A 144179-nucleotide genomic window follows, 5' to 3' on the forward strand; every position below is an offset into this window, starting at 1 on the left:
CCAGCACCCTTCTCTCTGGCAAGCAGTGCTGACACTACCGGGAGCACTAGCACACTAACTACAGCATGGAGGAGGATGTTCACCACGTGGAAGCCCCATGGGTAGAGACCTCCAGCTAGATAATAATTCAACCTGCAAAAGAAAGAGCCAGATGATGTGGCATTTATTAGGCACATATCAAAGCACAAGATGGAGCAACAACAATGTTGAATCATATTTTTGATTGGAAGATCTAGAATCAATCTGAGGTTCCTTATGGCATGCACAAACAATGTGTAGGTTACCTAAAGAGCAATGTGATTTAGATTTCGTTTGAGAATTCATCTTAAACTTTAAAACTGTCCAAACTGTTAATTCAAACTCAAGAGCCCTGCCACGCCCCCCGAGAATGACTCTTCCTGCATCAATGTTGTAAAGAGTTCACTATTTGCTGACAGGAACTTCAACCTTCTTCTTTTTTTTTTACAGCATTATGCATCTTAGCTGTAATGAGAGTAAGGCTGGTAGCACCAACTTGATGAAGCCAATACTTACTCACAAGCAAACAGTTTGCTTGTTTGCTTTTTTTTTTTCAAATCATCAAATGCCCTCTTTCAGTCAATCACCTTTCCATGCTGTACTAACAAACTTCAGCCACATCTAGATTAATTTCTCATTCATAATAACCTCAAAGATTTGTTTCCCTTTAATTTTCTGTTCATCTGGGCAGCTCATAACTCAACTGTGTGATTAATTACTTTCACGCTACCATACAGCATCAAGCACTGGGCAAATACAGTGGACCAATAATTCTTAATTTCTGGAATTAAACTTTAACCCGTTGAGGACAAGTGCCGAGTATACTCAGGCGGGAGTCTATGAGAAATGCATGTTGTAGCGAAATCAGTCCGTCCTCAACAGGTTAACTTTATTGCCTCTAAGTGAGGTTTTGACAATGGTACACTACAGCATACATTTCCCTGCCATATTGCTCTGATCACTAAATAAAGGGATTAAAAAAGGGAAATCAAGTTAAAGTTACTTTTGCCTTTCACTCATTGTTTCGCATGCAAACTGTCACAGCCAAAAAATCCAGCAAAGATACAGTAGCTCTCTGAGAGATTATACCATACATGTAGTTGAACATCTTTTCTTTTCTTTTTTCTTATTTTTTTTTTTTTACGATATCAGAGGCAACAACTGGCAATGTATTTAATCAAAATTCTAACTCAAATCTTCTGTCATATGGCATGCAGTCTATAAGATATTTCAATTCTAGGCTAAATTTGTAATTGGTTAAGATCACTTTGATGTCTCACTGAAACTAAAAATAAAAAAAACACCTTAAATTCACTCATTACTCACAATAATTAAGTGTTCCCACACATAATACAAAACAGTCACTAGGAATGGGGAGAACCATATCTAACCATTCTAACTTGATAGAAAAAATAACATGAACTCACTGACAGGAAAACATACAGATTTCAACAAGTCTCTGAATGTTTTGTCAGGATAAACATTCTGCATGACCACCACAAACCCATGAGAAGCCTGTGGATGACATTACGCATTGCTAAAATCAACAGATATGCTCTGAATGTCATTAAATCAAAAAAACAAAATGATAGTAATGTAATGTATGTTTGTGATGGATATTGTTATTATGCCAAATAGATAAAAGTGACTTTTCTCCACAATAAATGTTGCAGCATGCCCTGCTTTAATTTATCTTCCTATCATCTTGTGAATTCACCAAACCACAAGACCAGACTCCGAGTATTGAAGACAATACTATAAAAAAAAGGGCATGACAAAAATAAACCACTCTAGATTTCAAAAAGGAAAATTGTGATCCCATCAAAAGAACAAAAACTCCACAATGATCAAATTAAATTAAATGACTTTGCTTGCTCTTATCTCTATCTCTGGAGTATTCTGCACTACTTTTATCCATTGCAAGAACTATTATTGTTACAGGTATGGGATAAAGTGACTGAAGCTCTTGGAAAAAGCACATTTTATGACAGTACATGTGGTAAACTTGTCTGTACCTGAATGACAGAACAGTGACTGGACGATACGATTTGTGGCTTTCCTCGGACGAAATTGGGTCACCCCAGAAGTCATGGTGGAACAAATCGGTCCAAGGACTTTGTGGTCTCAAGTCTTTGTTCTTCACAATGGCTTCCAGGTCATCAAACACAAAATCTCCATGGCAACCATTCCAGTATGATGCTATTGCCAGTCCGGCGACAAGCAGTGATGATACGACTGGCGACAGTCGTGGAACAGGAACGCCATCATCAAAATCAGCGATGCCAGCTGACCGCAGCTGGTTGGAATTGGCATCGCAAACCAGAGTTTTCTTGTCTTCAGATTTCTTCTCGCTATCAAACAGACACTTGCTGCGATTGTCCTTCACAACACTGCGATGTCCCGTGGTGCTTCTGTGTTTTGACCGTGGTCCAAAACTGTTGCTGCCCTCACAATTACTCATGATGACAATAGAGAACAGGATAGCACCGTAATCCAACACGAAGACCTCTTGGAAACAAAGTGTTCCATCGACATATCAACCTCTCCTGGATGTCATAAAGGATTTAAGATAGGAGATTTGATGAGGATAGGCTTGTACATTACCAAGACATTCCAAATTGCTACAAAATTATAGTATCAGCTCCCTCCTGTAGAGTATATCTCCAAATAGCCATGTTAATTTGCAATTTACGAATAATCACCCTCAAACAAAGACCTGCAACTGAAAAAAACAAAACAAAATATAACCAAAAAAAAAAACAAAAATAACAAAAAACTAGAAATATCACTTAAGGTGATTAATAACCCCGCCCCGTGACGACAGTCTTACCCAAGGAATGATCTTTCCTTGATCTTCTGCCATTTAAATGCCGTTACCATGGCAACGCAGCTTCCGACACGTCCGAAAAATATGTCTTGCACATCTTCCCACCAAGACTATTGTGTGTGCCACATTTCATAAGCTTTTGTCAAAAACTGAGCAAGTAGTTCAATCCACAAGATCTTTCCTTGATCTTCCACCATTAATATGCCGTTACCATGGCAACGCAGCTTCCGACATGTCCAAAAAATATGTCTTGCACATCTTCCCACCAAGACCAATGTGTGTGCCACATTTCATGAGCTTCAGTCGAATACAGAGGAAGTAGTTCAATCCGCAAGATCTTTCCCTGATCTTCTGCCATTAATATGCCGTTACCATGGCAACGTACTTTCGGGTACTGTCAAAAAATGCGTCTTGCACATCTACAACCAAAGGCACACATCTGTACCAAGTTTCATGGAAATTGGGCAAAAACTGAGGAAGTAGTTTGCAACACAAAATTTTCCATCATTTTGGCTCATAATATGTGAGCTGTTACCATGGCAACATACTTTTTGTCACTGTCAAGAAATGTGTCATGCTGACCTATATCCTAAGACAAACATTCAATATGAATTCCATGAGAATTGGAAGAACACTGATGAAGCAGTTTTGCCATGAAGCATTTTGCCCTATATTTTACCAATAACATGCCGTTACCATGGCAACGCACTTTTTGCCACTGCCGAAATATGTGTCTTGCACATTAACATATTCAGATGAACATCTGTATCTAATTTCATAAAAATTGATCAAAAACTGTGGGAGGAGTTCGCGACGCAAGATTTGTACCCATTTTTGCCCATAATATGCCGTTACCATGGCAACGTACTTTTGGGTACTGTCAAAAAATACGTCTTGCACATCTACAACCCAAGGCACACATCTGTGCCAAGTTTTATGGGAATCGGTTGAAAACTGAGGAAGTAGTTCGCGACGCAAGATTTGCAACGGACCGACCGCCCGACCGACCGCCCGACCGCCCGCCCGACCGCCCGACCGACCGCCCGACCGACCGCCCGACCGACCGTCCGCTGATTCCTATATACCCCCTTCAAACTTCGTTTGGCGGGGGTATAAAAAACCAAATCCACATTCTAAGACAATGGAACAATCTCTAAATTGCATGTAATTATACCGAGACAATGCTGCACACTGGCACAGGTCCGATGGTCCCTGACCAGTGAAAATCACTGTCGGACCAGCAACTTCTTCAGGAATGGACCAGTCAAAGATGAAAAAGCTGGATATCTACTTGTCCAAAGACAAGTCAGAACAGTAGAAAAAATGGGGTAGTGTGCAGCCCTGCTTTATAGGTGAAAATGTAGTGCCAGTTTCCAAACAAAGTTGAAAATCTACAAACATATACAGTGGTAACTAATGTATGGAACTGGAAACTTACCCCTTGGATCATGTTAAACCTTGATCAACTCTGGTTTTAAAACTTTGACAGACTGTCAAAGAAATCTACTATCCCTATCACTACCTACACTTCACGAAATGTGATATCAGAGCTGGTATGTATCAATCAACTTAATGCTGAAACCTCACCATTTGCAATGGAGCATAGATGCTGGAAAACTTGGATGAACATTTCCCAAAATGGCAGTTTGATGCAGCAAGTCAAACTCTCCACCTAGACTGTCCTGAAGACTTGAACAGGAAGATAGGAGGTAGTGCACCAATCATCAGGGCATCTAGCTTTCAACTTTGAAAAATCAAAGAAAAACAAGTCGGCTTATCAACAAATTACAGGAGACAATGTGTTCCGAGGTCTCATCACTCATTGTCTATCCCCCTATCGCTGGCAGTGTGCAAACATCAACCTGTCCACAGCCCAGCCACCACCATCAGCACCAAGTGGGTGAGCAAACATGTGGCTGGGATTTGTTGACACTGTTATCAGTCATGTTCACAGACTCTCCTTCCTGTCCGTCACTAACGACCCTACTCATAACCACTAGCTCCCCCCCCCCATTTCCTTACAGGATTAAATCACTCAAAATCATTAAAGAAATTAAAATGGTGGGCATTCATTCAATAGGCTAACTCACATTGATTTTTAAGTGTAATAATACATAACCCCTGAAGGAATCATCAAAGTATAAGTCAGAAACATGTTACACAAAAACCACAACATGTTCAAAATGGAGTAATTTCAAGGTCCTGTAGGATTACAAAAAATATTCTTTTGCATCTTTCCGAGTATAATGTAAACGATTTATCATGATTTTGATAGTCATTCATACCCAATCACCCATGGTTTCCTCTTATAAGAGTGTTATAAACATTGTTTTATCCAGAAGGCCATGCCATGATCACAACTATCCAAGTACTGCAAGACTTAATTGTTGGAAAGTACAACTCCTCCATCTTATCTGTGCTTTATTTCTAATCTAGTGTACCACCGTACCTATGGTTTTTGTTTTCTTTCAAGGTGGTTCAATGTTTGCGAAACATTCACAAATCAAATGCAGGGAGATTTCAGAGAGCAATCAGGCAGATATTTAATGTGATATGATGCATCTTAATAATAATATGCAACAATATTTAGCACAAACCCAGTAACTTTAATGAGTAGGTATACACATTCCTGTTGATGCAAAGCAACTTGCAGAAACTTTGTCAGGGCATGATGTTCTGGGGTGGTATTCTGAGGTCGTAATTAAGTCTGTAATTAACTTCGTGATTAAGTCGTGAAGTTAATAGGCCCTTAATCATGGGCAAAATCGGTATTCTGAGGACGTAATTAAGGTATGATTAAGTCCCCTGTAATTATCTTAGGTCCCTCCCATCTAATTGTTATTCCATCCAATCAGACGAGTTGTTAGAAGCCAAAATGATGATTACACGCGCAAATATGCCCTCAATGCGCGCTCCTCCACGCCCCTGTAATTACAGCCCAAGAGCTCCGTGCGCACACTCCGGTATTTGATTATAACCCCTCACCTACGCACGCGAAGGTCTCAACCTCTTTGCTCAAATAAAATGACAAAATTCTTCGAAGATCGGCTGTATTTCTTTTTTTCTCTGAATTCTACGGATACCATGATAACAAGATTCAACCGCTCCTCGGTTACCGAAGACGGTAAGCATCGCTGTGGCAGAGAAAACACGATGTAATGCGTGATATCGGAGTAGTTAATAACACTCTTTGGTATCATTAAGTTTTTCATTAACTTTCATACTTAATTACACCCTCAGAATACCGATTCGTAATTAAGTCTGTGATTAAGTCCTCTCAGAGGTGCACGCGCATTGATACGCGCAAACGCGTAGGTCCTTCCCGCCAAAACGCTTGTTGCTATGGTAGTTAATATGCCCCCTACTTAATCATGCTCTCAGAATACCAATTCGGTAATTAAGTGCTAATCAGACACTTAATAAGCTCTCAGAATACGGCCCCAGGTAATCCTTTCTACATGATTACTGATGTTTCTCTGGGAGCCTTGATTCTGCACAACCTGGGAAACTTGATAGGTTCATTTCTCACCCAGCTCCCTTTTGGCAAGGCACAGAGTGGACAACCAAAGACAGCTCCCGAGCGAGAGAATGGAGCAGCCATTAACTTCTTTGTGACGTCTTCACAGTCTTGACTTTATTGTTAATTTTTCACAAGAGTTAATGTTATTGTAAATTATCCCAATTATGCAATGCACCAGGTACCAAGTCTATGGGTTACAATGATTTTCTCTAATCCAAATTTCCCGGCTTAAAATGAAAACTACTTTACTACCTTCCTTGGACTTTGGTAGAAAATGTCTACATGATTCCAGATAAGACAGGTTTGTTTCTTGTGAACTGGTGATACTTGGACTGGAGAGAATAGGTCTACTGTAGACCTACTCATTAACTAGGTACAGTTAGTTTACATTACTGTATTCAATCATTTTTGTTTACTCTCATCCAGTGATACGATAGTGATATGAATTAATATGATATTGACAATTTTAGTGCCCCCAAAATCTAATGACCGAGGGGTAAACAAAGTGAAAGGAGTACCGTAGCACTAGCAGTAAATAATTCGTCATCCAGGGTACCGGTAACCCATTTTCTCCAAGTTGCTCCAGGGCAAACTCCTGCCCTATAAAGTAAGAATCAATGTCCTCGGCCTCGGTCAATTCAGGAGTGAGTGAGGACCATCGACTGGGAATTTGAGCATGCTATTCTGGCTAGCTGCACACACACAGTTAGATTCTACTTTAATACATAATGTACGTGACTTCAGGGTGCGGATTATCAGCGAACATGGCCCTACTCCTACCATAATCCCTTTTGATCGGATTACCTCAAAACAGAATGTCATTTTCACGGTTCAATTACTTTCACCCTTGAGGTGAGACTGGCTAAACACAGTGAACTTGCTTGTAGACAAGCTTTAATTGTTTTTTGTTATAATTTAGTGTACTCACTCTTTGAAGTTTCGTGCAGATCTTTCGTGGATTGTAAAATATGTTGAAACGAAATCGTCACTGACTCCTCTACCCTCCCACGATCGACAATGATCCCCGACAATATGCTTTGTGGTATCGCTCTACCCCTAGCGAGTGAAATGCTGCGCTGCTGCACCGACGACAGCTACCAGACGTATGGTACAATGTACTGTACGTGCGGCGCGAGGCTCATTCGAATCCGGATCAGCCGTGAAAGGGAGAGCGCTGCATGCTCCTCTAGCTAGTAGTGCAAGTGGTAGCCAGCCAGCTGCCTCGCATCCCGTCGTCGCGCCCATGAGCACGTACGGTAATTACCACAAACCACGAACCGAAAAACACTTCAAGGGGGTGTTTCACAAAGCGTTCTTAGAGTTAAGAAGGACTTAAGTGCGACTGGTGATCAGTTCTTGTGTGCTATCCTTATCAGAATCTCAATAATTCGGCAGCACAAGAACTGATCACCAGTCGCACTTAAGTCCTTCTTAACTCTAAGAACGCTTTGTGAAACACCCCCTTGGTAGTTGAAAGTTTAATAAAGCCACACAGGCTTCGACGGGACCCTGCTTTTAGCTAGCTAATAGTTGTGGGTAGGAGACTGTTTTGCGAAGAACACTCAAGCTGTCGTTCAGCAGGGAAATCTACACTGATGTTCCATGCAAGTGAGAGGAGCACATCAACGAATTCACTCCTCTAAACTCACGATCAACGACTTCGACATTCTGCTAGCTTGTGTGGTGCATGGTGGCAGTGCTAACTGGGCTAGTATAGTAGAGTGGTGGTGGTGGTGGTCTCTAGTTCTGTTGCACGATCTTCATCTAGATCTATCTACTGACATCGTTTATGCAGGTAACGAAGGAATTTTCTGAGCTTCCAATCCTACTAGTATAGTTTTTTCTTGATAAAACAAAGGTACTACAGACCATGCTCTGCGCACCCCGTTTCTGTTCCTTGGCTTTAAATTACTCAGTAGGTATTGCCATTGGGTGGGATCCCCGGCCCGGCCGCCGGGCCGGGAGACAAGAGCGAAGTGGATGCATGCATGGATTGCAGCACGTCGAACCGCGGGAGCCTCGGTATCTAGAGTCTAGCTGGCTGGGGGCTGTTTCACGAAGTCAAGATTGACTAAAAATGATGGTATGCCACTGGTTTCCCTGTTCAATTTCATTAGCCTAATCACCACCCACTTCAAATTATCATTTTATGTTTACAGAATAATTTCATTCTTTATTCATATCGACATTTTTTTTTTGTTATTGTATTATCAGTGGATATAGCTTTATGATAAAAGTCTCCAAAATCTTCGTTAGAAAGTTATTCAACATTGAAGAGACACACAGCATACCATAATTTTTAGTCAATCTTAAAGGGACTGTACAGTACTGGCACTACTGGTGTAGGTGGGGATTCATGTTTTGAACATTCCTAATAGTAAGTGAGACACTATGAGAAACCTCTTATGAAATATGAAAGAGCATGTAGTTTTAAGAAGGATTCAACTTTTATTTAATGAAAATCGGTTTTCAAATGGATGGCTGAGGTATCTAGAAAAGTGATGATAATAAAAGACTACAGGCCACGCCTTAAAGTTTTATTAGGATCTCTTTGGTTCACCTTGTTTTTGGATATCTCAGCCATTTCAAAAACGATTTTCATCAAATAAACTTTTGATACCCATTTGAGCATGCTCTTTGACATCTCATACTAGAGTGGTTTCTGAATATCTCGCAAAACGTTAAAAGCTAAATCCTCACCTCCACCAGGGGCCCGTTTCATAAAACTTGTCATCAGTGACAACTTCCACATTTCTATGACAAATTTGCTCTCAGCCAATCAGCTGCAAGGATTTCAGTAGCTTGTAACATCTATGACAACTTGTCACTGATGACAAGTTTAACTAAACAGGCCCCAGAACTGTACACACCCTTTAAATTCTTTGTGAAACACCCCCTGCAGGAACTACAAGGGTGTAGGACCACTTACCCATGCGTGTGAAAGCTCAATCAAGGAGCAAGAGGGAGGGAACCAATTGGAGATGTCAGTAGATCATGAGGAGCAGTATCTCTAATTTGCGCAGATCCAGATCCTATGCATAAAAATGGCATGACAATTGAATGCTTATCATTCGTCATTAGTAACGTATTTAAAAGGTTATCACTGAAACATCTTGCTTAAATTTGATTATTTGTTTCCAGGTTTAGTATCTGAATGTGAAATCTTTTGGATTACAGTTATATAGCTATAAAAAGAATGTGTGTTTACGAATACATACTGTAGTATCTTACAAACAAAGATCAAAGTAGAATTTTCAGCTGATTTTTTTTTTCTTCACATGTCCTGTTCTCTGCACACTATTATCAACTGCTGCCAAAAATATTGAAGGGGACAGCAAACTGCTGCTTGCTCGTTTTCATGCCTGTACTTGAATAGAAATGCTGTCTTTTGTCAAAGCAATTCCTTAAAACCCTAAAAAGGCTGGGGGGTTGAATCAACCCCCCCTCGACATTTTTCACAACTTTTCCGCTCCGCGAATTTTTTTGACTGCGCCGTTCGCCGACATTTTACTTTCAAGTCTTGCACATCTTTTGACACCATTTTCGCGAAAATCATGCATACCGTAATGGCACTACACGACCTTTTATACATATGCATGTCAGACCCAAAATGGCTCAAAAACAAATTAAATGCAAATGGAGTTTTCTCACCTTATTCATAAATCTATGATAATTTTCACGTTCATAGGCTGAAATCAATTAATTTTAGCATAATTATGCTTGAAATAGGTTCTGTCATAAATTTGATGAAAAAAATATAAAACAAAATGTCGAAAAACAAGGAAATACATAAGAAATTCATAAAACAATAAAATACATAAGAAATTAATTTTGATACCAGATTTTTTGTCAAGTACCGGTGCATTGTTAGGAATGCTACAAAGAATGTTTTAACCAAAAATTTGGATTCTAGGCGCTTTACTTTCTGATTGAGAGCAAAATGTATGATTTTATGCATATTGTATTACAGATTTAATGAAAATTTTCATTTCTTTTTGTATAGTTTGGTAGATTATGCCACAGATAATGCATGTGCCAATTTTCATCGCGATTTCGTGATCGAAGGCTGCGATCTCGGGGGGGGGGGTGCCTTAGTTAGATGTAGTCCCTTTTATTTCTGTGATGACATGAATGCCACAGCCATTCAGACAGATACTTTTACATTCTGTCCAGATTTTACAGTATTATAAAGTTTAAAAATTTTTTATCTTGTTTGCTGCTCAAGGGTTCTGTACTTTTCAATCTATCCTGTGGCATAAAGACCTCCAATTCTCTTGATTTTTACAATGAATGTTCAGCTGATAGTATCCCAAGTAAAAATGTTGATGTTCAGTGATAACTCAGTACTTGTAAGCAAAACATAACTTTCTTTACTACAAGTACATATACACACGTAGTTCCATTAACATCCATTTATTAATGATCTGGACCCAGTAATGCAGCTGTTGTGAGGATTTGTAGTTTGATCTATTTTGCAACAAACAGCAGTGTCAGCCTTTAATATCCAAAGGTCATTCCGTCGAAACATTACCATTGTTTGATTTCAGTGTGCTAAGGTATGATATCACAGTGCTGTCATCACAACAGTATGTTCATGGTTTTATGTCTAATGTCCAATGACCATCATTGGTTGGGTGTTTTAGTTGGACTGCTATAGTACACGTATTATGTCTCTGTTGTTATCAATCCAGAGCAAGGTCAGAGCTTTAACTATGCATTTTGCAGGCTCAGTCTCCTATCATACATACTTTTATTAGAGTTGACATTTTCACAGAAGATACTGCTGTAAACATGGATATTTATTTATTTATTTTTATTTTATTTTATTTGTGTGTGTTTGTGTGTGTGTGCATTTTGCAAGACATGAAAATAGTGTGAATCTGAAAGTATATGAATTTTTAGCTTGTTACATATTCTGTAATACTACATGAAAGACTGCCTTCTATATGTCCCTCCACATGTATGCCACTCTACACTACCACACTTCACTACCACTCAACTGTACACTGCTTGTATTTTGATTGCATGGAATTAGAGGCACGCACAAAATTCATCTTTCTCGGCAAAGAAATTACTTTTGCAGATATGTCTATTTTTGCAGTATGGAGGGCCTAGGAAAATCTGTTTGTGCGGTTGCACATAAAGTGGGGTTTTCTTTAACAGGATAGAGCAAATTGAAACTACAGTGTATAACAAAATGACCAAAAATTTATCTAACAAGATACAATTGAAAGTTATAGGATTTTTTTTGTGTTTTTCACTGAGATATTCATTGCAATCAAAATAAGTTGAGGTGATGATGTCATCAATGAACTCACAGCTCTCCCATTAGTGTTTCTATGTGTTTCTACGTAACATTTTTTTTAATAAAGAAATACAATGTAAAAATTATTTTAGCAACCATGATCCTGGATGGATGTATAAACATAGAGTCTCTAGATTTGAGCTCTGGTCATTTAACCCGTTGAGGACAGACTGATTTTGCTACAACATGCCATTTCCCATAGACACCTGCCCAAGTATACTGGGGACTCGTCCTCAACAGGTTAATATCACTGAACATTAAACTTTCCAGCGTTTCTTTTTGTATCTTTGCAGATATTTGCCCCCCTGGACTACCGGTGGTTCAACTTTGGTCCTAATTTGAATAGTGGTGGTATTACCCCAGCAGTGGGTTGTATGTCTCATGGTGGCCATACTAGGGGTGTAATTCCTCATGCTTGTCTCCAATGGTAAGACAGGGGAGGGGTAAGAAAAGAGAAGGGAAGGGAAGGGTGGGGACAGGATGGGGGAGGAAAGGGGAGGGGAGGAGAGGGGAGGGGAGGAGAGGGGAGGGGAAGAGAGGAGGGAGGGAAGGGAGGGAGGGGAAGGGAGGGGAATGGAGGGGAAGGGAGGGGAGAGGAGGGAAGGAAAGGGGACTGAGAGGGGATTGAAGAGAGAGAGGAAAGGGTTGGGATGGGGTCAGAACATGATGGAGAGGGTGGGGGCTGAGTGGATCAGTGGGAGTTTCAAACAGGTTAGTGGACAAAAGTTGCACAAATATTGTTTCACTGCTCTACCTCTGCCTCGACCCTTCTCCCTCTCCATATGAAAGCCATTTTCTATACAATTTCCAGGTAGGCCTACACTAATGGCTTCAGACACAGAGCTATGACATTACACTGTGTCAATTGCTTAACAGTTTTGAAAGCCTACAGCAATATAACTGATTGCATGTAGTCAAATGACTGAAACCATGACAACATATCAACAAAACTTTAACAAGTGTCCTTTAGAAAATTATTTTTAAAAATCATTAGCACTTGTCATCGCTGAATTGCAGGATACAATTTCATTTCCTTTGTTATCCCGTGTCCATGCATCAAGTGTGAAGATTGTCCTTGTTGTGGGTATATATAGGCCTCACTCATCATTTTGAACTGGTTAAAGAAAACACCAGTGATATCTCCCCTACTAACACTGAGATAGATATGTGTGTTGAGTTTTGGGTGAATGTTGGTGAGGCTATTGAGTATCACCCTATAGATCTGTGTGTGTCTCTGGAAGAGATTCTCTAGGCGACATTGTAAGGTAGGATCTAATCCTTTTTAGAATAATGATGAGGATAATCTCTGACCCTGCTCCAACCACAGTGTGGTCCATCTAGTGTCCAACACACAGGACCCTGGAATCCCTAAACCACATGAGACCCTTGGGATCCCGCACCCCTTCCCCCCATGCCTTGCAAAAACCAGGCCAGAAACAAACCCATTCTAACATCACATAGATTTCAAGGGGTGGGTCTAAGGGAAATGGCGAGAGCTACACATCTAATCCTGTGAGTCAATGGAGAATACTTTTACTCAGAAAAATCCGGGCAGCCAGAAAGGTCACTGTGTTTTGGCGGATCAAATTACAGCCTACAGAGCTGGAGATTTAATTCCCCTGTCCTACTTTTCATATCTCATCTGTAAAATGAGAGTTCACCTTGACAATTTCAAAGGCCATTTTGTATTTCATTTGGAGCAAAGTCTGTGTGGAGGCCAGTCAAAGGAGTGAAAAAGAAATAGGCCTACTCTCAATTTTGGGAAGTTGAATAAGGTCTGAAAATTAAAACTGTTGAGGATGATGATTTCAGATCATCCCTGTCCGCAAGCCCACTTATCATAGCAAAAGTAAATTTCAAGAAGCCTGGATTTTTGTTCCACTGTTCACACTCGTATAAAAAAAGACACCCAAGTGAACAAAAAGGTAAAACTAGTGGAAGTTTGCTTGCACTCCAACTTTATTTCTCTGTTTTTATGTTAGTAGTTTTCATTTTCTTTTCCCTGTCAATGGGGTGTAAGTAATTCCCAACAAGGATGCAGGGTGCAAATGAAAGAAACCAGTTATGAAACCTTCATGCTTACATCCTGTGTATTTGTATATATCCAGAACGACAGTCACATGACTTAACAGTGGAATGTCACCAGTGAGAGGTGAGCCAGTGTGTACGATTACATTGGCAAACAACCAGCACAAAGGAGTTTCGAGAAACTGCAAGTTGGAGGTAAGATATTTGTTTCAGGGTGTTTTTTTTCCCCAAAAAAGCTTCAGATAGTTGCCTAGCAACTTCTGACGAAACCCTGGAATGTGGGAAAACCCTGGCTTTGTGCTGCCAACATTAACACAACTCATTTCAATGAACACTGTATACAAATCTTCTGCTGTTCGAGATTTTCCCCTTGAAAATTGTCCGAATCACATCAATTATAACATCTAACTTGTTTATACTAGCCTCCGCATATCTGGTCACTATCGAGTACACGGCTTGCATGTCTCGTATGCTACAAGATGGCGCTGCATGCGTGCATACTCGCAGAGATTTTGTTCTGGATGACATTTCACGGTAGCCGATCACAATTCCGTTTGTACTTCCATGATCTCAGGCATTCCCAATCAGAAGTGACATGGCCACAATAGCCTTAATACAATGCTCGGACCCTGTTCCCATGCGAGCAAGCGTTCCATTGGATTTCTGGATGGGGGGGATAACGATGCAGCACAACGTAGGAGTATATCCATCATGCTTTGTTCTCTTTGGATTTTATTACCAGCGGGAAAGCAAAATATAGCGCAACAAGGAAAGTCATTGGGCTATGGAGCCATTTTTTCTTCTAAACGGTACTTTGTCTTATTTAATAAATGCCTCAGCATTGGTGGAGACTATCCCTCATACAATATGCCTAGTCCCAAGGTACATCCCTCCCCAATATAATTTACTCAGGGGATATAGTCTTCATTCCAGACACGATAGAAGCATCTAGACTGTACATGCATTTCTAGTCCGTGTAGCAGTGTGAGATGCTGGATACCAGGCTAGCATCCAAGGAAAGGTAAATTTGACTTGAGCAGGTCCTCTTTGTACAGTCATGATCACAGTAGCCCCACCTAACAATTCTGCCTTTGTTGCCAATGTTGACATGTTTCTCCCATCTGGGGTGGGGTGTGGGATGATGGAGGGGTGGGGAGAGGGTGGGGGAGGGGGTGGGAGAAGAAGCTGGCAGAGAAGGGGAATGAGATGAGGAGAGTGAGAGGGAAGTGAGGAGGGGAAAGGGGGTGGGGCGGCTGCACTCATGTTGTTGCAAACGCCTCTTGCCGACAGAAGTGCTCAATCTGTGGCAGTGTAGGTGCACCATTAAGTATTCCATGTAACATGTGTCACAAAACCCCTTTTCATGCTTGAGAGGTGTCACCGGTGGGGGAGAGAAAGAAAAACTGAGGACAGCTCGATGTACGTTATGAGAAACTGGGCAGGAATTGGAATCTTGAGCGCGAGTGAGTGTGCGCGTGAGAGTGCACAGTCTTTGATGTGAGCATGATTAGAGGTAATGCTTGGATTCACACCTACAGTGCAATCACGAGGGCTATGGAAATCCTCAAGGCCAATTAAATGGTTGAGAACCCATGCAAATGTTTTGGAGGGTTTCCCTTCTCCTTTGGCGTCATGCTGAGAAACACATACCACTTACTGTAATGTCTCAGGATTTACAGCTCAGACTAGTATCTAAATTGCATTTTTTTTTTATCATCAAAATTACACTAAGCTCTGGCATCATCCTGTCATTGAACTCAGGCATTCCTTATCTTTAGTCCCACGCATTGGCATTCCCTCCCCCCTCCCAATCATTTGGTATGTCACAGAAAAGAATGAAGATGTCTCCAGACTATATATTAACCCATTTTACCTAAATAGGCTAGCTTTTTTTTTTTTGGGGGGGGGGGGTCTGACAACATACACATTTTAATCCCACTTTGCTTGAATCCCAATAGCAAGAAACTAGTACAATCAATACACGTGGCTGGAAGGCCTCTGAATCAAAAAAAGTAAAAGGAAAAATTAGGACAAAAGTGGGGAGATTTCTAGATACATCATCTAATGGTGGTTGTAGTAGACATGAACCAAGGTACTAATCTTCTTAAAACCATCAACTCATACAATCATTTATGGCATTTAAAGGCATAATTTACTATTTGCAGATGAAGCAAAAACCCAGCATTAGTGCTTTAAAATAGTTCTAAAATGTGAGTTAGGAATAGAAACAACCACTGTAAAAATTTGAATCCGTATAATTGATGTTAAGTATTGTTAAATATTCAAAATGTGAACAATAGTTATAATAAAAATGCTTCCAGACTAAACCGTCTACAGTTATGGTTTATTGAGAAAAATACTGATATCTCCTTCTATTTTAGGTTTTATTGCAAAAATTTTATATATGGTAGGATGTTTTGTGATACAACAGACCTACACATATGCATTAATTGTGATATCTTAAGCATTTTAAAAATCACTGTTCCCAAAGGTAAAAAGACCTTTAAAGCAGTATGGGTGTGATTGGGTCACATGGCTAGCGGTTGAAGGTAACATCAGCCTCCCTAGAGCCATACAGAATATCCCAACACTTTTTGAGGAGATCCAAAGAAGGCCTATGTGTGAATCTGTAAGTAAAGGGCAAGTATTTCTTTCTGCTTTTTGACATAGGCTTTGAATATACACACTGTCCTTGTCGTAAAGCTCTTCACTGTGGTCTGCCTGTAGTTCATGAGCTAAACATAGGCCTACATCCATCCTCATATTGAGGGATGTGAAGCTAGAACCGGGGTGGTACTCATCTCGCTGCTCTCCTTAGTTACGCCATGATGACACAGCCTGCTTGTAGCGACCTTACACTGCGTCCTCCGGGGGAGCAGCACGTACTGACTGCAGCGGCAACACACCTTGTGACGTTCTTTCATTCGTCAGTATATCAAACTCCCAATGCAAAGTACCGGTACACATCCTCTAGCGTGGAGTCAGTGACTGTATATATACCAACCAGACTCCCTTACGAATCTCTCTCAGAAACTCGTCCATAAAGGAACCGCAATATGCTGGAGCAGAAATATCATCAAGTGTATTAACTACCAGCAAGAGACATTCACAGACTTAAACCATGTCACTACCATGGGCAACTCATTTGTACTGAATCTCAATAGCAGTTTCAGGAAATGGGCTTGTGGGGGTTATAGTGTTCACATTCATGCAAAGCAGCTAAAGGGGTAGAAGATATTCATGATAAATAAACAAACCCTGAAATTACATGGAAGGGTTATCCCCCCCCCCCCTTCCAATTCTATAGCAATACCCTGTGAGAACAAGGTCACATATTGTAAGCTGTGCTCTACATTCACATCTGGTCATACAGAGTGTTACTCAATATTCCATGGCCCAGCCAGGAATTGCACAAAGCCAACGAGTGTGGGACTGAGTGAGTGGCCACGGGAAGCATAATGGAACACACGCTTGCTTGGATTCCGTGCTCCACTGCTGTCTAACCCAAATCTCCATGCACAGGCTGATATTTGCCCAAATTACTCTCCATAAAGTCCAACCTTGGGAGTGAATACATAGCCGCAGCAGCGTGTTTACACATTGTATACACCCTCACATGCAACATACTGTACAGTATGAGCACTGGCCATAGAAGCATGCACCTAATGCTACAGTGCAGGCTATACGTGCAGGCTATACTCCACACTACATATCCCTCCAATAGCTGTTGACAGTCACCTGAAAATATTCAAGAAATCTGCGCTCTTTACAGAATCACCGATGAAACCACCATCACGAAATATCCATGTAAGTAGTCCCAGGTTGAACAAAAAACAAACAAACATACAAATATCACTTTTATCATGCATAATCCTCTTGCAGTTGCAATTTTAAAATTTACTTCTTGCTTGCATTGCAGCCTGCATGAATAATCTTGATTTGTTCAAAAAGTAGCTCAACTTGGTACAGTCTTCTCATGTAGGACTGTACATGTTACAGTCCTTACAGATGACTGAAAGATTTCCTCAGCTTTCAAGCAGCTCTGGTCTCACAGATTCCTCAAAAATACCAACAACATCAACATCTTCCCATTGTAGTTCCTATGGCAACAGATGGGCAACAGTCGATAATCAGAGAGTACAATTTTAGTTTAACATGAAAGGTGCAATCACTTGTACCGAACCACTGCTCTATACACGTGTCTCAATAAAATGAGATTAACAGGCTCAAATGAGAATGCTTATTACCCTTTCAGATATCTGCACATATACAATATAGCTGCTGATTTTTCATGCGAAATGTTTTACTGTGCACCATTTCCATGACACAAACACACATGTCATATTTAATACATTCTACATGTACCACAAGGCAAGATTCAACTTATAAAAAGTATACAAGAGCATATTTTCAGAAAGTTTATGAACAAAAAAACAAGTCAATCTCCATGAATACATTTTCTCTTCCTTCTCTTATAGAGTTTATTCTGGCGTCCACATGCATGTACGACTAAGCTGCTGGTAACCTTGCAAAATAATTATAAAGTACCTCACGTCTCCACAGGGGGGTGGATTTACTCCCCCCCCCCCTTTTTTTTGGGGGGGGAGGGGTACATAGCTGTCCATAGAAAGTATCAATGGTATCTTGGGAGAGAATATCTTTACAGCTCAAACTTCCTTCAAAATGCATACTTTTAGAATACAGGAAGTGGTTATCTGACCAGTGTCCAGTGACCAAGGTTGAGCCAGGCTTGGCTAAAGTTCCACAACTGGTTACTCAGGCATATCTCCTTTTCTATTCTTTGTTTAATACTGCATAGACTTTTAAAACCACACAACAAATGTTTTGGGCAACTTGTATAAGTACCCTGGGGCAAAAATATGCCAATGCAAAATTGATAACTTTCAAAATCTAAATAGCTTTTTTTTTCTGATGGAATTTCAGTAAAACTATCATTGTACTGTTTGACAATGCTCTCATTAAATTATTGAAGACTAGCCCAAAGTATACTCAAGAAGGTGTCCATGGGAAATATGTGTCAAAGCAAAATCAAGCAAATTGTGTAATAACAATCAGAAAAATTATCCATCGTCAGCTGACTTAGCTAGTACTATAATGTTAAGATTCTGCATGGTACAAAAAAAGAGGGGGGAAAATATAGCTGTTTTGCGAGTAAGGGCACAGACATGTGACAAAGAGATATTTGTCAATTTTAATCAAAGTTACATATTTTTGTTGATTTTTTTTCCCTCACTACCTTCACTGGGACATACACCTCTTCCTAAAGAGATTATTTTGTTTAGTTTGCTTACATTAGAGTTGATATAATAACTTCTTATCAGCTGAGCAAACAAAAAAGCCAGTGCTAATCTCTGTCCTCACACATTTTAGTGTCTGAAAATATCTCTAACTGCGCTGCCGTTACCTGCAGTCAAAGCCGACACCATGGCCACCTGCATCAGTGATCACCTGTATACAAAAACCTCTCTTACAAGTGAATTGCGCACTGATAGACATTTTAGTAAAGACCACTTGCGAATAAACACCATCTTTTGGTCTCTTTTTCTACTGGCCTTTATGAGCAAGGCTGGAAGGGTGACACATCATACTTGACATAAACACAGTCTTCAGACGTTTATGGAATCAAATGTTTCCTCTGACTCATCTTATCAATCGTAATAATATCACATAAAAGTACAGACGGTAATAACACATAAGAGATAGGCTTACATTAATTTCTTTCTGCTCTGGTTATGTATGTGGTATACAACATTGTAAAGGGGGGAGGGGTTTGTTTGTTTGTTTTTTCTCTCAGTACAAAACACCATAACTTATTTCACTTATCGAAAATTTTGGGCAGCATTTGATGTCTTATAAGGAAAACCTTGAAAGTTGTGTCAGGTGCTATCCCTCTTTGTGACCACCATGAATCAAAGGGTGTGACTAGAAAAAAAAATGTTTATGAGTGATGTTAAAATACTATATCCACACTTTAGAAGTTGCCAGGAACATCTTGGCTCCATGCTGTACCCTGATTAAATATTTGAGCGAGCAAAGTCTGACTTTTCGGTTGCCCGATTCTTCACGGATGCTTGTGTCACAAATATTTTCCTCTGTTGTAATGACTGTGACGTCAGGACATGCCCTTCATTCTGACAAAATACCATAGCTGTACAATGCCCTGAAATTTGCTTAGCAGCCGGGAGTTAAACAGATTGAAAAACCAATATTTCATTTCTACTAATCAAATAACAGATGATGTGGCACGTAGGCAAAGGCTGGCAAATTATTTCCCCTCCCCAGATCGCAGTTTAACCCCTTAGCTTCCGCATGTAGGGATGATCAGACACTGGAAAAAGTTTAGCTTCACAATAAGTATGCATTCAAAAAAGATGTATGTCAGCAAAAGATTATGTTATTATTACTGGATAGAATCATATTTCCTCTACCCCTACAGAAAAGCACGTGAAAAAAAAAAAGATTATGAAGATATACACATAAGGAATCCATACAAAATCTTGACGAGAGATAATATTTAAGAACATTGTAACGGCAACAAACATCCCCATTATCTTTGAAGTGGCCTACACGTAACAACACTCAATTCAAGACACGAAGGGATTTGTTCCTTTAAGTGGCTAGGATTATTGGAGGGGGTGGGGTGGGGAGAGATGATTGAAAATGGCTGAAACCAAACCTATTTGACCCCGGTCTGCGAGGTCGGGTTACCCACAAGGCCCTGGTGTCTCTCGCATACTAATCTTCCCTTTCCCCCAATGCCTTCACATCCGTACCCAGTGATCCCCACACAGCCATGTTTAACTTGCTTTAAGCCACAGTTCAATTGATCAGAGCACTGACAAATTCTACGTGGAACACAGGTGGTTTAAATTCTCGGTGGGGGCGCAGAACGATAAAACTATTCATCTACCAGGAAGTACTTTTCATTAATGCAAGTGTCTTTTCACACCAGCATCTTTTCACAAGGGTTTGTTAGAAATACAACTATTGGTTTGCCAATATCTATACACAAAATTTGTTGGTAGCAATGCCTAGACTACCTCTCTGGCACCCCGAATAATCACATCCTTAAAACGCTTTCCATAGCAGCCTAAACCGTACGCGTGCAAATATTTGGGTGAATCTGCCGTGGAAAAATGAATCCGAACCCACTCCCCGACCTACATCTGTGAACTGCCCGATTCCACATCGTCCTACACGTAACGAGATGCCTTCTCTTCCCTTTACCACCCTTCACTTTCGCCTTCCTCTTTGGAACGTGGTTTAGCAGAGGAGGGACGTAATTTATGGTACCATTTACGGTCCCGCTGGAGACGATGTGTTGGGGAGCGTTTCTAGTCAGGCGTGGGGTAATTGGTGAGCGGCTGGCATGCTCACGGCAGGAATTTATTGTGACTTCTCAAAACGGTGACTTTCAGTGCACTGATAAATTAAACTGAGCATGACCCCACCCCCCCCCCCCCCAAAAAAAAAGGAATCTCACTCAACTCATCATTTAAGGTATATTTCTACTCAGTCAGCCATTTGTACCGTGTGGTTAACCACGAACTGCGAAGCCTGTACTGAAGTGTTATCATCAATGCATTGGAATGGCGCACTTCTGCATTTTTTTTTTTTGCTCACGCTTTTGTTTATAAATCTGAACAATCCACCATTCTACAATTGACTCAAATTTCTGAAGATGCCGACATCTTACTATCAGTGGGTATTATCTGTTCCCCTTCATATCTACGAGGAATTACATGCCTCAACTTAATTCCGTATCGACGTACACCAACAAATTGCAGACGCCGTAATACCTGGTAACTCATTTATTACCAAGCAAGAGCTCTGATAAATACATCACTGTACCGATGGGTATATGACTTACATTACATGAAACCAAAAGAGAGACATTATAAATTCTCCACAGTTTAACGACCATGTCACTCACCGCAATTGCTAATGACTACAGGAGTGATATTACAAATATAAAATGAAATACATCCAGAAGCCTCCGAACATGAAGCTACAAGTTATTGCTGTATCATAATTTCCTGCATAAATCGAGTTAAAATGCACCCTGCCAAAGCAATAACACTTCAATCAAAGGCTCAAATATTACGGTATGGTGGCTCCAAAAGAGCTACCCTACTGTTTCATATGCAGGAAGCATTTTTGGGCGTGGTTGAAGACCTACATTCATTAACACACACACACACACACACACACACATACACACACACACACACTGATATAATATTCCACAGACCACCAATTTCTCCTTTCATTTAGCTCAGTGAGATGATATTTGGAGAACCGACCCCATAGACAAACATTTGCTCTCCGTAATGGCTAAAATGGTAGAGTAAACAAGGTCATGCGTGTTCTCATACAATTCCCTTCCATTTCATTTTTGTTTTGAGAGTGTGTGTGCGCGTATGCATGCGTAAGTGTGTGTCTTCATATGTGTTTGTGTGTGTGTGTGTGTGTGTGTGTACACAGAGGCTATTTATTCTAGAACCCCACCCCCTCTCTTGCCCCACCCCATCAAACTTAAAGGGACTGTACATTACTGGTTGAGGTAGGAATTCACGTTTTGAACATTCCTAAGTGAGATAATGAAAAGCTTCTTATGAAATATGCAAGAGCATGTAATTTTAAGAAGGATTCAACGTTTATTTGATGAAAATTGGTTTTCAAATGGCTGAGATATCCAAACAAGTGTGAATAATAAAAGGCGACATGCCCCAACTTTATTAGTATCTCTTTGTTTCACCTTGTTTTTGGATATCTCAGCCATTTCAAAACCGATTTTCATCGAATAAACTTTTGATACCCCTTAGAACTGCATGCTCTTTGACATCTCATAGAGTGGTTTCTGAATATCTCACAAAACGTTAAAAGCTAAATCTTCACCTCGACCAGAACTGTACACACCCTTTAACTTAGCTCTCACTTGCACACATAAGTGCACAGATAAGAAATTAAAGAGTTGAGGAGGATGTGTGCTACTTTTTTACTGAGCTTCTCCCTCTCTATCAAATTATAATGCTCAGCAAGGGAAAAGAAAACATTTCAGTTTCTTCCATGAGACCAATTAGCCACGGTAACGGTAGTGAAGTATCACCCATAATTCTACTTCACACATCTGCTTTTCTTTCAGTTGCAGTACTGATAGTACGTCATTTCATTTTGCTAGTCATCTTTGATAACTTCCAGGTTTTGGGTAAAACATTTCCTCTTTTGTTTCTTTGCTAAATTCTGACTTTCAATATCTAATCGACATTGGCTCTTTCGCCGATGGCATCTTTACTGACGACAATGTTATTACCTCTATCATGATGAGGACTAGCCACAATGTCAGCTGTTTTAGAGGGATGGTATAGTTTTGGATGAGATGGGGGTTAAAATTTTAATTTTTTGCAAGATAATTACAAACCACTTATATGAAATATAAAGAGCATATATTTCTATGAGGAATTAAAGGTTTATTTGATGAAAATCAGCTTTGAAATGGCTGAGATATCCAAAAACAAAGTGAAACAAAGTGGTACTAATAATAGGTGGGTCCCACCTTTTATTAGGACCTCTTTGTTTTTGGAAATCTCAGCCATTTCAAAACCGACTCATCAAATAAACTTTGAACTCCTCTTAGAATTTGTCTGCTCTTTAATACTTCACATAAAGTGGTTTCTCATTATCTCGCAAAAAGTTAAAACCTGAATCCCTATATCAACCAAAACTATACCATCCCTTCAACATCACATTCATTTCGTACAAGAAAACAGAATCAAGCACCAACAGAACACATGTTCTCTTTCATTTTTCCCCAAAAAGGAGCAAGAACCAAGATCGTATCTTACCTTAGGATGGGATCTCTTAGGGAACGCCACCTTGGGGTCGACCTGCAGATTGCAAAAGAAAAAAACAGAAATAACAATGAAAATGATGATAAGCTGTTGTCTCATTCACCAATACATATCAAGGAAAGCCTGAACATTCTTCTTCTGCGTATCAAGCATGAACAACACTACCTCAAACTAAGCTTTGGCTCTGTTCTTTGAAACAACCAACATCTCCTTGCTGAAAAAAAAATTCCAAGATAAAGGGACTGTTTAGATGTCTGTACAACCAACCGGTCTTTGATGTAATGCCTCGTACATGAGAACATGAAATGAAAAAAAAAAACAACACTTTTGAGTTAGTTTCCTGCCAAAAGAAACTTTTAACGCTAACAAAATGTTCTTGTTGGATCTATACTGCAAGAGAGAGCAAAACCTTGTTGTTGTTTTTTTCTCTCTGTCTCCCTCGCATCACCTGCCGATCAAGACTCCGCTAACACCTGACTAATCAGGATAAGGCCCTCTGGTGGCGTGGAAATCAAAATATTTTGGTGGGATGAACGAGCATATCCATGTCATAGGGGGCCCCCGAGTAAGACACAGCGGCGTTTTTATCATTCGCGAGTTCCATCGTCATATCAAAACCTCATCTTCCCTGCCTCACTTCCCTGTTGCTTCGTTCATGTTCATCCATCTTGTCGCCCCATCCCATAATTCCTCTTCTTTCTCACCCCCTTTTGTCCTCAAACACATTCTTGCATCTCCCAGTCTGTACATCATTCCTTAGTGAACATATATTCTACCAGTTATGTCAACCTCTTGGAGCATATTCATCTGTCCCTCACCTCATCATCACCTCCTGTTTATGTTCCCCCATTGCCAGCCATGCATTGCCATTATCACTTTCACCCATCACCGTGGCAACCCCTCCATTCCCTTGCTCCCCCTCATCACACACTTCCCTTGTTTTTAACCTTCCTTTGATTTACAGCTGATGAGAAACATTCTTCTTCTCACTCTAAATAATGGACGCCTCATCGTTTCTCCATCCTCAACCCAATCTCTTTGATATACCCTAGTTACATCACTCACTTACACTGGCCATATTAAAATGAAATGAAAATGAAATTGACGCAATCCTGCAGAATGTTGACCCGTTTCATAAATAGAAATTTTGTAACACATTGTATGACCTCACTACAATATTTGAGTAAAAAATTCCCCTCAACTAACCCTGTCAGCTATTCTTTCTAAAATCTTCCAGTGTTCTATCACTGGAATCACATCACCCAACCTGAATATCGATCAAGTCCTGCTAACACAGGGGACTTGATAGTAAATGGAGGAAGTGTTTGAGAATGTATAGAGCAGGAGAGAGATAGAGAGAGCAGGAGAGAGATAGAGAGAGGGAGATGGGTTTCTTGCAATGCTCATAGCTATTTACACTGTCTGTGCTACTAAGACGAAAGCGCACCAAAGTAATTTCCGTGATTGTTTGGCCTGCGATACTGTTGTCTCTGCGTGGGCACCAATTCTTCCCCCCCCCCCCCATACTCTGTGGGTAACACATAGCTAGGTGACATCGCTAGGTGTGTTCACACTGATAGTGAAAAACTGCTTTACTTTGTAATATGAATGCAAAATTCACCACAAAATACATCATGAAATACCATGGCATTTAAGATGGTGGTTCAAACTTCACCCGAAACGCACACGCAAAATTCGAGTAAGAATTGTGTCATGAAATACCACCGATCGTACAGCTGTAACCTGGCACAATTCTTGTCTTCTCCCTGTAGGATATACATTCATGCACAGTATTTACCAGAAATGCCATGTTATTTTATGAGTGAGAACAGAACCAAGTCAATTACTGCAGCATCTATTACAATGGTATTTCACCAATGAAAATACTATTATAGTGTCAACAAATTGCCTTGGTATTCGATACCACGGTAATTTAAATGTGAATGCACGTTATGACGGTCAGACCCCCTCGCAGCATTTAATCCTCGTTACATGAGAATGGGTCCGAATGTCGTTGCACTAGGCTTCGACACCCTTTCTGCTCATTGGGGGATTCTTTCATACCTCTGTGATTGGAAATCAAAATTTGTCGAGAAACCTGGAAGTGCATTTCCAGTTTAGTTCATGTAGTGTGGCGCGGCGCGGGATGGGAATTGAGGATCGGGAGAGGGATGTGCGAGTGGGGCTCGGTGGGGCTCGTGGCGAGGTGACACGTGGAGGCGTAATTCGGCCTGCTCTGAAACGGTAAGCTCGCGGAGCAGAGGGCCTGTTTGTGTGCAGTGACAAGCACTTAGAGGAATGACAAATGTATTTCTCCCAGAGAACAATCACACAAACTCGTGAAGAAACCTGCAAGTACTACTCCTTGAATCCAGCTCAGGTCGAACCTTTCCCTCTTCTTCTCTATCTCTCTCTGTACAGCTAATAAAAGGTTCACTCGATTTTAAATCTCCTCGAATGCACACGCAATAAAAAAAAAAGGCAAAGTAACAAAAGAGAGAGAGAAAGAAAGCACTTCACCCAGAAAGTAAATGTCATTTCGGAGATATTTACCTGGTGAACGCAGAGATGAGAGGTTACGAAATGTCAAGTCTGATCTTGTTTCAATTGCCTTTGAAATAACATATTGTGAGGATATTACACTTGCACATTGAGCTGAATTGCCAATTTGAGGCATACCTAAGGTGATGTCAGCTATTGAAAAACTCCTCATATCCCCCACCTTTTCAATTTCTCTTCGTAAAAAAAAAAGAGAAAAAAAATCCTTTGCTACTTGTTTCTTTTTTCTTTATTCACCCAAACCATGATGCTTCATATGCTACGATCACCAATTGTATCACAATCTACAACGGCAGCATCCTTTGCACGAGATTCACCTTTCACTCGTGCACCACAAAGATGAATACAAACCCGTCTCTCTCATTTTGATGAGCAGGGAAATGTGCATTGATCAATTTGGATATTACGCACTACAGAATCTACAATACCAACAATTACTGAAATTTCATGTTCAACTCCCAAGTGCACGTGAATGCATCAAAAATTTGTGAATGAACTCAACTCGCATCCGTTATTGATAATGCGCAAAAGGAGCAGATGAAATTCCTATCTTTAAAGCATATGAGCATTTCAAGAATATATAAAATTTAGATATTTCTCTCTCTTGCGTTATGGGCATTTGAGCAAAGGGCCCTACAGTGTGTATACCACGGGAGTCTGTGAATGATAACGGTACCCAATGATATGCTGTGGTATCTGTTACCATGGTATTTCGCCACTGACAATGGTGCCAACATATTACTGTGGTATTTAATACGACAGGAACTCCAATGTGAATGCACCTATTAGTGGGTTGTATTTGACCTGGGCAAGTGGCCAGTAGGTTTGTAGCACCACGGAGCGGAGCACTGTGTCAGCACCATTCCCAGAAACTGACCTTTGATGGATTGGGTCAAAGTTCAAATTTTAGAGGAAGGAAGATCACGCTAGATGTTTTTCAAATTCATATATTATGAAGGAATTATCTTCAAAATGTTATGATTTGATCTAACTTTGATTTATTTATCTGCTTATCCATTTGGATATTGACACGGCATAGACAGATTTGCTTAAGTTGAGTTGATCCCGTTCAACCGATCCATTCAGGAAGTAGACCAGCCAGTTATAGCTGTGGGAACCACTAAAGGAATTTATCACTAGCCTACCGCTAATCTCTCTCCAATGTCGACGTATCATATCGGAGCAACGACCTCACACACACGTAACACAGCTTTTTCACATGAACAGCCAGACCCTGGATTTCAGATCCGAGACTATTTTTCCCCGACATGATTTCAGGTCAAGAAGGCATGGGATTTGGTTGATCATGACCCCTGCACAGTTTTTCAAGTTCTGATCAATCTTTCACCTCTCTGCCCAATTTTGATCAAACTTTCACTTCTCTACTGCTCGTATGTGTGTTATTGATACGCAGCTTTTGCCATGCCCAAATTTCTATCAGAATCTTAACGTCTGAAGATGGGAGTAGGCCTATACATTTTCATTTCGTATGTACGGAGATATGCTATCATCCTCATCATTTTCATTCACACTCGTATCCATATTACTGTTATCATTATTTTCAACAACATCCTCATCACCAGTACACAATTGTACCTGTAATGTAGACAGGATGTCTAAATACTATATGGTTAAAAAGTAAGATTTTTCTCCTGATAACATGAGACTGTATTACTGTATACGCTGTTATTTTCGCATACAGATATTTTCGTGAATGAGGAGGCCATAGATGTTTTCCTGATACGTTGTTTTCGCGAATCGACACCGAAGCTTAACGTAAATGCGCCATTACATAAGAGCACCAAGACATTTTCGCGTGTTGTTAAATTTGCGATCCAACTGTGATTCGCAAAAATTCGCAAAAATAACAGCTTATACAGTAATTGGTCCATAGGGATGCTTCGAGAGGAATTGGAAGGAGAGGGGGGCTTGGGGGGGGGGGGTATACTTCTTTAAAAGGAGATGGTGATATAAGAGAGACAAACAAAGAATAGGAAAATAACTCTCAATTCATGGTGGCATGAAAACAAAAAAAACAGCACTTCCTCGTTTCATGCTGAGAGAGACATGTGATTAAAAGTGTTTTGAGAGAAAGAACAAGAGAAAGAGAGGGAGAGCGAGAGATGGACAAAATAATACTTTCATAATCATTTCCAGATGTGACTTCTGACGATAAACTGGTGCATCGCAAAATAATGAGTCACTGTAAGTAGCACTTGGCTGCACTTGGTATGTAAGACTCTTTTGCACAAGAGCCAATTTATACTCCTTCCTTTCTTCCACACAAGGTGGGGGGAAAAATAAACTCATTATGATATGACAAGCCCTCAACCAGCTGGGCAATAATATCTTCCACGATAATTTCCAATACTTTATTCCCCGGCATTCAGTGCATATAACACCCCGAGGTTACAAATGCACAGGTTTCCATTCGATATTGAGGGTCAATACGACACTTCCTGGGGCCAGTTTGAAGCTGATATTTCCATTTCATAAAACACTCCATATTTTCTTGAAGGAGAAGAAAAAGAAGACGGAAAGAAAATGGATGAGAAGTAGAACAAACCTATGGAGACAGCGTGATAAAATATGATGATAAAAAAACAAAAATTAATAGAACAAAATAAGGAAGATGCAGAAAGAAAGGAACAGGAGAAAAAGAGGGAAGAAAAGGGACGAGGAGAAGAAGAAGGAAATGAAGGAGAAGAAGAAGAAGAAAACAATAGCATATATGACTCAGTAGAACATTGCAACCTGGAGAAGTATAGAGCTCCTACATAATCTAGGCACCTTCACAGAAAGCTCTCCAGGATGTTACCATAGGCACAGATAGAAGGAAACCAGCTATTGGGGAGGTTATTCAATGGCCAAAGTGTAACTTGTTCGGGGCAATTACCGCGCCGAAATTGTTTCCTCGTCGCGCCTGTGTAACAAAATTGACAGTCGTAAGGCAGGATGGGTCAAACAAAACAGCCCCATTTCTGTGATAGCAGGAACTCATCGTACGGTCCTTTGTTACTCCTTAGTAGTCTTGTCTGTTAATATTTAAACGATTCTATTCACTCACTCATGCTGACTAAGGGGTGCAACTCCACAACATTTCAGGAAATATCTGCTGCTTTATGGGGATTGCTCATTGCAAAGAGGGGCATGCATTCATGAATCCACGAGGTTGGGTCTAGGAATGAGCTGCATTTCCCGACCATTCTACGTTGTACTTTCAAGTTGTGAATGAATCGAACTGATCGCCGGTTCATTCAATTCTGCATTGACTTGGCAAACCCCTGACACCTGGACGAACACACACACACACACAGACAGACGTACAATATATGCAGTCCCAATCTTCCACAATGTTCACAATGCTACATGTATGCTAACTTCATGGCTGACATTTGAACATCTATATCACTTTCATACCCCCAAAAATTATGATGAAGAACAATGACAAAATAGCCGTTGCAATAACAGGAAATCCTGGTTATGAAGAAGAGGAATTCGGGGGGAAACTAGACTGGTAGCATGATCTGATGAAACTGTAAGCAGGAAATGAGAATTCTCTTTTTCCTCCTCTATCGCCAAGGAAGGCAAGCTTTAAAAGAATGAAGCTTACTTCTTTCTTTTTTCAACAACATACATTTTGCAGTTGCTACATACACACACACATCTGGAATCTATCTATGAGCCATGGAGCCCATACATGTATATGCCACTGTCTTGCAGCATCTCAATTCAGCACAAACCTAGGCCACTTCTACGAGAATTCATTCATTTGTTAGCACGTAACTGACTTCCAATCACTGTCCAATGTTCCACAATCCCATTTCAAATTCATATTAGTAAGAGGAACATTGAAGGAGGTCAAGATGATAAAGATGAAGATGGGAAGGCACAGCAGAAAAAAGATAATTATAATAATAACAATAATATTCATAATCATAATCACAATCATCATCAACAACAACGTAATAATAACAATAAGAATAACAATGATCGTAAATACTACTTCTATTATTATTATAATTACCATTACCATTATCATCATCATTATCATCATCATTATTAGTAGTAGAAGTAGTAGTAGTAATATTAGTATTATTATTATTATATAATCATCATTAATATGACTTTATTCTGGACAATTGAGATTCTAAAGAGAGAGAAAAGAAATCCATAAACATGTTGCATGACAGACAAGGAGATTTGGTGGATATATAAAGTCATAAAGGTATGATCTACAAGTTTTGAAATGGATATATTTCACTCCTGACAGCACAAACATAGGTGCAAATAAAAATCCTGTCACTTCTTCCATACTGGTAGCCTTTCCACTCCCCACCCCCCCCCCCCCACCCCAACACTATCACACCAGCTCCAAGATATGAACAGAGTATGAATGACACCCACAGAACACTTAAGGGCTTTTTACACTTGTGTTTCTTAACCCCGGACTTTCTCTGACCCAGGACTATCGTTAGTCCCGTACCAATTTTTTCAGCTTTTTACACTCGCCAATTAGTCCCGTACTATCTCTTGTCCGGGGCTAAGGAGAAAACTGACCTTTTTACACTCGTATTTCTTAGCCCCGGACTTTCCAAACCACATGAATATTCATGATTACGCTGTGTACTGTACACGTACACGCACGCACCGGCAGCACTTGATTACCTCGTTTCTGATTGGTCAGTGAGGGTCGGACTTCGTCTCCGTCGCTTAGCCCAGGATTATTTTTTCGTTCTGTTTACACTCACTTCCTTGGCACCGCAATTGCAGTGCTAGCACCGCAATTGCGGTGCTAACCCCTGCTATTTTGCAGGGCCAGATAGTACCGTACTATCGGTGGGGCTAGCCCACTTTGGCAAAAACGAGTGTAAACAGAAAGTGGGCTAAGGATAGTCCCGTACCAACGGTGGGGCTAAGGCCCCCCCTTAGTCCCACTGTTGGTCCGGGGCTAAGCAAAAAGTGTAAAAAGCCCTATACGGTCTTATCACAGAGTCAGACGTAGCACTAATAATGAGATGAATTTCTATTCAACGCTTACATTTCAACCACTGCTAAACTTTGTCCATCATCTCTGCTCATCTGCAAATTTTTATCACTTTGTGTTTTTTTTTTTTCTTTTGACTGGATGTAACCATGGATGACAGCCCACTAATGCGACGGTGATAAAATGGCCGCTCAAAGTTAGGAAATTTTGGTAACTTTCCTCTGTCTTGGCTACTTACTTACCAAGCATTATGGAATAATGGTAATGCACAGGAGGAAGTCTCATGTGGAAAGAGTTTAAGACTATTAAGGGCTTGTTGGTTTTGCATGAATAGATAAATGATGTAAAGGTAGCATGTACAATTCCAGTGCATTTTGCCGCTATGAAGTGCTGTTTTCAAATCAGCCACACATTATTGCATTTGGTTCACCTACATGTACTCCGAGACAGGGCGCAAGTGGACATTATGTGTATCATGCAATTTTCTGGTCAAAAGGCACCGTGGCAATTGTGTAACTATCGGAGCAATGTCGGTTTATTGTGAGTGGACGTTAAAACTCCGGGCTTAGCGGATCGCACGACCGACCAAGCGTGAGCAGAAAGCGAGAGTGGCCGCGAAGCGCACAGACTTCCTTTAACCGAACATTGAAATGTTTGTCCTTGTGTCTGTACAATGGTAGGACACGCAAGTATTTCCTACAAAGTCTGACACACCTAAGACTCTACATACTCATCATTTCACGCTCGGTGGATTCTATCCCCTACCATACCAACAGCCTCAGACTTTGTAGGGCCTACACATAATACTTCAGAGCACATCTTCATCTTTCACATAGCCAAGGCCTACTCTACTACACGCAAAACTTCTTTTTCAATTTGACTGTTACCTTTCAAAGTATCTTTACTTCTACATGACTGATCCTTTGAGAAATATGGATGGAAATACAGTTTTTTCTTCGTTGTGTCCTAAGAGTGTAATTTGGAAAACAACAGCTTCACACACACAAAAAAAACAATGTGCTACCTTATCTCAGAATTAAAGACACAACCGATGACTCAAGATTTCACGAATGCCAAAGAAACAAACCAACATGCGATGCTACGAATACCTATACAATGGCATAAACATATAGGCCTACTAGTGACTGCGCCTTCTCTGCATCTATACTTTGCATTTCCGCCTTTATCTTCTTCTAGAATTTCTCCTTGGCCCTGGGCTTCTATGCAGACTGCATGTAGACCGTGGCGACAATGTCTCATTAAATACGTCCCCTTCGCTCTCCGCCCTTTGTTTATCTAATTAGTGCCATCGTTTCCAAGAAGGCAAACGAAAAAATGGGTGGTGGCAGATGACGGCATCTCTCCCTAAGCCCTGATCCAGTGGCCAGGGTCTAGCGCTGGAGATGCACGCAAGCGGCGCACAGGTATACTAGTACCTCCAAACTTCCTGGTAGCCATAAGGGCTTTTTACACTTGTGTTTCTTAACCCCGGACTTTCTCTGACCCAGGACTATCGTTAGTCCCGTACCAATTTTTTCAGCTTTTTACACTCGCCAATTAGTCCCGTACTATCTCTTGTCCGGGGCTAAGGAGAAAACTGACCTTTTTACACTCGTATTTCTTAGCCCCGGACTATCCAAACCACATGAATATTCATAATAACGCTGTGTACTATACACGTACACGCACGCACCGGCAGCACTTGATAACCTCGTTTCTGATTGGTCAGTGAGGGTCGGACTTCGTCTCCGCCGCTTAGCCCAGGATTATTTTTTTCGTTCTGTTTACACTCACTTGCTTGGCACCGCAATTGCGGTGCTAACCCCTGCTATTTTGCAGGGCCAGATAGTACCGTACTATCGGTGGGGCTAGCCCACTTTGGCAAAAACGAGTGTAAACAGAAAGTGGGCTAAGGATAGTCCCGTACCAACGGTGGGGCTAAGGCCCCCCCTTAGCCCCACCGATAGTCCGGGGCTAAGCAAAAATTTACAAGTGTAAAAAGCCCTATATTGGCCCAGCTTGCGCACTCTGCCGCCGCAGCATTCGGTAAAAGTCGTGGAAGGTCTGTTCTAACTCGCACATTCTCTATGCTGGAGAAAGGAAGCACTGGAGGGCGGGGTTAAAAATAGGATCGACGGGCGGAGAGACAGAAATAAAATCACTACATCCTTCTGCTACTACTAGTATACTACGCAAAAATATTGCAGAACCATGAAGACTGTTCATGACGAATTCCACATATATGATGAGTAAAAACAAATCATTAAAAAATACTCTGATAAATTAATCATGATGAGAGAAATTTTACAAGTTTTGTCTTATTCATTGCTCGATGATCAAATGTTAAATGAATTTATACTGACTAACATTTCTACATTGGCTGTTTCTATCCATAACTCACATTTTATAACTATTTTGAAGCTCTCAAGCTGTTTTTTTTTCATCTGCAAATGGTAATGGTGGCTTTAATCCTTCAATGATGAGACTGAATGTCAACTTGTTTTTATCTTGAGATATTTATCGCCCGGGGCCACATGTTGTAAACAGTGGAAATTGATTGTAAGATTGATATTAACTATAAATCACGGGGCTGACACGGTATCAAACAAACTGACGGCCATCTCAAAGTCTTCGGTGACAGGGTGGTGCCTGGGACTAATGTCGCCCTCGAGACATCCATTCTTGGAAACGGAATTCCACGACACCTTGTCATTGTTATCAATATAGCCTGGCAGGAAGGTGTAATTCGGTACAGTCGCATTTTCACACATACACGCACACACACACACACACACACACACACACACATACAGAATGTACACACAGAATTACATTTTTTTGAAAGTAGATTTTTCCAACATGATCTGAAGAAAATGTTAACGCTTTTGCGTGTGGACACACAACAAATGTTAACTTTCACGATATGCATTGTGATGCGAAAGTCGGTCCTGCTTGATTTTGTTTGGAAACTCTCGCGATAATTTCCCTTGCACGGCGTGTATGAATGACACATGAAGAAACCATCAATTTTTGTTTGAATCCCACAATGCAACTCTCTACACTACGTGTGCACACTCGGATGCCTAGGTTATACTTGGTTCATTGTTTAGGCATGCACCATCTAAAGATTAAAAGCATTTCATTTGCAGCCAAGTGAATTTTTTTTCCATGTGTGAACGGTTTTCACATCCGGATGCAAAAACCCCAAACTCCTGTGTGTGAATGCACCTGGTGCAGTCAGCCTGAATCGGGCATGTGTAGAATGCAAAATGTGCACACAGGAAGTTGTGTGTTTGTCTTTGCGTGCAAGAAGTTCTGTGTGTGTGTTTATTTGGGAGGGGGGGGGGAGGAGGCCAGATGTAGTGTCACTGTTATTTACTTGTAATTGTTAGGGTACCGTCTCCACGCATCCCTCATAATGAAGTGCTTTTTCAACATTAATTGACAATTTTGTTTTTCTCCTTCCACTTACAGCCAGCCAACAGGTTGGGAAACTACGCAGTCAATTTACTCCAGCTGTGACCAAATGCTCCGTGCACTAAGAGTTTTATTTGGTTAATTGATCGAGTTCCATGGCAACGCTAACACAAAGGGAAAAGGCAAATGCCTGACGAGGAACTTGAAATTAATAAAAACATCCTCCAGGAAAAAGAAAAAATAAGCGCACGGCCAAGTGGTAAAGACAATGGTCTCCTTAATAAGAAAGTTATGAGTTCAAGCATCACATGGTATTACGTTACATTAAGTCCCGCTGTGTGTGATTACTGCCCTATACATCTTCTAGTACACTGTCCTCAAATAAGTGCAACCGGCTACCTTTCCTTAATGTAGTGCTGGCTGCAGTGACACAAACTCACAAACCTGCTCAATCATGATTGACATACATTACAAATTAAAATTGCGTAGGGGTGCAAATTTTATCGCAGGAATTCCAATCTTCAGTGATTTATTCATTCATTTATCCAGATATTTATAGATCCATTTACTTAATTCCTTGTTCAATTATTCATCAATTTTATTTTTGCTCAAAATCAAAGAAAATTTGTAATCAAAACATCAACTCCTCATAAAATTCAAATCATTCTGCACTTACAGTAGTAATACTGACAGTATGTGCACCATTCCTAACCCACTGGACACAAACTCTTTCCTCCCATAGTCCCAGGCAGCAATACACATGATCCATATTTTCCCTACAAAAGCAAGATCTATTAACATTTCCTACAGGGCTGTCTCCTTTCTTTCTACATCTTTTTTTTTTTTTACTATTTCTTCTTCTTGTTTTCCAAGACCTTTCAAGCAAGGTCATTGCTTATAGGGCCAGATGGTGAGCGTTCCCGAGGTTTGAGTTACGAAAAACAATCACACTGTGCGGAAACCAGAGTCCCACCATGCTGGCATGTTTGCCTGTTGATGCTCACTACTTCCTACCCAACGTCCCTCTCGTTATGACCAAAAACAAACAAAAGGAAAGAAAGAAAAGAAGAATATAATATATATAATTACATATAAATACATAAATGTATGTGTGTGCGTGCATGTGCATGTATGTGTGTGTGTGAGTGTGTGTGCATACATTAGTTTAGAAACATAATAATGCACTTGGAGTATGCACATTGTAGGCCCTACTTCATTTTAAAGCCCAAGTGTGGTTTTCAAAAGCTTCAAATTTTTACAATCTAAAGAAAAGAGACAATTTATCGAATGATTTCATTCTTTCTTTTTTTTTTCATGTAATCAATTGAAAGAAATATGACAAAACACAAAGGCAGGAAAGGTTCTGAACTCCCTTTACAGAATAGCTTCACGGGAAAAATATGGAAACAGGTAATGTTAACAGCGTAAGAAATACTTTTTCTTTTCTTTTCAAAAGACTACATGTACATAAAAATTGGCATAGGATATGACACTTGAGTGGACCAATGTATACCAAGTGAAGATGCCTGCCAAGCCCTGCGCCCGTAAACTTGCAATTTTGAAGGGATTTCACCTCTTTACGTGATCGGTGGCTAATAACAAGAGAGGGGAAAGGGAGAGTGAGATGCGGTGCTGCAGATTTCATTTCCGGAAGAAGTTGCGCGCATCCTCCCGAACCGGGCTTCCTATTCTAGCGACGATTGAAGCTGACACGGGAAAGCTGAGGAAGTGGGTTCTCCTGACAAGGGTAAGATGCTTTTTCTGATTGTATTGCATCCCAAAATACACCATGAGAAGGCACCTTCCCCATCTTCTGTTCCTTCTTACCCCCCTCCCCCACCCCCTTCCCGCAGGGCCACCCCCTCCCTCCAAGTTGCTACTGCCAGGTTGATGTTAAAGGGAAGATAAACCCCAAGAACAATGTGGATTGAGTGAAAGCAGCAACATTAGTAGAACACATCAGTGAAAGTTTGAAGAAAATCGGACAATCGATGCAAAAGTTATGAATTTTTAAAGTTTTGGTGTTGGAACCGCTGGATGAGGAGACTACTGGAGGTTATGACGTATGAGTGGACAACAATACCACGAAAATATAAAGAAAATACTACAAAAATCTATTTTTCATGAAAATTACAAATTCCTTCAACTTGATATTGACATATGTTAAGGGTAGCAATTATTCCCCCTGCTTTCTGAAAGCGGTTGGTCCACTGCTCGTTCATAATTCTAGAAAAATGAATTTTTGTTGAATTTCCTTTATATTTTCTTTGTATTGTTGTCCACTCATATGTCATATCCTCTGGTAGTCTCCTCATCCAGCGGTTCCAACACCAAAACTTTAAAAATTCATAACTTTTGCATCGATTGTCCGATTTTCCTCAAACTTTCACTGATGTATTCTACTAATGTTGCTGCTTTCACTCAATCCACATTGCTCTTGGGGTTTACCTTCCCTTTAATGATCGTTGATGGGAGCAGAACTTTTCTCCCTGCCCCGTGTCGCGGAGAAGATGCGGGGTCACTGTTTACCGCCAACAGCTGATACAATATTTGAACGTGACAGCAGGAATTAATGCCCGGAACGGGCTTACATGGCGCTGGTGTTCTTTTTAATTAGAGAGAGGGAGGGGGGGTTATATGGGAGGAAGAGGGCAAGTAAATAAGCTTTACAGCACATCTACCTATATCGTCCAATATATTGCATTCTACAACCTGCCATGCACCTGTAGTGCACCATTAACCACATCACAGCTCCCCATCTCCTCCATTGTATTGCATTCTACACCCTGTGATACACCATTATCTACACCATATCTTGCTATATATCCTATCACATTCTACACCCTGATACACCATTATCTACATCACAGCTCCCCACATCCTATACAACGTGTATATCACATTCTACACCCTGTGATACACCTGTTGTTCACCATTATCTGCACCATAGCTCACTATATCCTGATATAATATTCTACACCCTGTGTTACACCTGTTGTTCACCATTATCGGCACCACAGCTTGCTATATCCTACACATTACATTCTACACCCTGCAATACACCTGTTGTTCACCATTATCTACACCATAGCTTGCTACACGTATATCCTACACATTACTTCTACACCCTGCAATACACCTGTTGTTCACCATTAATCTACACCATAGCTTGCTATCCCTTCTAAAATATGGTGTTGTTCTACACCTTGTGATAAATCAGTGATACCCTGTGATTTTCATCAGCATCCTACACATATGATTGGACAGCCTCACTCAGTTCATACTCACTGGTCTTTTATACCCACAACTCAAAAAGTTGTACCATGGGGTATATTGACATGTAAGAGGCCTGAGGCCTGCCAGAAGAAAATTAATGCTTTCCAAAAGAAAACAAATCTGGTTTCCATGGAAACCATGATGTTGTTTCAGGCAGAAGGTGCATTTGGAGTTTTCACACTAGTCTTTGGAAGATTGAGCCCCACCCTAACCCCATGCCCTCTGCAAAATGATGATTCGGTACAATTCAATAATCTTGAACATAGCTTCTCTTTATTTTTCAAAATTAGCCAAAGTTATCTCGTCAGACATTTAGGTATGCAAGAGATCGGGATCACTGCAAGATCATCATCAATATTTCCATCGTCACCATGATCAGCATTCAAATCTCTTTCACTTGATACCTGCTCGCCTACACACAAATACAACTCACACGCACACACGCACACACATGCCTGCCACACAACATTCACCAATGTGCTTTGAACACGAAGTTCGTCGACATGTTGGGGTCACAGTATGACATTTTGGGCTGAAGATTTATTGCCCTCTATTCGGCAATATTTCTTCTCGTTATGGCAACTGGAGGCTCGAAGCAGCACAATTTCATTTTTCTCGATAGAGAGAGAAAACCATGTAAAAATACATCGACAAGATTTGTTTTTGCACATCTTCACTCGTCATCTGCGAAGCCACATATTTTGGGGGGCCACATCTCCAACTCGCAGGGAAAGGCTAAAAAACAATACCCGGGCTGACCCAAATATTTTTCGAGATGACATTTCCGAACAGATTTCAAACGGAGTTGCAAATTGCGAGGGGATGGATAAGAAAATGGGTCAATTTCCCCGAAGGAGACGATGAAAAAGGGAGAGCTCTTAAGCCCCACGACTGTGCCACGAAAGAGATGAAGAAACGAGAGATTAAGTTGACATGTACACACTAATCATTCATGCATTATTACATAAAGACAGCTTGAATCGCCGCGCTATTAAAATTAAAACGACCCGGGGCTGCATTTCGGCCGCAAAAATGGGTCACATACTGCCACAAGAGTATTATTCTAGTGCACGCTGCACTTCATACCGTTTGCCCGGAGCGGTCATGTTTGTCACTTCCTTCCCATGTTGTCACATGACCTTTGGCGCACGTTAACTCTTTCCCTGCCCCTTTTACCTCAAATATATGAATCAAAACTCCCAATTCTTATTAGTCTACAACCTTACATTCTTCTGTAAAAATGCCTACAAAACTCACAGAACCAGCGAATTTGCTAAGGATGTAAAAACAAAATGGTATGATAATCAGGGTGGGTTTTTTTTTAAAAGCTGCTATGACAGGCAAGGCTTTCAAAGCCCACTGTAAGGGCGAATAGCTCTCCCAGGTGCACGCAACTTGTGCGGCAGTTCCCCGACATTTTGTCAAGATTTATGAAGCAGGAAACGCTACGCCGGAATTGAATAACGAGAACATCATCTAAACATTGCAGGTGATGTGACACACACACGTAGGAAATGTGTCCCAGATAATTTATGCAGAGCGGCAGCAAATTGCGGCCCCACTGGAGTCGAATTCTCGGAAAAAAAAAACATGATTCCATGATACATGTACTTCTCCTGGCTATGTTTGTGTGATCAAAGGTCCTGTATATCAACCCAAGGAGGATGTACTTTTTTTTTTTGGTTCCTTTCCTGTCTGAACATACATTCCAGAATGAGCATTAACATTTTTTTCCCAATTTAAGCAGCTCCATTTTATGTAACACGCGGAAATCATCTCACCATTTCTAACGTGGACAATCATCTACAGGAGTTTGCTGCAACACACACATACAAAATTCTTGTATACATACAGCTGTAGATATGTATATGTTTGTGCGTATATACACATATACACTGTATAATCACTATGCTGTATACATAGAAACCATTACAATGCAATATGCGACAAAGTGTGGACAAATGATTTATAACCATTTAAAATATTTACAAAAATGAGCAAATTAGCTAAAGAGGAATGGTAAAGAAGCTCCATAGCTATTATATTCATATACAAAGAGTACTTCACTATATGTAATATAATCAAATTGACAATCAGGTAAAATATGAACAAATAAGAGAGAAGAAGCAGCTTGGAAAACTTTAGAAGAAATAATACAAGAGGTACTGTATAGTGGTTTGGCAGAAAGTTTGATGCACTCTTGATCATAAGGTCCCTGGTTCTACATTACCCCCCTTTCAGCCAGGCTTGTGCCCCTAGGCAATGCACTTTGTCCTCACTGATTAGTCTTTCAGAGGGGAACTGACTCTGACCTAAATTTGAAATATAGGTCAAATTTGAAAATTTCCTCCTTATAGCATCTACACTGCATGTATTTTTACAAAATAAATTCAAACTCACACTCAGTATACATGTACATGTAATTCATAAACTCAAATTTTTGTTCAATTAGCCTATATCTCTCTTATCATCAGTTTGTATCATAAATGAAAAGACATAATCTAAAATGGGTGACCTTGCATTCAATTAATCAATTTCTCGAGAAATAATTGTTTTAGGATGCCTCTGAAAAACTACATTAATGCCTTACATTAAAGTTGTTGAATACCTTATTCTTTTTTTCTTTTTTTGATAGGAGGAATCTTCAAAGTTTTGTCATTCTCACAATGTTGTTAAAACTCTTAGAATAAGTAGTGTATACATGTAGCCACTTACTACCACTCTATGAAACCATCGAACCAGAGCCATTTTGTTTGCAAAGGTGCAACATTTCAAGTTTCTGTCATATTGACTGATGTTAAATGAACATTGAAAGTGAAACTGGGAAAGAAATTAATGGGGGGGGGGGTGGGAGTCTATAGATGAAACCTGATGCTATGTTTATTGACTTTCCAAGACTACTTCATTTGTTTTAGGGCTGATGAAGCAGGAATGGCGGAATGGAGTTTTAGTTTGTGGAGGAAATCACTAAATGACCGAGTTCACCCGGATTTCAGAGTTTTCTAGATTTTCTTTCATTTTTTTTATATTGCCATTTAGCACAACTTGCTCTTTCATGGAGTGTGCATACTACGCTGTTGCTAAGACACAGACAGAAATGAAAATAACCGCAGAATGATGAAAACCCTTTCTATTATTATCAGAGTTCAATTTATATATCATTAGACTACACTTCAACATGGCGTCAGATCACGATGAGGTCTGCATACTCTCTACAAGGGAATGTACAATGTAGACAGGGTAGCTTTGATAGATTTTAGCATGTATACAGAAGGTTGAAGGTGCCACCCCTGTGTGTATTGCACCATGTTTACATTACAGTCAAACATTTCCATTATGCATACACAGTGTCAATCCATCACGTCTTGTCAAATCCTTGGAGACAGAGAAGCCCCCACCCCTAAATATATATTCTCCATCCCTCTACCCCTCTCCGCCAACACCCCCCCCCCCCACACACACACACACACACACACTTTTCCATCTCCTGTCGTTTTTTTCCATGGCTGTATTGATTGATCTGCTGCCATGGCAACCACAAAGTTACACACTAACACATCACAGAGTGATGACCACAGTGCTTATTACATTCAATCCTGACAAGTCCTTGGTCCCATGCCTTCCCTGTCATGTACCATCAAGATATAAAGTACACTGATGCACATCAACATTGGCTGCTCCTACATGTATTTTTGCAAAGCAGTCATCACAGCCATAAACATTCTTTACCTTGGTGATTTAACCTCGGAGTACCAAGTCGATGACATCGATTTTAAGTACAAGCCACCATTTCAGTTGTTCATCCCTTCCCTCTATCCCCTCCTCCTCTTTCCATCCCTCCCTCCTTCTTTCTCCATCTTGCTCGTTCTCCCCTCTTCCCCTCTCATGCCGTGTGCCAATGGCCAGCCCACAGAGCAACCTCTGTGATAAAACACACACTCTACGTCTGCTGTGGTACAAAAGGAAACAGCAGGACAATCGGAGGATCAATGGTGCAACTTCCATTCTTCCCTGCTATCAGACCACAATCATTCAGTTCAACAAATGATGCAAGGGTTTTCTTTCACATTACCAGTACATGGAAAATACAAACTGCCATATCTCTAATCAGCTATGATTATTGACACACACAGGGAGCCACAAAGATAGACATTTTTCATCACGGGGAAACAGAAAAGAACCCCCCATAATCCGGTAAGAAATACCACAGGTTCCATACTTTTCGCTTTCATATTCCCCCATCCCTTTTGGCTTAAAGAGAAACCCTGGGGATCATTGGGTATTTTCAGGAGAGGACAGGAATATTGAGCCGGGGGTGATGGAGAAACAACAAGCGCAGAGAAACAAAACAATAATGAAGATCTTAATGAAGAGGCAGAGCAGGCAGTCTCACTGGGGGGATGCCAGCTTTTCTCTCTCCACGTTTTCTCTCGTTTCATTTTGTGCCCGTGAGTATCAGACAACATCACATGCCAGGCATTCCACTGCTGGAGGACGACAGGCCAAGGAAAAGAGATGCAGTAGGAACCGTGTTCTCCCAGCGTCGCAGCAGGGATGCGGGCAGGAGGGGGCTGGAGCGAGCTGCGGAAGTCTGTGTTCACATCAACAGTGCCGGCATCTCGCCGCCGTGGCAACGAGATGGAGAAAGGAGGTGGAGTATACACATATGTTCACTAAAGTGGGCTGCATCTGCTAAGAAATCCTCCTTCTGTCGAGTAAAGATTCATGCGATTGCTATGGCTGGGCAAAGTCTCATTGCTGTTGTTGTTTGGGATTTTTTTTGGCTGAAACTAATTTGCAAATTCGAACAGCACCAAAATTTGGCACTCTTTCGCCATAATCATGTTCACCTTGCTCGCAGAGTGAAATAATGATCCATCTTGAGCGAATGGGTACAACTTTGTTGGAAGACGATGCTGGTCATGACAGTACAGATGGAATTTTGGGGGCATGGCTTCTTTTTAGGCCCGTTTTCATGACTTTTGTGACATCATACATTTATCACTATAGAGCTACGCTATTAAAGTTCATTTTGTTGCATTTTTTTTCTTAATCTTTCTGGCGACGAAAGCACTCAACAGTACAGATATCTATTCTATCATCACAATCTTGTTTGATGTCTTTGACCCAGCACTGAAGAGATAATCCCTTGTTTACTTTCTTCACCATCCTCTTAGTTGTAACTTCTTTCTTCCTACCTGAAGACTACGTCTGAATGGTGCTGAATAAAGATGTGTGTGAACTTTCCAACAAAAGTCTTGATGTGTGAAGTGATTAAATCACATGTAGCTGTATCCAGGAGGGGGTGGGGGTTACCACTTAAACACAAACAACCTCAAATATCCCCGAACTTGAAGGTCAAGATTTGCATGATGTCTATCCTGTTGAAGAGCTAAGAGTAACTTTGTCGCGCCCTTGCACATTGGTGAGTGGGTGAGAGGCATTCTCCCCAGACCTGTACGTATATCTCCTCATAAAAATGCAGATATGATTAGCGAGGGAGATTTGCTGCATTTGGAGGAGGTTATTAAGGGGTTTACGTAAATCTCTCAGATGCAGCCCTCCTGTTCTCGGGTCTGAACACATTGTCTGTCGTGGCAGGCTACCATTCTGTGAATGTCTACCAAACAGCCTTGTGGCCGCCGTAACCCTGCTGTGTGCATTGAACGCTGACAACAATTTGGCTCGCTGCCTTCTCCCTGCAGCCGACAGCCGGGATCTCCAACCACCCAAACAAGCATCCGACCTTTTTGCTTCTTGTTTGTTTGTTTGTTTGTTTGTTTGTTTGTGTTTATGTCTCTCCACATATATCAATGGACCCGATTTAGCTTTCAGAAACAGCTCTAAATGTATGCATTCCCTTCAAACTGTCATTCATAAACCCGCCCCATACTATTCATCCACGCTGTCCCCAACTGGACAGCAAAACAAAAACAAAAACAAGAAAAACAAGTCACGACCTCCCATCCGAACCTCACTTCACCGAACCAGATGGGTATATCAGCCTGCCTTGCTTCCCCATGTACTAAGAATTCATCCCACGAATTCATAGCATAATTTCTCAGCCCGCTCTCGGATGCAACGCACCGCTCCCATATATACCTTGATTTGATGAGGGGTTTTTCGTCAAAATGCCAGCGACTGGCTGTAACCCCCCAATTCTCCAGTGCCATGTTGTAGCCCCACCCGACACAAGGCACAATTAGACAGAAGGGCACTAGCGAATCCAACTCCATGCCTCGAGTTCAAGGCCACCGCTAGTCTCCACAATCAGACCCTATCCACTGCCATATGTCAAAGCCATCATGATCTTGAAGTCAAAAGACACTGGAGAAATGCAAAGGAGATGGAAACAGCACAGGAATCATCGCATTACCATAAACCCAGCTGGTTTGTCTTCATGTGACAACAAGCCAAGATAAGAGAGAGAGAAACTTCCATGAGCAAAGATGCAAACAAACTCCTGGTTGGTAGACTACATCACTGAAGGAAGGACTTCCTCAAAAGGAACACGCACACACACACACACACATGCACACAAACACATGCACATCTGAAATGTATATCGTTCCTCCTTTCCGCTGGACGACGTTTCGAGAGGTAAACCAACCTCTGCCGAGGCATTTTTGCAGGCAGTAATGCAAGTCTGTTGCTCATCTGCCATCAACCGCTTGTACACGCACACATTGCTGCCGTAAGGACCAACTGTGCAGGACTATGGTGATACAGTTTATTGAGGGGGATGATACACAACTGGCCCTTGCGAGGAAGACGAATGATGCTACAAGACGGGAGTTGGATGTCATAACAATCGAGGCAGGAGCACCACTCTGCGGGTGCGCAGCTGCAGTGGCAAAGACACGATTTCCACGAAATTGGCACACATTCAGATAGTGTGCCATCAAATAAAAACGAAACAAAACAAAACACCCATTACCACTACATGCATTCAGGCAAGTCTGCGACAGAAACATTATCCACAGAACAACAATGTAGTGATGAGGAAAAACAACACGAAAAGACCCGAGGATGAGCAAAACTCTGGCAGGGCTGTTCAATCAATGAGTGTTTTTGTAAAATCCAGTGTTTAATTATAAAATGGCAAGCCACCAAGAAATATTCTGAACAATTGGACCTCACATTGGGAGGAGACACCAACACAAATGAACCTATAAAATACAATCCTGTACATATACACTGTAGGGGCGCAACAAGATGATTGCTTTTAGATGCTACAGTTTTAACTTATGAAATTTGAGTTACAAACACAAAAATTCAATTAGAAAGGCGACTGCACTGATCTTATACACGCCCAAATGTTCGGTGTATGTTAAAGCTTTTTCAATGTATAGATGTGGTTAATAATCTTCAGCTAAACAGAGGTTATATTTTGCAAGAATTGTACATATAGGCCTATATCTGATACATCAAAAAAGGATTGGCATACAAACTGTAAACAGTCAAAATTGTTTGAGAATGTGATATACAGAATGTGACATGATCTGCCATTACTGGGGATTAAAATCTTAGACTACGTAGAAACATGAATGATAATAACAAAGACCAAAAATGTTTTGTCACACAATATTAAATGTCAATAAATTTCACTGGATGCTTGTGGCCGACAGGACACATTATTTCAACTCAATTAACTGGGTTATTCTTTCATCATCACTTTTGAAATATCAACCATCAATCACACACACACACACAGAGTGCGAGGAGATGCTGTGGATATGAATTTATGAATAAATGCCCAACGGTCACCAATGACCCGAAACCTTCGTCCGACATACTGAATAACCTTTCCATTTGTGCAACGGAGAGCATTTTATGCACATAACAATGACTCGGTCTTGAGGGTAGCCTAATTATGCCTTTCTCTGAATGCGGGGCAGCTATTAGTCTTTACAGTCAAACTCCCTAATGATCGTTTTGGAAATAGGAACAGACTGAATGGTGAAAAGGGGGCACGAGGTTAACAATGCATCACACCTACAGACTTCTCTCAAGTGTGACACTCTTGAATTTAAAAAAAAGACTACACTCTGGCAAAGTTTGAGCAGTAATCTCAAACTAAAATACTTACTTTTATATCATTATCACTGGCTATACCAACACCTTGTACAGCAACAGTATCAAAAATTAGATCTACACCCTCTAATTTCCACACCAGGGGCAACTTTCCCATAGTAAAGCTTTTAATGCACATTCAAATGCAAGCCTAATGACAGAATATCTTCAAACCATTGAACACAAACAATACAAGGCTTGTTGGATACCTTTGCAATCAATTCTGGATGAAAACCATCCTGGAATAAACAAACCCTCATGATTTAAACTCTTTTAAGTCTTTTGTAGTGGCCTATCCTTACATACTCTGTAGCTTCACATCTAATTTGGATTCCCTTCGATCCTCAAAACACATCACATATAATTCACCAGTGAGGTCCAGGATGTGGCTCTGTTTAGCCACAACTCAATCAATCGGGAATCAATAATACATAATTCAGTCGACCAACACCAAACACAAACAGCCAGCATTGCTTTCAAGAGTGTGGCTGCCTCGCACATGTTGGAATGGAGCACAGTTTTTCCACGAGGGACTCCAAAATATAAACACAATCAGTCAAAACCTTGACAAGGGTGGGGTTTCTTGTGTGTATCTTTTTTTCTTTTGATAACTGTGTTTATAAACCCACCTGTCTAGACTTCACTGTAAAAGCATGGAGCGACAAGAAAGAGTGCTCAATATATTTCTAGCAATTTAAATAGATCATTCTGGACTTACTTCATAAATAATCTCGACAAAAATAGTAAAATGTTTCTGAACATAAAATCATGATCCTATCTGCCGATGATTTTGAAAATGAACAAGTCTGTTGCCAAGAACATCAACAGTGTTCTCTCTTTATTCTTGTTTCATATAGTAGCCCTCTATCGATTCTGGCATTTTTACCCACGCCGATGAAAATCGGCAGGGGGTTATGTAAAGGGTTCCGTATGTTTGTTTGTTTGTTTGTTTGTTTGTTTGTTTGTGTGTTTGTTTGTTTGTTTGTTTGTGTACAAGATAACAAGAGAACGGGTAAACGGATTTGCACGAAATGTTCAGGGGATGTCTGGATAATGACAGGAAAGAATCGATTAGATTTTGGTGATAATCGGTTGACCCTTGCAAATTCTGTGCGACCTTTAAGTTTTGACCCCATGGTATAGTGACCACTCCGAAAATTTCCCGTTTCTCACTTTGCGATTTTCCGCTACCATACGAAAACATTAACTCCCAAACGATCGGACTTCGCTGCTCAAATGTTCGTAAGAATTCCGAAATTTACGTTTAGGCCTATTTGAAGGACTATGTCCTTCTGGATTTATGAAAGTTCGTTCTCCGTCGTCACAAACTGGCCCGTATTTTGATGATTTTTTAAATTAAAATTGATTGTTTTTTTTCGTTGGAGGAGCATTTGCTCGGTCGCAGTCACACTGCACGATATGCGCGCTCAATGTCAATGCGTGTGCAAGGCCGCTGAAAATGCATCGCGCTCTACCCTGTTGGTGCAAAATAGCATCGGGGACGTTGCGGCGCTCGTTGGTGACCGAATACTGGTGCAGTAGACATTTGCATTTAACCCTTGCATTGAATAATTCCCGTAGACACTAATCATAGGGGTAATTGCCTAGGGGGTACGTAAATTTTGTTTTTCTTTTGCGCTTTTGTGGATACCATCAAAGATCGTACACTCATACGACCTTTGATAACAACACACTCTCGGCTTGCTATAAGCAAAATATCCCGCAAGAAAACGGCGTATTTCTCGATTTTTTAGCGCTTTTTCGGCGACCCGTCGCGTAGACAATACTCTTAAAACTGGACTTAATTCCCGCGCGCTTGGAAAAGTTCCGAATCTGCACTTTTGACGGTGGAATTTGGGATTTTCGATGGATTTTTGGAGGAGACTAAAGGACTTTCCTGTGGTGAATGAGTGTTACCGTATGTGAAATAATGTGATTTGCGTGTGATGTGACTGTAGAACCAAAGATCGTACACTTCAGTGTACGATCTTTGGTAGAACGCACTGGCTGGTGATAAAGGACACTGGCAATTAAGTGACCGAATTCTGGTAGATGACCGAATGCACAGTATGTTTACCCCGACTTTGTACAAGGCGTGGGTCTGCCGCCTTTGACGGCCCCTCTCTAGTTATTATTATTATCTTTATCATTATCATTATTATTATCATTATCATTATCATTATCATTATTATTATTAATACTATTATTATTGTTGTTATCATTATCATTATTATTATTATTTTATTACCATTATCATTATTATCATTATTATTATTATCATTATTATTTTATCATTGTTATTATTATCATTATCATTATTATTATTATCATTATTATCATTATTATTGGTTTATTGAAACCATGACTCGCAGCAATGAGATTGTTGAATTGCTCACAATTGTACATAAAAGACATGATGCATGTACATAAAAATATAACAAAACTGTTTGTACTGCAGATATAATTATAAATGATCTCTGACAGACCAGAGTCATGCCTGAAGTTGGCTTTTTGTCTACTAGCGCAGATGCAACTTCCTCCTGTAGCTTGAATCCTGGGACTGCAGACTAAAGTGACCATAAATAGCACCACGGGGGCAGGGTGCTGGTCAAACGAGAAGGGTTAATGAGTCTGCCACATGCTCTTTACTACACACAAACATTCTGTAGGTATAGTACACATGCCTACATGTTGTTTTTCACATACACCCTCCTTCAATCTCTCTTTCTTTCAGTCCTTCTCTCACTCTTCATCTTACTATCTATCCATCCATCTCCTTGTCTCGCTTTCTCAATGACGTTTTCCTTTGGTATATATTTCTCATGAATGAGCGTACTTCTTGACCCCAGCGAGAGTTGCTACAGACTCTCAAGCCTCGCAATTCTACCACCACGACACTCGACACACATTCCCTATACAGTACCACCGACCAGAGCCTCTATCTGCCAATGTTGTAAAACAGCCCTCCTTTAATCAAGGTTGGTAGGAAAAATATTATGACAGATATGGTTCGAATGTTTCACATGGTCATGTTTGTTTCTTAAACATTCTACTACCAATCGCTGGCAATGCTGTCATTGTTAAAGTAAAGATGATGATGGTGATGATAATAATAAAACTGATAATGATACCAACAATGATGATGATGATGATGATGATGATGATGATGATGATGAAGATAATAATAATAATAATGATTATGAGTTCTGGGAAAGTATATCAAATGATTGAAAACCAAACACAACATGAGTATAATACGCCACTTTTCTAACTTCACATTAACATGAGAGAGCATAGCAAATGAAATTTATAGACAAGGCACGGGAGAAGGAATATAATATGTTTACACCGACACATAAAAAATCCTCTACAACATTTTACACCTCTTTATCCACAACAAGATCTGTTTATATTTAAACCTTTGCCCCTCCCCCATGTGATCCAGATATACAAGGATTGTCTCACCATTGGCAGCCACAAAAAATTTTACACAATTTATCTCTCAAAGTCCACTTTCATTGACTCATTCCTATAAGAGCTTTCACTGAAACAAGGCATCCATACAAGTGACATGTAAAAAAAAAAAAAAAAAAAAAAAAAATATATATATATATATATATATATATATATATATATATATATATATTTTTTTTTTTTTTTTTTTTTTTTTTTTTTTTTTTTTTTTGCGTCTGAACACCCTGTCAAAGGGGATGGCTAGTAACTGATCAGTGGGAATCAGTGGGAATGCTGGAGGATGATTGTTCCAATCCTTGTGGGATTCATTTAAGAGTACACTATATACACTATTCTTGTGTGAAAATTATTTGCTTCAGAATGGTCTCACATTCAAGTAATGTGCAGTTTAATGTTTCCAGGTAAGCATCCCTGGTCAGTGACGGGGCATTAATCTGCACATTACTTGAATATGAGACTGTTCTGAAGCAAGTAATTTTCACACATCAGTAGATATATAATGTACTCTTAAATAAATCCCACAAGGATTGGAACAATCATCCCTCAGCATTCCCACTGATTCCCACTGATCGGTTACTAGCCATCCCCTTTAAAGGAAATGGACATCTCCTTGCAGAAAGAGAAATAGAGTGAGACTGGATTTGGGGGGGGGGGCAATAATCATCCAAAGTCTTGCATGGGGCAGCAAACCCACTGCAAAGTGGGGATAGCTGTCATTTCTTCTTATGGTTGACCTCATAACCACAAAAACCTCAGGGACAAGAGGGTATGGAAGTAGGGTATTTGTCATATATTGAAACGGGAGTGGCAAGAAGTTACAAAAATAGACGTAAAGATGAAAAGCTATGAATGAAAACAGAAGAGAACTGTAGATAGCCTTTGAATTGAGATGGACCATGAGTCATTAAAACTCCTTTGATGGTAAAACTCTATTGAAACATATCATAAATTCCCAACACGACTTTAATAGCATAAGAATACATCATTAAAAAAAAAAAAACTCTCTAAGAAACTCTCTATGCATGAAACAGGTGGCAAATTTGTTATATAACACAACATTTTAATTCTATTGAAAGAAAGGCACCATCTAAAGAATAGACATTACTTCAAGAAAAATGGCTTTATATGCTGAATAGTGCACAGGATGAATAATTAGGCCAGATTTAATAACAAGACCTGAAAGCACAGGGAACTAATTTCCATGACTAAGTGCGGAGACACAAACTGCACAAAATCCCTACATGCTTCAGTCACTGATAGTGAATGTTGATTGATGAAGGTGATTTCAACACTCATACTACTTGTAGGCACCGTGCATTACATTAATGTGAACTGGCCATTGGTGGAAAGTCTCTTGATCCCAATGACAATCCAGGTTAATTTCTACATGTGAATAGCCCTAATGTGTGTGCCACTTCTGCAGCCCATGTGAAGTGTTAAACCACAATCATTATTTTGTGGATTTCACCTCCAGAGTGCTTGGGAAACACGTCCAGTAACCGCCATGCCTCCCACACTCGTACTACTTTTCTTTCCTTCTCTCAATCTTTTCCTCCCTCTCTCTCTCTCTTTATCTATCTCTTCTGCTTATCTACTTATCTATCTATCTATCTATCTGTCTGTCTGTCTGTCTGTCTGTCTGTCCGTCTCTGTCTCATGTTCACTGCCCAAGTTAAAAACTTGAGTAAGAACTGAATCCTCAGAACCTGAATGAGAAGTATCTACACAAACACACTTGTTTGTTTGTGTGTGTATGTGTGTGTCATTGTTGTTGTTCTTTGTTGTTTTGTTTTGTTTTTTGAGGGGGAATGCTGCTCAGTTTTTAACCCACTATCCTTCTTTGCAGGAAATCATGCGAGCCCAATAGAATAAAAAATGAACACCACAGGAACATACATACGATGTGTGTAAAATGACATAGAATGAAATGTTTGCGCCTGCAAACAAAAATTATATTCATCAATTTGATTTTCAAAACTTTGAATACGCATACAGAGATTTCTGTTGAAGCCTTGCCTTCGAAAAGGTGTCACATGCCTTTTTTAGATCAACTCCGGGATGTGCCTACTACAAACCGACGAAATTTGACGGAATCATTAGACTAGTGTATGGGATGTTTCCTTGTATACAAGGACCCCTAAACCTTGTGGTATGAGTCAAACTGATGATTTGGAAATTGGTGTATATAAACAAAGGGTACTGCGCAGCTCTGAAAAGGGCAAATTTTCTCACAAACTACTATCATGGCAAATCGCGCATCTTTATCTTGTAAGCATGATATCCTATATTCAATAGCCGACAGTTCTATCCTTACTCCTAGACTAGCTATTAAAGGACAAGTTCACCTTCATAAACATAAGGATTGAGAAAAAGCAACAATATTAGTAGAACACATCAGTGAAAGTTTGAGGAAAATTGGACAATCGATGCAGAAGTTATGAATTTTTTTAATTTTTGTGTCGGAACCGCTGGATGAGGAGACTACTACAGCTTGTGAGTCATATGCGTACAACAGTATAAAGAAAATGTAAAAGAAAATTCAACATATTTTCACTTTTTTCGCATAATAAAAGAGCACTTGACTTGCCTCTTTCTAAAGGCAGGGGGAATAATATTACCCATAACATTTGTCGGTAACGAGTCAGGGGAATGTGTACTTTTTTCAAAAGATGGAATTTTGTGAAATTCTCTTTATATTTTCCTTATATTGTTGTACGCATGAGACATCTAAGTTATTCATACACTGCAGTAGTCTTCTCATCCAGCGGGTACTGCACAAAAACTTCAAAAATTCATAACTTTTGAACGGATTGTCTGATTTTCCTCAAACTTTCAATGATGTGTTCTACTAATATTGCTACATTCTCTCAATCCTTATGTTTATGAAGGTGAACTTGTCCTTTAACGACTAGTCCCTGGCATACAGCTAGCAGGTGTCTATGGGAAATGTGCATTGTAGCAAAATAAGCTCATCCTCATCGGGTTAATACACTCAGCTTCATGCACATTTTTAGCTTTAAATTTTCTTGTCTCTATCAAACTAATGACATTTCCTCTGAATAGGTCCTTTTTACGTGTAGGAAGCATGACAAAAGATGAAAACTGCCTCACCATTACAATCATAGCAACAACAACAACAACTACATACTGGCTACACTCATTCCTTCATTTCTGATTTTCTCATCAACCTGTTACGCATCCAAGGCGACATACTTCAGTGACCTTCGCAAAGCAACGAAAGCAAAAAAAAAAAATGTGTGAGGAGAAGGTTAAAAACAGGGGAAAAAAGATAGTAGAGTGAACTTTTCAATCACACACGCACTGATTGCTCCCAACAAGGAAAGCTCGCAAGGTCTCGTACGGTGATTGGCATTTGGAAGAGACGGAGCTCACAACATTTGACATTTTCCCATAGATGGGTCAACTGACCGGGAAAAATGGACCTGCGTCATGCCTGCATTTGATTACATCAAGAGTAATCTGAAAACAATATCCCTGGCTGCTCTTCCCGAAATATCGCATAAAGTGAAGACGGCCAATCCAGCGGGGATACTGTGCACATGCAAGCACTTGGGCACCATTTTAAAGGCTCTGCTTGTACGGCATCTGCAGTCTGCTTTACGGAATCAGGCATTCGGGAATGATCTTTTGATGGACCATCGATATGAAGTGGTATTTGTCGCATTATTGCCACGGTCTGGAGTTCATTTTGGCGCGTGAGCAGTCTGCCGGGCAAGGGCAGCTTAAATCCAGTGACCCAGTCATGTCATCGACGATTGTCAGCCGAGCCGATCAAACTAATTATTCCAGCAATCATGTTGACATCCACACCTCGCAGTTGCACTGCCAACAACAGGGGGGGGGGGGGGGGGGGGGGGGGGGGGGGGGGGGGGGGGGGGGTAATGGATACCCTCCTTTCTACTCCCCCCCCCCCAAACATTCCTGAAATTTAACAAGTGAAACCAGTGCTTCATAAGTCCTCTGAATCACACATTCCCTTATTACTCTCTGCACACAGACCACTCACTACAACTGCACTCACTCTCTTTCTTTACGAAGATTCCAATCAGAGTCGAGACCCATTCTCTTAATTGTTCAAAACACATCATGCCTTCAAACTTTACCATCAACTTGCCCAGCAATCTCTTTCATTGCTTACCTTAATTTGGAGAAAGACAACAGAAAGTGGTTTAATCCATTACACCTTCAAATATCATAGAAAAAGAAAGTTGCATAGAGAGAGGAACAAGAACTTTAATCTTCTAAATGTGTTGCTAATTTGAGAATCACGCACAACTTTCACATTTACTGGTAAAGAGGCTTTAAAAAAAATCCCCTGATTGAAAAGAAAATAATATGAGCTGCAAAGGTCTCAAATGAAGAAAACTTTTTATAACTCTCCCTTCTGAAACCCTAACATTAGATGTAAAAACTGAAATAGATACAGCATCACCCTCATTCCCCAAATCCCCCCCCCCCCCCCTCCATTTAAAAAAAAAAATTTGTTTAGGGGACATGACGGGTTTAACAATGTGAAAGCTACTGTAATACACTGTACATGAGCGATAGGATGAGTAAGGTAAAGCAATATCTGTTTCATTGATAGTCCGGCTTCACGACACTTGAGCCGGTACATGAACGAAGGACACCAGCCAGTGGATGTGCTGGTCGGCAAAACAAAAGCAAAAGCACAGCAGTCGTTATAAAGGATTCAAGCAAGAAAGGAAAAAACAACAAAAAACAAAATACAAAACTAGATGCCTATCTTTGGAATTGTGTCAAGCAAGGACAAGGCAAGGACAAGGCAAGGCTTCAGGTAACATCACACTGCATCCATTCATCACCTGAAACTCTTGGAGTCGTTGGATATGTGTACAGCATCAAACTCAGAATCCTCTGATTCTGTTTCTCTCACTTATCACTTTGAAGACGCAATAGCATGGTGATACCATGGAGTGGCAATGCTAGCCCTGCTCTGCTATATATAATTTGAGAATCCCTGTAACAAATATTGTGTACAGCTGTTATCACTGATCTCTAAGTACACACACAGTCGAAGAAACTTGACTGGAGTCGTCCATTACCGATGAGCGTACGCCTCGATGCACATATTCGCTGACGGGCGCCATTTGTGGTTTTCGAATGTACCCCGGCCTGCAGCGAATGACGATCGATTTAATCGCACCAACCATGTTTCCCTACGCTTCAAGGTCTGTAAGCTGGCAGCCCTTTTTTCACAGCTCCAGCATCATAAACAAGATGAATGATATCTTTGCACACACAAGATCAATGGTACCTTGTAGTGACGACTTTCACAGTGAACAGTTTGGAATCGAGTTGTTCTGACTGTGTAGTGATAAGAATGGATAAAAACACGTACAATATACATGTATGCATTCTACTATTTGTACATGTATGTGTGTGAATATATCGTGTTATAATTTTCTTTACAACCACACTTTTTTTCAGTGTTCCTCACCATCAGAGCTGTTCTATTCTATACAAAATTTGATAATCAATTCCAGTCATGGCATCCCTGTTATACAGTAACATCACTACCAATGATCATATAGTATTTTACATTGATATGTACACACAGTGTACATGTACAGCAGCATATCTGCAGAGAAAAGCAAACAAAGTCACTGGCAAATTCTGTTGATTGCTCAGTTTATAGCAGTTTTGACATCTGGATGAACAGCTACACAGACTTGAAACTAATAAAATGTGAAAAAGTGTCATTCATATTCTTCTGTGCAGAAGAGACTCAGAGCAATGTGAGTCATGTAGGTCTCAACAGTGAATGAGGGAGGACTTCTGCAGCCAATTTGTGTGCACATATAAATTCAACGAGCGCATGACCTCGTTCATTATGCACGGAGTAAATACAGTACGACCACCGACTCGCCTTTGCAAGTTGCCGCCACAGCAGTGGTGGTTATCTCACACGCTACGGCTACTGGCGGCGGAGTCATATTTTCGCATCAAGTCAAGCGTTCGTTGCCATTCCTCCCGAGATCGTGGAACCATTTTCACAGCCCGCTGGTAATCACTAATATGAGAAGGGACTGTGAGGCACGCTCCGCTTCCCTGGGCCGTGCCGGGGGCCGCCCGACGACCGGTGGTGCTGGCAGAAATGGTGTGGATGGCAGACGCATGCAGCTTTCCATAGCACTCTCCAAGGTCATCCGGCGTTCCATATCTCCCTCTGTCACACCAACGCACACAGTCTTTCCTCTCTCTCTCCCCCTCTCTTTCCATCCTCTCTCCACCGATATCCCGATTGCAACATCTCGCTCGGGTCTCACGCCTTTATTGATCCCCGGCAGATTTCTGAAAAGTGGATTAATTGCTAGTGTAGAGTGGAGGAGGAGGCCTGGAAAAGACTGGGCTTGTCCTGTGGCTTCGTATTATCATTCTCCTTTTTCTTTTTAACTTTTTATATTCCTTCTCTCATTTAATTGGATTTCGTGGGTTGTGGTAGAGGAAGAGATGAGATGGGTGGGGGGGGGGGGGAGACGGGGCGGAGACAGGAGGGAGCTACATGTGTTGAACAGAGCACACATGGCGACCACCAGGCGAGAATACATACGAAAGCTGTAATTACGGAGACCGTGTCTAATATACAGAAAGAGAAACTAGTGAAAGAACGTAGGAAAGACTGAGAGAGATGGACAGAGAGAGGGGAAGAAAGGAAGAGAGAGGGGAAGAAAGGAAGAGAGAGGGGAAGAAAGGAAGAGAGAGGGGAAGAAAAGAAGAGAGAGGGGCAGAAAGGAAGAGAGAGGGGGAGAGAAGATGAGGGGGGAGGAGGAGGCTGGAGTAGCTTCATATCGCTTCCCACAGAAACAACCTGTATCCATACTCTTCCTTACCCCTTGGCAACACTCTACCCACCTGAAGACTCAATATATATCTATTTTATATCATATTTATAGATAGCAGCATGTCATGCTCACTTCCTCTCGGCTATATATCATATGAGCAGTTTGATTGTTGATAAATTTTTATGAATGCACTAGCTGGAAATGGGGTCTGACTGACAGACTAGGATGAATGTTGCAGAGCAATGCACAAAGCATAGGAAAAATCAGGTACATCTCTTAGGTTGTATGTTACTGTGAGAGATTTCACTCTGTCCCTCTCTTCCTCTTTATCTTTCTGTTTCGCAGATCATGGCGTTAAAATCCATCGCCGAGGACAGTGGGATTTGGAGACACACATACGAAGGCCACGAGTACAACCAATATACCACCGGCCAGTCGAGACTCTCGGGACACGTATATTCGGACAGGCACTGGCCGTGCCACCTTGCGTCACTTTCCAGCAAATCAATACTGGACGCTTTTATTATCAGTTCCGCCGAGCATTTAGTCGGCACTGCACAAGAGCCCCCTCAGTCAGTGACGACGACATTAACTGTGGCAAAAAAATATGCTCTAGTTCTCCGCTTATTCCAAATTTGTGAGCTTCACACATACACTTAAGTTCAGATCCGCTGTATAGCCTATGATTTGGTTGAAATCTAACCAACCACGAGCTTATTTCCATTCCTGAGTAGAGGAAGTATTAAAAGGAACCAACTCTACTTTATATGAGTATTAAAGAAATCGTGGGAAAGTGGTTTTTAATAAACACACATATTCAAAACCTGCTAATGTACTGGAGTAGCAAGTTGGCTTATGGGTCACTGTCAGTAAGTTGACTTTAAACTGCCTTTCATAGCAGATCTGAAGATTGCCAAAGAATTCAAAATGAGTTTTGAATTGTAATAACAATGTGAAGTTTCAGCACATTATGTGATGGGGGTGCAGAAGCATACCTCAGCCTATCTGAGACCAAGACTAAATCCAATCCCCCAGTTGGACAAATATAATGACAGTCACAATTCCCTGAATACCACTCTGTTCTTCGATATCTTCTCGAAATTGTATCACTAAAACCTTCTACATTCAGCGAGGCTGAGAAACTAAAAGTAGAGAGAAGTTTTTGCCGCAATTCACAGCAGATGCCCTACGCTTGTATTCCCACCTTCTTTCTCCTTGAGCAGCATATGTAGGGCAAGGTTCAACATCGCCTGCCCATTTCTCTTAAATCCTTTACTATCCCTATCCACCACTACTTCCTGTCTTTACTTTGGATAGCAGTCATTTGAGGCGTCTGCCCCTAGCAACAACCAACATCAAAAGAAACGTCTCTCTCGAAAGACGAGAGAGAGTCGCACTGACGGCATTGCCCCGTACACGCTTGAAACGTGACTGTGGGGAAACGGCAGCAGTAGACTCAACGGGGCTCCCTCCATGAGAACGTTTCCAAACGACTCCACACGCTTTACTGAGGGGAAAAACCATCTTTAGCCCTGTCCTGCACGTAAAACCTACAGGGCAACAACGTATGCACTAAAACACAGGCACACACACACACACACACACACAACTACACACACACTAAATGCATGCACACTTTCTACACGAGAAAGGATACTGCCATCTGTACACACTCATACATGTACAAGCTCTTCATAGCTGCAAGTGTAAGACACTGAGCTAGGCTTCGACTGCAGATTATGTCTTTCTGCTCATTTGCATGTCCCTCTTCTATCTATATATTTTTCTCTCTTTTTGAAATGGGGGGGGGGGGCGAGATGTAATAGTGAAGTGAAGCACATGCTTGTAGTCATTCTCATCAATAGATTTCTCTAAGTCCCTCATTAGTTCCACGATGCACGCATTTGCAATAACAGATGATAAAACGAGGTCCGTATCTTCTTCTATTTTTCCTTTCTCTCTCTTTTTTTTTTATTGCTTCAGGCTGTCTTGACTAGCAAGAGGAGATCATCCCCGCATCAGCGAGATGATGCTGGCTTTTTTTCTCTTTCTTTTCCTTCTGAGGGCACTTGAAGAATTACCATTAATAGAAACGGTGGGATTCATACACCGAGAAAAAACTTGTAGGCAATAAGTGATGCTCTTAATGAGTGCTTGGATCGTGGGGTATAATATGGGCTGAAATTTCTCTTTCTCGGGGAGATGCTGACTACAGGATGATGTCTATAAATCACTGAATTAATGTTCAACCTGAATAGCAGGTAAACAGAATCACTAGCTGAGATTATTTTTCCCTTCTCTTTTTTTGGTCACAAAATGGCAGAATAGGAAAGGGAGTTGCACAAAGCTGTTTGGATGTTACAAGATGGTACAAATATTGACATTTTGCAGTTTGACATTTCTCGCATAAGATTTGCAACAAACACTTATTCTCACCTTCCCTGATACTTTTTTTTTTACTTCATTGATTTTACAGTGACGAAATTTCCCAATATACCTTTAAAAGTAATTCATCCTTTCTTATATTTTGCATTACATAGCTAAAAGCGCAGCTAAAAATAATAACAATGACTCCTCATCGCATTCACTGGAGACAATATCCATGGTAACCATTGAGAGCAATTTGTCAGTTGCAGCATTTTGAATGCTGATTTCTAGGAATACCAGGCATCTATCCAGATTCACAACCACATCATACTCGTACACACACACGCACAAACACACACACAACAAGGTGTATACCAAATGACATTCAAATTTCATTTCACTAGTATACCAGCCATATACTATCCCACTTATGTGCCAAACAATGGACACAATAGCTGCCCTAAGGGCTAACACATGACATGGAGGATTGCATCATTTAGGATATGTCGGTCACAGCTGTTGTTTAACAAATGAGAGGCGCAATATAACACATCTTTCCCTACACCCAATCCTTAACACATAAGAGGAAAACACGGAACAGGAAATATGCTCCAATAAATATCTGAATAATGCACTTATCACAATAGGTTAGCTGGCATGCAACTGAACTGAGTGGGAATTCTTTTCTCTCTTCTTACATCTTGTAGGTGGGGGGCGGGGTGGGAAGAGGATATTAGATTACATTACAATGAAATCATCAAAACACACCCAGCTACACAGAAAAACAGTATACCATAGAAAGACAAATACCTTCCTTTGAGTGCCAACAACAACAACAAAATACATATCAAAACAAGTCCCCTTTGACCTACTATTATTCTTTCCTTCTATGAATGCTACATAATTACTTTGAAAATAGTTGTGACAACGAAATAAATCATCAATTATGATTATGACATATCTGCAGTTCCAATACTGTGAACTATCAATGGGTAAACAGCATGCTACAAGGTGGAAAGACTATGTTCTCTAAACTCGACACAACAGTAGGTGTGTGGGACAATGTATTGTAGGTACAGGTATTTTCTTTGCCCATGAACAAAAATATTTCTGCTGCTTGATTGCTACATTTTTGGACAGTGTTGCATTATGAGATTATAATTCAAATGTGCACAGACAATGTCAGATGTCTTTTCTTGGACTTGGGCATACAGCAAGGCCATTTCTTATTTCTTTAGGGGGGGGGGGGGGGCAGGGGAGAAGAGGGATAGGGCCTAATACTGTATACCAAAACTACACATACACATGAGCTGTAACAAAGTTATTAGTAGTAAGTAATTAGCTAATTCATGCCCTGGACTGAAAGAATGAAAAAATATAGATAGAGAAAAAAAAAACATACCCTGCTCTGATTCCCTGTGGCTGACCTTACAAGCCCCCTCTCCCTCTATCTCTCCCTCTCTCTATCTCTCTCTCAATCCTGGGACCTACTGTAAGTCAGGTCACTGACCTCCTGTCAACTTTGGTGTAGAACAGAATAGGACCACACTTTACACACACACACACACACACACACACACACAATCACTCACATCCTTTCACTCTCTCTCTCTCTCTAATCTCCACAGGTGAAAATCTCAATTACCGCTGTTCGCAATCTAGCGCAATTCCACATGTTAATCTATCCCCGCACAAGGCTAAACCTCAGCCAAGTATTACAATTTTGTACGCTGGGGCAAACACGAGTTGCAAAAGCTACGAGGGTCACAGACAGTAGACATTGTCCCCACTGCTTTGGTCCATTTTGTTTGTTTGTTATTTGTTTGTTTTGCTTGATTCTCTTTTTTTTTCTCCTTTCTTTATTTTTCTTTCAAAAACATTGGCTTTGAAAACATAGGCTAGAAACTATATACCCTCTCTTCTTGAGCAAACTTCACAAGCACTTCAGTTTTTGACCACTGATATATAAGATTGTTCTGGTCCAAAACTACCCAGCATACTCTACCTGGTATGAAACCTTACGGAGGCAGTTATCGTAAGACAACCAGATCAATCCATAACAAAGATGTTGAATGGCACATCTCTATTCATAGTACATTTATACATGTATACATCAACAAATCTACTACAGAAGCATGAATATCAGGAAGTAAGACACAATGAACCATTCACATCATTCACTCAAGTTGTTCCATACAATTTTGTGTGTGTGTTGGTAGCTTTTTCCCCCCGATTGTCTAGTGTAGGCAAGTTTTTACAATGATCTCGTACTTGATTCGTACTTAATTCATACCAACCCCTCCCCTGCCCCCCTCTGCCCCCCCCCCCCCCCCCAAGAAAAATAGAAGCAGCCATTCTGGCAAAGTTCTGACAGTTTTTAAAGGGATTGTATAGTTTTGGTTAAGACCTTACTTCACATTTCTAACATTGTTTTGGTGAGATAACGAGAAACCTCGCATGAAATATGAAAGAGCATGTAATTCCAAGAGGAATTCACCAATTATTTCATGAAAATTGCCGAGATATCCAGAACAGAGTGATCCTAATAGAAGGCGGGACCCACAATTTATTACGACCGCTTTGTTTTACTTTGTTTTTAGATGTCCCAGCCATTCCAATATCAATCTTCATCTAATAAACTTTGAATTCCTCTTAGAATGGCATGTTCTGTGCTATTTCATAAGTGGTTTCTTGGTATCTCGCAAAAAGTTAAAAGGCCAATCCTCATCTCCACAAATACTTTACTATCCCTTTAACAAATGGTTACATTTCCCCAGAGTTACTACCATCAGCCAGTTGTTATGATTGCACAGTTATCATTTTTCATCAAGTCTGGCAGGAAAGAGACGGATGCACCTGCTCGTCTGTTATATCTCTCTTTTCCCATCCTCAGCCTTTCCTTTTTTTCTTTTCTTTTCTTTTCTTTTTTTGGTGGTGGTAGCATGGAAGAAAAGAATCTTGTCTGTACACCATCAGAGAATGTAACCAAGGGTAATGTTGTGGTTTGCAAACCATCCTTTCTTTGGAGTGGATGTTTTTCTGATCAATGGTATCGGTTAATTGGCTTAACCCTTGATATATACTTCCACAAAAGGTATTGGTGAGGCTGATGATGTGGGAGCTGAGAGGGGGATCTCCAGGGGCAAAAAACAAAAAAAGCCACAATACCTTACCCCATGTCCTCACTCCTTGCAGCAACATCATTAACATACGAAGGCATTTTCCCCAAATGGAGGGGTTTGTTTATTAGCTAGGCAGAGATACCACACACACACACACACACACACACACGCACAACAGATACCCAACGTTCTACTAATATCATGCTTATATCATTCTACAGCTGTATGACTTAAGCAAGGATGTATCTCTCTTCATCTGCAATAAATGCTAATCGGTGATCACCGTCTTACCTTTTTCTTGTCGACCTCGTGCGTTCCTCTCTGAATTACTTTCTCTACGGTGGCGGGATCCGAGAACGTGACGAATCCAAATCCCCTGTACCACGGAAAACAAAATGAAAACAAAAAAAAATGCACACATGTCAGCAAATATGTAATATTCGCATGCACCAAGCATATCAAATGTAGCAAAATAGAACAGATATGTTTCAGTTTCACTTTTTGAGTGATTACAGTTCAAAAGCTCCTACTTTGTGATATTTCTCAACCATCGTGACAATTAAGCCTGGACGAAAGAGTGCGTACATGGCGGGGGGGGGGGGGGGGGAGCCTTGGTGATCAGAGTTTTCAAAATGTACTGTTCGGTAAATGGCGTTTTAAATCTTCTATGTTTTTTTCTCAATAACTGTACAAAGTTTGAGGGATGTACTAAAGTGAGTGATAAAGTAATCGAAGCAGACATACTGCATATTATTGTATAGTACATGTGGAAGGCAGAATCTTTAACTTTACGGAACAGAAGTAGTCAACTGTGCAGGGGCCAGTCAGATAAGAAACGAGGGGGAAATGGTCAATTTTTAGCCACAAATTGATGCTCTGGTTTCAGCATGAGCGAATGCAGCAGGGGAGCAATCAATGCCTTCGACCATGACCCGCAGCAGAGCGGTGTTGTGCCTCAATAAATGCCTCTATGTGGGACTGAGCATCTCTCAGTCCGAGAGGTCAAAGAACTTTTTCACTAATATTCCACCCCCCCCCCCCCCCCCCCCCCCCCGAAAAGAAATGAAAAAACATAATTCGGGCATGAAAATGAACAAAGCACACACACGCCCATAGACACACAAGCACTCGCTAAAGTGAATTATCCATTCATTATGCCAAACAGCAAAGCCCAGGGTTGTCACTTTAGAATGTGCTAATAACAGAGATACTGCATTTGCTGGGATTATCTTCCAGTTTTGTGTGGATGACATCCAATTATGGTCAGAGCCAATGACAGTATGTCCTAAATGCACAAAAAGGGTCAATGTACAGCCAAAGTGCTACAATGTATAGCCCTCTTTGATATCATACAAAATAATAAATAAATAAATAAATAAACATATGTTATATGTATATGCTATGGTATATGTATATATTCATATATTGATTTAATCTATAAAATTTCAATCTATATATCATTTTAATTAAATACATATGTGTTTGTTTGTTTTTATCTCTTTTTCTTCTCAACTGAAAATATACTTTCACCCACTGCTAGCTAGTGGCTGCATCTATGTAATATGATGATTAAGATGATTACATTGCTGAAAACCTGAATCATCAGTACCACAATAAAATCATGGTCAGCTTTGCCGCTATAATTTCACGATCTCCAATTGCTCATTTGCATTTTGCTTCTTTCATCCAGAATCATTATCACTCACATCTTTCTTTCTGTTTTTTTTTTATGCGAGTACCGGAATACATGTACGATGAATCTGCCTTTTATCACATGCCCATCTTTCCAGCTATGCTTAAACAAGTCTTTTATTGGCAATCATTCAAGTTCACTGACACAATGTGGATATTTCAGGCATCACATTCATGAATAGGAAATTGGTTGGCACAGCGGAGGGAACGGCGAGAATAGAACGAGTTCCATTGCCGAGCTCGATTAAATTGGATGGAACGACATCGACACTGATTCCTCTCCTAAGTTGGCAGCATGCACATAATCTTTTTGTGGACACTTCTCATTCTTTTACCCCCCCCCAAAAAAAAAAAAAAATGCAAGGAGAAATGCAAAACACTGCTACAAAAACCAAAGCAATCAAATTCAAGGGACGAGGCTCACACACACACACACACAAACACACAGATGCACATCTGCACACATACACAATTATGTGTAGGGGCAAAACCACATAACTGGTGGGTAATAAATCGAGATGAAATTCATTAACTACAACTGCACGAGGGAGTGCTGGGTAGGGGCACAGTGCAGATGCAAGTTATAATTAATGTGATATATTATGCTGCCGATGAAATATAATCTACTTCTTCAATCGCCGCAGGTTCGATGAATCACACGGTACTGGGGCAGCGGGAGATGGGAAAAGAGAACGAGTGTGTAAGAGAGAGAGAGAGAGGAAGGGAGGGGGAGAGAAAGAACGAGTGGGAATGAGAGATAGGAGGTGGAAAGAGAGAGGGGGAGAAGAAGCGAGAGAGAGACAGATAGAGTAAGAGAAAAATATATGTGGTTATCCTGAGAAAAGGCTAACAGGGAGAGAAATGGACAGGGGGTATATAAAACATATAGCAGGCAGAGAAAGGGCAAATAACAAGAGAGATAGAGAGGGGGGAGAGGGGAGAGAGAGATATCGAAAGAGTGAGAAAAAGATTACAGGTGAGAATTGCGTGAAATGAGAAATGAACATGCTTGAGGGGGGCCAAGAGTGGGCTGTGGTGTGAGGTAGAGTGGCTCCCGCTTCCCAGGTACTTTCTCTCATCCGTTTGATTTCTATCTCACCATCCCTCCATCCTCTCCTCCTCCTCCTGCTCCTTCTCCCATCCCGATTGAAATTGCATGATGCCGAGAGACAGGAACGCCACCAGGGATGAGAAAGATGAGCCAAAAAAGAAAGAGGCAGGGTCGAGAGAGAAGTATGGGAAGAGAGCGAGAGAAGGAGCGAGAGGGTTAGGGGAAAAAAAGGGAAAGACCCTGGACAATGCGCATGTCACCTCTCCTGCACTTTCCTTTGGAGCTCTCCATTCAGGAGAAGAATCCCTCGGTGGGACATCTTTCTGTCGTGATGGTTTCACTCAGGGCGCAAAAGTACAATTAAACTGGAACGAGTTACATCTTCCTCCTCACTCTCCCCCCCCCCCACCTCCTCCTCCTCTCTCTCTCCTATCTCCATCTCCTCACTGTGTCCCCCTCATCCTCCAGTTTCTACCCCTCTCTCCCCTTCTCCCGATATCATCCATTTCCCGATGAGAGGTACTAAATGTAACACTTTTCTTTCTAGAGCTCTCTGCCGAGCACTTAGCGCCAATGTGGAGAATGGTTCTTGCCGCTATGAAGGAAGGTGTGTGTTTGAGGATGAAATTTTATTGCCGGTGGAGAAGGATTCAAGATGAGGTGGGGGTGGGGGGGGGGGGGGTGTGGGGATTGAGGAGGTTGCTACGGAGTGACAGAAACCACCAAAAGTGCCGAATTCATTCCTCCCATTTGCCACCCTCAAACCTGGACAAAAGTTCATTAGGGTGAAATCCGGAGATGCACTCTGAAAAACTGCTGGGCCCATCTTCTCCATTTCATTAAATCCAACCAAAATGGGACCCATCATCACGACATACCTGAAAGGTGAATACTGATACACAATTCGTCCGGGTCTCCTTAAATCTCTCCTTTTATTTCTCTTTTCTTTCGTTAGCATTTTTCTCTTTTCACATTGCAAAGTTCCAATATTGCTTCAGTCATGGACGTCTCTTTTGAGAAAATTAAACATTTCTGATTTTGGTTTCAAATGGTTAATCACATGAATTCCATCCAATGCATTTCTTATCCAGTGGACCTTGCTGTGTTCAAAGTAAGTATGGAAATGTCGTCCCTCATGAATGTGAAAAAAAAATCTCCTCAATCACTTCTGTGGAACACAATTTTTCTTCCTCTCCCCCCCCCATTTTTTTTTTCTGTCTTTCTCTTTCTATCAGTATAAAGAATATCAAACAGAAATGAAGAAAGATAATTATTCTTAATTCAGTAAAGGAAATTAAATTCTCTTGGCGAGTACTTTTCCATAATTGGGCTAAGAATATCGATTCTTCTTCTTCGTCCCAATAGATGATATATGAGAAACAATTTTCCCAAATTCATGAAGCTTTGCTCTATCCCAAAAGGTTTCTGTCAAGAAGTAATACACGAATGACTTAGAATGATATCTGTGGGCTGGTAATCACATGTTAAACTCTTTGCGTGACAAGGCACAGAGCTTGAAATACTGTAAAACGAGGAATGTTCGCGTGCATTTTAATTTTGCGAATTTCGTGAGCGCCAAGATTCGCGAAATTAAAATGCACGCGAAAGTTCTTGTCTACACTATATGCATTGAATGCCAGTGGCAGTTCGCGAAAATTTCATGCCGCAAAAAAGGCCGTGGGCTCCAATTCGCAAAAAATTCATGCCGCGAATATATCATGTTTTACAGTAACCTGCCAAGCTTCTCAATCAGCATTTACATGGTAGTACATTCATCCAAATTTGACCTTGAGTTTTAGATTGGCAAGCTCACTCAGGTGTAGCTATTTCACCTCACAGTGCAATGGGAAGGGAATAGGGACACAGCAGGGATTAGGGGGATTAGGTAATCCCTTATATCATTAAAATCAGATTCCAGACATCTGAGCCAATTGGAAAACACAGCATGAAAAGGGTTAAAGGTGCTATTAATGAAAACACATTGGATTTAGATGTAACACAATATTCAATGCAGATCGTTTGTCCATCAAGTATTTTGCACGACACTACAATATCGTGCAAGACCCTATTACCCTCCTAACCAGTGCAGCTTTTGAAAAGCACCATCAAAGAAGTGATTTCATCAGCTTTTTTGTGTAGTTCTTCTATCCACCATTCCATGGGCCACACATAGATAAGGAGAAAGATTTGTAGTGTATGATTCATACATCCCTATGAATAAATGTTGACGTTTCTGCATGCATCAATTCATATTGCAGAAGGCACGGAGTACTTATTACGAAATAAACCCCAGCAGTAACGATAACATGCTTTGCCCTTAGCCTCCATTATTGTCATCTCTCTCGGTGCTCATAGGGGCCTCGGAAGCGTTATTAGTCGTAACGCACTCGCCGGGGCATCCAGCCCCAGTGAAGTCAGACGGAAAACTAATGTGTTTGTTGGAAAACACGGGGCGCAGACACGCCGAAGCCCTAGTGGTCTTGACAGATCGCAGCTAATGAGTTTCACACATGCCCTGCTATGGGTTCCGTGATGCACTCTGCACTATGTGCCAACAGCAGTTATGTGCACCCTGAAAACCCTGCCCGAATCGCACAGCCAGCCAGCCTATACTGCAAATTCGCATCCCAGAACAAGCATGTGGTCCCGATGTGGATGACCCACAATTCGGCTTACTCATGCGGTAACTCGTCCTGGTATCAATGCTGCGAGCGTTGCATGGTCCCAGCGCTACTCATTATCATACCACTGTGACAGAGCTTACTTCTGATGAAGAGCATTTTACTACCATTAATACAGCAATATGACTGTCTTTATCCACACTAAAATGTGGTAGAAAACTTTGCTAAGACATGCTTGAATGAGTCTGATTTTGTATCATCTCTAAAATTGTCAAAGCATATATTTCAATAATGATCTACATTATTAGATGCATTTATTATTTATTAATTTATTATTGATGCATTTATAATAAGCAGAATTGTACCTCATTTTTTCAATATAATCTATATACGAGTTTGAAAACTGCAGCAATTCAGAATACATAACTTATACCATACATGAATGGACTGATGAAGACAGAGCTCTCTTAATATTAGGCTTTTGCAGGGAATAATTTTCCTGGTATCGCATCGCAATTTGCTATGCATTTTTACACCACTGCTACACAAACAAACTTTTGTGTAGCAGTTTTCTTACATAGAAGTGTACAGGATATCATTGAAGATATTTTTCATCAGCTGACATTGCTAATCAAATTTGAGTTTGAAAATTATTCCATGCTTTTGGGTGCTGTTTATTTTTTTCAATTTTGCCTCTGTGAATATTTTGTCTTTGTTCCAAGCTGATTGCTGAAAAGCAACTCTGAATATTATGCTCTTGGTGACGAGACATGACTCCAAATGACTGATCCTCTTGACGCCAGAAATTGGATGAAAATTTATCTATGAAGATGCTGACTGACAGATCGGGGGGGGGGGGGGGGGGGGGGGGGGGTAATTGTGTGTTTACTGTCCACAACCCTGTTCATTCGTACCTTGCCCTGCATGGCAACCAGGGATAAGGATGTGCCACTACCACAGAGCTGATGAAGCAGTGTGTTACCATGGAAACGGGGTTCTCCCCTGCTGGTTCTGGCCATGGGCTGTGGGTACGGTTGGGGGTTAGAGAGGGAACCGCACTCAGAATGGGGTTATCAATGGCAACCACTGCTTCCTGCCCCCCTTGTCAAGTTGGGTCACACCCAAAGGTTGGAGGGGGGTGAAGGCTGCTAACAGCGAGAGGTGGACAAGACGCACCTTCCTTGCATGCGACTCGGCGTGCCCTGGGTCACATGACCTTGCATGGAGCTCACTCACGGGCAGATCCAGTGGCAGATCTCTGCGATAGTGTCCTTCACCGAGCGTTGTTCACGTCATCGCCAAAATTTCCAAAACCCAGGGCTGAGGGGAGTGACCATCTGATAGCTCTCGTCCATTCAACCTCAGTGGGCAGCATACGTCACACTGGACACTGACTTCTGCCATTTATCAGGGAGGTGGGAATCTTCCCACCTCCCTGCATTTATACAGTGCAGGTTGAAATCATTTCTCTAACAACAAACACATTGTATTAGCCTAGCAATTGTTATGAGGAACATTTCCTGGACAAATGTGATTCTTCTCCCTGCAGCAGGCCCCCGTTGCTAGAAACTTTGCGTTTAAATTGCAACTGATTGTCACTGGCCAATCAAAATCATTGTTGCATGCATGTCTTCTTAATAGGGCAGACCCTGAGCCAATCAGAATGGTTGTTTCAAAATTAGCAATTATTTGCAATTGATTGCAACTTTCTTGCAACGGGGCCCTGATTGGAAGCATATAAACTCAAGAGCTTATAAGTTTTGAAGAATAATGGTGTATTTTCATTTCCCATCACTCAAAATGTGGATAATTTGTGCCAAAAAAAATTACGAACTTACTATATCACTTTGAAATAATATCTCTTGTGACAACATATGGAAAAACATAACTATTTGAGGGGGGGCAGAATGGGTGCATTTTCAGAGCTACCTACAATATGTACAAGGATCCATTACTCTGAGGGATGGTTACCAGGAGGTAGCATATTTTGTGGCCTGTTTGCATGGCATATATTTTCTATCTGTGTTTAAAATTACCTGGATTCCTGCGAAGGATGGCTCAAAGACTGATAAGTCCCTCATAGACATACAAGTCCAAACAAAGAACACCACCAAAGTTGGAGGTGACTCCGGCTGAGCGTACCGTTTTATTTTCATTCCATGTTTTGTTTTGTTTTCGAATGTTTATTTTCTTTATATCTTCTTTTTTTTCTCCCCCAAGAGAGCACAATGCTCTTGACGGCACGGCTCTGTTGCTTGGTTTTGACGCACACACAGCATTCTGTGTGCACCTGCCGGACAATTAATTAGCAGAACACCCTCTTTACAAGACCGGGCAATACACTTTGCACATGATAGACTGCAAGAGAGAGAGAGAGAGAGGGGGGGGGGGCAACCAACCATCAACAGCTCCAGCATGACCTGCACAACACTGCGGGCTTAGGCAAAAGACGGAAGCCATAAATAGATGACAAGCTTGTTCCGAAACCCCAAGGATGAAAGGCTGAACAGCAGCGGCAATGCCTTAATAGGCTTTTGCCCCGAAATACTCGAATAAAACGGGCAGAATGAGTGATTCGCACTGGTACAAGCATCCATTTACGCGAGAACAAATTTGCATCTACCACTGAATGAATCTGCTGAAGAAAAAAAAGAAAAAAAGGAGAGCATAAAAAAAAAGAGAGAGGTTTGAGAGCTTCCTAACTAGATTACTCTGTGATCATATATCGGTAGCATTGTTTGGAATTAAAGCATTATGCAGCTTCCAGAATAATGACATGCCTTACAGACCAAATGACTTATTACCTTGGTCATAAATGCCGTGACAAATAAAGATCATACAGTATTCAGCAATAGTCAACTGGGTCAATGGACAAAGGGGGCTTGTTTGGAATATTTTGAATGCTGAGCTATAGAAAGAAATACAGTCAATAGCACCAATAAATCACCTCAAAACATATATTACAATGAGAACTTCCGTCTGTTTTCAACGTAACTCTTTTTTCCTCTTTAACCTCTCTCTGTAATCTTTTTAAAAATAATTAATATGACATAGTCCTTTTCAAAAGTTCAAAAAAGAGAATTATCTTGATGTTGTTTCTTTTTTTAATCTTACTGAGGTGCAACCAACAAACAAACATACTTTTTTGTGAGGGGTTGTTATTACTCTAAATTTGTGACTCATTCATTTTTCTGAAAATAGATAGCCTTGAGACCAGGGTGAGGATCATCAAGGGTGCAGAAATAGAAATAAAAAAGAAGTTCAGGAGATAAACATTATATATACCAGAGACTGGGGGCAAAGGCTACATCACATTTTATGAGAGCTAGCACACACAGGGGTGAAAAACATACGGAAATATCCTACAGGTGGTGGTTATTGTACCAGATCAACCTGAATGGACATTAACTGCACACCTTCTTATCATGTAAACACAGATAGTGCTGAGCCGCCCCCCCCCCTCCTGTCCCACAATTACCCCACTCCCTCCTTGACTCTTCATGTCCCCATAGACTCTGTACATAATCCGATGGGTTCCAGCACGTGATGTTTTAACTCGCGATGAATAATGTGCTACTGATTGTCATACTTAAACTGGCCCAGAATTTAGTACAGGTGTCATCAGCCAGCAAATACAACAAAAAGGAGAAAAACAAGGGAAAAACAAGGCCGTTTTGAACTAAATACGCAACATCCTGGACAAAGAATCCCCCACGCTTCCTCTTCCAAGGTGCAGCTGTTTTCTCTTTGCGGTATAGCAGGCATATATTTCAATATGAAACCAAAACCATTAAGCTGGACCTAGAGCACGTGGAAGTATAATATTTCACTCAGTGGCAGAGATTTTTGAAATAACAACAACATCACTTTGATAACCAAAAGCAAACTGTTTCCAAATAATATCATACTTAGCAGCACAGGCAAAAAAAAAAAAAAAATCATTTTTATGACGTGGCAATTGTCTGAGAAAAACCCCAGGAGAGCCTATTAGTGTTGGTTCAGTCTTAAGCGAAGCCATCAGTTTTGCGTCTAATAGGCATTGAGTACCAGCTTCATCAGTGTCCCCAAACATTTATTGTGGGACAAACCCTTCATTTACTAACTGCAAATTACTGACAATATCATCACTGTCACTGGCAGAGCAATTATCTTTAGATTATCAGTCCCATCACCCTCACTTTATACAAACATTATCATCATTAACTCAACCATTATCTTAATCATAATCGCACTAATACCAATCACTGTCTTCGTTATGAATGGTCAATGCAGGAGGGGGAGCAACACGGCGAGAGATCGAAATGTGTTTTTCGAGGAATTTAGCTGCTGACTGCCACGTCTCATGCGTAAGCTAGAAGGCTTGCTAGGGCTGGAGGAAGAGAAACTTCCAACAACTTACTTCCTTCAAAACTACCTACTTCCTACTATGTGAGGAGTATTTTGCAGAGTGGAAATGTTAGTGTATTTTGTGCTGCATGATTCTTATGCAAGCTTATAAAGATTTGTACACATTTTGTGAGGTGGTACAATGTATATTTTGTTTAATCTGTTCTTTAAGATACTAGTGAACTAACATTACACTAATATCACACAACAATTATACACATAATATTGTCAATTTGCCAGAAATCTGACATAAAACTGTATCAAATTCATCTGATGGAACAAAGCATGATATTAGCATAATTGCGCAGAACTTTCCGTGAATACTGAAACTACACATTGTATACGTATTATTTGTCTCAGGGTGTAATGATGGTTTCCATGCCTTTGATCCTGCACAGGCTCTGCCTTCAGCGCTGGTGTAAAAATACAAGTGTATAATGACAAGCAATCACTTTTACTACTACCAATGAAAACAGAGAATCAATTAAAAAGGTGACAATGTAGTTTGTACCACCTCTCCTCATGATATAGCACCATAACCAAACAGAAGAAGCATGCCACATCAGAATAACACACACAATATTTCTGCTATAATGTTGACCAAAAGTGCTCTTGGGTAAGGGGCAAATGACTCTTAACCCGTTGAGGACGAGTCCCCGAGTATACTTGGGCAGGTGTCTATGGGAAATAAGTGTTAAAGCAAAATCAGTCCGTCCTCAGCGGGTTAATGCAAAACCAGAAAACCTTGTGGCATTAAACTTTTGTCAGTCAGAGCCTATGGTCTTTTTCGCAGCGTGACTCTTTCTGGTGTTGCCACAGTGCATTGTGTAGATAAGAACTTTTGCATGCATTTCACTTTCACAAATCTTCGCTCCTCACAAAATTCATGAAAATTTCAGGCAGGCATAGGAAAATGTCTAATTTTATAGTATATACCAGGCCAGTGCCCACTAATCTCACATTTCTTTTTCCCCACAGGGAGTATTGGTTGCTTCTGGCAAATTGAGCATGTACAAATGCCAGTCTGCAGCAGTCTGCTAGATATGAAATGATCAGGCTTTCACACAATCCGCAGAGAACATTAAATATCCAAACAATATCCCTGGTTTATCAGTCAAAATTCAGGCCTGTCCTTCGCAGAATCAAGGCAGCGAAAAATAACGAAAACACAGCGTGACCTCAGCAACAATGAGTCAGGAAAAAACCCATGGCATTTGAGATGAGACCGGTAAGCCCTCGTAATGCAGACTTTAATTCTACGCTGGTGATAAGTGTCAGACTGTTTACTCTGCCCAACTTTGACAGGATTAATAATCAACTGAACAGGAAACGGTTGACAAATTAATCTCTTTGTCGTATTCTCTACCGTGTGAGGTCGGGGTGGGGTGTGAGGCGGGGCAGATATTTTGTCACCAGCGCATATCCTGCAAATGTCACGAGTTCAATAAATCAAGACAGAAAAAACAAAAACAAAGATAAATGTATTTCATTAGAATGGTCATGATGCTAATAAAACTGCTAGTGCTAAGGCTCAAAACTGCATACACAGCACAAATGTGTACATAACGCTATGAATATACAATGTATGATTGAGAGCCCTCAAGGATAGTTGACACCTTATTCAACCCTTTCAGACTATAATATCTGACTGATGATATCTGTTGCTGATGGGGCTTAAAAGAGTTAAGTGGTGAGGTGGTATTATCTCCAGTTTTGGGAGGAGTGTGGAAGACTTTTAAGACAAATCTTTATATTCTGCAAATATCCCCTTTTTTAACTGTGACACCAAAGGTGCCCATTCCATGTAGCAGAATATCATGAATCTTAGCGTAAAGACAATTAATCGTGCAGAATTTGAAAACATCTGGCCTCATAATATCAATGGTATCATTGACCCGATGTAAAATCTTAGCAGAGCATCCAAACTTTCTGAAACACTACGTCACCATAGTAACAACGAAGTACATTTTTCCTTTTCTTCCCCCACCCCCATGCAGAGATATACAACTGTTTGGATATCTCCATTGCTTTCATGAACTGTAACACAAACTACAATGTAACACTGTGAGTGCTATAGGCCCTACCTTGTGAATGCAAGCATCATATTCCAACTTTTTTCAATCTGAAACTAAGTAATGATGGATGGAAAATTGGGTGGAAAATGCTGAGGTAACAACAATGGCCCCTTTGTTAACACATACGTACATGGACTCTCAGTTTCCATATCCCTTTAAGTAATTCCCAGTGTACTACATTCATGCTTTATCATAAATGACAATAAGATTATTAGTGCACACTAGCCTCTTTTCCCAGCCATTTTCTATCTTCTGGCATAACAATCACCCCATGCTGTATCCCAGCAATATTACATAGAGTCGCACCTTCCTTCTTTCAATAAAATCCTGCAAGACCTCTAGTCTAGTTGCATTTACAAACTCTTCTTTTTACTCATGCAATTGGGATGCATGTGTTCATAAAATGGTCTGGATACACAAGCCTAATCATAATTATGATAAACATGACCAGGTGGTCATAGAGGGAATAGACCTGTTCTGCACAGTCACAGTAGTCTCCATTTCTGACCCCCTGTCAATAATTTAAACATTATGATGTAGCATATCATGGTTTATTTGGGTATGAAGTTGTAGGCTAGGATCCTAGCTCTAATGGTAAATGTTTGACGGAGGGGAGCCCTCATGCCCAACCTACAAAGCCCAACACGTTTTGTTTACTCGCTTTTTTAGTGGATTGTTTGTCCCTCCAAGCTTTTTGTTTACCGAGCCCCAGTGACTAAGACCCACTCCCTAATAATATCTTCTATCAGTCATTAGTACCTCACAATTACTCTGAAGGCTATCATAGTTTGCTGGCAGGATTGCCACTCGAAATTCTTCATTGTCTTTTCGCCTGGGGAGAGAAAAAAAAAGGGGGGAGAGGAATCGGGGCCCAATAACATCAAACAGCTAGAGACTTGGCATAATTGATGGCGTGTACATAAGGGTTTGTCGTGTTCTTCCTTCTCTTCCTCTTACGATGCCTCTATGTTTGAGGAGAGGGGGCATATGAATTAACATCTTACCCAGCTTCATCCAAAATGTTCACCCTCAGCACAAGTTTGGCCACAATGCACACATGGCGGGCATCATAAACCGAAGAACATACTGTGGCAGGGTTATATCATGGACCCATACATACGCTTCTTTGGTGGGCATCTGTATAAGCCCATGCACTACTCCTGAAGTACCCATTGTCCAAAAATCAAGAAGTGCACACCTACCAAACAATGCACAGTGACCATACAATGTACTTGACCAGCGCTCTGTTCTTGCATAACTCCCGAACAACAGCCACAGATCACATTTACCCCCATGAAGCTAGCCAGCCCTTCATGGTAGGAAGACAAACCACTGCTCTATACAACATCTGGCTACACCATCCCATACAGTCAGGGGCACTGTTTCTTCTCCACCAAGTCATTGCAAAAACCAATGCAAATTAGACTGGAGGACCTAAAGGGAAAATGAGGCATGTAGGAAAAAAAGGCCCACAGAGCCTAAACTGGCCTTTACTTGTGTCCCATTAGCTTTCAATTCCATCATCTATGTGCTCTTTAAAGTGTGGTCGATAACTAATGCATGCTACGGGGCTCTGTGGCGTGCTGTATAGGCCACCGACACAACAATGACATACACAATATCTGTGTGTACATAATATCCTTTCTAAAATGGCAGAAAATATGCTCCGTCATTTGAGCAAACATTATCCACAGGAATATCGCTGACGCTCCAGGCATCACTCATAACCAAACTTCCTGAGATCTCAGTCTAGCCTTTTCTCTAGACCGTCAAGAAAACAAAAGGAAAATTGAGAGGAAAGAGAAAATGAAAGGAGGGTAAAATAGAAATACAATCTGCTGCCAAGGAGAAATGTTGTCCGCCTCACGAGTTATGCGCCTGGACCAACACGTCGTCACTGTCGTGACACGGCGGGTTAAAAATAGTCAAACCATGAGCGAACAGCTTTCAATCCATCAATTGTGCAAGATGAAGTTCGACTCCTTTGCCTAGTTACAAGCATGTGATAGTCCCACTTGGCTCAAATGGTGCTGGAAAAAATCCAGCAAGTTGTCTGCCAGCATCAAGGATGGGCTTGTCAAACATCTTTGGACACTTTGCGAAATGTCTGGCCAGTGTGACTGGAGAAGGATTGCTTGGAACATTTCGGCTCTAATGACGGCACACTGACAACATACAGTACACCATCAAATCTACACATAATATAAGTAGAGAGACAGAAAAAGAGAGAGTGGGGAAGCCCCCCATCACAGTTTGGCTTTAATCCCAAAAGAAGGCGGCCACGGCCCATTGGATCCCACTGTCCAGAATCGCATTCATGGCGATGCTCAATTTCAAGAGACGCAGCCCAAAGAATAAAAGTTGATGTGCTCTCACTTTCGATGGCAGCTCAGATGCACAGCACGTCAAGTTAAGACTTGCATTCAAAAAAAATAATTTTCTTCATATCTCAAAAATGAATATATTCTTTTTTATAGCATTCGAATTGAAATAAAATACTGTAGTTCACAATCCTATTCATATCTAAACTGCAACTGAAGGTATGACCTGCATCGCAGTGATGAAATTCAAGTTGTTTGAACCACTAATACTATGGAGCTAAATATTGGTGTGCTCTACTTTTGATGTAGTGCCACATCTCGTGTAAAATACATGTCATGTATGTACAATAGTGTATGTGTAGGCCTACATGTATGACAAATGACTCTACAAGACCACACACATCATTATGAATACATGGGACTGAGTCCTGTGAGGTAAAACATCAACCTCATGACCACTTTACACATGATTTTGAAAGAGGAGAGTCATTCACGAGGCGATCAAATTTCCCGACATGTGACTTCTGTTACTGGTGATCCGCCGAAAAAAATAGATGAAAAATGATAACCACGAACACAAGATGGCAGAGGATGTCAATCCACAAAAACTCATGGCGGTCTCCCGCCACGTAGGAGGAAAACGCAATGTACGTCGTGGAATGGTGCCAATCACAGTGACTTGGCGTAATAGTTGAAGTGGACTGATTTTTGCAGACGTCCCAATTAGCCTGCAGAGAAACAGGTGCTCGGCAGAGGTTACGCAGAATCTTTATTTGGCAACTACTCGTTTAATAGCGATTCATTAAAGCCTGAGGCTTATCTCTCTGCATGGGCCCTGTTCAATATTTATGGTTAGGCTGGAGACCTCTCATTCAAGGGAAGAAGAAGGAACTCGAGGCTTTCGGAAAAGGACCCCGCAGTAACAAAACAAACAACAACAACAAAAACATTTAGTTAAAGAAGACAATAAAGGGAGGCACAAATATACTTGTCTCACCTTTTGTTAGACCATAAAGTTAGCAGATCAAGGAGATCTCGGAATTTAGTCAACTACATGTATACCTTCTGTCTGTCCACTCACTTTACTGTATAGTGACCCCTCCCACTCCATCCGTTTTTATCCATTCATCAAACTGTCCAATATCATCCATCGATCTATCATCCCCTTTACTTATGGCATGAATCTGTATCCATTTAATCTATTTAGCTATCTCTACTATCATATCCAAATGTAAATGTCATACATTATAAATGATTTATGGCGGACTTGATGGTCAATCACAACATACACATATCCATCACATTCAGATTTTATATCCCCTCCAAATTGCAGATCAAAACAAACTTCCGACTCAAAGTTTCACATTGTTTTATCAAGACCATACAGTGTACCACGCCTGTCATTATTTAGGCGGTCACGTTGCAAAACATCACAATGGTTAACAGCCACGGCTCTGAACAATTTTCCACATTTCTTCTCGGGGATGATGTACTACAACGTTTGGTCCGTTGGAACCCTGATTCAACACAGCTATTAAAACTCATGAATGGATTAGATCTGAAAAGAGGTAAGCACATGATTCTGCGTACAATGTTTACCAGACAGGAGTAAGCAATAAGAGGTAATAGAAACCAAACTCCCAAATTGATGGGGATAAAAACATTTGCCACCAAAACTACTCAGTTTTACACCCACACTACCATTGAGAAATGAAAGAATTTGTAGAAAACACACTTCCTCCTTTTCCCACACTATAATCATAATATCTACATATCATGTACATGTACAAATGTACGTCCCCACACTTGTATTTCACTATGGCCTTGAACAAATCAGCAATATAATCCAGGACATGAGATGTTTTTTAAGTCTGAGCTCCAATTATCAAGGATTTTCTATTCTCTCCATATCTTCCACAGTTCTTCGTGTAATCATAAATGAAAATTGCTGTACACATTTGAGAGATTATTTTTACTGGGACTGTATGTTTTCCCGCATCTATCTTCTCTTCAATTCCAAATGTCTGGCAGCCCTTATCACGTAATTGTCAGACCATGGGAAGTTGTTTGGTTCGGTTCCAGACAACACTATGGAATAACCAACTCCAGACGTGTTCATTAACGCTGACACTGGCTACAGAAATACCCTCGGCAAACCAGTTTCATTCTGGGCAGCTCTCACGTAGTATTCCTTTGTCACTCCGCAGCAACTTACAATGTACCAACAAAAATTTCATCAGACGACCGAAAAATTCCCAAATTTTTTGGCAGCTTCCAGATATCACAGGACAGCTTTTAATAGTGATAAAAATAGCTCAATGTTGATCTGGCTATGACCTGTCCCCAGCATGAAATGGGCAATGTAAAATATATTCGTTCAAGGAGAAATATAACAGCGACTGCCAATGAGAGAGGGAGATATATAAAACAAATATAGCATGCATTGCGAGAGCCCCTAACTGGTTGAAATTATAGATTCTCATGTAACAGGAATAGCACCCCTTTTTTCGGGGGGGGGGGGGGGGGGCATCCCCTTTTTAAAAAAAAATTTGCAAATTCTGTTACCGAGGAATCCACAATTTAATCAGACGCTGGAAATAGTGCACAATATATTTATCATATACAGTTCGTATCTTCAAATACATATTTAAAAAGAAAAAAAAAGTTTTCACTTTGTACTATAAATATTCCTCTAGCTCTGTTTTTTTGTTTTGTTTTTTTTTTTGTTTTTAGATGATATTGCAGCACACATGATCGTGCAGTGTACCATGGACAGTGGATGTGATTATACAGTAGCCTATGAGGTTGATACCAATAGCACTTTACACAAGTCATTGATGAATGTACATGTACCATGAATATGACGTCAGATACATGTACATCATGGTATAATGCACTATTTATGAATATGACATCACAATAGGGCATATTTTTCTCAACTGGCATTTTGTTTCAACATAGTGTATGTTTGGTTGCATGACTCTACAATGTATTTACATACATTGTAGACCAATCCGCCAACAGGATTTACATTGTAATAAATGAAGGATACAAATAAATAAACATATACACATTGTAAATATATGTGTGTGTGTGTATGTATTAGAAAGAGACAGAAAGATAAAGATATTATGTGTATATATACTCAAATATATATACAGCGTTACCAGTTATAAGTAAGTCACATGTAAGATAGTTTACATCGTATTCTAAAGTGTGAAAACAGATGGGAACAGTGGTTTGTGTCATGGCCCTTTTTAATTTGCTCCACTTGGACATTAAACTTAGTTTCCATGGAGAATAACATACTTTGAAACTATCATCCTAACAACATTGCAAGGATCATTCATCACTTGGTTACACTGTGATGACCTGTTTCCTCTATGCATGGCTACAGAGAAACATCTGCCACAGTAAACTACATACTGCTCTTTGCTCACATACGTCTCCTATTAAGGCATTACTGTATTTACCATTTGCAGATGAAACAAAAACCCAGCTTTAGCGCTTAAAAATATTTCTAAAAGATGTGTTAGGGATAGAAACAACCTATTTGATGTAAAAATTTGAATCAGTATAATCAATGTTAAGTACTGTTAGATATACAAAATGTGAACAATAGTTATAATCAAAATATTTCTAGACGAAACCATCTACAGTTATGGTTTATTTAGAAAAATCATGATATCTCCTCATATCTTAGGCTTTATTGCAAAATTTTTAAATGGTAGGATGTTTTGTGATACAACTGACCTACACATATGGACCAAATTTGATATCTCGAACATTTTTGTTTAAATCACTGCTCCCAACATAGGCAAAAACAAAAACAAAAAACTTAATATCCAGTACGATAGCTCATGCTCTCATCTCAAAGATATGACTAATAGCTCCATGATTTCATTCATATATGATGAATTTAAAATTTTCACTCTCATTCTTGTAAGTTAGTGCTAGCAGCTGCATCAAAATATCCACTTTTGCTCTTGGTGCCAGAGATACATTGTATCTGCTCAAAAAATAAAAATAATATACAAAATCTAAATTGCTGATGACTCTCTTAAATCTTAGAAAGAGACAGCGGAGTGGTTTAAACCTGGCTGTCATGCCATGATTTTCCCCAAGAAATGATGAAGAAGCAGGATAGCTTGCATACCCCACGATGCCCTTCACTCCCCCACACTGCCTATTGTAGTTTCAGACTGGAGAAACATTCCACTATAAATCCCCATCGGGCCCTACTACATCTGAACTTGACAGCTCCCTGGCTCTACGGGCCGCCTCGCTCACTCGCTCTCTCTCCCCCTCTCTCCCTCTCTCTGACAGCCCAGTGAGCTATGCAGCCTCCAGCTACGACTGCCGACTGTGGACAGTGAGCTACACTGCCGACTGTGGACAGTGAGCTACACGTACTGTAGCCCGAGACGAGGCAGACTCGCTACGCTATGACCTCTCTTACGACTTAACCGTATCAATCACGCAGTAACATTTCTCATCTATACCTACTCTTTCCTCCCATCAATATCTTGTCTTTGACTATACCTAAATCCTGGCACACTCATTATATACAAATGTAGCTGCTGTATTCTAAACAAATTCTTTCCTATTTCAAGTTGTCTGTAAGTTTGTAACACCAGCATTCTCAACACTGTACTATTTCTAGTAAATACCAAAATCATAATCATTCTTCCCGATCAAAATCTCCTCTACAATTTCCAAATGATAACCACCCTAATTTTCAAAAATACACTGTTTTCAAAATTCATGCTTCATCAAATGGATTTCACTTCGTAAAATAATTCACTGTTCATAAACATTTCACATTATATTGGTTCATGCTGTTTTAAAAGATATTGGGTTCAGCGGAAATATTCCTGATTCTCAAATTTGTGAAAATAAAATAAAGTTGTGGCACACTACATCCATTACTAACTTCAACAAAACCTGGAAAGAAATCATTACTACAGTACCAAGAAGGGGAAATTTCAATATATATTCATCTTTACAATCTATCGACTCTTAGCATAGCTGCTTTGCAACACATATACTGGGTCACTACTATCTTTCCCAAAGGCTAAAATCAATGGTTGTCCACTACTGAGTGTACCAAGGGGCACCATCAAATTTATCAAATATGGTATTAAAGTTGCCAAATTTCTGAATTATGATATTTCAGTTGCCAAATTTCTGACATGGTATTTCAGTTGCTAGATTTGGGTGCTGAAGGTGCCATTATGATTTGACATCTTCTTTTTTTTTGTAAATTTAAACTAAATATTATATGGCACACCTACCCTACACCACGGAGTTCGGAGGTGCGCCCTAATGCCTTTCCTTTTATTGCTCAATCTTGCATGCATCCTGGCATTGATTATGGCATATTTACATGTAACAACTAACATGCCGTAATGCTTTGTTACAGCCTTGAGCAATTCACAATGACTAGTAAACACACCATGAAAGGAAGCACATGGGGCTACTAACCTCTGACACTTATATAAAAAAAAACATTCTGATGTACAGTGAAAAAAAACTCAATTTGAAGGCTCAAACGATAATTATTTTGGTGCAACAGTGTCAAAATTGCCCATACAGATAACAACCATGCTGCAAATACAACACTACATTTGTATCAAATTTTAAGAAAAAAAACCCACGTTTTTCATTTCAATAACATGTTGCCCTAGTTCATGTGAGCAGAAACAAAAAAAAAACAGTAAATATTGGGAAAATATTCTCTTTGGCAGCTTTAAACATGATTTTTTTTAAATCAATATTATGCAATATGATGCAATATTATTTGAGATGATTAATTTTGTTTGTAATTGATCAATTCTTTTGATTATGCATTTTTAAGGAATATTTGTGAATCTTTTAATTATCAGGAGTTTAAAGTAACATTTATGTTGAGTTTTTATGGCACGGACTTGCTGAAAACCAGCCTCTTGCTGATATTAATTTTGTGAATAAGTAAAATAAATTTTGATTTAATCAAACATTGTTTTGTGGTTTTGTGCAATATGTGTACATGTGTGTGAGAGAGAGAGGTGTTGGAGGGGAGGACCCCCCAAAAAAATTGATGGCAGGCAAAAAGAAAGAGAAAAGACAAAAACTGAGTGTGGAAATCATGCTGCAACTAACCCTTTGGCCAGCTTGCCGAGGGACACCCTAAATCTTGCTCTTGGCCAGTAAAATTCCTTGGCACTTGCCTGCTACAACTGTGGGGACCTTGTTGCCTCACGAGTATTTAATCAAGTGGAAGAAAAATGTTTTGGAACACCCTGGGTATGGAGAAACATGCAATTTTGTGTCAAAGAGGGCTTCTCAGGTTAGACTTTATCGCCAACAAGAGAGAGTGATGGTGAGGAGAGATACAGGTACGTTGTAGATCTAGTGGATCGTTGCGGTCCGCGTTCCTTACCTGGAGCGTCTAGTGGTGGTGTCCCTCATAATGACACACTCCTTGACGTCTCCAAACTGACAGAAATACTTCCTCAGGCCATCTGAAAAACGAAAACAAAAGAGAGAGACACATGCATGGGATAACGGGATGACACAGCACATCACGCACATTTCATCCACTGACAAAAAAGAAACTGCTGTAAACATTCTCAGGTTTCTGTCTTCCAGTGAAATCCAGATATGCATACAAGAAAAGAGAAAATTAAGTTGCCTACTCACAAATCTCCCCGAATAAGATAAACATAATCTAAATAGCCAATTGCAAGGTTTGATATTTATTTCTCTATTATATCAATTCATTTATTTTTCATAAGATGTACCTTTTGTACATTGTACATTACACATCCACGCTAAAATGCTCAAAAGATTGCCACAGGACTGACAGAACTTTTTCGTGTAGAAATCTGCAAGTGTTGGACTACATACAAATATACAGATAGTAAAATTTGTCAGGTTTCTCCTTTTTTTTCTGTCAATTTATCAATGTTTGATAAACTCTCCATTACATGTCCAAAATGAGTGAATAGATCACCTACTGAGTGCTTCATGAATTTGAGTGTGATAAATTTGATACAACAAAAGTAACATGTAACATCATATCATTCTCATGTCATTACCAGCAATTTATTTCTCATTATAAACAAGTTAACATGACAACTGTGACTTCAAATACCAACTGTACTATACACTTGAGGCTGTATAGCTATCCACTCACAGATACTTTCCGGTACACAACTTACTACAAATGTAACTTTATCCATGTTTACAATGTATTTCAGTCTTGTCTGTATATTACTTGAGATGCAGACTTTTGAAAGTTCAGTATTCCCTCTCTCTTCCCCCGATAAGCCAACAACATTGACATACAAAAGGGAAAATAAACTTGAATTACATATATATATCCTCCCTTCCCAAGTTATAGATGAACCTGTTTTAATTTTGTCAAATCATCTCTGACTCTGATAGGAGTTTTCTCAAAGTCTCTTGTTGGAAACAGAGGTTAACAAACAGATCATTGGTTACACGTCATTTACGGCATCATGCACTTCCTCACATTCATAAAGGGTGCCAGTGGCATCACGGACAGTTATACCGGTCCTTGTTAGGCACTGGACTGTTAAGTGACGTGGGCTGGTAGAAATCCCACGCCATTGAAATCGAAATAATAAAAAAGAATTCCTTGTGCATACAGAGCTCATTCATGGAAGTTTGGAGAGCTCATGATTCATAGTCTGTTTCCTTACATATCAAAGTGTCCCTTGATTCATGTGAAGTATCAGTAGTGAATAAGCACATACTTTGTAGAACAGCAACAGTCTTGTGTGTTGTATGTACCACATGTACCTCCCTAATCCCTCTCACACTATTGCACAAAGCACAGACTGAACATCATGAAGCATGTGGATATCATAATTCTACTTTTCAGTTGTGTGTTGTTTTTTTCTCCAATTTCCATTAATAATTCCTTCTATACTTCAGAAGGATACAGCTGCCTTGCAAAAGCATTGCTTCATATCTTTCATTCCATCTTATCAATTCAGCTCGTGCCGTTCAACCTTTACACGGCCACGACTAAATAAACAAAGATCCCCCACGCTGGCAGGTGTTTCAAGCAGTATCGAAATTGTAGGTCGTAATGACAGGCACATTCTCCACCTGATGATCTCAATGTAGGAGCTGCCATTTATTGGTCTACCAATTCCTCTTCCCTCTACCTGAAAATATATAACTGGTTGCCTTTCACAGGCACTTGTATATGACTGTGTAGTTCAGTTAGAATATGGTTGACACGATCTAATCATGACACTGATGTGAATATCGAATGTGTTTTTCTTGCTTGAGTAACCACAGATGGGTCGAAAGTTACAAATAACATTCTTGTTTTCCTCACTAAATTAGATTTTTTTTTAAATGACATTTTCCTCACATGGATTAATATCAAACTTGGGAAAATATATGATAGACCTGTTATGTTTAGCAAAACATTTAAATGATTTCTTTTTGTGGATTTCATGGAAAGATTTAGTGCAATATATATCAAGACTCAAAAGCCACTTTTTGGTACTCATCAACTTTTTATTTAGCACATGGTCTGAGGCATATGACACAATATCAACATGGCTTACATTATGCAATATGATGTTAATGGAGTGATCTTATGGTTAGAACATATTAGAAACTCAATTATATGGAAAACCCAGCCATGCTTAGTATTAAAAAAAAAAACACCTTGATACAGTACCTTGAAAACTGAAAGATCAGGACATGTATTCTTTTTTTTTTTTTTGCTTCTTTTTCCCCTAAATTCAACTTACTACATTTTCAGTGATTTTCATGTGTAAAAAAGTTGTAAAATCAATGATCATTAAAGTACTGTGTGGTCCTATACACTATAATTAATAGATCAACATTGCATACTGTCATCACACTGGTATAAACGCATCATGAGGCCTACATCACTTGCCTGTTGGGTTTTTTCTTTTTTCTTTTTTTCTTTTTTGCTGATCACTATTTCCCATTCTACAAGATTAGCCATGTTGCTGAAATCTGGCGTTTCAGTGATGAAATAAAAATGGAGTCTCTGCTCAAATGTTCCAGTCAATTTGCATTAACCAGAGAAAATCAATAAGGAAGTATTTACAAGGGTAACCCAGTATTCTATGGACCAACATACCATTGTGGGATAAAATACAGGCTTTGAGCTTTTCAGGATGAATATTGACAGGCTTAATACACTTGCAAGTAGGCCTATGCTATATGACTTGTGCAATAAATTGGTACCTGGACTGTTGTGAAAGGTAATGATATTAAACATACCAGTTAACAAAATTTGGAGGCTTGCTAGAAATACACACACCAACTTAAGAATAGATGTAAATATATTTGTATATATGTCAAATATGGGAAATATATATCTATTTACTATTGAATGTGGTTCCATATATAAAGTGTACATGTATTTACTTTTTTTTACACACTTGGGATAATACTGCTAGAATTCCATTGACCTGCTCCATATCAAGGTGAATAACGTGTTACAGCTGCACCAGATAAGAAGGGTCAGTTACAAAACGAATAGATGAATATTGAATGAGCAAATTAATGAATGAATGAACCTGTGCAGGCCGTGTACGTTGATGCCCTAGCGGCGGAGGATATGTGTGTGGGATTAAATTACTGCTAGATCTAAATAATTTTATTTTGCTACGCTCACCTGTGCTTGTCTCCCAGCTAAGTCCTCCTACAAACATTTTCCTGTGGGTGAAAGAAAATTAGAAGCATCTGTGAGGTCCAGCACGTAAATATTCCATTTAATGGTTACGAACACAACACAACAGAATATATTTCCAAAACACTGCACATTCGTAGCACGGCGATGATCGCTTCGCTTCCTCGGCGAGCTAGCTGGCTCGCTGGCAATGCTCAGTACCTCGTACTATACGTGCAACGTGTAGGGGCATTCCATTGTGAGCCGACAGCAGCCAGCTGTTCGTAGGCGAGATAGGTTCACACGCTGAGACATAGGCCTGCGGTAGATAATGCCATGCGAAATTCCACCTCGGCGGCTCAAAAAAAGCTCACTTTTCCTCTATTTTCCACATATCCAAGAAGATCCATACTTACCCTGGGTCATGATTTCCATCAGCATCGTGTGTTGTCGCGTTTTGCTGGCTCGATGGATCCATTTTTTCCTATAAGCTACTAAATCCCTCCAACTAAAAAAGGCCCAATACTACACAGAATAGGCGAACGGTCCTTGTTGGCACATGGGTATGGGAACTACTGCGTACGAACGATGGTATGCACGCGATTCTCGGCTGGCTCGACTCGCTTCGCGTTTGTCGTGGGTGGCACTCCACTAGCTAGCTGCTCGCAGCAGAGCAAGGCTTCAATGTACCCGGCAAAACACAAAGGGAACTGATAGTCAGTGACCAGCAATGAAGGGCTGAACTCGGCAGCTGATTGGCTGTTCATCCCGGTCAATTCCCGGTCACTTAGCGATATAATCAATGAGTCGATGACGTCAACGGAGTTCCGGACACTCCTACTTCGTTCTATTTTTTTTTTTTTCCTGGTGCTGAAAAAGGTCGATTTAATCTTTCTTTCTGTTTTTTACACCCTGGAGAATCATGAATTGCACAAAACGAAGATGTACTAATATTGAGGTACACTACTAGTATAACTCTTGTTAATATGTCAAGAAAGCATTTTTGAGGGAAGGGAATAACTGCAACCCAACATTTTCGAATGTTTGTGTAGTAGAATTCATATCGTTCTCGTTTTGTTTGTTTTAAGACAATTCTTCCCACTTGATATGACATTAAAACTAAACATTCATAATTATGCAAAACGGTTACATTGAAAGGAACATGGGGTAAGAAGCATAAGCAAAGAAAAACATGAGAGAGAACAAGGAAAGAAACAAACCCGAGAAATATGTGAAATTCATGCTGAAAATGATAAATGAGGAATAACCCGCGGCGATGGAAGTATTGCCATTATGTTTTATTTAAGCCGCTGGTGGTGTACACTGACAAAATTTCGTGACATCTCATTTGAGATCATAGCCTTCGTTAAAGTCGCTTTTGGCATACACTATAAATTTTCATTCAAGCGTGAACATTCGTGCTTGTTTATTGCTTGCTTGTTTGTTTGTGATTTCACCAGCTTCCTGGCCTTGTGGATGCGATAACTGTAGACATCCATGCAGCTTTTTGAATCCAGATAAATTTATTAACTTAGCGCCATCTTTAGCCTGAACTGAGACTAAGAACACCTTCCGAAACAGAAAGCACATGCAGGCAGTGAAGCTCAATGTTTTCCTTTGCTGACATCATGAACTGCCCCGGATGTTTGTTTGTACACGTGTTCACTAAAACCCGTCTCACACATTACAGACGTTGTTGATTTATTCGTACTTCCTTCTTTGTACAATATAACAGTACAATTTGCAGCCTTATTTACAACCCGACTATAAAATATCGCACGGTTTCTGTTCTCCTTTTGTTGATTTTGTTCTGTTGGGGCTTGTAAATTGAAATTAGGAATCTAAACTAGCCTTTTTATTCGCTCTCTATGTCGCAATACCAAGCGTCGAATGTCTATAATGAGTGTGTGCTTGATTATATAGTTTGTTATGGCGGCTTGGTGTATGGGTCACCTATACATAGGCAAGATAAAGTGTCGGTGGAGATGAGGATTGGGCTTTAAACTTTTTGCGAGATACCAAGAAACCATGCACTTATGAAATACTACAGAGCATACCATTCTAAGAGGAATTCATAGTTGTTTTTTTTTATTAAAATCGGTATTGGAATGGCTGAGACGTCCAAAAACAAGGTATAACTAAGACAAAGCAAACGTAATAAAAGGTGGGTTTCACCTTTTATTACGATCGCTCTGTTTTGGATATCTGAGCCATTTCAAAACCAATTTTCATCAAATAAACGTTGAATTCCTCTTATATTATATATTCTTTTATATTTCATTAAGTTTTCATTATCCCATCAACAACAACAACAAAAATGTTAGAAAAGAGAAGTTAGGTCTCAGCCAAAACTATATAGGGTCTATACTATCCCTTTAAGACAAGACATCATTGTTCCTTATTATTATTTCTTAAATTTTCGATATAACATCATAAAGACATTCTGGTATTTGAAGAATCTGTTCTCGGAAATCTTGACAGTCTCCCATAACTCGATGATACTCATTATTTGTCTGTATAACATGCTAAAGCACTTACATGAACCAAAAATATGTTATTCCGAAGTGCGCAACCGTGGCGTACTAGCATAAAACGACAATAAAGTAATGCACAACGAGTGAAGGGCTGTCGACATTCCTCCACCGATATTGATAGGCCTAATGAAAAGGACATCAGCAATATTAATGCTGTGATCGATGTTAACGACTGCAGTGATTATCGATATATCTTCATGCTTTTCATTATCGTAGCAAAGAAAGAAAAGAAGAAAAAGATAATGTTGATGAAAATGGCAGTAATGACTGCGAGAGAGCTGATGATAATGTTTAAGATAATGATGATGATGATGATGATGATGATGATGATGATGATGATGCTTACGATGATAATGAGTGTGGTATAATGACAACGATGATGAAGATGATCTCGAACTTTAATATGAATTCAAGATCATCTGAAAGTGATGCGTAATATTGTTAATTTCACGTATTTTTCTTCGTTACTACATATTGTATTGATATTGTGTTATTTTGTGTGTAGATGTTTTGCATTGTTGGAAATGAAATAAAAATGAAATGAAGACGATGGCGAGGAACAAATCGACAATGATGATAGGGACGTTGATGGTGGTTGTATAATTGCACTGAGGAAGGCAGCAATAAGGATGATAATGAATAGAAGAGCTAGGATGAAAACTTATAGATATAGGACTATGATGGCGTCTTGTTAGATAACATAAAATTACTACTTGGGAGAAAAAGATATTATACTTTTTTTTTAATGTAGAGGCAATGCTAGCATTCTGACTGCAAATTCATTATGGGATATTGCGTTAGATCTGGAGTCATTATTAAGTTATCACTCGTGACCTCACATAGAGGGCACCATTGCCTGCAATGTGAGACACCCCGGTCGTTTTACACTTGATCGTCATCTATGAGCATCAGTGCAGCGATGGGCACCATTTCAGTTAAAGGGAAACTTACCCCCAAATAGATTACAAGAAGGCAGAAGTATTTGCGTAATGTGTCTTGTGAAATTTTGGCAAAATTGGACGGCTCGTTCAAAGATTATGAATTGTTATAATTTCGGTTAACTCCATCATATATCACTCCTGATATATCACTCCTGCTGATGGAGAAGAAGGCTACAAGTTGATAAATTATAGCAGAATGATGTAATGAAAAGACAATGCCACGTATTTTAATGCTTCTAGGAAAACCGAGAGAGCACTTGACAGTGAATCGCCTTGAAACTAAACTATTAACAAATGTATGAAGTTGAAATAAGTATACGTTTCAAACATGTCTGATTGTTATGACGTGACTTTCAGTGCGGCAATCAGATAATTTGGTTTTTACTTTTTTACTCTCCAAAAAGTTACTAAAACGACAAGAAAAATAAACACAATTACTTGAGTTTTCGCCTAAATCTAAAATTCAGATATAGTTATACTGCAATTACGAAAAAAAAATGTGCCGCGCATAGCTTTGTACATGATGCAAATTATTGAAAGAAAAGGAAAAAAAAGTTGTAATATTGAACTGTGGTATTGAAGCTAAAATCGAAAAACGAAGCAAAACCGACAATTCATATTTCTTTTTTTAGATTATTTCCGAGTTTTATTTCTTTCTTTCTCTATTCGTTTCTTAATTTACTTATTCAGTCTTCTTCAAAAGCAGGGTAGTCCCATTCAGAGCCAAAATGCCTGCTTTATAAGGAAGCCCAGCCACAATAAACATTACAATGTGTGCGCAATAAAAAACAAAACAAAAACAAAACGAACATAAATAATACATACAGTTAGTAACCTATAGTTTGTAAGAGCATAACGTTTTAGATATTAAAATACATTTATGTGCTATTCAGGCAAATTCTCACTTTTATCATTATTATTTTATCGTCATTATTTCATTCTTATCTTTAACATCAGCGTTCTAAAATTGCGTTTAAACATTGATTATTCGTTCTTTTGTCTTTGCATCCCGTCTGAATTGATTAGCACATGGCATGCTTTGGGTTTTTAATATGTAGGCGCCTGATGGATAAATGTAAACGATCCTTTCAAACGACTACAAGGAGGCAAAGAGTCTTGGTGTAAGGTGCATGCAAGGAGCTACTGTAGAAGTAGGTCACCCCGGGAGAGTTCAGCAGGAAACGACCCAGAATGCACTGCACTCGCCAGCAGCTAAGAGCTGGAAAGTACCTTGACACCGAAGGACTTCGCTGGACATCGATGGTGACGAAGCTCGCATTCAGAGTGCATTGTGATGATGTTCGCCACTGACAACGTTTGTACAAATAATAATGATATAAGTACTTTTCTGACTTCTACAAAGCCAGTGATGATTATAATCATCTTAATGAAAATATAGAAAATGTTAAAAAGAAGCTGCTGAAAACTGTTCATTCAAGTTCATATTTAAGTTCAAATTCATTTCGTTTCTCCATAGTAAAATAATATATAAACATAAATCTCACTTTCTTCAGTGACAAAAATAATGAATGCAAATTTGAGCAGAGAAAACAATAACTGAAAACTTTAACAGTAGGGATACATTGCAATGGTTGCTGAGGTATAGCGAAAGTGAAATTATACATATAATTGTCAATATGCACTGTGTGGAAAAAAAAAAACACGGAGGGACCCACTGAAAAGACAAAGCTTATAGAGTGTGGGCCCCTCTCGGATAAAAAGTAGCTGGCCAGTGGAGCAAAATGGAGTCCAAAAGAACCTAAATTTGAGATCCTATGGATATATAGCAGAACCTTCGTCAGAGTCATTATTCTTTTCTTTTAAAGATCCTGTTACTAGTATAGGATCGAAAGCTCAGGCCCATTTTGACTCCAGATAAAGACATCGGTGAAAAAAAAATCATCAACAACAATGCCATAGATTATGATGGCGATGATGATTACAAACTTTGAGTTCTCTTTCTTATTCGTCATACTCTTTTTTTTTATCTATTCCTTTTTTATATTGATCTCGTGGTGATCCATCGCATCTTGTGCCTCGCGTGTGCTGGTATAGACCCTTCATCTCTTCTCCCTCACTATCTTGTCTTTTCCCTGTCTTTTCCTGTCTTCATGTCTCTTTCTGCTTCTCCTTCAAAGATAATTTCCTTCTTTTCCTTCACTCTGTTTTTTTTCTCTCTCTCTTTCTCTTTAACAAGAGAGCTTACTTGTGTTTGTCTGTCCGTCTGTTTCTTTGTTTGTTTGTTTGTTTGTATAAGTCTGTATGTGTGTGCACCTTTTTTTAATGCAAATATCTAGCAACTTGCTTCCTTGATGTTATTAAGTTATTTTGTCCACGAGGAGACCGCAAAATACAAGTTTGGCCTTTCAGCATGTCTCCTTGTTTCCTGCAGCTTTATGATTTTAATTCAATTTCATATGCTTTTGTTATGCGTAGCATTGTTAATTTCACGTATTTTCTTTGTTATTACGTTGTATTGATATCGTGTTATTTTGTGTATGTGCATGTTTTGTATTGTTGGAAATTCTATGACATGAATCATATTAATAATAACGAGAAATAGAACAAGATATCCTTATAGCCTCGTGACTTGAATTGATAAATAATGATAATGCAGTGGAGATGATAAAAACAATGAGTTATCCTTGCTGTTAGTGAACCATGTATTGTAATACAAGGACTTCTTTAATTCTTATTTGTTGGCCTTATTCAGGGTCTTTCTGATGCTAAATTGAGTATTTCGTGATAGGACAATGAGTACATTGATGATGATTTTCTCATCTCAGCTTGTCTTATCTAATCCCTCTATCTCTTACCCACTCTTCCCATCTCTTTCTCGTAATGGGGAACTTCAGTTTTAGTTGTTGTTTGCTATTCATTATATGTCATGCTGGTATCTTATACTCTGTTGTGTTTAATTGTCTCACTCTGATGTGAGTTAATTTTCGAGGGCCTGAGTATTACAAGCTGTGCTTTTAATTCATGCTCACCACTCTGGTTCTTATAACTACTACTTATTTGATATTTGTTGCAAATGTATGTGTTTATATGTTATTATAGTATACATTTCGATTATTTTGTGATTTTTGTGCGTCAAACAGGAACAAAGCATCCCCCACACACATATATACACACAAGCACACACACACCCTTTCACGCAAACAGCCTAACAATCAGACAATTTATTGTATTGATTAACGAGATGAACCTTGTATCTCCTTTGAAATAATCGTAATGACTTTGTTCTAAGAAAAACTGGAGGAACAGCGTTTCATATTTAGGTCACTTGACAAAAAAAAATGACTTTGAAGGGACGGCAAGGTTCTGGCAAAAGGAACAACGTATAATAAAATTTTTCATATCATATGAACAATGAATATTCAACTTAATTTTTCATATCATATCAACAATGAATATTCAACTTAATTTTTCATATCATGTCAACAATGAATGTTCAACTTAGTCTAATAAGCTTTCAGGAACGATAATATGATTGAAACATAAATAAATAGAAATTGGACATTAATAAATATAAATATCTTGAATTCTAAATTTTCAAAGTGGTGGCATATTGGAGTAGTATGGGAATGTCAATAACTGTGATTGATTGCATGAATAAGTTTCTTCTGAAGCAAGAATACTCTGTTAGCATTAGCTTTCAGATTGTTTAATAATTTGTTTTATAAAATACTATCTTTCTTTAACCCCTCATTATATTTTCTACTTTGATATGAATTCAGAGGAAGTGATTAGGACCCTATGTCTTTCGCAATGAATCATTTTCACTTTTTGTACAAGTCCAATATGAGAGTTAGGAGACTATAACATGGCGTCATCAATTCTCTTCATGTGCTGGCGAGATGTGGCCGACATCACTGTGGTTTGGTGTTTTTTTAAATTGTTCGAGGAACGTTAATTCGATCACTCTTATCATATAAACCAAATTTTATGAATCTGTCACTGTTTTCTTTGTATGTAAAGATTTCATGTCTATAATTAGGCCTATATCGTTTTCGTTTACAATATGTTTTTGGTTTTATCATTTAGAACTGTTTTTACAATCATTATTCATACTTATATTTTTATGGGTAATATGATTATATCCTTTGCATGGAAGTCAATACCCGCTGAACTAAAATTGCATTTAATCCCCCCCCCCCCCCATATACACACACACACTTTTGTCCATATACCCTTTTGCTGCTAAAGTATGCGTTGGGCTATTTTTTAACGTCATAAAGAACAAAATATCATTGAATTGTAATAATCATTGCAATTCAGTAAATTTTTTTTCTTTGTTTTGGGGAACATAAGTGGAAATAAATTCATATCAATCAATCAATCACCCTACATGCCAATCATTATTTTGCCTCCAATATTTCCGTATGAGATAGTGGCAGATACCAACCCCACAAATTCTCAACCACTAAATGACTACAACGTGAAATACCAAATACAAAGTCTGATATGACACTATCGCCATACCATGGTGCCTTGAGCGAATTCTACATTTCTGCGAATGAGAATGAAATTGTTTTCGACAATCGCACAACAGGATACAGAATAATTATCATGAACTTTGAATGACACAAAATATTCCCCTACTTCCCCCCCCCCCCCCCCCACCCTTCACGTTTGGGGCGGGGTTGACTAGCACTATACTGTATACCATGCAAGACTATCACACGAATCATATTTTAGCCTACATAATACACATTTACTGTGACGTTGTTTATAACCCCTCGTGCGTAAAACAAAGGTAGATAATCAGAGAGCTAAAATGTTATGAATCTCACAGCCTCGATCAGTGGGGATACACACAGTAGTTTTGGCGGGAAGGCAATAGTTGATCAATATCGGACCTTATCAATACGACTACGTTGAACACACACACACACACACACACACACACACACACACACACACGAGTACTAAATGAGAAAGTGTGCGTGTGTGTGTGTGTGTGTGTGTGTATGTGTGTGTAATACCTGTGTGTTCCTAATCTTGGTGTTTGTTCAAGCGTATGTGTGATCAAAGGACGAACGTGTGCTTGTGTTTGTGGGTTGCTATTTGTTCAGTACGTCAATATTTGCCTTTTCTTGAAATGTTCTAAGCAAGGATTTTTCGATTGCTGAGATTTCTTCTTCGTCGTCGTCTCTTTCTCTCTCTCTTCAAAGCCGATTATACAGTCAGGTTATCATGAATTGGATTGCTTTTGACATTTCATGTCCTTTGTTCAAATGAGATGTCGTATGTCAGCTCTTTCGACCATCAGATCTCACCTCGGTGTTAGTGACTCTCAATCTGCCAAGACGGAGGAGTACTCGTCAAATTCACTGTCATTTTCTAGCATATAATGAAAGAGCGCTTGACTTAACACTTTCAGAAGGCAAGGGGAATAATATTATCCTTAGCAAGTGCCAATAACAAGTCCAAGGAATGTCCACTTTCCATTTATGATATGAAAATATACGGAATTCTTTTTAGAATTTCTTCATAACTGTTGCTCTTCGGTGACATCACACATTGGTGTAGTCTTCTTATCCGGCGATGACAGCACACTGATTTAACCAAAATTTTAATCATTCTTAAAAATTCCTAAAAAGTGTATTGTGTAGTATATATACTTCTGATATTTTTGCATTTACTAAATCCATGTATTTGTATATTGGAAGTAAACGCCAAACAAATAATTTGAAAAAAAATGTTTTATTTAAGATTGCGCAAAATCAGATAATCCATTCAAGAGTTAAGGCAGTTTTAACATTTCAATGTGCATCTCTTTCTGGGAATTATACAACAATAATACGAAAATACGAAACGAATGTCACAAAATTTTTTTGAATAAAATGCTACACTTTCTCTGGACTTAAGCAACTGAGATATCATGTTTAGGCGGATATCAATGATTAATTTCACATCCTGAATAAGCTTTGTTAAGCTATGCCAAGTCCAGGATCAATATTATTAAAATCTTGTTACATCTGTTGTTTTGGCGTGACACCACAAAATAATGTTCACTTTCCGGCACTTTAAAACTTCATAACTTTATAACAGATTGTCGATTTTTCTAACAATTTCACCGTGTGTTTCATTATCTTCTGCATTACAATATTTATTTGAAGAAACTTCCCCTTTAACAGCATATTAGAAAATGCAAATTATCCACTAGCTTGGCAACCATATTACTGAGTATAACAACTCCTCAGCTTTGCTCTACTCAAAATGACACTCTGATTGGCAGGTTCTCTGTCTTGCAAGACGTTGAAGAACATAATGTTCCTTATTTGTTTCTTTGGCAATTTCATGAAGAAACTTATTTCTTTCAAGAAACAGAAGTGAATTCCTTGACTTTTCATAAGGACCATGTTTTGGTTTATGGAATTGATATAATTGTTGTGATGATTGTTGGTGTTAAATACTTTATTGCTGATATCGGCACATTAATTTCACGGATGTCATCTGTATTATATGTTCTTAAAATTGTGTTTTGCAACTTTCGATGTGTATACCTGCAATTACCTAAATGGATAATTGACCTGGTTATGTATGTTAAACATTTTCTCGAATAAAGAAATGATTCAATCAAAAAGAAAAATCACTTTCTTATTGCCACATGGGTAACTTCGAAAAACAAAAGTGTTATTCTTTTTCATAGGGACATAATAAACTGACGAATTGGTCTGAAGCATCCATGGCGCGTACCATTTCAAATTTGTAAAGGAAGTAATAATCAACCTGAAGAAGCTCACATATATAAGCTGTCCATATAAGCCAATTAAAGGATTAGCAAGACCTCTCTTCAATTTACGTCTTCCTGGGCGCTGGAAAATTATAACTAGTGTGACAGTCTCATATGAAATTAATGTATTACTATTATCATTATTATCATTATTATAATATGTATATATACTGTATATATATCATTATCATTATTATTATTATATTTATATATACTACATATATATTATTATTATTACTATTATTATCATTATTATTATTAGGGCCTATATTATAGTACATTATACTATATTATATTATATTAGATTATATTATATTATATTATATTATATTATATTATATTATATTATATTATATTATATCATATCATATTATATCATATTATATTATATTATATCATATTATATTACATTATATTATATTACATTATCATTATTACTATTATCATTTTCATTATCATGTAATCCGATGTTTTCATCAAGAAGATACTATAGAGTATATAGGGGAATGAAATGGATTGATTCACACGTGTACTATACGATGACTAAATGAGTGATTGATTCGGATCTTAGAATAACATCAGTACAACTGTACACAATAATTTAGGCATACTGAAGCCGTATATTGAAAGTGTGCCATAAACCGCCTTGTGTCACATAAATTCAACGACTACTGCAAAGCTGTTACCATGGAAGCACTCATCGCGAGCGGATTGACTTGGCCCACTTAGTAAAATCACAGCTTTCCTTTGCTGACCTCACACCTAATCAGACCCAAAGCGTAGAGGAATACATGTATAAGCGTGGACTTCATCAAGCAAAATCTTCGAGTTGTATCAACACCACTCGGTGATATTGACACAAACTCGTAATGATCATCAGATTTCGTGGCTAGTAGAAATTGGAAGTCTGTCTCACCGATACTAGGCATTCTTTTTATACATGCTTTATGTTTTGGTACGTGACACAGAGGGAAAATCTGGTGAGAAGCCACCTTTCCTTACATGTTTGTGACACAGGTAGATTTCACGCGCTCTATATTTCGTGCTGTAATTCTGTTTGTTTGTGTTCCCGTGCCCCAATTTCTTCCTCTGATCCCACATCTCATCTGCTTTCTCCTTCATCCAGCGCCTTTCAATCCCCAGGTAATTTTTGACACGTCTCGCTTTTCTTCTCCCCCTTCTCCACCCCTTTATCGGCCTGCATCTTGCTTTCTCTTTTTTCCCGCCGATCGATGTGTCAGTGGGGCGAATAAAGGGTCCAATCGCCTGTCTGTTATAACGATCCGGCCATTGTTTTCCGATTGCCCGCGACCAGGTAATCGTCTCGATCGCTGCCAACAAGGCTCTGTTGTCTGGCCGATCGATCGCTAATGTGTGGTCGATTTATCGGCGGGGAGCGGGAGCGGGCCTTTCATCCGCATTGTTGTAACCACACCTTGCAAATCGAACTCGGCAGTCGCGGTTTCGCAGGTGCCCCGACCACTTACACCTAGTGAGTGTACTTATGCATGTATGTTTCAAGCACAATAATCATATCCATGATTACTTTCCATTGAAGATAAAATGAACTATTTGACAAGATACACATTATAATTCCCGAAATTATCAATTAAAAAAAAGTGTGTGATATTCCTTGTCCGACGAGCCCATTGGTACCTATAACGACGTATAAACACAGGTAGGTTTCCTCGTGTGAAAATGATCGACGCGTCTGCATTTTGTAGACTACGACTGAACGGCCGCAAGGACAGAGGGCGTAACCAAGAACTCAGAGAGGCGTGAAATAGCTTTGACCTATGACACGCCCACCCCTCTCTCCAACTCTTTCTCTATCCATCCTACCAAATAGATTAAGAGACATCATTGTCGGTGATTGGCGCGGAGAGATTTTTGCTTAGAGGTGAAAAAGAGAAGCACTTGACCCTCTAATGGTGACACGCAATTCAACTCACAAAATCCAATCATTTTACTTTAAAAATGCGTCATTAGCTTTCGAGTCTTACACCATAATCTCAGCTAAACCTTTCTCTCCCAGATTAAAAAAGGTCAACGGGCTTTCATACCTACATCTTTCAATATACCTACATCATTGTTTTCAAGGCGTTAAACTTGCGCCTTGCGCATGTGCTCACTTTTCCTCTCGTATTACAACGGCCGTTTTGTACCCATTAGCTTGATGGTCTTTCCAAGACATTATCCAATTTGCAATGGTAAAATAATTACTAGCATGAGCAGACTGATTTTGAACTGACTGGATTGAAGTCTACAGCCGGCCTGGACTTGAAGTCAAGCAGTGTTTATCATTATCATGTCGAAAGAAATAGAAAAGAAAAATAATTGCTTCGGTACAAAAGCATTGCTTTTGAATTGGGTCCCATCACGTTTTGTTTTGATTGTGTATTTTTATGCTGTTATTATTGTTCAAAGTATATTACAGTAGATTCCCCTACCCCCCCCCCCCCCTCCATGACGAACTTTGCAATGTTATTTGGTACTGAAGGCCGAAGCTTTGCATTCCAAATTTTTCCACTGACATATTTTTTTTTTCATTGAACGTGTATTTGAAAACATAAACAAAGTAGAAATAGAATTCAATAAGTGTCATGATAACTCAACTCAACAAAGATTAGTTAAATATTCTCTCTAGTCGCATTTTTCAATGCATGATGTTACCAATCAATTCACTCTCTTAACCTGTCTCCCACTCTCCCCCTTTGTATCATCTCATGCACGACTAAATACAGTAAGGGATAGTCTTCATGGTCATAATTTTTACTATTGTCTTCGAACAATAGTATACTATATTCATTTTGTTCTCAAACAATACACCTATGAATTATGAAATCTGATTCATGAATTATGAAATATGATTTATGAATTATGAGAATATTTATATTGGTTAAATCATAAACATATCGATTTCATATCTCATAAGTAATGAATGTATGGATTTTTATATCGTTTTTGAAAATAGGAAATCCATAAAGGATATCCATATTTCATACTTCATTAATCATATTCCATAAATTCATACTTCATATGTCTATTGCTTGAGAATATCATATTCTATTGTTGGAAGACAGTAGAATATCCCTGACTACTAGCATGGATCATAATTACTGTCAAATCAGTAATATCCATGTTTCATATTCAGCTTGTGCTCGCCCTTCCCCATCAAGTCTCCATTATGATTTTTTTTGACACCTTGCAAGCAACACCATATACTTGGAGAAGTCTTCTCCAAAGAAGGTTGACGGCGATATTTCATTAAAATAGTTGGAAAGTTTAGCAAAACAGCAGCAACAACAACAACAACAGAGCAACACATTTTTTAGTCCAGTTCAGTCTATTTCACGTCATTTTATTTTCGTAACCAAACGAAAAAGGACAAACCTATTTGCATATGAAGCTGACATTTCATAATCTTACATTATATCAGTCAATATTATAATTCACGTTATATTGATGATGACTTGCAATGATTAAGCCATTATGTAGAGTCAAATTTGCGTACATCCACACATACATACTACAGCAATAGTCTACTACTATACTAGTACTACTCATATTACTACTACAGTACTCTCCGCATAATCGGGTAGGCTCGGGCAGAGCGTTTCTTACCCGATTAAGCGGAGTACCCGATTAACAGAAGAACACGTCTCATTCACAGTTGACACATACAATGTGTGTATGTATATTGCATTGAACACTGCACCAAACATCTACACTGTATGCTTGAACACGCATGCTTGCACGGCACATTATACATACTGTACCTTACACTTGCTGAGTCACGAGCAATAATTTACACTCTTTTTACGAACTCTTTTTATGTCTTCAGAAAACTCATGTTTAATCACTCCCCAAATGATCGGTCTCCTTTGCAAATTAAGCAGAAAATGCGATTACCTGTTACACGTACATTGATTGTATTTTCATGTTTAATGCGATTAGCCGTGGAAAATTTGGCATTCATGGTTTCTTAAAGTGTTTTATCTGCGATAAAATGTGGGTAGGAAATTATATTAGAAGAACATTATTTACCCATTTATGCGAAGAGGCAACCCGATTATCAGGTAAAGTAAATGTGCATTGGAACTGATTTTGACATTACTATTTGACATTACTACCCGATTAAACGGAGTACCCGTTAAAGCGATACCCGATTACGCGGAGAGTACTGTACTACTAATGATAGTATGATTATGGTAATAATAATAATAACAATGATGGTGATACAAACAATACAATAATGATAATAATGATAATAATAATAATAATAATAATAATAATAATAATAATAATATTAATAATAGTAATGGTAATAATAATGATAATAATGATAGTAACAATGATCTAACCAAGTAGTATATAAATAATGTGTATGATATTGTATATCTGTGGACGCACTGTGTATGAAAATGTGTAGCTACGTGTGTTTCCTCTCATAATCGTAACGTAAACTCCAAGTATTGCTGCTGTAAATGAAGCAGGAAGCTGAAAGGTACTTGTGGCTGAGTTTTGAATTCACGAAGTTTCACGTCTGTTCTTTCGACCTTCGATCCCTGTGTGAGAGAGAAAGCGGCGGGTTTAGCTTTATCGTGATGCACAATGTCATGGCGGCTGTAATATGAACCGGCGTAAGATGATCGACCATGACACAGAATGAAGGTAATAGTTCAATTATACCAAGATACGTCTAGCTTTGTAAATTGCATATATATGCGTAAAAACCAAGCACAATATAGAAACATGAGCACATTAGATATGCTGATAGACTTACGTTACGTATGTACACCTATATAGACGTTAAATGTATATAATATATATGTATTAATATCTCTCTCCCGCTATGTATATATATATATACATATATAGATAGATTCATATATATATATATATATATATATATTTATGATATACACACATGTATATAATATACATATATATATACACGAACAGATGTTTTTGAGCTCTTACAATATTCGCAGATAAATGCAATCCTCGTATCCATACACGTATTTATAACCTTCAATTTCATCATTAGTTTTCATTTATTCTTTATTATGAATTTCAGTTTATGTAGGATTATTAGTACTAGATGGCATATATATATATATATATATATATATATATATATATATAAACAGTCATTCTATTTATACCTGATTGGTAAATCAGACCAGCACGCTGCATCTTTTTGGCAAGACATGTTTATCATCACATAGTCATTATTAAAGGGCACGTTGTTGCATACTGCTTGTGCGCCTCGAATACTCCTAGTCATTTCTTGTGCCATCAGCGTCATGTCCTGTGCCACAACATCCACTCCTGGAGGTGAATTCTCTCCTATTCACCTCTTCGGTCCAGTCCTCAACCATCCTACTATCCCGTGCCATCCCAAGGAAAGGATGCGGACTGAGCCACCCAGGGAGAAAAAGGAGTCTTCCAACGCGCTCTTGTTTGGCTCTCAGCAGCGCCTCATGTTTTTGACTTTGACGGTTACTCCCCAAGACAGGTGTTGTGATTACACAGTAAGTTTGAAGGAAGTTTCGATACATTTCGGTCACGTATTATTATCATTTCTCCTCCCTCTCTCTCTATCTCTCTTCCTCTCCCTCTCTTACAGGCCATGAAGTTCCTGCCACTACCAGTATGCATCCTTACCGGAAACGAAAGACAGCGGCGCAGGAAACCGAACAGACTAAGCAATAAACACGAAGGTGAATTTGGACAGAGGCTAATAAAAGAAGGGCGCGCAAAGGCAGGAGGTAGAGAACGACTGAGGGATAGAAAGAGGGGGAGAAGGGAAGAGGGGGAGAGATCAGGGGAGAGAAAGAGGGTAGGGATGGAGGATGGAGGATGAGGATGGAGAGAAAATGGAGGAGGGCGAGGGAAGAAGAGCGCCTTAGTTTATTTTCTTTTCGTCACCGCGTCCTCGTTCATCAAAGTTAATGAACAACCGAAAGATCATCGCGCCCACAAACAATACCATCGCAGGGAAACAAACGATGAATTACCTAGCGCTAGACGACACAATACGAGAGGTTTCGCAGCATTTCCTGTACAGCATATTGGTTTCAGGAGAAGAACATGAGCTGCATGAGGAACTAAAAAATCTTAACAATGGAGGTGCGAATTATTTGCTTGAAAGCGCTTCAACTGAAGTGAAAGAGAACGTTGGAACACAACACTTGATATGTACAAGCCAGCAAAACATGTCACGTGTCATTTTCGCTTCAAAGAGAGTGTCAAATTCACCGTCACAACTTACATTAATATTTTGCTTGAATTCATTACAACATTATTTTGCAAGTAAGGTATACCAAGAATTAAAACATGTATCACCTGACTCGTCTAACATAACCTGTAGTCAATATCCGGCGCCTGAAAACAATCTGTTCTAAATGCAGTCTTAAACACTGTTCGCCTCATAAAACAAATCTTAAACACAAAGGCAAAAGTGCACCAAAAAAATAATAATAATGATACCACAATGATTCCAACTGTGAACGAACAATGACAATGACATTTTTTCTTTTCTCTTATTTCAGTATCGATGACTGCAGCGATATACGACACGCGCACACACATGCATATATCTATATCTGTCTATATATCTATATATGATTGTAGGTATACATAGATAGGTATTAGATAGGTAGGTAGGTAGGTATAGGTAGATAATAGATAGAGAAGGATAAATAGGGATAAACAGATTGAGATAAATACAGAGATATATAAAATAGGTAGATAGACAGATATACATAGATAGATGTATTATATAGATAGATAGCTAGAGATACATACATACATACATACATAGAGAGAGAGAGAGAGATAGAGAGATATAGAAAGATAGATAGATAGATAGACAGATAAATAGGTAGATAGATAGATAGATAGATAGATATTGTGTTCTGATGGAAATACATGTGTGTATGACTCCTTCGAGGGAAGCTGAACACCCTTGGGTGAAGCTATGAAGCCGGTCCAGATAATGTAGAATATGATATAATTTCACGCTTTTGCGCGGTTGTTCAATTTTCTAAAATAGTATGTGCCTATTTTTATAATCTTGTATATAAAAATACTAAATTTCCTTTCTCTTTTTGTTCTGTCTTGCTCTTTGTTTTTATGGTGCAACCGTACATCATCGAGATCGGCTTATAAAATGACAATTTCTTATAATTCCTTCACAATAACATGTAATGTAGAATGCATTGTTTGTGTTGACTATTTTCTTACTCATGTGAATGACGATGTTATCTTATATCACACAACTGTGTTTGATACTTTTTTTAGATTTAGAAACAGGAAGAAGTGAAATGATGCAAAGGAACATGGAATGAAATGAAATTGAATGAAATAAGAATAAAGGAACGTAGACATGATGTTCGTCCATCGAGACATACTGAATTTTCGTGTTTATTTGTCTGCCTTCTTGTAAATTTGTTATTTTGTCCTCCCTCGCTGAACTTAACCTCCAACTCATGCTTCAAGACAAGTTGCACGATAACCATTTCATCTAATTTCATTTCAATTACACTGTATTTCATTTCCGACAAAACTACCATTGCAAATAATCATTTGAATACAATGTACACTGTAATTACAGGAAATCAATACAACATAGTGATCAAGAAATAAAAACCATCTGACAGACATTTCATTTCAGTACGTCTTCCTCCCTCTCTCTCTTTCTCTCTCTAATATATATAATGAAATCATTATATATATATATATATATATATATATATATATATATTATATATATATATATATATATATATATATATATAATGTATGATTGTGACTACATACTTGGTGGATGTGGGTGTGTGTATATTTATATATTCAAAACTGTGTTAAGTGAACACAAACATTTATACTGATACACACACACACACACCAACATATATATATATATATATATATATATATATATATACATATATATAATGCATATGTGTACATATAGATATATATAATTTATATGATTGCATGGCCTTGTCTATTATACAACAGCATGTTGGCAGTATAAGCAGAAGGAACAGAAAAACATGAAGCGATAATATTATTCATCTGCCATATACAAGAGAATATTTACCGGACACTATTATGACGTTTTCCACAGTGGAATGCAGGGTCTGATGATATTAGGAACGACATTATTACTGCTCTCTTACAAAAATAATATCTTGAAATTAATTGCACGTGCTTGGAAGCACAGAAAATGATGATTTTTCGATAGAAATGTTTTCTTAATGTTTCGGGAAAACTGTGATAGAGTTTGCAGATATTTGATTAGAAGTACAACTCTAAAAGGAGGATTAGTTGTAAGATATGTTTTATTTCTATTTTTGTCTATCTGAGAAACCACGCGGACGTTGGTTGAATAAATAATTCACATTTTTCATAACTTACACACACATACTCTCCCTCTTTTTGGTATACATGTATGTACATATGTATGTATGTATGTATGTATGTATGCAAGTCTGTAGCCGACATTGGCACCATCGTCGCGTCGCCATCATCGTACCCCGTCGTTATCAAGTTATTGGTGTCATCACCATCATCATCACCGCCACCATCAGGAATTCTACAGAGACACTTCTCCTCATCGTATTACAGAACACTCTGACTTTTATCCCGCATTCTCCCAGCAAGTCTCGGAGTATTTTTCATCTCTTTCCTTCGTCTTCTTCTTTTCTCTTCTTGTTTATCTTTCTTTCATGGCGCAAAAGAAGATATTTCGTGACGCCAGAAACAAGCGGGGCCAGGTTACCAGATTTTCTCCCCACGGATTCTTGCGCAAGTTTACCCAAGCCCCGGTGCGCGGGCCGAGTCTGTCCCTTCGACCGAGTTAGACCCCAGCTGCGCGGTGTATGTTCAACTGTTTCATCTTTCTGTGTCTACACAAGAAGATCCCGCATGTATGTCGCTAGCCTCGCGCTCACACCGCGTCGCGGGACCGATGGCTTTCCTGGCTGATTGCACGGGGGAGTCGAACGCGACTCAACTGCTCGGGTCCGTATATATGCATCTTTGTTACTTTCTCTCTCGCTCTCTTTTTTCTTTCAATAGTGTCAACTCTAGTCTTCTATTCTTCATTGTCTGCGAGTATTATCGGCTGTTCTGATTCCTATCTCCCGTCGAACCTCTCGCACTGAGGATGAGATGAGAATGATGTGGGAGAAAAAGGGGTATCGCAATTCTTCGCAAACCTTGCTTTTCTCACTGCAAACAAGAACAACTTTTTCGCTTCGTTCACCTCCTTGGAAGCAGCTGGCTAGTATGACCTATACTACGAGTACGTCAGAGCCCTCGAAACGAAGTGACACATTATACCACACGATATCATGCCATAATTATCATGATGATTTTACAATAAAAAATACCCCGAAATTTCTCTCTCAGAACACACATTATACATGTTATATAAAATGTAGACCATTAGTGTACCCAAATTAGTCCCAATCCCCAAGCAAAATCTATGAATAATTAATCAAATAAATGGGTAAATGAATAACATATAAATAATAATAATAAAATGGGACATAGAATGAAATAGATGGATAGGAAAATACATAAATAAGTAAATAAATATGAAACTAATTAAAATAAGAATAAAATAAGATACGAAAAAACTAGTTGATATAACTTTCAATAGCAAAGCTTCTGTTTCGTTTTTCTTTGTTATTTTCTCCCTTTTAATCAAAGTGAGTAATGTTGACATGTTTTACTTCTTTGCCTTCATGAACTAATGTCTTGTTTGGACAACATGTCCATTAGAAACCTCGACCTTTTTACCATGTTAATCATACTTCTTTTACCTTACAGTGTCGCGGTACAATCATAAGCAAATGGTGTCCATCAAATCAGCAAATTATTAGGCCTATCAATATCCATCTGGCGCGCACGCACAGGCAAACGTCCGTAGGACTTTATACAAGTAGCATAACACACAAAGTCTTACGTTCATCTACAGAAGCGCGTACACTATGATATCTATATGATTATTCATGTGTTTATAAAGGCATAAGTCGTACAGTCTCAATTAGCATAAAATGGGTAAACGATAAAAGAAAAGTGTTTATCTATTTATTTATTCAATCTTATTTCAACAGAGAAGCCCCGCCAGTGGGCAGGTAGGGCTACTGTTCTGTCTGGGAACCCCGAATACATACAATCACATAATTATCTAGACAATGACATTTACATATCAAAATTATAACAAAGGTTGGCAGGCACTGTGGGTACAAACTAGATAAAAAGGTAATCAAAAATTCAAAACGCGCATAAACTATACACACATTCCAGTAGAAACGAAAATATAGACTGGCAAACAACAACATGCACATGAAAGCAATTTATATGCCCATCGTATTTTTTCATCATGGCTAAACTATTACAACGCTGATTAATTCTATGCTTATTTACGTCGATGGAGGGCAATCTGTCAATCAGTTGCAATGAAAGCAACGTACTAACTAAATACGCAACATAAGTATTACATCACCACACGATTATACACAATACAACGCATCATACATGAACACATAGCAACAAACGAGCTAAAACATTGTGCACAGGGTGCTTCACGTTCGCAACAGTGACGTTCATCCATGTAATAACGACAAAGTCACAGTCAAAGCATACAATATTATACACATTGCATGTGTGAGGCTTAGAGTGTTTTGCAGCTCCACACACATTAGACTTAGACCACACGGCCCGTATGCCCTTGTATACTATGGGCAGTATAAGCGCACAATGTGGAAGCATTGATTTTAACATCTTGTCCAACCTGATAAGTACATGCAAATCGATAATCCCCCGTAAAGTGGTCATCAACATTTTTTAGTGGTAACCAAAACAACTCTCTCCCAGCAAACTGAGTGACAAGTTATTTCAAGAGGGCGGTCGTTCAATACAGGATTTAGTTTTTTGTTTTTGTTTTTGTTTTTGTGATAAGAAACTTCACAAGGAATAGAGCTGTAAAGTCCGAGGTACCCTAAACAGAACTGTTCCATATCTTACTGTTTTTATGCACTATGAACTTAGCTTTGTTGAATATGATAAGACAACAAACTTCAGATTGACGTTTATCTTCTGTCTTGCTCTCACGATCCTGTATTTCCTTCTTGCAAGATAGAAATCTATAGGTAAATACCAATGAAAAAAATACCAATGAAAGGGACGATTCTGCTATCTACCAAGTTCATAAATCACCATCTCTTCTCCCTCCCCCCCCCCCTTGTGCATGAACTACTTTTGTGTTAAAGACATTTACCATTAAATTTGCAGATGAAACAAAGACCCATCTACGCTTTAGTGTTTCAAAATCGTTCTCAAATGCGAGTTAGGGATAGAAACAACCAATTTAAAATGTTAATTAGTATAATCAATGTTAAGTAGTGTTAAATAAAAAAAGATGTGAACAATAGTTATGATAAAATTGTTTCTAGAATAAACCGTCTACAGCTGTGGTTTACTGAGAAAAGTAGTGATATCTCCTTATATTTTAGGTTTTATTGCGATTTTTTGTATATGGTAGGATGTTTTGTTATACAACTGACCTACACATGTGCATCAAATGTGATAACTTGAACTATCACCAATGGTAAAGAATACCTTTAATACATAATTCCAAGTATCAGGTGCTGACATTGTGGAGGGCTTTGAAAGACATGCTTTACACGTACCAAATCCTACGTTAAGGTTGATGCTGTTAAATTTTCTGCTAGTAATATACAATAAATTGTCATCTACTACTACTACTACGAATGGAGCTATGCATACTATTGCTATATTACTATTTCTACTGCTCCTACTATACTAGGCCTATACTATACTACTATACTACTAACTATTTCTTCTAATACTATATACTGCTATACTTCTACTCTAGGCTACTACTATTATACTACTAATAATAGTGATACATATACCACTGTTACTACTTCTACTACTACTCTTACTACTGCTACGACTATGCTATTTACGACTGCAATAACCACATGCTATACAAATGCTGTTATCACTGCTGCTACAACATCAACGACTTCTTGTTCTGCTTCTACTACTGACCTCTGGTGCTACTTCAACAACTAGGCAACATTACCGTCAGACACTACTCTTTCAACTACTTCTTCTATATACTACTTCTACTATTACTGCTGCAATGTTGTTACCGCTTCTTACAGACTTCTTGTGTTGGTATACCTTCTATTACGTTGCGAGTGTTGAAGAGAAACGGTTGAAAAGAAACGGTTGAGTTGGAATACTTGCGTATACGAGAAAGGTGCGACTTTTATCCTGGTATTGATATCATATCATTATGTATTTCAACACTAATTTAGCACCAAGTTTTGTAGGAAAAAAAACCCAACAACACACACACCGTAAACATGCTACTATTGTCATCATTGTGACGTCGCCGAGATTAACGTCTGATTCATAACGTTTCCCTCCAAGTAATGCCAGTAAGTTTATGCATCATTTTCTTATGTAATACTCCACGTACATGATTGAAATAGCAATCTTACGTAATTATCATGAGAGTGCTGTGGCATTAGGTCCCAACGAATCAAAGTAGCTTTCAACGAGCTGACATATATATTAAGCTATATAGTTGGAGAAATCACGACGACTGATATAGTACTACTATGTTCGCCATATTTTAGCAAGTGCCCTATGTCCGTGATAGTGATAACAATGAAATGCTGATCATAATCTTGATGAACCATGATCACACTGATGATGATTTCTCCTCTATATTTCCTTTACAGGTATCATCTTAACATCAGAAGATGGAGTCATGATCACTGAGCAAAGATGACAGTCATATTGAAATTTGTATTAATGATGGTATATATACCATTAATACCATTGTGATAATGACATCAGTGATCACAAAAATAAGGGTTACGATGATGATAATGATGATAATTGTTATCACTATTATTATTATTGATATTTCTGTTACTAGTATTGTCATTACTATTGTAATAACCGACATCATTATCATTCTCCAACTCCATGATGATGACGATGTGATTCCATGTGGTGACGGTTTGTAAGATGCTATGGCAGGGCAGCTAGAGCAGGACAGTGTCTCTGTAAGCTAGCTACACGGAGTATAGAGTGACAGGTCGCCATGTCTTATAATTATCATCACATTACTGAAACAGGTTGATATAATGCTTCAAAGTGGTCTTAAATAGGCTGATTACTGGTACAGCGCGAACGCAAAACATTAACGTCGATGACCTAATAAAGAAACAACAGCCACAAAACAACAACAAATATACCATACTCACCGTAATGACTATAGAATTGCTCGAGATTCCCGCATTAACGTCATAAAATAACATAAAAGTCAAATTAGTAGCAATATGGCACGGATTATACAGGAATCTCCCAGGAGACTCGTTACAAAGTCTTCTTCTTTTTTTCTTTTTATTGGCTTTTAGGTGCCTTTTCACAAAAAAAAAAAATATCCTTGATGTGGGTATAATCATTCCACACAATGAAGTGATTAAGGTCGTAAATTAATGTGCCATTAAATCAGCAAAGTCAACGGGTCATTTGCTCTCCGTTAGATAGCTTTCCGTTCGATCATCTGTACAGGACACGGTCGATGCTTGACCCTCATTTCATCACCGTGTCAAAATTGCTATATTGTACACGAACAGGCCACCCTATGTCACACCATGTCACACCATGCGAACGTTGACTTCGATTGACAGAGTACAGTCAACCTCGTCTAATAGTCGAATCCAAAGGAACCCGGAAAAAAAAATCTTCGACTTATGTGAATTTCGGCTTACACAAGGGAATTACAATTGTTTACTGTATATCATCCACCCGAGATTAGAAATTTTCTCCAACTTAACCATTTTTTTTTCGACTAGTCGACCTGGGCACCGTTTCATGAAAGTTGTCGGCCCTGACAAGTTGTCATAGTCTTAGACAATTTCAGTAAAATCCTTGGTTTTTGACTGGCTGAGAAGCTCTGGTCACTGACTGTTACTATGGTAATTGACAAAGTCAGAAAACTTGTCGGGGCTGACAACTTTCATGAAACGGTGCCCTGGGAGAGGTTGAATGTAAGGTAATAAACCAAGAGAATGACATATAATTTGCATCAAAATATATAGAACTTGGCACACCAAACTGAAGAAAATGCTTAAGTTCAACATATTTTCACTCAAAGATGGTGTAAGTCGTAGCCATGATGAAGCATTTTAGCAGAGGTGATGATGTTGAAGTTCCATGTTAGTCTACATGGACCTCCTCATAGATCTTCACTACTAAGTTTCCTTTTTTCTTTCTGTTTTGTTTGCCTGAAATAACAAAGAAAGTCTGCAGCCTTAGTATCGAATTCTTGTTGTGAGTCGATGACATTAGCCTATCAGCTTATTTGCATAATGTATGTGCTTCAAACGAGCTTGTGAAACGCGCGTATGGGGATGTCGTGTACGATAATCATCAGTGTGATATAAATAGCAAGGTTTTGGTTTACACCAGGACGGTGAACTCCTCGTTTACTCTTAATTAGTACGCAATATCAACAGGAAAGATAGTGATTAAAGTAAGAATCAGGAAAGTTCATATCAATGCAATATTGGTAAAGTTCCAAAACAATAATCATACACTCAAAAGTTACAGATTTGGAAGTAATTAATGTCTAATATTCGTCCCTTCGGATCTTTATCTTCAAATTCAAATTCAAATTCAAATTCAAATTCTTCTGTGGTCTTGAAGTAGTCTAAGAATACATTTTGTTCTCTCAGATCAAAGCAATGTGAACAGATTATGTGTTATTGTGACAATGAAGCCAATAGAATTGTCAACATTGCTAAAACAACTGTTCATACGTCCGCAGAATGTGGTTGTTTGTTTGTTTTCACTATCTGTATTTGAGAAGAATCTATATCGCAGAGTATTCTTTCCTTTTATTTCTATTTTTGTTTTCTATATTTTGGTCCTATGTTGCATCCGTGCTCCTCATCTGTTTGTTTTTTTTACACTCTGTTTAGAATTTGGGACATACGCTTAACAAGTTTGTTCTTAAGTGGGTTTCATCATATTTCTATAGCATTTATACATAGAGCCAAACTTACAAAGATTGACCACCATGTTCTAAATGTTCACAATAATTCATTGCGCATCCTAGCCGGATATTGTGTTTCACTTTAATTTACTATATTTGATGTATATTTGAAGAGTTTGTTCGCAAAAACCGATAAGTCCATTTCTGAAGATTTTTAAGTACGGTCTCTGTCATAAAGTACAAAATAATACCTTTTAAATGATATACTGGTCACTACATACATTATAAAGGTACACTTCTGAAGTTATGGTCAAAAGAAGCAAATATTTTCTTTTTATTCTCTTTATTTTTCTTGACCTTTAATCGCAAATATCTCCATTTGGCAAATATGGACTTATCGGTTTTTGCGAACAAACTCTTCATTTCCTTCATTGAGAAATAGGAAAATATATTGAATTGAATTGAATTGAATTAAATTGAATTGAATTAAATTAAATTAAATTGAATTGAATTGAATTGAATTGAATTGAATTGAATTGAATTGAATTGAATTGAATTGAATTGAATAGATGTCGCACGATGGCAGATGTGTAGTAGGAACTTTCAACCTGAGGTCTTCCTCAGCTTTTTTGTCTGTTTATACAAACATGGATGGAATAGAAGTCTTGAGCATGCATATAACAAACCATGTGGAGTAATGAACATAATGAATTGAGTATCATTTCAGCATAAGCTAACGACTTCAGGGCATAATTATTATCAAGCATTATTTGAATGTGAACAAATTAATGAATAAATAATATATATTGTTATTAATATAGACATGTACCTACATACTAGTATCTACCACAAAATGGGTGCACGTAAATACACATATACGTGTACACACACACACACATACTTTATATAAAGCTATTATATATATTCATATATATATATATATATATATATATATATATATATGTATACATACATACATACATACATACATAAAAACATAGGCCCTACATAAATCGTGGGTGTACAGACTTGCTTGGTGAGAAAGGCAATTCTTGCTGGGGCACGTAATCATAGTCGGTAGCGTGTTTTCCCTTTCATAAGATATGAAGTTCGATGTTAATTAATTCTTCAGAAGTCAGCGTTACCTGAGATAAGAATTACCCGTGTTACCTCGGTGATCCGGGATTGTTTTTGTTGTTGTCTGGAATGAGTGTGCTTTTTAATCGCTACAACATACCGAAAATTTATCCACCATTTTATATTCCCGCGTGTATTAGTTCCAACAAAATCTGCCTTGCGTGAGTCATCGAGACATTTGATGCGTGCTTTTCTAATCACTGCTCTGGGCCGCGCACTGAATACCAGAAAGGCCGAGTTTACATGGGCCGAGACTGCTCGACATATCACGTTTAATTAATATGCAAAATTGTGCACAAGGGGATAACACCTTAATGACTTTCCACGTGAATTTTCCGTTAATCATTTACCTCGCTTTCCGATCCATTAAACAGTCGAATCATCATCTACTCTATAACCGTCTAAGAAACTGATCATTTTCAGAGTTTATCTCGGACAGGACCCCATTTGATAAAAATATTGCCAATTATTGTCGATATCAATAGTTGCAAGAAGCACAGAGAAAAAAAAAAACCACACCAAAGATGTGGTGATATCTGATTGGTTGTTGCTATGCTTTTGCCATGCGGTAGCTGCGATTTATGTTTCGCATAACTTCTTTACATGATCCATAAGCTAACTTTGAAGAGAAAGTCAGTTTGCAACAAAATACGTCGTATATGTGACTATGCAGGGGAAAAAAAAATATTGAAACGATTGTATTCAAGTCAGTTCAGTGTGGTTTGTTTCATGTCTCCATGGTAACTTACATCGACGAGTGTTATATATATATATATATATATATATATATATATATATATATTGTATATATATACACACACATACATATATACATGGCATAGCTATATTTTGTATATGTATATGTACATTTACACAATATTCTTTGCACACATCGACTGTCAAACAGAAAGAACATATAACTTTGTACTGTCTGATGATGTGTTTTCTTTTTTGTTGTCGTTGTTCGTTTTTCACATTGGTTTTTACAAGAAGGCAATAGATTAATGTGACGGAATCAAAAGGAAGTAAAACAAAATGATAATAAAAGTTCAAGAATGCAGTTAAAAGGTGACCGTTACGAAAGAAGTCCGGCAAATCTATGTCATTGTAATAATATCTTTCATGGCAGTAACTCTTTAGAAACTGATGTCTCATCCTCATTCTTATTGCGCGTAAAATATCACTAATTTTACATAAACATTCTCCATTGCTCCAGGCAAAGTAAGAACATCATCTTCTTAATCATTTGAGATAAATCTAAACTTTCTGCTGAGATTAAGTTGTGGGTTGACAATAATGCCGTGCTGGGAACTGTTTAACTTATTTGAACCACTATACCCAAAGATCCATCGATTTCATTTAAGTTAAACTCTTCACTCCTCCGTTTGATATTTCCCCTTCCTTCTATTCTCTCCCCTCCTGATGCGATCCGCACTCATCCACGTCACGAAACCCCGTACATGGGTTGTTTGCACGACTTCAAACAAGGTATAGTTTAGACCCATCATTACACGACGTCGCCGTAGGGGAAGAATTTTGTCATACTGGAATTCTAAAATCCGGCCTCGGTGTCAAGCACATTTTGAAACAACATGTTCTGCTTGTCACGAAGTTTCTAATCATTTTCGATTTTGATTTAATCTGTGGGATGTTCCGTATTAGAGAAAGTTAATTATGATCTATAAAAAACTTCATGATCTATAAAAACTTCATGATAAACAGTTATAAATTTACTCAAAAAAAAAATTATGGCACTTAAATACCGTCTGCAATGATTGACAGCGAACGTTACGATGAAGTACCACTGTGCGGTGGATATAAAACTTTACAACATGATTACCATTTTCTTCATTACTATACATAAGACGCTTCTTTGGCTTGGCCATAGCAAGCAATCATGATGATACCAATGACCAAACAAAAGGGATGTAAATCAAAGAAAGAAGAAGTAAGGACAGAGAATGTGATTGAGACTGCAGCTTCTCATCTGCGACTTGGACTTGGATTTTAATTGATCTGAATTCATTTGTTCAGCATAAAAAAAAATCCCATCATGGCAATGATAAACAATCATGACAAAGCACAAAGTAAAGACGGATAAATAAATTCATAATATATGATAAGCTGAAGGGAAGTAGCCAATGAAGAATTAAAGTTTCCTTAAGAACAGGCCGACCCAGGTAGCAGTGAAAAAATACATTATAACGGTAATCGCCTTCATATTTTTAAACAAAGAGATGAACAAATATACAAATGAAAGAACAAAACAAAACAAAGAACATACAGCAATGATAGAAAAAAAAGCACCACATTACATTACAGGGACAGAACAAAAACAACGTGAATTATAATTATTACATGCAACAATGCCAGCCCAGCAGGACGAGAAATTATGAACCATATAGGCAGGCCTTGATTTTAAAAAAGAATGATGAAATTGACGTTGAGTGTTGACGAAATGGTGATATGATTTGACGTAATCCGTCAAAACTATGCATAATAGGCAGACAATGGGTCTTTCTCGGCACTTTTTGTGAGGCCTTTAAGCCCCCTCCCCCCCCCCCCCACTCCTTTTTGTTCATGGATGGGGGGGGGGGGGGGGGGGGGTCTCAACGACACACAAGCTCGTCGTAACTTGAAATGACAACTCAAACGGTTAAGTACAGCAATACATTCATTTCAGTGTCATAATATAAATACCACTCCTTTTTAAAAACAAAACAGATTAAAAAAAATCATCTATTATTTTGCAATTGCGGGATGTCCAACTTACTGAGAATATTACAATTCATGTACTTGATGTTAATGAATGCGGTAATTAACCATGACATACATGCTGTGTTTTGCCCCTTTAATGTCACGTGATAAACAAGGGGCGATGCACTCAAACACGAGCTCGAAAGCTGCCTCGCGTTCAACCAGTCTCGCAGCCAACATATGACTCAGACATCAGGCTCGATCCAAATTATTGCAATATATAAATTGATGTCATAGTTTTTCCATACCCCGTTTTTGTCTAACGCCTTTCCTGGATTATTGGCATGATTAAATCAGAGCGCATGGAATATTTCTCCCTTTTCTCTCACAATTTTTACCCCAATGTTGATGATTAACAGAAAATTGAATTTTTTCATTCCGAAAATTAAATTTGGTTCTTATTGTGTGTTTTTTTCTTTCTCTCTCTCTCTCTTTGGGAGGTACCTCGCACCATGTTGCATTCTCGTTTATTTTCTTGTGTACACAAAAACACTGCAGTTAATCAAAGCAGTGCTCTTTTTGTGCTTGGAAATCTGTAAAACGTGGGAATCGTACCGCCATTATTTTAGGTCACTAATCAGAATAGAGCGCTCCAATTGGTTGATCGTAATCATCATATGAACATAATTGTTCAGCTAGATTATGCAGTAATTCATCAGTATTTTCACCCCGTAAACGTGGGGCCCTGAAGGTAGGCAGGTGGGGGGTGGGGGGGGGGGGGGGTATCTGCATGCAGGATACTAGTACGTCACAGACTTCCAGCAATAATGCGTCAGTGGAAAGCCGGTATACGTTATATGCCCACGAAGTTCCCTGAGTATGAGGACATGTGCGCGAGCCTACATTCAATATTACGCGGTATTAATCCCATTCGGCGAACGAAGCCCAAATTGTGTTACTGTCACATGTGCTGGATATTGACCCGAGGGATCTAATGCAATTATAGGTATCAATGAAAACGCGATTTGAAGGAGGAAAATGCGCAGCGGAATGCTGAAAGGATAAGAGGAGACATTTAAGTGCACATCTCAAGGATTAAGAGATGACACTACGTTCTAATCTTGATATCATCCAGTCTATCTAAGTCTTTAAAGGAGATTTGTTCTAAAAAAAAAAAGATTGATGAAAAAAATTAATCAATCAAATCAAAGGTAAAGTGCAAGTTAACGCAAAATAGGAAACGGTTCTCCTAAGGACATGCGAGTTTTAGGGTCTGTCAGTCGCGGTATAACTCTTTTTATAACGGCCATCACGAAAGAGCGGCCTCCATCACGTGGCTGTGACGTAACGTACAGATAATACCACTCTATTTGTTTCGAGCGTGAAATGTCTTTAATTTCAAAATTTTCTCGATCTACACTTGTATTTCTGACTCATGGTAGATACCCATTAATGATTTGAAGCTGTTTCAAATCATTCTAGTTAAAGGAAACTACCTGGGGGTTTCAAACAATTCAAGGTCTTAAAATCAGTCGTGTTAGGAGGCAAGAGTGACTCTTTGAGTCCTTCAAATGTTTGCGAGAATAGAAATCACGTTTCCATCACTATGATACCTGAACAAATACACACACAAACAAACGAATTTCGTTCGACAATACCAGCATCATATATTCACGATGAAATGCACACAAAAATGACAGCTAGTATATCACTCACGTACGCTGCTTGATTACATAAATGTTTAAGTGCCAAGAAATTGTTTGTACAGATTGACATAAAAATATACACACATACACACACACACACACACATACAAAACAAAAATGAGTTCCAAATGACGTTGCGTTAAACGAACATTCAAGGGACCTAGTCCCTAATTCATGTAATCTGCAAAATGTGATGATGGTGGTTGTTAAGGGGTAGTTACAGGATGTCTCATATCGAAAGCAGCTGATACAGAAGATGACATCGTGCCAGATTTGGTTATCACGTCATAACCTTTGATATCTGGCCGTGACACAGCAAAAAAAAAAAAAAAAACCTCATCCATTTCACACGTCATTTGTCTTGCGTTGATGCGACACGTTGCCTCCAGCCGTTCGTTTGGAAGGGACATCAAAGATTGGAAACACACAGCAAATTCCCTATCCCCATCTTTGATCCTCGTGACAGTTGGTTGTAAATCATTTTTGACCCAAACTCCTGATGATAACAATACAGGTTCTGTGAATATTATCTGGACTCCATTTCATAAAAGATGTCGGCATAGCAACTCTTGCTTGAATGGCAACATCCCATAGCAGCAGCCAATCAGGAAGCTGGATTCTTGTCGTTACCATGACAATTGCCATTACAGCAAGAGTTGCTCGCATATCAACTTTTTTTTTTAATGAAATGGGGTCTCGGTCTTACTGACCCAGGTAACATCTTCAGTGTACGTTCTACCCTCCTGCTGGGCACCATTACCCCATTCATACTAGGCAACGATTCCAGGTCAGGAGGGGACACTTTGGGTCAAACAGATGGTCAAAAGAGATCGTATTAAGCGCCGTACTGTATTTCGAACCCCAAGATTTCTCGCGCTCAGATACTAGTACTTCATCCACTGTGTCCCGCTGATCCCGCTGTGCAATCACGGAAACTGAGAGGACTATTTACAGATGATGGAGACGGTAATGACGCCCGATGAGATAAGCAAAGTTTTTATTGTCGTATCAGAGAGAACCATGCTATAGACAACCGGACATAAGATCGTCATCATCTTTTTTTCATTACTCCTGTATGAAATGAGAAACAGAGTGGAATTCACACCCAAGTATCTAAAGCTAAAACATGTTTCTCAGAGGAGCTCAAAAATTCATCTTCCACCATTTGGAATTTGCTTGCAATACGTCAAAGGGTCGACCAAGAAACTTACCGGGCTGACGCGATTTGCCAGGATGATGAGTTGTTTTTCGAGTACTTTGAGATCAAACCTGTAGAATAATTTTGATTGCAGTACACGGCTTTTATTCCATAATAGTCCTCCCACTTCAGCATTGTGGGACTGTGGAATGTTACGTTATGGTTGATCCTGCCCTTGCAATTATATTTTTCAACAAGCTGCATGCGATTCACTCTAGGGCTAAAGATCGCCGTGACCCGATTTGTCGATTATCGATAATCAATTAAAAAAACCAAAAAAACAAAAACAAAAACCGTAGCAATCTGAAGTTGGGGACTTCCGGCGAACTTTTTTTTTTCTTGCTAATATTTCGCATTTTCGTCGTTACCCAACTGAAATTGTCTTATTAAAGCTTTATTCAACACATTTTTTATGCATACGTGTACATGTTGGAGCGAAAATCGACACTATGTTCTGCAGGCATGCGAGAACATAGTTCTGACTTTTAATTTCGATTTGGTAATTTATGCGCGCGTCCAATGCTAAACGCACGCCCTCACTCGCATGATGTGCAAGCTATAATGACTTTGCACACCCATATCTCGGTTGAAACTACACCTTTGTGAGTTTGGGCCATAGATGATTGTTTGTGACAAGCATGTCTATACCGTAAAGGTCTCTCGCATTTCATTCGTATGTGTGAAATATTTATGTCACAGATTGTTTATTTCATTTCAGAGGAGGAAGCCATAGAGAACACCAGTGATATTAAGTTGACCACGACTCAAAATCAACTAACGCATGACCACTCTCGGATTTGAATACTGAACTTGTGGCGAATCACACACACATTCAACAGAGAAGTGTTATTTCCTACTCTTGTGTAAATGACGTCACAGAACGGTGTCAAAGCCCTTTTTATATCGTCACTTTAGTGTATCAAAATACCTCCATTCTCTTTTTTATGATTTCCCCTAACCGCATCTTGAAAAACATTCGGACAATATACACATATGCACACACACACACAAGCATATACATTGTAACACAGCTGCACCAACTAATACCATACGCACACACAAACACGCACACACACACACACACTGACACACACATACATATTTCCAATTTCATTGCAAATCTCGATCTCCCCCTTTTTAAATGGCGTTTATATCATACTGCTCCTTGACAAGACTGTGTTGTGCATTGCTCGCGTTATGAGAGAAAATAGAGAGAGAAAACATTTGGTATACTTCTTGAATTTTCATACTCCCACGAATGTCTGTTGTATTAATTGCAAGTATATGATGACAAAACAATACAGGACATCTTTAAATATCTTAACCTGCAAATATACCCTTTTGAGACAGTTCCAGGACCGGGGAGGAAACTGACGGCTTCATTATTATGTCATATGTCATGAATATTGATCGCTTACACTGCACTGTCTGCTAAGGGAAACTGAACTCATTTCTATACGCCATTTGCGTATACATACGCTAATTTGTGGATTATCGGTTTTCAAGAAATACTTAAAAGATATTACTGCAAATACCCAAATACTATAATGGAGATGGATCGATTATTCAATTGTCAAAAGAGGACAGTCCTTACCAATTTAACCAAGTTCTGTAGTTATATAACAACACACGTTTAGATTACTAGCATATAGATATTTTGTCCTTTTTCTTAAATACTACATAAGCCTTTTTACAGGCTCTGCCTTCTTTACAATTAATTTGTACTTTGTTTGTCTTCCCACTCTCCCTTCCATTTCTTTTCTCTCTTCCTCTCCTGTCTCTCTCTCTCTCTTTCGTCATATTTCCCTTCCTTTTTTGTTTATCGTTTTTTTTTCACCATAATGTATTCCGTATCGTGTATATATTGTATATTTTATTGTGTACATTTTTTTCATCAATCATATTTCACTCTTATTCACTTTGTTATAGTCGTGTTGTATACATGTGTTTTTAAAGTTATTTGCAGCTCTGCACTATAGAATCAATCATTTGATATATGTTTTTACATTGGACTCCGATACCCAGAATATGGGTTGTTGAGTAAAATAAACTTTCAACTTTCAATCGCCAAGACTTGGCCAGCGAATGATATTTGAGCTATACGAGTTGATGATGATAGGAAACAAACCACGGGGTATATAGTCTAGGTTAGAATTTATTATGATATGGCTAAAGAAATAATATCTTTCTTTTAAGTTTTCAGTTCATTTGACACAGTCACTTCTGCTGATCACGTCTGCCCTACGCCATGTCTCCATGGGCCGGTGTATAGTTCATTTTCCACTTTGTCCCACACAGTCAATATGATGCTGCATTTAACAACAACTGAAGAACAGATTTCCACAATAAAATTAAATCCTACACATATATTAGCAAATTCCATCTTCCCGGGGAGATCTTGGCATTTCTATAGGAATATACAGTGTCCATGCAAAACAACAACAACAACAACAACAGCAGCAGCAGCAGCAACAGCAACAACAACAACAACAACAAACATTTTCTATTTTCCACTTGTTGTTCCTGACCCAATTTAAATAGATATTCCCTGTTTCCTTGGTAATCGTGTAGAGAATACCTTGCTACGACTTATTACTCACAATTCGGACCCTAATATCTCTGATTAGAATTCCATTAATGGCGAAGAGCTTAAGAGAGAGAGAGCTAAAGGAAGAAGAAGAAGAAGAAAAGAACATGATTTCGGCAGGGGACTTAAAGCAATTAATCGAGACTAGGCAGTCACGATTAGAACGCGAAAATCAAACTTTTCAATTTACCTGCAAATCAAGGAGACAAGATCAGAACAATGTTTCCAGTAGCTGGTCTCGTCAGGCGACAGTTCTTTTGATTAATTAATGTACTACGAGTTTTTTTCCTCTCTATATTTTTCTTTAAGGTGAACTTCATTGGGATGAAACATCGTACATCTGGCTTCATTTGCATATGTCAATCAAGGAGTGTATGAAGACTCTTTCCCAAATCATGGGGAACATACACACACTCCTCCAGGGATAAAGTCATTAAAAGGCACATGAATATTCGCCGCGCAGTAAGAACGGTCGTTACAGTTGACATGGTGCAGAATTAATTTTAGATCCGATGTGCCAATTGCATTTTCAGCAGATTTTTTAAAATCACGATGGCTCCCTGCAACAACATAATCTCCAGTGGAATTGTATAATCTTGCTGATGTTATCGACGAAAGAACGCATGAAGAACAATCATCGAAAATGTCATGAATTTGACTGTGGCAGCTTTGAGAAGAATATAAATGATATGTCGCTTAAAAGAGACGAAGGAGAAGAAGAAGAAGGGGAAAAAAGTCTTCCGCCCTCACAACATTAGAGTTTTCTTCAGTCACTCATATTCACTTCAGAATGAGAGTGCATCATCGTAATTAAACGTCATTTTCCTCTTTTTCCCCCATGTCCTGCGTGAGGGGAAAATGTATTGATCTTCCACCCCCCAAGATGTTTATCAAAATGCATGCGTAAATGTTTATTTTATTGGCGCTCGTAACAATTACGCTAACCATTCTGATATTCATGATTTAATGTTCGGGTTTGGCAACTGAAATTGCAAATTGACTTGACATCATTGAGGCGCTGACTGCTCTCTCTCTCTCACTAACGATGATGGTCGCAAGAAATCGCAGCCTTGGCATTTCGATAAATAGTGTCAGTTCAGCCCCGAAACATTCTCATAAAAAGGGCAGGCCATAGAAACTTTCACAGTTCAAACTATACGCAATGACTGGAGTAACTTGCAGAACAGCACACAACTCCCCCACCCCCCCCCCCCCCGCAAAAAAAAGATAAATAAATGAACGAGGCCCAGTTGGGGGTTAGAAAAGTTTGTTTTCAAAGATGAGGGGAAATGATCTTCTCCTAAAAACGTGCCTTTTCTCTCCTTGGCCAAGTTTTGTTTTGATAATGATAGATACGAGCGATGAGTCATCTCGGGAACTATGGAAGGAGCGAGGAAAGGGAACTCATAACGGGCACAGATAATGACTCCACGACGGACGATTTAGAGAAGCGAACGGGATGAGCAGCGAGCACGCACGAGATGGGGTCACGCAAGATAGATTTCTCTCCCCCCCCCCCTTCTCCTCCCCCTATGATCTGTCTTCTCTAATCAAGAGCTTTGAAAGGACAACGTAACACAGAACTTTGGAAAATACTTTGATTTTCACTTCATAATCACTGTGAGAGAAAAAAAAATATATATATAGAGAGAGACGAGTAAAAATAGTGTGGCTATATGGTAGAAAGAGACATTGAAAGAGAGAGAGAGAGAGATTGGGATAGAAAGATATTACTTCAACAGGAAATATAGGGAGAGACTTAACTATTCATCATAGGATAAAAAGCTTTAATGCAGACAGAATATAAGGAAATGTAGTGTGAGTGTTTGCGTGTTCGCATGATGTGTGTGTGTGTGTGTGTGTGTGTGTGTTGAATAGAGAGCGTTTTTACCTTGCTTTTTACGGCGCCACCAACTATAGATGAATAGATAAAAAGTTGAATTCATGGCTGACTATAATTAGACATTATAGGCACTTTACTACTTTTGTCAGCGCAATGGTATGGGATTTGTGTTAACGACATTAAGTGAAAAACCTTGGGAGACATTGGGATCATCCCCAGCCTTGTTCTAAATGGTCTGTCCTAAACCGAGGCATTGAAAGTGATTCCAAATCACTTTAGCTAGGTAGACTCACATCCAGGCTTTTCCAGAATACTTAGGATGGCGTCGCGTAAGTGCACGGATGCAGCACTACACTAATCATTTTAGCTCTCCGTGAGCTGGTGATTGCATGTCAACGTGAATGCCATTTCTGTTCCTACCACAGCTGAGCTGACAAAAATATTGACGGGGAGAGTTTGAATCATGCTGATATCAGGGTTGCTGATTGCATGCTGACGGACCAGTATATTTTGTTTCCCTCACGTGAAAGTTGTCGAACGCTTTTCTTTTTTCCTTTTTTTAACCTCCCGGATTTGAAAATCAAGAGCTGAAATTATTAGCGGCGACATCGATCATTTAAACATTGAAATCAATTAGGAGTGTGCCAATAGTCACACGTGACCGCTGGGTGCGTGTTCTTGACATTATTTGCTCCTATTTCAGTCCTGCCTTGTACACGTTTAAGGGCGCCGCGAGGGAAAGTAGTAGCGAAGTTATTTATCGTCTGCGGAAGGCGTCAACCGATCGGGAGCTCAAAGCTCTGTCACGCACGATTTAGATGGCAGTTAAGACTGATAGATTTTAACTCTTGCTTGTAGTGACTGAAAAATCTTACGACGCTGGTTACATTTCGTTTGGTCCAAGAGAGTCCAATCCGGTTTGGTAAAAATTAACGCATTTTCGGAGGTTGAATGTCTCCCTGCTCGCCATTTGTTTCATCTCATTTCCCTCTCCTGTTTTCATGTGCGTCATAACGCTTCGATTGTGATTCGTTCAAACGAAACACATTTTAAACGAATCACTATTAAGAGCCAACGATCCGTACCAGATTGTGGAAAACGGCCCCAAAAGGGTCCATTTATTTGCAACCAGCGTTTTTCTTTGTTCGTCAATGTTTGTGGGGGAAATCGCTAACAGCCTTTACGTGATGAAGTATCTCGAGATTTCAGGGAATTGTTTGTCTTTGTAGTTTCAATCATCATTCGTTTTCAGAAAATTGAATTCATGACGTTACCACAATATACAATATAAATCCCCCCCCCCCCACTTAACCACAACGACATAATGGTAATGTCCTATTCTGCAATGTTTTCCATAATCTACTCGTTAACGCACTCGTTCATTATAGACACAAACACACACACAACCAGACGCACACGAGCGAACAGACGCGATTTATGCATATCCAACAAAACATCCATATAAAGCACACTAGGATCAAACGCACACACACACACACACACACACACACACACTCAGCACAACACAAATTAGATAGTTACACACACAACAGACGAGTATATACACAACACACTTACGTTACCACACACATAAAAACCTATGCATTGTTTCCATGTTTGCTTTACATTAGGTTCGCCAATAGAGATCATGTGTATTTTGTTCATTGTGCAAACTAAAATCTTAATCTTGTCAAAAAATCTTTCCATCATCTCTGATTATTTGACCAAGGATGAGTCATATTGCGTCTAATCCGGGTTTTCTCACGGTGTTCCATGGCGCCTCCCGTTTAAACACTCTGGTATATCGTGGTATACTGCTTTGGACTTCCAGATGAAGGATCTCGAGTTCAAAACCTGTTTCGTGCGTATACAACCGTGGACAAAACATTTTTGGTCACATCGCCGCCCTACCTGACAAATCGTATTGATAGATTAACTGGGCGTGGTATGATAGGCCCTATGGTGATAGGGTGATAGCAGAGCAATGTGGGAGAGTATATGCGCTGACACTGAAGAGGTTATTTTGGTTTGATAACCCAGTTCTGAGTTACATTTTATGCATCAGCAGATACGGATCATCTGAGAAATAACAACGTAATGAGATATAGGGTCACAGCGCTGTTATAAGCAATGTTTTTAATTTCATTTACAATTTCATTTCATCTTCATATTTCTCATTAAATTGTTACAAAAATACAATTATACGATACCAAATTTACAAAATACAAATTAGGTGTAACTTCATCTGAATGTGAAACTGCCTCAATTAATACAAAGGTTTGTTTACAGTCGTATTCTACTATGTTCAGAGTATGAGAAATATGATGGGGCCTACGTAAAAGCGAGCTTATTCAGTAGTAGGGAAATATGGAGTACGACTATCTAAGTCTATGGTATTATTGAGGGAAAATTTATTTTTAAAAACAATCAAAAACACACAAACAAATGTTGCTATAGAACACACAGAAAAGCCAAATGATGCAACAGTATCAGTAATACATTACTAACTTATGAAGACATGGAAGAAAACAACAACATAGGTTATAACAATTCAAATGGGTGTGGACGCAGATTATTTCAGCGTGACAGGATAGCATAAATATACAACGTAGAGCGCTATAGAGATACAGCACCTATAAACGGTTTCTTAACGGTACGGTGAAAGAACAGCTTTATAACTGTTTTGTTTCGATGGTTTAAAATTCAGTATATCTAATGAACTATCGCTAACTACAAACTGATTCATAAGATCATCACTTCTGTAATACTCAAATAGAAACAGTCCATAGATGATATTTGTCTCGCAGTTCAGTTTATGATTAATATGTGTTTGCTTTAATGAATACATCGCCATCATAGGTTTAACCGGTAGCATTAAGAGCGACTTCTATGTTGTTTCACAAGAGAGCATCCTGAAAGTTTTCCATGTCACAATGATCACATTTACTTTCTCAGAACAGAAAATTTGATGGCTGTTACTTCTTTTGCTGCTTTGGTACTTTAAAGACGAAAGTATCCACTTGCGACAACACTGTAGCTGTCTTGTTTATAAATATAGGGATTACGAAAACGAACATTTCCGTTCAATATCAGAGACACCAAGTAAAGAGTGATTTATGATTAATTCAAACACTGTTATGACCGTAACCTGTTTGTAAATAATGACTAAAAAATATTTTGGAATGGTTGTCCTTCTTTCATAGCGCAAACGTAAAAGGAAGCAGTAGCTTATTACGCAGGGAACACATTTATAACACAACACACACTCCTCACGTACGTTGAGAATTCCGGCAACCATTGCTCTCTTGTGTAACTCTGTCTTCTTTATGATGTAGTCAATGCGCAAGGCAATAATGATAAGAAAACGCGTTCGAAATCGTTTGAAAGATGACGGTGATGTATCTATATTCATTTTCTCGAGAAGAGGAAATACATACACAATTAAATAGAGAGAGGTAGGAAGGCTAATATAGAACACAAAATAAAACGCTCGGCAAACACTCCGCAGGGACGCGCGAAACATAAACAGCCGAAAACAACTTTTGTAGAATATTGTTAAATCGTTGAATGGTACACGTTTTATTGACGTTCGACTGTTGCCGCACCATGTCTTCGTGAAAGGATACGCGCTTTTTGCTCGTGACGTAGACACCATTCTCTCCACAATGCTTAATACGATTCATCGTGCACGCTGGCATCCTGTGGTCACCTGGCAACGGCATCCAACATGGTTTTGCATCTTTTGAAATATCGGCCTCAGTGCGTTACTCCGCCATAATGGCCGTGGAAGAAAGCCTCTGCAAATATACCAGATGAGCATTACCGATGTATTGCCACTATCTATAAATGGTAATGTCAGGCCCAATATAATCATATATTTTTCAAGTTTATTACGCATGCCAACAACAAGAACAACAAACAACTACCCCGCTTGACTGCTAGATCGGATGGAGGACCCCCCTATATGGACTCAAATTCACTGTTCTCATTCCGTTGCAATTCCATTATTGTCCTCAAGGCAGCCGACACTCTCTCATGGGGGCTGAACACAAGCCAACACGAAAGCTTGCTCCACGACTCAGTTAGTCTGTCTTCAGGCGCTGGTCACGTTCAATAAAGTTGATGTCAAAAAAAGAGATACAGCACACCTTTATACATCCAAGGTGGTGACAACTTTTCCCCCTTTAACTGTAAGTTATGACGTTTGTTTCTTGAGGCGATTACCAACACTATTGCTATTGCTTGTTGATGATCAGCGATAATGACTGCTAATGATTATCTGGTTATGATCCCTATTGGTTAAATAACACTGGTGTTGCTATCCATTTCAGACAACAAAGACAACGTTACTAATCCTATAATATCATTATCAAGATAAGTGCAATGATGGTGATATTTTTATAAGGTATAATTTAAATCTTCAAAAGTAATTGTTTACCATGAATGACAACTTTGTCATCAAGGATGACGTCTATCATGACGAATACGATTTACTCTATATTATGGTTCCTTCATTCAGCCAAAATGAAACTACATGTAAGTCAACTACAACAACATACATGATGGTGCATTATGCCCGAATTCATCAACAGAATATCCTGTTAGCCTACACGGAAAAAGAAAAGAAAAGAAATGTAATTATTATCATTCTTACCAGCACAGTTTCCCTTCCAGACAAAAAGAACGTTGTTTGGAGAGCATATTGTGATATATTTATGATAAAATTTTTAAAAAGATGAAAAAGGGAAGCAAGAAAGAAAAAGGAAAAGCAAGAAATAACAGGAAAAAGAATAAGATATTTTGAAATTTCAACTAGTTACATTCAAAAGTAAAGTAATGTCCATTATTACACAATGTCATATCAGTCAACCTGTCAAGAAATCAGGGTATATAATAACAACGTACCTCACAAGATCTGGTGTAACTATTAAACAAGTAGAGTGTGGCAAATATATTGCGTTTGAAACAAAGAAGAGCAGAATCGAGCTGTATTCGAAGTAGACAGTAAAAAATCACAGAGGCAAGGCACGACCGCTCTTTGCGCAAGAATGGGAAAGGAAAACAGAATTCTACACTGCCCGCAGTCAGACTACACGCCTCCTCCAACCGCTTCTATCGGCGGCTGAAACGCAAGATACAAGTAGGCTGAAATGTCAGTATCTTAATAGAATTGGTTGTCGAACTGAATACTCCGAAACAGCACTGCCGCATAAGGGTAAGTCGATTACTGTTGGCATATTGCAGTACCAATCCCAACTTAAACAACCAATTCAAGGCACACCTATCACTCGAAAGTCTTAAAGGCGCTCTTTGCCTCACATGATTCCACATAAAAAGGGCCTTAAATTATTCTGAAACTGAGCACTAGTGACGACTAGATATTCTAAACGCCTTTCCAATGCTCCTGCATTCCCCTGGAGGAAGTATTGAGTGCTATTTAACAAGAATCGGCATCTATCGCATTCCAATCCAATGTTTTTGTAATAAGTATCTAACATTTTCCTTCGTACTGCATCTTAAATCTGGTTCCTGAGCTACTGATGTTTTATATTCTATTTCTGTTGTTCCCTAATTCATTGGAGGAAAAAAAAATAAACTCTTCAAGTTGCTCTTAATTCTCTAATATTCTGTAACCAGGATGAAAAAGACCTTTGTTTAGGCTCACGTTCAATCAAAAGATGCTAGGTCCCCTGCTCATCATGCTCATGATGAAGTATTTTTTTATCAAAGCATGCATCAGACAGTCACGTGGGGAAGGTGATACTAAAGCCTGAAGTTCTGTATTCTTTTTTGCCAACCAGTGTTTGTTTTTCCACCTGCCACACCGTCTCCCCTGCTTACGGAACTAATTATTCTCCAACAACTTTGATTATGACACCAGACGAATCGCTCGCCTAGCTACGAAACGATGAAGATGAAAGGCGGGAGAGTAATACTCATTTTTCCGAGGCATTTTTTTCTCCACCCCCCCCCCCAGTATATTCTCGCCCGTGCAAATTTACGTTTACACCCATAACATACACATAGCATTCAAAGAGATGCATATCTCTCTGTTGAGATTTCATCCTCCACATTCTCGTCACTGCTGCAAGAAACGCGATATGATTGTGCGGCCGCAATATTATCATCCCAATTTGCGCGACAAGACGGATCATGGATTGCACTGGGCACTTTTTGAACAGTCCCTTTAAATGCAGCGACATTTCAGTACTTGACAAAAATACAGTGTGAACCTTTGTAAGTAATGGGAATGAAATACCGGGAGAATAGGCTGAAAGGGCATTGATGTACGAGAATAGAAAGAAAGAAGGAAAGAAAGAAATAAAGAAAGAGAGAGAGAGAGAGAGATAAGATTATGAGTTGGGGGAGAAATTACCTGGCAAATAACAGCACACGACAATGACTACTAGGTAAAAAAAAGGCGAAAACATCACAAAGCACTCTGCTGACCGATAAGAATTTCTGAGAGTGTTTGTGATTGTATGAATGCAGTTATATATAGGAGAGAGAAAAAGAAAGATGCCAATAACCGTCAATATCCTTTAAAAAACCACGTATTGACATACTATGCAGAGATACACACCCTCACACACACTAATGCAAGTCTATGTGTATACATGAATAATATCATCACACATTATAGGCCATATATATATGTATACATACATATATATACATATGTATATATATACATGTAATATACATATATATATATATATATATATATATATATATACACATAATTAAAAACACAAAATACGTTTATGAATGCATATATAATTTAGGTACACGCATGTAAAACATAACATGTGTGTGGAAGGGGAAAAAGTGAAAATATGTTAAAAGTAACATAGAAAGACATCAGTAATGTGGATGGAGTAGATATGGATTTTCGTTTTCGCATTAAAAATGTCGAGTTTGGATCAGCCTTAGAGGGAGAGAGAGAAAGAGAGAGAGAGAGAGAGAGAGAGAGGAGAGCAGGATGGAGAGAAGAACATGCGGTATCACGTGACATGCAATGACTTTCCCTTAGCACAAACCTGCTGACTGGATTCACGCCAATCGCGTGTAGTCTCTGTTAAGCAGCCCCCTTTACACCTTTATTGACCCTCCCCCCCCCCAAAAAAAAAAATCACAATTACGCTTATCAATAAAATACATAAAGATATTCACTTCCAAGTAAGTCAATTTCTTCTCCTCATATCGAATCTCCTCCCCCCCCCCCGAAAAGGAGAAAATTACACACGCACACGCACACAAACAAACACACACACACACACACACACACTCACACCTATAAACATAAGTCCATAAAAGCGCTGTCACCGTAATAGCAAAGATACCGTGCCAGAATAAAATGAATTTTACATGTCTTGGGATGAAGTAAAAGGTACAATGTATTGCAGAGTAAAAATGGAGGACAAAACGCACTAATAAGAATGATCACCTATTCTCACAAATCGCGCATAGGGACTAATCTCTTAAGAAAAAATGAAACGTTTGATTTTTTCAATAAATAATGAAGGCTGTCAGGAAAAAAAAATTATGCCCTACTTGGAATTGTACATAACACCCATTTATCAGGAGTTAAAATGCCGTTGCTTCTATTTCATTTATTCATAATTTAATTATACTTGTCTATAAAAGCCTACAATTCTTACATTGGGTGATTTATCATATATGTCTGATAATGTGATATTAAACTATATCAAAAACAAGTTCACAAGTATAAGGGCTTAAGTATCTATTAAGCGTATACTGTTACACTAACTCATTCGGGGAAAATTAAAACGTGTATCATCACATGCACGTAACAACGGTAAGCCAAGAGTGACACTCCATTTCAACCATTAAATAAGAAAATATACATATATATATATATATATATATATATATATATATATACACGGTGATTCTATCCTACTATGAAGAGTGCTCGATTTCCTCAAAGGAAGAGCTTTAAACAGAAGTATTGAAACAAGTATTTCTGGGAAGTAATAATTGCCTGATGATTGCACCTCATGGAGGTTGCATGAAACTCAGAGTTGCAATAAATACAGATGAACCTGCTGTCAACCGCGTGAACTTGTTTCAATACTTCATATATTATATATATATATATACAGCACACACACACACACACACACACACACACTAGTAATTACACGCAAAACTACACATTTACACATATACAGACACACATACTGTAACATATACGCACAAGATACACATTAGCTTTCATACACATACACATACACACTAGCACATTAGACACTAACACAATACACACACTCTCCCTAGCTAACACACTCTCACACACACATACACACACAGAAGAAAAACAAATCAAAAACAGGGGTGAGGTTTTTACAGCCTGCGAAGACATGAGTGCGACGCCACGCGGCGCGCACATGACCGTGACCTTTTTATGCACATGAAGAAGAAGTGACTCGGGGGACGGCGTCTGCGTGATAAGACTAGGCAAGTGGCGCCAAACTTGCTATCAGGAGAAGACAGCGAAGTAGCGCGGGATCAGTGCGCGGGACGTTGGAAAACCCGACTTCCCTCTCAATGGACCAGACTTCTCCGCACGAGATAAGATTACCAAAACAAACATTATGCTGATCATCCGCGCTCTACCACCAAACAGTGCGACTGAAAAATGTGCAAAAATGTTCTGCAGGGACATGCGGCATTAGAAAGTCATTATCACGGAGAAAAATGATGACTCGTTATGATACAGCTGCACGCTTCTTTGTTATGCGTATATATATATATATGTGTGTATGTGTGTGTGTGTGTGTGTGTGTGTGTATGTGTGTGTGTGAGTGTGTGCGTGTATGTGTGTGTGTATGTGTGTGCATGTGGTGTATGTGTGTGTGTGCGTGTGCGTGTGTGTGTGTGTGTGTAGAGAGAGAGAGAGAGGGGGGGGGGAAGCTGCAGATTGGGCAGAAGAAGAAACTAGACGTGCATGCGCCTGAACTTGTAAATTTATCTTGTTGCCTGATGGCACTCGTCAGTCAAAAATTGTCCACGACTGTATATTACAAGGGGAAAAAAAAGATATAATGATATCACATGTTTGAATATTATTGCCTCTGTCTAATGAAAGGAATACACGTGACAGTTCCTGCGAGGCCTTGCATGTTTTGACGGCCATCAGATTAAAATAAACTCAGGAAATCGTCAACACTTAATATCTTTATAGTGTCTGCATGACACAAACGTATCGAAGCTGTTAACTTAATCAAAGACAAATACATGTACTGGTAATAGTCATAACAGCAATTATAAGGTAATTACGTGCTATACTTTATAAATGTCAGCTACGTAGTCATGAAACAGACATCTCAAGAAGAGTCATCTCTTTGTGCTAACCTTTCTTATTTTGTCATAAAAATAACCAATTATTGTCTGTTTGTATAATAGCATCAATTGACAGATTCATTTTTGTTTCACTAGCGAAGCTTTTGGAAATCAGTTTCAATTTTAGTTTAATTTCAGTTGTCCACTTGTACAAATACACAGGATGTGATAGATTGGAAGGGATGGTACAGTATTGGTGGAGATGAGGAATGGGCTGTTAACTTTTTGCGAGATACCAAGAAACCACTTATGAAATAGTACAAAGCATACCATTCTAAGAGGAACTCAAAGTTTATTTGGTGAAAATCGGTTTTGGAATGGCTGAGACATCCAAAAACAAAGTAAAACACAGTGATCCTAATGAAAGTTTGGTCCCACCGAAGATCGCTCTGTTTTAGATATCTCAACCATTTCAAAACCAATTTTCATCAAACGAATGTTGAATTCCTCTTAGAATTACATGATCTTTCATATTTCATGAGAGGCTTCACATTATCCCACCAAAAAAAAAATGTTAAAAACCTGTAGTTAAGTCTCAGCCAAAATTATACGATTCCCTTAATGTCAAATTATCAATGAAAATGACCAGATCAGAGACTTCTAATCTTACTTGTACCATAACATGAATAAATAGGAACATAAAAGGAAATGATAATTACGTTTGAACAATTACATATTTCGAAGTACAAGTGGGGGAGACCGTCCTCAGTAAGCGATGTGCTTGACTTTGATGACGGCCTCGGATAACATGATACATAAGAAATATTCTTGTTCCATATGGCTTTCAAGTTTCTCACACCACACTATTTGAAACATGCATTTCGTATACACCTTTCAGTAACCAAAGAGGACACAAACGCGTTTTCCCTTTAAGAAGATTATCATATGTTCACGAGCTGCAGCTTTGTGATGCGTTAAATCCTCCTACCAATATATTTATCATCTATCAAGATATTTTCGCGAGCTATTACACTCTTAAGAAGTTTTCTATTACTTGTTCGTTACCATTTTCAGTGAAGTTTGCTGTGTGTGTGTGTGTGTGTGTGTGTGTGTAAAATGGCACCAATAAGTGAGTTTGCGGTAGACTGATGTTAAGATGTTGTCCACACTGCTTTCAGTGGGAAGAGCATAAAAATATAGATATAGGAAATATTCATTTTGGTGTTGCACGGATCCTGCTCTATAAACAGTTACTGCGTGAATCCGTTCGTTACTCCTTTCAAATGTAGATTATTCTTGTTACTTGATTGATGAAAAGAAAAATGAGTGGATTTGTCGTTCAGTCTTGAATACTGGCAACTTAAAAAATGTTCTCAATAACCTCACACTGAATATATTTCAGTAACGTGGAAAAAATGCAACCGCACAAGTTTTTTTTTTTTATTTCATTTGGCGACATCTTTCCATCATTCCAAATGAAATCAATGTTTTGAATTGAAAAATGACTATTTTGTGGTGAACAGTGAGCCCAGCTCCCTTGAAGAATAAAGAAAAGAACAACTCAGATGCCGAAATCACCTCGTTAAATACATACAGGAGACAGACAGCCAAGGAAAGTCCATGTAATCTTTATATCAAGCCTATCATAAACAAAAGTGATTTTATAGATATTGCGATCAGCATTTCAGTTCAACGTAAATGAGCGCTGTCGTAAAACACCCCAAAAGAAAATGAAGCAAACCACAAACAAAAGCGAAATCCATCCACAGAATGAAAATGTGCCTTGTGAAGCAACCGCTTGCGCAGGATTTATGCACTCTTACATTGAGAAATCCGTGTAGTCCTAACCTTCGTAATAGCTTTGTCGGCGAATGTATCGACATTATGCTACGTTCATATGGCATGTAATCATCTCGGGAAGATATTTGCTGGCGGTAGAAATGTCAGTTTTGCTCAATTACATCCAACGGGGGGAAAGAAACACGAGTCGAAATGTAATATCTCTGCAGCAATTTTTCCGAATCATTTGAGCCCATGACGGGTCCTTCTTTCAAGCCGCTTGGTGGTTTCTCGTGATTCTATCTCTCTCTCTCTCTCTCTCTCTCTCTGCTAAAATGTCACTCCAAAAATAATCGTGGAAACTCAAGAGCTGCCAACAAAACACAAGAACACCACAAAATATCTATTTGCTTGTAGCATGAGGATAATTCATTCAAGCGCCATGCACGTGTGCAGAATGAAAAGCAATGAGACGAAAAAAGTAACAAAACGAAAACAAACTGAATGTGTGCGCAAAGTCGGAATCATACTTTTGGGCAGCGGAGTGACTGCGTAATCAATCTCTCGTGATAATTTTATCATCAAGTAAATACAAAAGACTCAAATGCCACCTTACCATAATACACCATTATCTCTCTTCTCCCCCGTTCGACAGAGATTATATACGGGAAGATTAAGTTATAAACGTAGGCATTGTAAACCACGAACACCAAAAGTACACGCACGAACACCTCACTCATAAAAATAATATATCTTTTATTTTTTACTGCACTCAGTAGTGGCTCAATGGCGATACGATAATGTCTCTACGAAAGTAATCTGATGTAACGTATTAAATTGACTTTCTCTCTTTTTGTTGAATTGAATATAAGAGCCGTACGATATCATTACGTTGAGTAAATCCAAAGAATTAATTCAAGCCTTTCCTTACTAGGGAAAAGCAAGTTGATTCATTGCTTTTATATCTAATGCAGAACATAATCATGTCTATTTTAAAATGTCCTACCACAATAGATAAAAGAGGGCAGTTCATTCACTGTTCATTGAGTCTGACGCCCACATTTCTGTCAGCCAGAACACCAATGATGAACTGCATATTTTCTGACATGTACTTCTTAATTCTCTCCTTGAACAAAATAGAATGATAATAAACACCAAGCTCATCTCATTCTAACTGTCTTGAGAAAACACGGTAATCAACATATACATTCAAGACAGAACATGATAATATTCAGTATAGGTCTTGTCTTACCTTTAACTATATTTGCTCTCCGCCAACAATATACTTTAACCTACAGCAGAAGGAATTACATAATAACGCCTCTAGATATTTTCTGTCAAATATGCTTGATAGAGAACCTAATTCACAGCAAGAGAAGTTTGTTATTTCATACATCGTGTTCCCGCATCTTGACTGCCAATCGTAAAGAAATTATGTATCGTTTTCCAATACAGCCATCTCTGTTTGATCCTTGGAGACAGAGCCCAGAAGTGGGCCGCCTTGGCATCTTACTTTTCTCCCGCACGAGTGATATTTCTGAGTCGGAAGTCTGATGATATCGCGCGAAATGTTGAATATTTTGGTTCATTTCCTCGGCTCCCAGCAGAGCAGAAGATCACCTACAGAACGTGTTGCCAATCTATATAGCGATATTGATTTTAGCTGTGATTATTTTCGCATATATTTCTAGAACGCAGAGACAAAGGTATGTCGTTTGCTCTGCCTATAGAGGACATGTGATAATTCACTTTCCAGTTAGATTACATAAATCGATAATGTCTTGTTCAGCTTCAGATTGATTCTCTTTTTAATCAACAACAACAAAAACCCCACTTCCGTTTCTGATGAGTAACCTATCAAAAATTGTCATATGAACACCAAATGCATAGATAAAATTCAGTTTGAAAAGACAATATTAGACTATTGTTTGCTATGGCATTGTAACATCACGGTCGAAAAAAAAATACAGTTATTTAAATTCTTCATTTGGCATTAGGTCAACGCTCGTCAACCAGTTGTCGACCTTGTGGAGGTCAAAATTACACCTATTTCTCTCTCTTTCTTTCTATCTCTCCCCCTCTCTCTCTTCTCTTTCTCTCCTTCTCTTCTCTCTCTCTCTCTCTCTTTCTGTCCCTGTCTTTCTCCTTCTCACTAGATTTCATGATAACATTCATGTTCAGAAATTCAAGCTGATTTCTTTTTGTTTTCTCTTTTGGGTAATTACGATAGTTTACTCGTTGTAAGTGCTTGTCTAATAATATTCACATCCCTTACACTTTGGCCATAATGGTCCTCCTCCGTGATTTTAAATGATTATGTCGCCAGTCAACCGGCATAGATGAACTCTTCACTTACACAACAAGTGTCCTTCTCTTTTCAGAATGAGCAGACTAACCAATACCGCCAGCTCATCCAACATTTACCACAGTACTTAAAGGGGAATGCTACCTAAATTGAATGGAATGCGTGAATGCAGAATTATCACCATGTAACACATCAGGAAAGTTACATGAATGTTACTATACTTTAAAGTTTCGGTGCGGAACAACAATATAACGAAAATGTAAAAAGAATTTCATTTTTTTTTTTTAATAGGAAAAGTACATATTCCCTCAACTTGTTACTGACATATTTTACGGATAATATCATTCCTTTGCTTTCTGAAAGACGGAAGTCAAGTGCTCTTTCATTATGCTAGACAGATGCAAATAATCATTATGTTAAAATCTTTGCATTTCCTTTAGATCTTTGTCCTGCAGTAACGTCAAGAACTGTTGTAATCTTATCATTCAGTGATGACGGTACCAAAACTGCACAAAATCTAATTCTTTTATTTCGATTTTCCTACAACTTCACTAACGTGTTCAAACTAATATTGCTTCATTTAATCTATCCACATATACATTTTGGGCCTCATTTCCCTTTAAAGTCCGTCTGGTTCCACAGTCATGCATCGGTGGCCTGTAGTGCTAATCCTGGACAGATACCCTGTACAGTACACACTGACTAGGATTATTAGTATCATGTAATACATAATTGTCATCTTGATGTCGCAGGGTGTTTTTTTTTTTTGTATCTCTGCAATCATAACAATAATTGCGATCAAGATTCATTAAACATTTCGTTTCTAAACAAAATTTATGAGTGTTACGCCGTCATTCCCTTACTTACATACACGTACGTAAATATTCCCCATCGATGTTAAAAGGTTATCGACAGAGAATACCTTTAATCGCTCCGTGAACTTGGGAGCTTTAGTAGGTCACCTAGGAAGAGGGTTAATTCATTGTTCCTTAGGGCTCTGTGGATGTTGCTTTGTTAGCTATATACAATAATTCATATGGACATAGAGTTATTGTGACGACTGGCTGACTTTTAAACAAAGTCGTTAAATAAAGTCGTTAAACAAAGTCGTGAACAAGTGGCTGGAATCGAAGTCTACAGACTATACGTCACTCGTTAACTCTCTTACAGCCATGACATCGATAATGCTACTGATATTGTGTATACGTTCATGATGCCAATGGTATAATGACGAAGCTAAAGGGCAAATCTGCTAAACACATTTCTCCTGATTCTTTTTTTTCCAAATTAGAAAACGACACGATCATTCTGATTGCTTTCTGTCCTCAAGGAAGAATAAAACCGGAGGTAAACTGTAACTTTTTGCAGGGTGAGCGAGCCTGGCCATTGTAATTAGTCGCGCAAATTGAGTAGTTTTAGAGCGGTATGATGGACGATGTTTCGAAACCTTTTATCTGCGAGAGCCAAGATTGATTTGTTCGCCCCGCAGAAATGACCTGAATGTCTTTCACATTCTTGTTTATGACCCGTCAGCTATAAAAGCTCCCATTTGTTTCGGATCTAGACCGTGTCACAATGTATACTCCAGGGACAAAGTATATATGTTTGAGGCGCAGCACAAACTCATAGGAGAGAACAACAAAAGCAAACATCTTAGCACAAATAATCACGCTATTTGTTCACTTGTACAAAAACACACATATTATGAGAACACAAACCTTAGCATATGGGCGCGTTAAAAAGCGCTCACACTTATTGATATACATACGCAATAGTCGCGTTTGATTGGTACAGTGTAAAAGAATTACACTCTTTATGTTAACCTGTTATCACACGTTTTAAATCTAAGTTTAAGTGTTAACGTTTAAGTATGTGATAACAATATATACGTGCTTTTTTTCCTAACGTTTCTGAAGACTACATAATACAAAGGTGACATGATGTATCAGGAGTTGCATGAACAACAATACCAACTAAAAACTTACAAATGGTCCCAGCATAAGTTGTGAAGCAAACACGCACACATGCGCACACACTCACACACACACACACACACACACACACACACACACACACACACATATATATATATATATATATATATATATATATATATATGTATCTAATATGAAGAGTTTCATCGTTTCGAGGAACTTGAAATAGTGTTGACTATAACACAATGTAGAAATATCTCCATTTTATCTCATTTGTTGCTGGGGTAAATATATATATATATGTATATATATATATATATATATATATATATATATATATATATATATATACATGCATTTATATTCAAATAAAGCTATTACCCATGAGAGAATACGAAATGAAATTTAAACATATCAAGATAAAGCTGCAGATTAAGCAAATACTAGGCAAGCAAAAAGAGATACCACAAAAACCTAATTCATCAGCAGAGAAGGAGTGCGCACGCTTTACTTTCAAACATACTTATCTTTAGATCAGACCTCTTTGCCATGGGGACCTTCAAAACAAGAATATCATCTTGAACAGAAAGAGACATAGATAAAGAGAGAAAGGAAAATATATAAAGAGGGAAAACGTGTGATAACGGTAACGGCAGAGATATAGGGGAGACAACACGCTTCTGACGAAAGAAATGGACAGAGAGGAGACAAGGAGAGAGGTATATAATACTAGGCGGAATAGAGAAGGAAAGAGAAAGATATAGATTGAGACAAAGGGATAAGCAGAGAAAAGTTGAGAGAAAGCTAGAAAAGCAGAAACAGACAGACAGATATCAAATTGTGGGAGAGAAACAGATGAGCTTCAAAGGGGTGGAGAGAGAGAGAGAGAGAGAGGAAAAGGGAGATACAGACAGACAGACGGACAGACAGAGAGGGAAAGAGAGAGGTATATTAATAAATTGATTGTTTGATTGATTGATCGAAGGATTTTAATTCATTTTCCACTTTGGGTTCACAAAAGCAAAGAAAACAAATATATTAACTGAGTTACAGTGATTATTATTTTGCAATAACATTTTATCATTTTTTCATGACGTATACAAAGAAAAGGAAAGAGTAAGACATAGTAAACTTCGATAAAGAAATAAGCGAAGAAAAGGGGGAGAAATACACAGAAACATAGACATACAAACGTAAAAGTGAGGGAGAGGGAGAGATAGATTGACATGAAAGAGATGAAGAGAGAGATACAGATAGACAGAAGGACAGGGAGAAAGGCAAAGAGGCAGATGAACAGAGAAGGAAAGAGAAAGACATACTGGGATAAAGAGATGGGCAGAGAAAAAGAGAAAGAAAGATAGAGAAACAGAGATATAGACATAAGAGAGAGGAAGATAGATGGGCATGAAAGAGAGAGATACATACTCACTGAAGGAACAGAAAGAAAGAGAGAGAGAGAGAGAGAAAGATACAAAGAGAAGGAGAAAGACAGAAATAGAGACACGCAGACAGAGAAAGAGGAATTGAAATATACAGATGAAAAGAGAAAGAAAGTAAGTGAAAGAGATATACCAACACATAGAGAGGGAGAGGAATAGATAGGCAGAAAAAGAGAATGTGTTAGACATCAATGTGGCGCCTTGCGTGAATATCGATTCAGATATTTTGTGCCGTGTTATGACGGGGTCCCGCTCCGTTTGTTGACCACAGGATCGATTAGGTAGTTAACCTGCATTAATGCTCCGTAAGGTCACACGCCCGTCATTACGGAGTCCCAACACGGCGATTACCGTCTAATGATTATTTTTCTCAGCCAATTGTCTCCCGTCCGTATACTTGGTGCGCAGTGGACGTCAACCGAAACTCGGCGTCGGTGTCGGGAAGAAAAAATATACAGCGGACTCAGACATCACCCGTCTGAGGATCAATTACACGATCGCACGGTCGCAGACTTACACATCTCTTCAAGGGCATGACCATTCTTTTATTTTCGGCTCATACCTTTCCAAAGCGATCGACCTGTTCTTAGCATTGATGTTTAATCTGTAATCAGTTGCACAGTATGCACAGAACCTGTTTTTATGTCTTACGACACTCTGAAAAGAAAAACACTTTATGAAGAATTCCACGTATCTTAACATCATAATCATGATCATTGTCATTATCATTTCAGCATTATCATGATCACTATCATAATTACTTACATAAAGTACCCTTGATGATATTGCATTTCTTCTGGTTTCAAATTTTGTGTTGTGTTTTGTTTTGTTTTGTTTTGTTTTGTTTTGTTTTGTTTTGTTTGTTTGTTTGATTTGGGGTTGATTTAAGCCTATTTCCATTCTCTTCTGATGTTTCTGATACCTTCATATCTTTTTTTTTCAACAATATTAGAAAATGATAAGAAAATGTGCAAAAATGTCATATCTCACAATAGATTTTAATATAGGTACTTGTTCGTATACCCATTTACATTCTTGTAAAGCCAAATAAAAAATTGTGGATTCAAACGAGTCAGTAGTTGGCATTGTTACATCAATTTGACATAAGAAATTTTCTTTCTTTCTATTTTTTTCCAAATCAGGATTAATCTCAGATCTCTCTCACATTTTTTTTTCAACAGCATGTATTGTTTAGTACCCTTTATAAGTCTTGTTTCTCCCAGTTTTGATGACTTTTCCATTTTTTTTTTTTGGGGGGGAGGGATCTATGACCATGAAATGTTATAGTGTTGCATGAATTACGTAGACGTGGTATCGAAATCAAATGGAAATTTATTCTTCAACAAAAATGAGACAATACATCTTTTTTTCCACATGCAGAGCTCCTTATCCTTCCAGGAACAATATACCACATTTCTCGTTAGGACCTGTCACCATATTGACGAATCTTTGATGAATTTAATTTGTCATATGGAACGGAAACTGATCTTTAAATGAATTCGTGAATGAAAAGAATAGACCGCAAACACGTAGACCAATTCAAACTGTTGTGATGACCCCTCCCCCCCCCAAAAAAAAAACACACAAAAAACACAAAAAAACCCACAATATTGTCTGCATCACTGTCCATGAGGTAAGGTGGGATTCAGAATCTCTTGCTGAGACGTTTTTTTTTTAACCCTTTCTGTGCCAGGGACTTGGGACAGCGTGTACAGTGCTATGGGGCTTTACTGTGCTAATCGGCATACAAAGCTCACGAAGGGTTAAACATTTATTGTACAATATTGTCCCTATCTATTCATTTCCTGATACTAGTATTCTTCTTCTCACTGAGTTCACGACGAGATTAAAAAAAAAACACAAATAAATTGTGTTTCCAATTTCATTCAGTTGATGCTGATATGAGCACTTTAAAGATTGCCGAAAATGACAAGGGATAATTACAGCCCCTGTAAAGTTCTGTATACTGGTGTATTTTAATACGATGAGACAGAAGGACTGATTTAGTGGATGGGGACAAACTGCTGCCAGAGTCTTAGCGGTAAGGAGTTGCGTCTCTGGTCATAATCAGGTCCGTAAGCCCGTGCGATAATCCACAATAGTACGACACATATCTCATCAAAGAGAAATTTGACCCAAGAGATGCGTGGAAAAGTTCGACTGATCAATCACTATTGTTTAATTTACATACGCCGATGATTACTCGTAACCCACCCCCACCCCCACCCCTCCCCTCTTCATTTTTTAGGTATTAGACAGATCTGATCACGTGAAAGTTAATGTGGGCCTCATCAAATCCATCATAATAATATACAATCTCTTAAGCTCCAACGAACATTGCCTCATTACATTCATATCATCATTTCGTGCGAGAGCGCGCGTGCGTGTGTTTGTGTGTGTGTGCGTCTGTGGATGTGGATGTCTTAATGTGAAATTGTCCGAACGCCTGTTGGCAACTGTGCATGTTCAACGTAATGGTCTTGTTTAATTACCATGATAGGACTCGAATCTTCGGCTGCATTAAGGTGCAGTGATGCAAAAAAAGAAGAAGAAGAAGAGCACACAGGCAGGATACACAAGTCACCCCCCCCCCCCCCACAAAAAAGGATTAAGTTTAACCCTTCCAAGACATTGTAATTCCTTATAGAATTAACACATGATCATCAAGCTCATTCAGTAATCGAGGGTTCAACTTATTGACATATATTCACTGATGGATGCATCACGATGGAAAAGTACAAGCGTAGAATAAGTTGTATCGTTATAACCTCCTTGGTTATAATACTGCAAGAAATGGATGTGCAGTTTATACTTTATTTGTGTAGAATTGTGTACATTCATAATTACTTAATGTTAAGATACCCTCTCAGTTGTTAAAAAGCACTCTTCAACCTCTTATTTCCATGTTTATTGATTTGTTGACTTTGAAATGTTGTTGGCATGTACTTCATGGCATTGCCAAAAATGTCTTTCTGCAGTAGTTCGTTGAATATGTCGCCGATGTGGACACTATTAATTTGTTCTTCAATATCAAGAGGTTGGTTATAATGTGACAGTTACAACAGGATACACTTATGGCTAGGAATTAAACTTTTACGTTGACAGGAAGGATTTTCGAAAAATTTATAAACCTTGAGCTAAATCTATTCGAGATATATACGAGACTGAAAGTGGGATATTCTTCATTTTTCGTGAGCTGAGATAAGCGTGGCTTTCAGTGTCCACTCGCCGTCTTTAATGCTGCCCAGTTCGAGTGACGTATGGGCCCTATTATAGTGACCAAACCGAAAGGCCACTTACATTAGGCGCCAGCATTCCAGTGTCAGGAAAAGCATTCCCTGAATGCAAGTGAACTGTTATGATTTTTTAGCCAGTGCATATTTCAGTGTGACAGGATAGTATGTAGCAAGTATACGGTTATCTCTCTTTGTCGCTTGAGGCAATGGACAGCTCGCACGTGTTTGAATTTAAGTAGGCCTTTATGCCTTGTGTACATTTCCGTTCTCTATGCATTCTATTTCCACAGAGAGAGCGAGAAATAACAACCTATAATACAGGTAAATATTACGTATACAATATGTTTTATGTATAATCATTATATCAATATATGTATGTATTTATCTATGTATTATATCATAAATATAAAGAAACATTATACATATATATAAATATATATATATATATATATATATATACATATATATATATATGTAGTGACAGCAATGGACTAAACCAAAACATGGCGGGGCGGTACAAGGACAGTTAAATATATTGGCAGCAAGGCTTTGCTGCCAACATATATGTATATATATATATATATATATATATATATATACGCACAACAATGATACACAGGCGGACATAAACACACGCACACACACACACACACACTCACATATATATATATATATATATGTATATATATATCTTCATATACATACAAACATTCATAATATGTAATTATACAGTAGAGATAGGCATAGATAAGAAAATAGTGATGTGTAAAATACATGTAATTGCACTCACTTACACGAACGTGTTGCCTTTTATACAATTGCTGAGAAGATTTATATCAATCTTTACAAATATTCCTGATAAGCCTACTATAACTAACACACACACACACACACACACACACACACATACATCTATCAAAGTACAATACTATCAATGCTATCCTCCCCCTTGTACGTCCCACCGTTAAAGACAGAGTAATAACTCTGCTGAATTCCATATACTCCTGGCGACCGATGGGTATATTATGCTGGCTATATAAGTCTCACAATAATGTCAAATCCTGCATTATGTATGATAGCTGAGAAAAGGGGTACCGTAGAAGATATCATCGATGTAACAGTACTCCATTTGAGCGTCCGATAGAATGTTTGATACGTCGCTGCCATTTCTGTCAAAACTCCCTCGCTCGTCTATATAGCCACGAGGTATTGCCCGCGCAGTTAACCTCATAGCTGCCTATGATATACGGGGAAATGTTTACAACGGCATGACTTAGTTCCTTTAAAGGTGCGCTGCCGATACATTAAAGGTGCACTACCCACAGCTTTAACATAAACTCTGATCTTGTCATATTTTGCTCCTCGCTTTTACGTTTTACGTTCCCTTCTTCCACATCTGAGAATATCTTATTGATGTTATACCCAAAGAGATATTACCCTGAAGTCACGAAATAAGCCACGCATTGGAATTTTCTTTAAAACGATTCTTGGAAATTGAACTATAGAAAAGAATGAGAGATAGAATATACCGAGTGAGAGGTAGAGATGGAACATACTGAATAAGAGTGTAAAATAGAATATATTGAACTCAGAGCGCGATGGAGAGGAATCAAAGTGTGGCGTAAGAAAGAAAGGGGCAATATACAGTGAATAAGAGTGTGACATAGAATGTAATAACTGATAGTGTGATATGAAATATAGTAAAATGTCATAGAATACAATGAATAAGAATGTTATAAAACATATATTGAATGAATGTCGCACGGTGCCAGGGAGATAGAGCGGCTTTCTGATGGAATTCTATTTTTATGGTAACTCAATCTTCTTCAGGTGTTCGGAAGGATTTTCTGTGATCACGCGTAATGCACAGGGACTACGTCTTCATATTCAACGATCTCCCAAGTTCTCGTTGGAGGTTATATATATATATATATATATATATATATATATATATATATATATATATCATCAATCCCGGCATTATGGAATACAGCTACAGCAATTCTCTTTAATTGTTTCTGCAATCTGTCCACCAATGGTACAGCCAGTCTTAGAGTCTGGATTTCTGGATTTGTCTGGATTTTTGAAGTCCCATTGCTATGTTACGTCAGCGTTGTTTTCAACTTTAATGGACAAACCATATTCTTCAGCTTCGAATCTAACAATATGTTCTGTAGCGTGTAGTTCCAGTATGCAACTCTGGATACAGCGCTGTTCCGTCGATGGCAAATAACTTGCGCCAT

At 38.9% G+C, this 144179-nt stretch overlaps 2 protein-coding genes across 2 annotated transcripts in view; both read right to left on the reverse strand.

The window, feature by feature from the left end:
• Positions 1-2559, reverse strand: part of LOC139727518 (protein O-mannosyl-transferase TMTC4-like) — a 20713-nt gene extending 18154 nt beyond the window's left edge. The window contains exons 1-2 of the mRNA XM_071638492.1: positions 2034-2559; positions 1-132 (exon numbers count right to left, since the gene is read on the reverse strand). The exon at positions 1-132 is cut by the window's left edge and continues 91 nt beyond it. Of these exons, the coding sequence (XP_071494593.1) occupies positions 1-132; positions 2034-2479 (578 nt within the window). The 5' untranslated portion in view covers positions 2480-2559. The remainder of the gene's footprint in view (positions 133-2033) is intronic.
• Positions 2560-23340: 20781 nt separating this feature from the next.
• LOC139727531 (RNA-binding protein Musashi homolog 2-like) lies at positions 23341-86148 on the reverse strand. The gene is made up of 5 exons (XM_071638505.1): positions 85902-86148; positions 85492-85532; positions 82237-82318; positions 61961-62045; positions 23341-23606 (listed from the first exon to the last, which is right to left on the reverse strand). The coding sequence occupies exons 1-5, from the start codon at positions 85961-85963 to the stop codon at positions 23469-23471; spliced, it is 408 nt and encodes a 135-aa protein (XP_071494606.1). The 5' UTR covers positions 85964-86148; the 3' UTR covers positions 23341-23468.
• Positions 86149-144179: the final 58031 nt, after the last annotated feature.

Source organism: Diadema antillarum, unplaced genomic scaffold, assembly GCF_040938485.1.
Source record: "Diadema antillarum isolate AM-2024a unplaced genomic scaffold, OU_Dant_1.0 seq00000135_RagTag, whole genome shotgun sequence".
NCBI classification, from domain to species: Eukaryota; Metazoa; Echinodermata; class Echinoidea; order Diadematoida; family Diadematidae; genus Diadema; species Diadema antillarum.

Bases quoted from the DNA above. Each gene is read 5' to 3' on its own strand.
- LOC139727531 (XM_071638505.1), bottom strand. From the start codon at position 85,963: ATGGATCCATCGAGCCAGCAAAACGCGACAACACACGATGCTGATGGA. The intron at 62,046-82,236 runs GTAAGGAACGCG...TCCGTGGTACAG, and splicing joins ACCACCACTAGACGCTCCAG to GGGATTTGGATTCGTCACGT. The intron at 23,607-61,960 runs GTAAGACGGTGA...TGCAATCTGCAG, and splicing joins ACGAGGTCGACAAGAAAAAG to GTCGACCCCAAGGTGGCGTT.